The 144,179-nt window shown below is 38.4% G+C and overlaps 4 protein-coding genes across 5 annotated transcripts; 1 reads left to right on the top strand and 3 right to left on the bottom strand.

The window, feature by feature from the left end:
* Window positions 1-2,784: 2,784 nt before the first annotated feature.
* LOC132557586 (WD repeat-containing protein 37-like) lies at window positions 2,785-32,665 on the bottom strand. Of its 2 annotated transcripts, none has more exons than XM_060222095.1 (12): window positions 32,597-32,665; window positions 21,321-21,573; window positions 13,983-14,053; window positions 12,487-12,603; window positions 11,712-11,894; window positions 11,098-11,273; window positions 10,359-10,419; window positions 9,506-9,691; window positions 8,572-8,710; window positions 8,262-8,396; window positions 6,276-6,390; window positions 2,785-6,105 (listed from the first exon to the last, which is right to left on the bottom strand). In XM_060222095.1, the coding sequence occupies exons 2-12, from the start codon at window positions 21,461-21,463 to the stop codon at window positions 5,983-5,985; spliced, it is 1,449 nt and encodes a 482-aa protein (XP_060078078.1). In that variant the 5' UTR covers window positions 21,464-21,573; window positions 32,597-32,665; the 3' UTR covers window positions 2,785-5,982. The 2 variants fall into 2 exon arrangements, with proteins under 2 accessions (XP_060078078.1, XP_060078077.1); XM_060222094.1 differs by having other exon boundaries at window positions 11,712-11,897.
* Window positions 32,666-36,467: 3,802 nt separating this feature from the next.
* LOC132557603 (uncharacterized) lies at window positions 36,468-42,550 on the top strand. The gene is made up of 6 exons (XM_060222111.1): window positions 36,468-36,645; window positions 39,161-39,265; window positions 39,820-39,849; window positions 41,247-41,385; window positions 41,565-41,644; window positions 42,310-42,550. Exons 1-6 carry the CDS (start codon window positions 36,468-36,470, stop codon window positions 42,399-42,401), a joined length of 624 nt encoding a protein of 207 aa, XP_060078094.1. The 3' UTR covers window positions 42,402-42,550.
* Window positions 42,551-46,804: 4,254 nt separating this feature from the next.
* Window positions 46,805-88,148, bottom strand: LOC132557604 (mucin-3B-like). Its single transcript, XM_060222113.1, has 19 exons — window positions 80,846-88,148; window positions 80,514-80,603; window positions 71,195-79,444; window positions 63,384-71,093; window positions 61,572-61,670; window positions 60,656-60,771; window positions 58,745-59,041; window positions 57,809-58,013; window positions 56,170-56,406; window positions 52,301-52,501; window positions 51,600-51,860; window positions 51,202-51,400; window positions 50,551-50,720; window positions 50,126-50,290; window positions 49,383-49,511; window positions 48,879-48,923; window positions 47,819-47,906; window positions 47,259-47,453; window positions 46,805-47,036 (listed from the first exon to the last, which is right to left on the bottom strand). The coding sequence occupies exons 1-19, from the start codon at window positions 88,146-88,148 to the stop codon at window positions 46,805-46,807; spliced, it is 25,992 nt and encodes an 8,663-aa protein (XP_060078096.1).
* A 1,774-nt stretch (window positions 88,149-89,922) lies between these two features.
* Window positions 89,923-99,210, bottom strand: LOC132557605 (mucin-19-like). The gene is made up of 4 exons (XM_060222114.1): window positions 99,171-99,210; window positions 97,590-97,820; window positions 90,173-96,073; window positions 89,923-90,062 (listed from the first exon to the last, which is right to left on the bottom strand). Exons 1-4 carry the CDS (start codon window positions 99,208-99,210, stop codon window positions 89,923-89,925), a joined length of 6,312 nt encoding a protein of 2,103 aa, XP_060078097.1.
* Between the last annotated feature and the right edge of the window lie 44,969 nt (window positions 99,211-144,179).

Below are 144,179 nucleotides of genomic sequence, written 5' to 3' on the forward strand. Positions count from 1 at the left end.
CTTATATTCTGTAACACGATAATCACTATGTCAAGTTGTTCACATTTTGAGCTATTTTTTTTATTGTTATGAGCCTCGTAGTAGGCATTGATCATAGTATCTGTTGTGTTAAGTTGTTGTCATTATTTATCCATTGAATGACTTTTAGGCATAGAAGAAAATCCTGATTTTACAGAAGGTGGTTCTGAATGGCCTGTTTTATCAAATTTAGAAATAAAATTTTTCTCTTCTCAAATAATGAAATGTGGTTAACAAATGGTTTCGCTTTTTAATCGTCTTTAAAATGAGCTCAACAAATACAATAGTTATTTTACTTCTCAGCACAAAGTTAAATATTAAATGAAAATTTTACAATTTTGAATGTTTTCAAATTTACAAATCATTCCCATTTATTTTATTTTCAATAATTATTATCATTTTGATCATCAAAGGAAATCTTGTCATTAATTTGCATGGAGTGCACTAATTCATTAGAAGAAAGATGTTTTCATAGTTCAGCCTCAGTATTTAAATGTCAGCAAGGTGTTTTATGCAAGTCATTGAAATCTCAGCATTTGAAATTTTTCATAACTTTTCATGCCAACAAGTCACCACGTCGGGATTCTGGGATTGTTTTGTGTCTATACCCAGAAATGTGGGGAGGTCGCATAACAGTATTGTACAGCACACATCAGTATCTTCACCCTACGCAGCCACAACACATTCATTTTTGTTACGATCTCGCAAATAAAATGGCTGAAAAGCTTCTTTTTTGTTGTTTTTTTCCTGTTTGTTTGTCTTAATAACTAAAAGGCAGAAAGTTGGTGATTGCTTGTTTAAATTTACCTACAGTAATGGTGTACAGTGATATTTCACGCGAAATCTTTATATCACAAACAATAGGCTTGTAAGTCTAGGTTAATGTAGTGCCTACTCTTAATGTTTAAGGATATCTTTCTCAAAAAACACAGGCCTTATTCTCACATTGTTTCCTTTAAAATTGGCTTTATACCGTAAACATTAACCAAACTTTAGTATATACTTTCATATTTGGTTTGTCAAAGTGGCAGGCATATGATATTGCAACATCAGGATGAATTCCCTTGGAAAAACCGTCCAATTGATATGTATTCTACTTATAACTTAAAACTGTCTTGACTATCCCAACAGAATGTCCCAGAGAAAGGTAGTAACTAGGATGAAAAATATTCACAAAGGAGCAATAAGAATGCTATATTCATTATCTAAATCACTTAGGACAGGCCATCATAGAGAGATGAGAAGATCTTAGGGGGTACACACAGAGGTCAAAGCATTGAATCTTGAGTGAAGGTTAGAGAAATTTGTCTGATCTGGGCTTAATAACAAAGTGGAACCCCCCCCCCCAAAAAAAAAATGACTGATGGTAAATTATTTCTGGCTGGCAGCCATCTTGAATATCCAATGAAAATCAAAATGTGGTACACACATCTTGGTCCATTACTGAATTTGTCCATTAAGGTTTCCATGAGAAGTTCTTCAGAAACAGTAGTGACATGAAATTATTTACAATAATGACAGACTGTAAACAAAAACTGATCTTGAAAGCCCATTATCCGACAATGGTGGGTTAGTGCCATTTCAGTCCCCCTCTGACACACTACCTCACCAAGGTGAAACCATACCCAAAGTATGATGTTCCACTGACTAGAAGTGGAGGGCCCAACAAATTTTTCTGTTATGTAGGTCAGGGAACACAATGTAAATGTGACCTATTTTTGATACATGACACTGCCTCACTAGGCTGAACCTGTATCTCAAGTGTAAAGCTCCCATGATCAGAAGTGTAGGAGATAGGGCCCAAACAAATTTTTCTGTTATGTAGGTCAGGGAACAAAATGTAAATGCTGTTCAGTGACCTATTTTTGATACATGACACACTGCCTAACTAGGCTGAACCTGTATCTACAGTGAGAATCTCCCATGATAAAATGTGTAGGAGATAGGGCCCAAACAAACTTTTCTGTTATGTAGGTCAGGGAACAAAATGTAAATGCAGTTCAGTGACCTATTTTTGATACATGACACACTGCCTAACTAGGCTGAACCTGTATCTACAGTGAGAATCTCCCATGATAAAATGTGTAGGAGATAGGGCCCAAACAAACTTTTCTGTTATGTAGGTCAGGGAACAAAATGTAAATGCAGTTCAGTGACCTATTTTTGATACATGACACACTGCCTAACTAGGCTGAAGCTGTATCTACAGTGAGAATCTCCCATGATAAGATGTGTAGGAGATAGGGCCCAAACAAATGTAGGCCAGAGTGACGTACTTTTGATACCAAAGTCTCACCTAGGTGAAGTTATATCTCAAGTTTTAGATGTAGTTATGTAGAATAACGGGCCGGGACAAGACGCCAAAAGGACAGATGGACAAACACAACACAAAACTATAGTCCTCTTCAGTCCCTGACAGGGGACTAATAAGGGCTTTTTACTGACTTCTCGCTAGCCTCAGTTTTCTCACTATTTATACAAACAGTACAGGGTCCAGATAGCTTAGACAGTAAGGTACTTAAGATTCAGGTGAAGGTAAGTGGTTTGTAGTGTGATCCCTAGCTGAGGCAGGTTTGTGTTTCTATGGAAGCAGAGATCACAGATCATCCTGTGCTGTTGAGTTTAATTCCTTGAGCAAGACACTCTACTCAATACTCTGGATAACCTGTGCCCGGCCTCCCATATGTTGTTCAGTGAGTTAGCCACCAGTTACTACAAAAATACCCTGGCTGTTCATGGGGTGATAAATACAACAAACAAATAAAATGCAGTGTATATGATATTTACTTCTGAAACACCAACACCATCACAAAAATGGCATCACCTGATTTATCAATAATCCTATAGACTTTGGATTACAATGATCAAACAATAATATTGTATTACAGAAATAAGTTCTTACGATAACAGCCATTGGCCAAGTCTGGACATTGTTTCAGATACCTACAATTACAGTACTACACGGGGAGGTTCAAACATCCACACAATCAAAATAGGATTCTATCATTCACTACAAGTGAACAGACCTGTCCCTATTACTATTATTGTAGCTATCCAGCGATAAGCATTTCAACTAGAGGGATGGGCTTATTTCAGGACACTGATATGAACTGACATTTCTACAAAGCCTGTATGGCCACTGTTACGGGCAAGAACTTCAGGCGCTGAAAGCTAGACAAAATACAGGACAAACTTGTCCAGAAGATTATTTCTGTTGAGAACTAAGTAACATATTCCAAATTATTCTGACATTCAAGTTTTTATATCAATCTGGCATTCATTACCTTGAGAATGTTGAGAGAAGACCAGAATAATTCAGACTATAAGTAGCTATCATTGTACCCTTGATTTGTTCCACTCCCTCTCTCACCAGTATTCCTAGCATTACCTGTACATGACATAAAATTCTTTATGTGATTAGCACCATCTACTTTTGACTAGTGAATATTACATCAACATTACACATAGATAACACTGAGAAATACCTATCTTTCAACCCCTTATATCACTAGGAAAATTCTGTCACTCACTGAAACATAGATATCATTGAGCACCTATAGACATCTCTATGGCAACATCTCACAAGTGTATTTGTCACGAAGATCATCTTTAGACAGAAAACATTTCCTTACTCTGATTCATTTTTTGGAACTAGTAGAAATCCCTACGTTTTGTAATCTTGATAAATATTTGTATTGTTTATATATGAAAAAAAACCTACTATTTGCTGGGCAAGGGGTCTCCCTAATATCCAGTATTTGACCATGTCTGGAAAGTCAGTCAAAGCACTGTAAATTGGAAACACCATCATATAACTGTAAGGACTACCAGGGTATAGTAGTATAGTAATATCTCTTTTAGGCCACGTGAAAGACTGAGACGAGTCATCGAACTATTAATGACAAATGAAGGGAGACAACTTGACCCATGATATATTGATATATCGGACACCAAGACTTCCCAAATATTCTCTATCATTTTCCTAACCATGGGTCTGAACTGCAAAAAAAAAAAGATCTGGAATGCTTGGTACCAAATGTGTCAAACATTCAGTGTCCTCCTGATCATTAAAATTTGTCAGTACCGGTAATTATTAAAATTCTGTAGGCAGAGTAGCAGTGATATAATACTTATCTCCCTTGCCCCACCTTTTTTGTACTACATCGACATCACTTACTGAGGTATAAACCCCAATATCACAACAGCATTACAATCATGATCAACAACAATCTATATATCTATAAATAACCTTGTATTTACACTTCCTGTTTACTTGTTTATCATACATCAAGTCTCCTTAATTAATTCTGGAAAACCATAAAGATTTACCTTTTCTATTACAGAAATCTCTGACAATAACTGAGTATATTATAGCTGATAAATAATACTGCAAGTAAGGGATATTCCAAATAAAGGAGAGGGAGAATAATTCTATCAGGTCAATTACAGCATCATTGCTTATGTTTTTATCTCCAGCTTTATAACAGGCCTAAATCATCAACAACTTTTACAGTAAGAGACATTGAGCCTAAAAGCACCAGTAATACCTGTTACAATTTCTTCATCAAATATCACAGCACAACAACAATCATGATCCAATCATTCGTCCTTAATTCACAGACCTTAAACACATTACAATAAACATCTGGATATATGTTTCAATACCTCACATGTACCACAAAATTCATCAACAGAGTTGTCTCTCATGAGACAAACAGACATGAATCTCAATTTTAAAAGTTAGGTATTTTTGATTCAAACTGTCAAAATGCTAACTGATTTGAAATAACTATGTTATGTTAAAAATGTTATTAAACTATATGTATTATAAGTACAGTTTGTAAATGTTGTATTAGTATAGAAATGTCACGTTCTCTCTGGGAAAATTGACTGCCTGTTCCTTGTGTATGTTCCATGGTTTTGGTCTCTCTGGGAGGATTATGTGTCTATCCCTTGTTGTGTATGTTCCATGGTTCTCTCTGAGTTGATTATGTGTCTATTCCTTGTTGTGTATGTTCCATGACTTTGGTCTCTCTGAGTGGATTATGTGTCTATTCCATGTTGTGTATGTTCCATGGTTTTGGTCTCTCTGAGTGGATTATGTGTCTATTCCTTGTTGTGTATGTTCCATGGTTCTCTCTGGGAGGATTATGTGTCTATTCCTTGTTGTGTATGTTCCATGGTTCTCTCTGGGAGGATTATGTGTCTATTCCATGTTGTGTATGTTCCATGACTTTGGTCTCTCTGAGTGGATTATGTGTCTATTCCTTGTTGTGTATGTTCCATGGGTCTCTCTGGGAGGATTACCAGTATGTGTCTATTCCTTGTTGTGTATGTTCCATGGTTTTGGTCTCTCTGGGAGGATTATGTGTCTATTCCTTGTTGTGTATGTTCCATGGTTCTCTCTGAGTGGATTATGTGTCTATTCCTTGTTGTGTATGTTCCATGGTTTTGGTCTCTCTGAGTGGATTATGTGTCTATTCCATGTTGTGTATGTTCCATGGTTTTGGTCTCTCTGAGAGGATTATGTGTCTATCCCTTGTTGTGTATGTTCCATGGTTTTGGTCTCTCTGAGTGGATTGTGTCTATTCCTTGTTGTGTATGTTCCATGGTTTTGGTCTCTCTGGTTGGATTGTGTCTATCCCTTGTTGTGTATGTTCCATGGTTTTGGTCTCTCTGAGTGGATTATGTGTCTATTCCTTGTTGTGTATGTTCCATGGTTTTGGTCTCTCTGAGAGGATTATGTGTCTATCCCTTGTTGTGTATGTTCCATGGTTTTGGTCTCTCTGAGTGGATTATGTCTATTCCATGTTGTGTATGTTCCATTGTTTGGGTCTCTCTGAGAGGATTATGTGTCTATCCCTTGTTGTGTATGTTCCATGGTTTTGGTCTCTCTGAGTGGATTATGTCTATTCCATGTTGTGTATGTTCCATTGTTTGGGTCTCTCTGAGAGGATTATGTGTCTATTCCTTGTTGTGTATGTTGATATTCCAGCCAAACACCTGTCTGTCAAACCCACAGGTGAACAGGTTACAAATTGGATGATCATCAGCCCATGCCACTGCTGTCACCATTTTTGTATGACCCTGAAACATAAAAAAGAACCTCTATACAGCACTTTTCTTTCTTCTTAGTTAACCTTTGAATTTTGCATTTAGTGTCACCATTGTTATATTAAGCCACTCCACAATTCTGAGTCATTAATAAACCAAAAGCTGGTTAATATTTTAACGTTAATGATAAAAGTAACATTTACCTGTCTGTTACTGCGTGGCAATCGTCCTATCCTGTTACCATGGATATCATACAGACGGATGTGTCTGTTGTCATGTGGAATAGCTATCATGTTATGTGTCTGGGATACCGATAATCTGAAAATACAATGAAATTCGCTGGACAAAACTTAAATGTAAAAACATGCTATCATATTTCTCTATAAATGAAACATGATTTTTTTTCTGTGCTCACAAATATAATGTGATATGAGAAATGAGTAAAGGATAGAGCCAACGCCGCTGTTGTATTTAATAGAGGTCTGCAGGTTATTCGCCTCCCGCCTGGATACCCTAGGGTATGCAGGGGATTGATGAGAAGGGGTGAGCTTAAATAGGTAAGAATCAATCCAACAGACTGGAGGCAGGTTCTTCAAAGATTTATTATAGGTAATCAGTCTACCGGTTTCGCCCTTCTAATTGGGCTTCATCAGGACAACATTACCTTGAGAAATATCCCTAAAGTATACTTAGGGCGGGCAAATTTACATTGTTACTTATGACGTGATTAATTACGATCGATAACTCTATAAATTATTATGAACATATAATGTCTGTCAGTATCCTTCACGGTTATATCTGTACAATTATAAACAATAAAGTTAGTATGAGCAATTAACTCAGTTCATTGATTCTCATCTAAGCACAGCGTTGACATGGATTCTGACTGGTACTTCAATTCCCAGTAATTCACGCGCTTCTCATCTTCCACTTCGGATGAATTGGGGGTCGAGGCCGTGCTATCTGAATCGCTTAAAGCCAAGTCCTGCTTCAATAAATCAATGGCTTCCTCCAATACTGGTCTCATCGGGGGGGCCGCTGATGTTGATTTTGGTTGCTGGCCGTATTCTAAATTTAGCGTTCTCCAGTTGTTTTTTGGTGAGTACTTCGAACGGTCTTTTGCTGTCTGGTTTGACCGCTTCCTGTCTAACTTTATCCTCGTAAACCTCAGGTTCGACGCCGTAACCTGGATGGAAATTCTTCATATGTCTCTTGTAATCACCATCTCTGCCAAATGTTTTTTTGCATATTTTACATTTGTACCAGGTTTTGATGGCCACGTGGGCCACATTAACATGTCTTCTTAAATTCCTTATGGAGGCATAAGATTTACCACATAGAATACACGGTATTCTTATGGATCTGGTGGGTTTGGTTTTGGTTACCTGCTTCTGTGGAATTTTTTTGAGGTTCGGCATTATGATATCAAGTTTAGGCCTTCCGGCTGTCGTGTACGTAAGATCCTAATCCAGCTTTCTTCAGTCCGTAGACGGCAGTTGATGTTGTTGACGTCAGTCACTATGCCGGTAACTATAACGTCATCGGCATTGTGACCTGGCGACGTAAAATGCCGCGCTACGGGTTTCTCTTGATTCCCGTGTATAATATCATATAAATGGTTTCGGATCCTGGTATTAATAGTAGTAGAAGTCTGACCTACGTATTGGATCCCACATATCTTACAGGTAATCAAGTATACGGCGTTTACACTTTTGCAAGTTATATGGTTTCTAATCTTGTAACTTTCCCCTGTAGATTTACTGGTAAATACTACGTTCGCTACCATGAATTTACAAATCCTACATTGTTGTCCGCTCCCGTGTTGGACCGTGATATGAGAAAGTTGTTTCTGATTAAACATGACCAAATTTTTGAGATTGAAAGAGTCCAAATTCACCAGGTAGACAAAATTGAGTAAGAGACCTCCAGAAAATTCAATATTATGACAAATACAAGGGACAGTAACTCTTCCAAATATTGTAAATAAAACTACTATTCCTGAAAACAAAACTTCAAGTTTTAGTGATTAAGCTTGCTAACTTTGAAACAGATGGGTTGAAAAATGTGGGAGAAAATCTCAAGACAAACACAAGTTTAAAACTCAACTTTTTATCATTATATATCATTATACCTCCTGTGAGATGTAGATTATGAACTGAAATTACCTGGTTTCTCTTCGTCAAACTTACCTGTTGACTGAAGAGTCAGATCGGATGGCTGAAATTGGGGACCGCATATTTTTTATATCCCAGACCTTGATAGTACGGTCATCACTTCCAGACACAACCTTGTCACTTCCTGCAAACACTGCACTGGTAACTGGTCTACAAACAGATCATACGCAATTAAATATCTTATTTAACTACATTAAAAATTGAAAATTATCCCATTATTTTACCCAATTAAATCCTTTTTTGTATCTTAAAACCAGACAAGACTATCTCAGGACCAGTTCGATTTATAACTCTTTAGAGTTAATGTGACAGCCTTGTGACTTACTGTGTATGCCCTTGGAAAACATTGACCAGCATGTTGGGGTCACGGAAGTCCCACAGCCTAAAGGTTGTGTCTTTAGAGGAAGTGACCACCATCCTCTGTGTAGGGTGAGCCCGTACTTCTGTCAGTTCTTGGTCATGTCCTGTTGACATCACAAAATAATGTATGTCAATAACACAAAGTCACATAAGTATGGGACTAACAGGTTACATGGGATACAACATGACAATCAAGGGTGATAGAGAACAATGTGGTAGAATAAGCTTAGTCGATCATTGTAACAAACACCTCACACAGTTAGATTAGTCGATCATTGTAATAAACACCTCACACAGTTAGATTAGTCGATCATTGTAATAAACACCTCACACAGTTAGATTAGTCGATCATTGTAATAAACACCTCACACAGTTAGCTTAGTCGACCATTGTAATAAACACCTCACACAGTTAGCTTAGTCGATCATTGTAATAAACACCTCACACAGTTAGCTTAGTCGACCATTGTAATAAACACCTCACACAGTTAGCTTAGTCGACCATTGTAATAAACACCTCACACAGTTAGCTTAGTCGACCATTGTAATAAACACCTCACACAGTTGTAATAGTCATGTTTCAAGCAGCCATATTCAGGACAAATGAGTCTAGTGACATAATTATTTAAATGAATGTCTTTTAAAAATTAACCTGTGTGTATGATAACAGATCACAATATTTTTACCCATTAATGACTAAAATGATTTGTTTAGGTAGATAGTTTTACAAAGGAATACTTATCACAGATAACTGCTGAGGATTAATACACGAGAAACTATTGACTTCTGAGTCATTCACACAGCATCATTGATCCTCTGACTTCTAACATAGACTTAATAACACACCAGAAACTATTGACCTTTGAGACAGTCACACAGTATCCTCCGATTTCAATATACCTGTCAGAGTATTAATCTGCTCTCCAGATTCAGCATCATACAAGATAGCCGTCCTATCCCATGATGCTGTGATCACCTGGCCTCCAGCAGCCATCCAATCAGCTGATACGACCACACCGTTGTGCCCTGTCAGTTCCAGGGAGGGAGTTCTGAGTGAGCTCTCCTCGGGTGTAGACTCAAGGAAGTCTGTAAAAGTTGATCAACTGATGATTAGTCAGTATTTCTAACAACACTTGTCTCATATCAGCACTTACTGCCACATAAATATTACACAAAGGCTCTAGAGAGTTGCATGTACCTGATAATAGTATTGTACTACAAATATAAGGCTTGGGCCTTGATAGCAGTAGCAAATATAAATTTCTGTATTACTGCTAGGAAAGCCTATGGGAATAACAGCAAAGTTAGAAACTGATATAAAAATCATTCAGTATTATGTAGATCTCTAGCAAATCTATTAAAAAGTTTCTTCCATTCAGATCTTATCCATCATTAGGCAGTCATGAGACCCAAATGGATACCCTGTCCCCTTCAGAGGATTCTCTATGGCCTAGGGAGGATTTTCTATGGCCTAGGGAGGATTCTCCATGGCACAAGGGAGGCTTTTATATGACCTAGGGAAGATTTTCTATGCCTAAAGAGGATTCTTTATGGCCTAGGGAGGATTTTTTTGTGGTCTAGGGAGGATTCCTTTGGCCTACAGAGGATTCGTTATGGCCTACAGAGGATTTCCTATGGCCTAGGGAGGCTTTTATATAACCTAGGGAGGACTTTCTGTGGCCTAGGGAGGATTCTTAAAGGTCAAGGGAGGATTCCCCATTTAGGCCATGTTTAAATGCCAGATGTTACTTACCATCTACTGAATCTTCCTTTTCTGATCCATCGAGTTCATCTTCACCTGATGAATGGGATCGCTGTAAGATATATCAGCCAGAAATTAGATAATATTTGTGTTTGTTATAACTGCCTTATATATAACTGATGTTGAGGGAACCTAATATTCACCTCTTTTGCAGGAATATGGACACAAGCCCCAAATATTTATCTTTATGGAAGGAATGTTGACTGGAGTCCCAACATTTACCTTTTCAGAAGGAATGTTGACTTTGAGTTCCAATATTTACCTCTACGGAAGGAATGTTGACTTGAGTCCCAATATTTACCTCTACAGAAGGAATGTTGACTAGAGTTCCAATATTTACCTCTACAGAAGGAATGTTGACTTGTGTCCCAATATTTACCTCTACAGAAGGAATGTTGACTTGAGTCCCAATATTTACCTCTACAGAAGGAATGTTGACATTAGTCTTAATATTTACCTCTATAGAGGGGATGTTGACATTAGTCTTAATATTTACCTCTATAGAGGGGATGTTGACTTGAGTCCCAATATTTACCTCTACAGAAGGAATGTTGACATTAGTCTTAATATTTACCTCTATAGAGGGGATGTTGACTTGAGTCCCAATATTTACCTCTACAGAAGGAATGTTGACATTAGTCTTAATATTTACCTCTATAGAGGGGATGTTGACTTGAGTCCCAATATTTACCTCTACAGAAGGAATGTTGACATTAGTCTTAATATTTACCTCTATAGAGGGGATGTTGACGTGAGCTCCCCAGATGTGGGCGGTTTGGTCTCCAGAGGCAGTCAGTACCAGCTCCTGGGCAGGGTGGAATCGGATGGAGTTGACAGAACCCTGATGTCCTTGGTACTGCAGCAGACATGTCCCTGAGTGTATACACCATACACGGGCTGTGTGATCTGTACAGATGAGGACAGACTGTGTAATATACATACTTTGGCTAAGATCCTGTAACATCCTAACCTCGGTTAAAGCCTCCGTTGGGATAACCTTACAGGATCTTAGCCCTTGACTGAGATACCCTGTTCTTGCTCAGTTACAGGTAACTGATTTTATTAATCTAGCAGCAGTTTTCAGCTTTAAGTTCTTCAAGGACAGAACGGTGGTATGGAGCAGATATGCTTTTTCATCATTCAGCTTACAATGATGCTATGTAAAATGCATCATATATCTTGTTTGTTATTGCAGAAAAGATGATGATCATCATAAAAAGATCAGTGGTAAACAACAAAAGCATACATTTAATATTTAAATATACACAGAGAAATACCCAGTTATCTGATGGTACACACCAAGATACTGAGTAATCTGACAATACATCACAGTGTTAAACTTGCCTGCAGAAGCTGTGCCAATAAGCTGTTGATCTGATCGGGCAACAGTGACTTCCCAAACCCCATCTCGATGTCCTCGGTAGTTGCGGGCAACAGCGTAGATAGGGGAAGGATTACGGAAACTTGATACAATCTTGCTAGTTGATACTTTATACGTGGATTTGATTTTCTGAGAGATCTGACTGGCTGCTGAAACATCACCATGTCAACATTCAGTTTAAATACTTTACAGGTGGGGGCTTTATATCGGTTCAAATTTTTGCAGTGTAACAAAAACTTTTTAAAAAATCAGCTATATTTTTTCAGAAAAATCATAAAAGGACTGTGGTTTTCTATATTTCATTTCTGGGGTAATTTATTTATTGCAATTTTATTCAATCTTCAAAAATAGCAATTAATTGTACTCCTTGGAAATGATAGACCTTAAAGATACTGCAAATGATCCTTTCTGTTAAAAATAATTTTCAGTTTTTAATACCAGGCAATCCTCTACTACAAATCACTCTAGAATTGAACTAGTTGTTATTACAACTACTCTGGAAAATGGAATTTTACTTCCATACAACTGTTCAACACAAAAATTTGGCATACCTTTGAATAAACTGATCATAGAATTTGAGTCACTCGAGACTTAATGAATCAATATAGAACAAAACAAATGTGATATTTAGATTTTTTATCACCAAGCCATGATGTTGGTTCTATGACATCTATAGGGTTTATTAACACAGGACCTGTAATTATGTTTCTCTGCCTTCTCACCTGTAAAAATACTTACATCTCTTAGGTTTATTGACCTCAAGGTGGTCAGTGGTGTCCTGGTTTTCTGACGCTGGCTTGTCACCGCCAGAACAGACCTCAAGTCGCTCAGTCAGCCCCTCTACACGGTCCTGCACTGTAACACCCACATTTAAGGTCAAAGTCATGTAACATCATGGCTTCAGATAAATTTCAAGGTCAATATTCTTGGACAAGGTCAGATATAGGATTACAACACAAACATTCAGGATAACTAAATGTAAAGATACAAGATTACTATTCATAGATACAGTGTCTCTACACATAGATACAGGGTCAATACACATAGATACAGTGTCTCTACACATAGATACAGGGTCAATACACATAGATACAGTGTCTCTACACATAGATACAGGGTCAATACACATAGATACAGTGTCTCTACACATAGATACAGGGTCAATACACATAGATACAGTGTCTCTACACATAGATACAGGGTCACTACACATAGATACAGTGTCTCTACACATAGATACAGGGTCAATACACATAGATACAGTGTCTCTACACATAGATACAGGGTCAATACACATAGATACAGTGTCTCTACACATAGATACAGGGTCTCTACACATAGATACAGGGTCACTACACATAGATACAAGGTCACTACACATAGATACAGGGTCACTACACATAGATACAAGGTCACTACACATAGATACAGGGTCTCTACACATAGAAACATGGTTACAACACATAGATACATGGTCACTACACATAGATACAGGGTCTCTACACATAGATACAGTGTTACAACACATAGATACATGGTCACTACACATAGATACATGGTCACTACACATAGATACATGGTCACTACACACAGATACAGGGTTCCAACACATAGATACAGGGTTACTACACATATATACAGGGTCACTACACATAGATACAGGGTCACTACAAATAGATACAGGGTCACTACACATAGATACAAGGTCACTACACATAGATGCAGGGTCTCTACACATAGAAACAGGGTTACAACACATAGATACATGGTCACTACACATAGATACATGGTCACTATACATAGATACAGGGTCTCTACACATAGATACAGTGTTACAACACATAGATACATGGTCACTACACATAGATACATGGTCACTACACATAGATACATGGTCACTACACAAAGATACAGGGTTCCAACACATAGATACAGGGTTGCTACACATATATACAGGGTCACTACACATAGATACGAGGTCACTACACACAGATACAAGGACATCATATTTTGAAGTCTGGAAAAGTCCACAGATAGTTCACATTTATTAAATATTTATTTATCCTATTTCTCACCAAATTCTTCTGGTAATTTAGCTGCCAAAATGCAGTGGTAGTGTTGGTTTGATTAATATCTACATACACCTGAAGACAACGTTGGGAGATATTTCCCACCAGTAAGTTATGATGTATCATAAAGATTAAATACCAGAGGCCAATTCTACTGATACTTACAGGCTAAATTTTCTGCATACAAATTTTCGAACTCTTTTTCAATTTCTCTGAAGAGATCATTCAGTCTTCCCCTGTAAAATACAGATGTTCCATTTTATGAAGAAAACAGTTACAACTGTATAGATGTTTTATTTCACATTTTCATGTTTATCTAGCTCACAAACATACTGGCATATGACATCAGATTTAGATTTATTGTGAAGAGTTTACTTGGTATTTTGCCCTTTCTTTAATGACTGTGACCACAGTGTTACTAACTAGGCAGTATCAATTATGTAGGTACAGGAAGAATTACAGGATTATCCTGCAGTTCTATCTGTAAGCATTCACACTTCATACAGAAGACAAATGCAGGAGGTGAACGCCCTATGCAAGACAACATAAATATATAATACCATCCTGTCTGAGGTGATATTGAACAGGGAAGCAGCTTTCCTGGTAAGGAAGTGGGATGGAATCTTGGTCCCAGCACTAAAAAAAGTATATACTTAGGTATTCTGTTATATACAGCTGAACAGCTTACGTGTAGCTTGGAAACCCAAGCCTACATTTCATTTAGACATTTCTTTTCAAATACATTCCTTTTTTTCAAATGAGACAACGATACCATACATATGTTATATATAGGTCAATAAAAACAAATTCATAGCACACATCCAAATAACTAAGAAAGCAGCTCAGATGTGTCATTGAATTGAAAGTTATCCTATTTCAGAGGCAAGAAGCCAATCATACATGAACACATTGAGACATCAGCTGGTGTAACATTGGACTTTGAGGATAATTCTTTCTTTAAATGGACTAAAAGTGCCTATGCTTGTAGACTGGGGAAATGTTTCTGAATTGATGAAGTTGTGATGGTTACTTCTGTACTAATCCCTTTCCAGCCAAACAAATTCATGCCACTTGCCTGAATGCAAATTTTCATCATAACTTGCTTGCTGATGAAGTCATTCAACTGATGATAGTAATTTCTTTCTAAAAATAGTAATTATGGCCTTTTATCTTTGAGCGAAGGACCATGAAAGTGAACTCATTTCAGGTGTACAGTGTAAATGGCCAACAGTTATAAGGAATACCTACTGCGCAGCTGATGCCAGTGTAAAATCACCATTAAAAATTCACTAACCTGACAACTCTATCATAACTGCCTGGTTACAGCAGTGAAACCAATTCATCTTCTATTTTCATTTGAACCTATCTGTACAGGTTTGTATGCTTGGGAGGTATAACATTCTAGATCTAAGCAATCAATACTTAAGTCACTGTAAATCTCCCTTCGTAGATTAGTGTACAGCAAGTTGTACACAGCCTTATTGTGATAGCTGAACTGAGACACACTGCATAAAAATGCCTACATCACATATCTACAAGACAAAAATTTGTCTTTTAAATTTTCTACACTGTAAAAAATACTGTTAAATTTTTGTGGTTTTACCAAAATTTTAAATTTTAAATTAAAAAAAAGTATTTATTTTCCACAAAATTCATAACCCAGACTGGCAAATTTATTTCCAAATTTCGAAGTACCAATTTTTTAAAACTTTATTTATCCTCAAAAATCATCTAAAAAAGGAAATCCTCAAAAACTTGATCATACATCCTCCCTAAAAACCACAAAGTCTTCAGGTTGTTACTGAGATGTAAACAGCCTTATTACATATCTTAGAGGTCTTCATAAGCTTTAACTTCATTTAACTCAGGTGACAGCAGAATGAACCAAGGTCATTGATTTGAACAAACTCGGTAGTCTTCAATCCAAATAAGTTCAATCAAAATATGATGAATTTGGCTTAAGATTTCTTGATGAGAAGTTGTTTGAAAATTTAATCATATATTCATCAGGCTTTGTGACCTTGAAAGTGGATCACTCATATATTAAAACACACAAGCATCTGAATACAAAATTAGTAAAATATGATTCCTCAAAATGATTCCTCAAGATTGTAGATGTTCCTTTGAACTCTTGGCATGTTTTATGTGAAAAGTAAGTTAAGATAAATTATAAGAATGAACTTGAAACTTCAACTTTAAAAGTGGACAATGGTGATTAACTGGAACATACTGTAAACATCTAAGTTAAAAATCTACTCTTCCAAAAGCATATACATCAAGAATAACTAAAATCGTTTATAAGATATCTGAAGTGTGTGACGTTTAAAGTCCTTTAGATAATTATTTTATAAACATTTCTTTTAGCTGTTCTTTTCGTCATGCTTAAGGCCAAATGTAATTTTTTTTTATTCTTCATCAGAAAAAGTTGTTCATATGTTTAATACATTTAACCTTGATGACCTTAAATGCAGGCTAGCCATTTTTTTTGGACAATCTTCATTACTTTATTCATCAGAGCTACCTTTATTGTAAATTAATGCTATATCTCCAGGTCTAAAACAATATACATATATTGTAAATTGATGCTATATCTCCAGGTCTAAAACAATATACATTTATTGTAAATTGATGCTATATCTCCTGGTCTAAAACAATATACATTTATTGTAAATTGATGCTATATCTCCAGGTCTAAAACAATATACATTCATTGTAAATTGATGCTATATCTCCAGGTCTAAAACAATATACATTTATTGTAAATTGATGCTATATCTCCAGGTCTAAAACAATATACATTTATTGTAAATTGACACTGTATCTCCAGGTCTAAAACAATATACATTTATTGTAAAATTGATGCTATATCTGCAGGTCTAAAACAATATACATTTATTGTAAATTGATGCTATATCTGCAGGTCTAAAACAATATACATTTATTGTAAATTGATGCTATATCTCCAGGTCTAAAACAATATACATTTATTGTAAATTGATGCTATATCTCTAGGTCTAAAACAATATACATTTATTGTAAATTGATGCTATATCTCCAGGTCTAAAACAATCTACATTTATTGTAAATTGATGCTATATCTCCAGGTCTAAAACAATACACATTTATTGTAAATTGATGCTATATCTCCAGGTCTAAAACAATACACATTTATTATATCTCCTGGTCTAAAACAATATACATTTATTGTAAATTGATGCTATATCTCCAGGTCTAAAACAATATACATTTATTGTAAATTGATGCTATATCTCCAGGTCTAAAACAATATACATTTATTGTAAATTGATGCTATATCTCCAGGTCTAAAACAATATACATTTATTGTAAATTGATGCTATATCTCCTGGTCTAAAACAATATACATTTATTGTAAATTGATGCTATATCTCCTGGTCTAAAACAATATACATTTATTGTAAATTGATGCTATATCTCCAGGTCTAAAACAATATACATTTATTGTAAATTGATGCTATATCTCCAGGTCTAAAACAATATACATTTATTGTAAATTGATGCTATATCTCCAGGTCTAAAACAATATACATTTATTGTAAATTGATGCTATATCTCCAGGTCTAAAACAATCTACATTTATTGTAAATTGATGCTATATCTCCAGGTCTAAAACAATATACATTTATTGTAAATTGATGCTATATCTCCAGGTCTAAAACAATATATATTTATTGTAAATTGATGCTATATCTAGGTCTAAAACAATATACATTTATTGTAAATTGATGCTTTATCTCCAGGTCTAAAACAATATACATTTATTGTAAATTGATGCTATATCTCCAGGTCTAAAACAATATACATTTATTGTAAATTGATGCTATATCTCCTGGTCTAAAACAATATACATTTATTGTAAATTGATGCTATATCTCCAGGTCTAAAACAATATACATTTATTGTAAATTGATGCTATATCTCCAGGTCTAAAACAATATACATTTATTGTAAATTGATGCTATATCTCCAGGTCTAAAACAATATACATTTATTGTAAATTGATGCTATACCTCCAGGTCTAAAACAATACACATTTATTGTAAATTGATACTGTATCTCCTGGTCTAAAACAATATACATTTATTGTAAATTGATGCTATATCTCCAGGTCTAAAACAATATACATTTATTGTAAATTGATGCTATATCTCCAGGTCTAAAACAATATACATTTATTGTAAATTGATGCTATATCTCCAGGTCTAAAACAATACACATTTATTGTAAATTGATGCTATATCTACTGGTCTAAAACAATATATATTTATTGTAAATTGATGCTATATCTCCAGGTCTAATAACATTTATATTGACACTGTATCTCCAGGTATAAAACAATATACATTTATTTTAAATTGATGCTATCTCCAGGTCTAAAACAATATACATTTATTGTAAATTGATAGGTCTAAAACAATATACATTTATTGTAAATTGATGCTATATCTCCAGGTCTAAAACAATACACATTTATTGTAAATTGATACTGTATCTCCTGGTCTAAAACAATATACATTTATTGTAAATTGATGCTATATCTCCAGGTCTAAAACAATATACATTTATTGTAAATTGATACTATATCTCCTGGTCTAAAACAATATACATTTATTGTAAATTGATGCTATATCTCCAGGTCTAAAACAATATACATTTATTGTAAATTGATGCTATATCTCCAGGTCTAAAACAATATACATTTATTGTAAATTGATGCTATATCTCCTGGTCTAAAACAATATACATTTATTGTAAATTGATGCTATATCTCCAGGTCTAAAACAATATACATTTATTGTAAATTGATGCTATATCTCCAGGTCTAAAACAATATACATTTATTGTAAATTGATGCTATATCTCCAGGTCTAAAACAATATACATTTATTGTAAATTGATGCTATATCTCCAGGTCTAAAACAATACACATTTATTGTAAATTGATACTGTATCTCCTGGTCTAAAACAATATACATTTATTGTAAATTGATGCTATATCTCCAGGTCTAAAACAATATACATTTATTGTAAATTGATGCTATATCTCCTGGTCTAAAACAATATACATTTATTGTAAATTGATGCTATATCTCCAGGTCTAAAACAATATACATTTATTGTAAATTGATGCTATATCTACTGGTCTAAAACAATATATATTTATTGTAAATTGATGCTATATCTCCAGGTCTAAAACAATATACATTTATTGTACATTGATGCTATATCTCCTGGTCTAAAACAATATACATTTATTGTAAATTGATGCTATATCTCCAGGTCTAAAACAATACACATTTATTGTAAATTGATGCTATATCTACTGGTCTAAAACAATATATATTTATTGTAAATTGATGCTATATCTCCAGGTCTAAAAAAATATACATTTATTGTAAATTGACACTGTATCTCCAGGTCTAAAACAATATACATTTATTGTAAATTGATGCTATCTCCAGGTCTAAAACAATATACATTTATTGTAAATTGATGCTATATCTCCAGGTCTAAAACAATATACATTTATTGTAAATTGATGCTATACCTCCAGGTCTAAAACAATACACATTTATTGTAAATTGATACTGTATCTCCTGGTCTAAAACAATATACATTTATTGTAAATTGATGCTATATCTCCAGGTCTAAAACAATATACATTTATTGTAAATTGATACTGCATCTCCTGGTCTAAAACAATATACATTTATTGTAAATTGATGCTATATCTCCAGGTCTAAAACAATCTACATTTATTGTAAATTGATGCTATATCTCCTGGTCTAAAACAATATACATTTATTGTAAATTGATGCTATATCTCCTGGTCTAAAACAATATACATTTATTGTAAATTGATGCTATATCTCCAGGTCTAAAACAATAAACAATAAGTGTAAAATGATGCAATATCTCCAGGTCTAAAACAATATACATTTATTGTAATTGATGCTATATCTCCAGGTCTAAAACAATATACATTTATTGTAAATTGATGCTATACCTCCAGGTCTAAAACAATACACATTTATTGTAAATTGATACTGTATCTCCTGGTCTAAAACAATATACATTTATTGTAAATTGATGCTATATCTCCAGGTCTAAAACAATATACATTTATTGTACATTGATGCTATATCTCCTGGTCTAAAACAATATACATTTATTGTAAATTGATGCTATATCTCCAGGTCTAAAACAATATACATTTATTGTAAATTGATGCTATATCTACTTGTCTAAAACAATATATATTTATTGTAAATTGATGCTATATCTCCAGGTCTAAAAAAATATACATTTATTGTAAATTGACACTGTATCTCCAGGTCTAAAACAATATACATTTATTGTAAATTGATGCTATATCTCCAGGTCTAAAACAATATACATTTATTGTAAATTGATGCTATACCTCCAGGTCTAAAACAATACACATTATTGTAAATTGATACTGTATCTCCTGGTCTAAAACAATATACATTTATTGTAAATTGATGCTATATCTCCAGGTCTAAAACAATATACATTTATTGTAAATTGATGCTATATCTCCAGGTCTAAAACAATATACATTTATTGTAAATTGATACTGCATCTCCTGGTCTAAAACAATATACATTTATTGTAAATTGATGCTATATCTCCAGGTCTAAAACAATATACATTTATTGTAAATTGATGCTATATCTCCTGGTCTAAAACAATATACATTTATTGTAAATTGATGCTATATCTCCTGGTCTAAAACAATATACATTTATTGTAAATTGATGCTATATCTCCAGGTCTAAAACAATATACATTTATTGTAAATTGATGCTATATCTCCAGGTCTAAAACAATATACATTTATTGTTGATGCTATATCTCCAGGTCTAAAACAATATACATTTATTGTAAATTGATGCTATATCTCCAGGTCTAAAACAATATACATTTATTGTAAATTGACACTGTATCTCCAGGTCTAAAACAATATACATTTATTGTAAATTGATGCTATATCTCCTGGTCTAAAACAATATATATTTATTGTAAATTGATGCTATATCTCCAGGTCTAAAACAATATACATTTATTGTAAATTGACACTGTATCTCCAGGTCTAAAACAATATACATTTATTGTAAATTGATGCTATATCTCCTGGTCTAAAACAATATACATTTATTGTAAATTGATCATTCATCATGATAAAGTTCATTCATCTGAACAAACTTAATACCTGTTTCCACGTAACATGCTACATGCAAACTATTACAATACAAGGTGTCTTCCATATGGTTGTAGAATGATTTTGTAAGTGGGTCAAGGCCATTTCCTTCAATCAGCTTTATATCACTTGAACCCAACATGATGAGACCATTGCAATGACCTTAGCTGTAAGGTAAGCTTTTGTTCAGCCTTTTAACTCTTCACATTTTGTAATACATTATAAGAAATTAGTAAACATACTTGACACCAGGGGGCAGTAGTCCATCAATGTCAGAGTCGTATCTACTCATGATGGCCTGAGAGTTGCCATCCTCCTGTCGTGTTCCAGCTCCCCGTGCACTAGCTTTCACTTTCATTGACTTGCTAACACTGTCAGTCGGCATGCTCAGACTTGATTGGCCGTCTTGAGATGTGATCTCAAGCGTGATTGGCCCACCATCAGCACGTCATCAACACCAGAAGATAGCAGCAAACTCTCACCTTTTGACAGCAACTGTAATTTTCAACAGTTTAAAAATTCATGATCTTTCAGCGACAGGAATATAGTATCAGACCAGCAACGGCTTGGTATAGACAAACTAGAGTGAGATGGGCCTCTAGAGAAAAGCAGGGCAGTTTCAGGGAAACGTCATTATGGTCACAACATCTTCACACACCATCCAACCTATACACATATGATACACTGCCATCTCCTGACAAAAGCATCTCTCTATCATACTACATAGTATAGACAATGTTACTGGGGCTGATCTAAGGCATGTGGCCCCTTGATATACTATTCTAGGGTCCTGGTGTGGTGCTCTTAAATTTGCCCTTGATCACTGCTTTATGGCATGTTATCTTAAGTCCTTACAAATGGCTTCTTATCTTGTCCTAGGGTCTAGTTAATAACTACTCCTTGTCTTATCAAGAATCCTTAGGTGTGACCCCTTATCTAGTTCTGGCTTGTGGTCCCTTACCTAGCTCTAGAGTCCTGGCTTGCAGCCCCTTATCTAGCTCTAGAGTCCAGGCTTGCAGTCCCTTATCTAGCTAAAGAGTCCTAGCTTGCAGTCCCTTATCTAGCTCTAGGGCCCTAGATAGTTTTCCCTTATCTAGCTCTAAGGTCCTGGTATATTTAACTTGTGACCCATGATCTTGTACTAGGGTCCTGTGCGTAACCTTATTTTGAGTTCTTATCCTAAGCTTCTGATATGGGACTCCTTCCTTTACCCTAAAGTCCTATGGTGTGCCACCATCTTCTTCTATGGTGCTGGGTTTGTGACCCATATCTTAAGTTGTCCTAGGGTATTGGCGTATGGCCCCTTATCTAAAGCTAGGTTCATTGCGTTGGCCCTTATTTACCTTTCTAGTTTAAGACTCCTTATGTTAACCTAGGGTACTGGTGTATGGCCTGTACCTTTACCTACTAGAGCCCACATGTGTGACCCCTTTTTATCCCTAGACTAATGGTGTGTGACCCCTTGTCTTGTCCTAGGGTTCTGGTATGTGGTTGGCTTTTGCTTCCCCAAGCCTCCTGCAGTATGACCCTTTTTCTCACCCTAAAATCCTTATGTTTGGACCCATATCTAGCCCTCATGTACTGGTTTGTGGTAAATTATCATGTTGTGATGGTTCTACCAGTGTAAGGCACAACTCCTGGTCCAATACAGAAATGTATATACTTATATAGTGTAACCACAACTTCTACTCCAATACAGAAATGTATATACTTATATAGTGTAAGGCACAACTCCTAGTCCAATACAGAAATGTATATCCTTATATAGTGTAAGGCACAACTCCTAGTCCAATACAGAAATGTATACATCAGCATGGACATCACGATAAAAAATATGGATTGAACCTGAGACCTTTATCTGAGATTGTAAATTCTAATGTTCTGTCAGGTCCAACATTGTTGTTCACAGCATTTACATACATCTGGTCAGTATAACAAGTGATCTGATGTCACTTGGTCAGTAAACCTCTGGTCTGTATAACAAGTGATCTGATGTCACTTGGTCAGTAAACCTCTGGTCAGTATAACAAGTGATCTGATGTCACTTGGTCAGTAAACCTCTGGTCAGTATAACAAGTGATCTGATGTCACTTGGTCAGTAAACCTCTGGTCAGTATAACAAGTGATCTGATGTCACTTGGTCAGTAAACCTCTGGTCAGTATAACAAGTGATCTGATGTCACTTGGTCAGTAAACCTCGGGTCAGTATAACAAGTGATCTGATGTCACTTGGTCAGTAAACCTCTGGTCAGTATAACAAGTGATCTGATGTCACTTGGTCAGTAAACCTCTGGTCAGTATAACAAGTGATCTGATGTCACTTGGTCAGTAAACCTCTGGTCAGTATAACAAGTGATCTGATGTCACTTGGTCAGTAAACCTCTGGTCAGTATAACAAGTGATCTGATGTCACTTGGTCAGTAAACCTCTGGTCAGTATAACAAGTGATCTGATGTCACTTGGTCAGTAAACCTCTGGTCTGTATAACAAGTGATCTGATGTCACTTGGTCAGTAAACCTCTGGTCAGTATAACAAGTGATCTGATGTCACTTGGTCAGTAAACCTCTGGTCAGTATAACAAGTGATCTGATGTCACTTGGTCAGTAAACCTCTGGTCAGTATAACAAGTGATCTGATGTCACTTGGTCAGTAAACCTCTGGTCAGTATAACAAGTGATCTGATGTCACTTGGTAAACCTCTGGTCAGTATAACAAGTGATCTGATGTCACTTGGTCAGTAAACCTCTGGTCAGTATAACAAGTGATCTGATGTCACTTGGTCAGTAAACCTCTGGTCAGTATAACAAGTGATCTGATGTCACTTGGTCAGTAAACCTCTGGTCAGTATAACAAGTGATCTGATGTCACTTGGTCAGTAAACCTCTGGTCAGTATAACAAGTGATCTGATGTCACTTGGTCAGTAAACCTCTGGTCAGTATAACAAGTGATCTGATGTCACTTGGTCAGTAAACCTCTGGTCAGTATAACAAGTGATCTGATGTCACTTGGTCAGTAAACCTCTGGTCAGTATAACAAGTGATCTGATGTCACTTGGTCAGTAAACCTCTGGTCAGTATAACAAGTGATCTGATGTCACTTGGTCAGTAAACCTCTGGTCAGTATAACAAGTGATCTGATGTCACTTGGTCAGTAAACCTCTGGTCAGTATAACAAGTGATCTGATGTCACTTGGTCAGTAAACCTCTGGTCAGTATAACAAGTGATCTGATGTCACTTGGTCAGTAAACCTCTGGTCAGTATAACAAGTGATCTGATGTCACTTGGTCAGTAAACCTCTGGTCAGTATAACAAGTGATCTGATGTCACTTGGTCAGTAAACCTCTGGTCAGTATAACAAGTGATCTGATGTCACTTGGTCAGTAAACCTCTGGTCAGTATAACAAGTGATCTGATGTCACTTGGTCAGTAAACCTCTGGTCAGTATAACAAGTGATCTGATGTCACTTGGTCAGTAAACCTCTGGTCTGTATAACAAGTGATCTGATGTCACTTGGTCAGTAAACCTCTGGTCAGTATAACAAGTGATCTGATGTCACTTGGTCAGTAAACCTCTGGTCAGTATAACAAGTGATCTGATGTCACTTGGTCAGTAAACCTCTGGTCAGTATAACAAGTGATCTGATGTCACTTGGTCAGTAAACCTCTGGTCAGTATAACAAGTGATCTGATGTCACTTGGTCAGTAAACCTCTGGTCAGTATAACAAGTGATCTGATGTCACTTGGTCAGTAAACCTCTGGTCAGTATAACAAGTGATCTGATGTCACTTGGTCAGTAAACCTCTGGTCAGTATAACAAGTGATCTGATGTCACTTGGTCAGTAAACCTCTGGTCAGTATAACAAGTGATCTGATGTCACTTGGTCAGTAAACCTCTGGTCAGTACAGAAAGTGATCTGATGTCACTTGGTCAGTAAACCTCTGGTCAGTATAACAAGTGATCTGATGTCACTTGGTCAGTAAACCTCTGGTCAGTATAACAAGTGATCTGATGTCACTTGGTCAGTAAACCTCTGGTCAGTACAGAAAGTGATCTGATGTCACTTGGTCAGTAAACCTCGGGGTCAGTATAACAAGTGATCTGATGTCACTTGGTCAGTAAACCTCTGGTCAGTATAACAAGTGATCTGATGTTACTTGGTCAGTAAACCTCTGGTCAGTATAACAAGTGATCTGATGTCACTTGGTCAGTAAACCTCGGGTCAGTATAACAAGTGATCTGATGTCACTTGGTCAGTAAACCTCTGGTCAGTACAGAAAGTGATCTGATGTCACTTGGTCAGTAAACCTCGGGTCAGTATAACAAGTGATCTGATGTCACTTGGTCATTTGAATGCCTGTTTTTTGCATAAAAACAATTTTTTATAGTATTGTGAGTTTTTATGATACCTAACTTTAAGAATTCATGATGTGTAATATTGAGAGGGTTTATGACATATACCATTGTGAGAGTTTATGATATATAATATTGTGAGGTTTTGCGATAAATAAAATTGTGAGAATTCATGATGTAAAATATTGTGAGGATTTATGATATACAGTATTGTGATAGGTCATGATGTGTAATATTGGGAGGGTTTATGATGTGTAATATTGGGAGGATTTATGATATACAGTATTGTGATAGGTCATGATGTGTAATATTGGGAGGATTTATGACACATTATATTTTGAGAGACATGTACTGCTTGCAAGAAGTGCATGTCAGTTCACTCATTTTTAGGTTATCTGTGATAGCATCCCTTCTGGCCTCTCTAGCTTCAGTTTATATTGGTATGTATATAAATGTACAAGCTTATTCATTGTTTGTTGAAATACATGCTCATTATAATGAGAGCATTTGTTTACTCAGTGACATTTAAACCAATATTAAGATTCTTGTATCCTTTCAATGGTTTTGTTTAAATTACAAGGTATGTGACACCTTAAGCCCATGATGCTATATTGCTTAAAACTGAACATAGCAGTGAGACAACCTTTTACTTAATTACTGAATATAAAACTGCATGCACATGGTTATTGTTATTGTAGAAACAAGTAGAACATTTAAATTCAAGTGTGTAATGTCCTCAGTTTCCCATGTTCTTTGTTTAATATAAAGTTTATACAGACCTGTACTGAGTTATTGATTTTTATACATTATTGAACACAGTCAGCCAGCACATCTGTATTTATAACCATGTCTTTACTAATTAGTGGAATATGAGAGCCATTTTGAAACCTGAAAATTTAAAGTACAGAATTGGTAGTCTGTATTTAGCTACTTTTCCAATGATTAACGCCTGGACAGAACTAGATCTGTCATCAGGATGGCTGACTACCAGTAGGCCTTTATTTGGTCACCTTGGCAACCAAATGGCAATCTTTTTTTTTCTTGAAAATGACATCATTGTGTTTGTCATCTTCCTTCACCTTTTTATACCATTTTTCAACTTAATAAGATAATAGCTTAATTTCATCCAATCAGAGGTCTCCAGTGTGTTTCCATGGTAAAAGTTTAGGAACATCTAATATGTCAAATCATAGGCTATATAGAGAATACATAGTCAGTGTCTTAAAATATAAGCTGTATTTTTATGAAAGTGAAGAAAGACTAAAGTGGTGAGCCCCTGGTAAGCCACTTTTGTCTTTCCCGAGCAAACAAACTTTGATGATCAAAATTAAAGATGGCCCCCACTGTCAGCCATATTGTTTTTCTGATCAGTCCCAAAATCAAACAGGTACAATAAGAGATCTACAGGAACCTATCTAGGGAATTTGAGAACAATACATTCAGTGCTTCTCAAGAAATAGCCAAAACAAACTTTCATTGTTAAAGTTCAAGATGTCCACCTGTCAGCAATATTTCTTTTTTCAATCCCAAAATCAAAAGGACTGAACAAGGAAACAAGGGAAACCTACTTATGAAATTAGAAAGACACAACCAGTATTTCTCAAGTAATAGCAATGACAAACTTTCATTGTCAAAATCCAAGATGTCCACCTGTGTGCTATTTTGTTATTCTGATCATATCCAAATGGTATGGCCACAACTAGAGACCAAGAAAATCCTCTGCACAGGCAATTTTATAAGGATCTACTCTATACTTCTCAAGAAATAGCGATAACAACATTTCATTGTCAAAGTCCAAGATGACGACCTGTCAGCCATTTTGTTTTTCAGATCATTCAGATCATTCCTAAAATCAAACAAGCACAACTAGGGACCAAAGATAACCTATCTAATGAATATGAGGAAGATCTATCCGGTACTTCTCAATAAATACCCATAACATTCACTGTTACAGGATGGAGGACAGGCCATAGTTGTAGGGTGAATTGATTAGCTCATCATCTGATGATTGTTATTAGAGTTACAGTTTGCAGACTGGTGGACATTCAGTCCCTGTAATCTGCTGTAATGTGCAGTCACATTCTCATTCAATCCAATAATGGCACAATTTCTCATAAAAACATGTACTTGTACTTCTTAAATTATCAGGTTTATGAAAATCATGAAATCTATTTAATAATAGGGCTATTGGCCCTCTCCATCTTGATCTTGAGATTTATTTCAATTAATTGTAATTTTCCTCAGTTGCCTCTATGGTTTTGGTCCTTCAAAACACTGATTAGTCTTTGAAGAAAAAAAGGTGTGAGATGTCGTTTAATCATGTGACTCCACTGTATTGGTGAAAATCACTTATGTGCCTTTTGCAAAATTTTCTTGGTTCAGTATTAGTATATCAAAGGTTGCCAGAGTTACAGTCCTTGATTAAGAAAAACATGCTACAAGAGTTACGGTTCTGGACTTGTATTCTCCAACCTGGTACTTCACACCAAACTGGGACAATATCCTTGTATAGAAGAAGGTTTTTTAAGAACTTACATTTTCCCAATTCCCCATGGGGCCATGACCCACTTTTTATACAAAATTGATTTCCCTTTCACCACACAGCTAAATTTAAGCAAAATCCTATCACTAGTACAGAAGGAGTACAATTTTTCAATCTGCCTTTCGGGCCTTAACAGAGATGCCCCTGGGGTACTGAGACCTAACACTTATACAATCTTTCTTTCTTTCCCTAGGGATGCTTTTGACCAAATTTTGTCAAAAATCATACACAAATAGTAGCAATTTGTATGAAAATGTTGAGGGACAGACAAACAACAGGCCAGGTGAGCTGAAAATCACAATCTCTTCATAACAAGATTGTGTAAAACTTCATTCTGTTCCGGAGGTGAAGTCAGTTGCCATGACATCATGATAGCAAAAGTCACTTAGTGCAACCATGTGGGATAGAGTTATTTCACATGGGATTCATCTATTTGGTTACCTTATTTGAAGACAATCTTTACACTATGTTATTGTCCTGAGGTAAATATGTTGACCTTTTCTTACCGTCTATCAGGTTCACATGGTGTTGGTACAGAAGTGTTACACTTTGAACAAACAATAATTGAATGATAACCTGGTTGACAAGTTGCATGCCTTTTATACTTAGCGAGGCTGAAACTGCAATTACTTAGACATAATGACTGGAAGGTTATAAGTGTCATGTTACTTTGCTCAGTTTATTTTATTTTTCTAAACCCAGAATTGTCAGCTTCAACATCCCACCATTTTTCAGTTTCAATAGCAAAAATGGCTCTTGAAAAGAAATTTAACACATGTTTTTAAGTTGGCAGTCAAGACAGCCATACTGATATCTGATCAACCCAGTTTGAGTTGAATCAAAATTGTGGAACTCCAGATTAAAATGTGAAAAATCTTTTTATAGGGACAGTACACAGTGACAAATGAAATACAGACAATGATTATATAGATCCTCCTGATGTGAAAAATAATGACAAAATGTGGAAAGTCTTAAGGATAGCAACAGGTGCCTGACAAGTTTGAATTTTTTTCATAACAGACGCTGAATGAGGACAGACAATAGACAGAGTAGATCACAGTGATACCTGTTTCTTTGTCTAAGATGACTCAGAAATTTAAGTGGTGTAAATGAATTATCATATCTGTATGATGACACTTTCAGACAGATCTTCAACAACAGGTAAAAATCTACATTGTAGATGTTAGTCTGGGTTCTGAAGATAACTCAGGATTAAAAGATGGGTATTTGAGAGCCTCAGATAAAAATCGTACATAAACACTGTCAGGAACACAGGACTGTTTCACAACAATAATAAACAGTAATTTTAGAAAGTGTTCTTTCTAGTGAGTCCAGAGTTTAAAGAGTCCAGTAACAAAGCAATATAATGGGTTCTCAAAATCTAAGCAAGTCCCAAAGGAAAAGCATGAGTCCAGGACTCCAATATTTTGAGCCCTAAAGATCACTGATATACGTTTTGTACAAAAAATTAATGGTTAGCAAATAATATGCTCTTTCTGAGGCATTGCCTTTTTACATTGCTATTGAATAGGACTCTCAGGACCTTTCTCCAGACAAACAGTCTTATCCAAAGGTCACATGCATTGCACTGGTGACATGCCTTTTTTCAAATTTGGTACTTTTGGAGTTTAGCATCAAACATGTGTTGGGGTTCTTCCCCATTACAGGATTTGTAAAGGATGTATTCATATGTCCAGATCAATTTTAATCAAATTCAAATTTGAGTCGAATTCATGAACAAATAAAGAGAATGAATTTGACAGTTTCACCGAGTCCATCTTTAGAAGAAATTGAAAACTTATATATTTAAACATTAATTGCTTTCAATAGTGTCACTGAATCTCAAACAGAACAAAGAGCATCCACTGAGCTTATTTTAATACAGCACTGTTCTAGATGCCATTGATACCTAGGCTACTGAGGAAGATCATACAACACACTCCATGACAATTTCAAAATGGATGCCACTCACCTAAAGCAAAGAGGGATACTACAGTAGAACTCAGTACAAACACTATACTTTCCTGTCAGAGAATTTTCATGATATCTAATGCATATTGACAAAATCAATTATTACAATTAATTGGTTTTTTTTCTTGAACTTGTCTTGAGACAAATTCAACAAGCCACATCATCACCCCATGATATCTACAAAAGCAAGATTCATTACTTAATGGTAATTTTTTGTAACTTGAACAGTGTGTAAACCATACCTGATCATTTCTATTTGTCATTAACTGCCATTTTGGAACACCATAAATTTACCTGGAACATTTTTTGTCAGTGACTCATATCATAATGCAATGTTTTTTTTCTCTGTTAATGTGCGCTCATCATGAGACTATGTGATACAAATGCTAGACAGACAGTCTTACAAAAGGCTTTGGCTGCAGTTGATGGGTATGATCAATAATGAAGTGTTCCACTTTCAAACAACTATTTATTAACTGAACATAATGAATATATACAGATATAACAATGTAAGATCATAACATTAGTGCCAACTATTGTTAACTAATACTAAGTAGCCCAACTAATAGAGTACAGTATCCCAATATAAACATAGCTAAGCCCTGCCTTTAGTGTTATGTGTAACAGCACTGTGCATCCTAACATTAGTACCAGCAGACTACATGCTCCTTGGTCCCTATAGGTCTACAGCTAACCATTGTATACAGATTTCCTATGGATGTCTAAGCCCTCAGCCTCTGACTATCCCCTGGTAATACACATCTTATGTATGATAACCTTAATATTACATTTATGAGCTGACATAGCCCTAATGGGTATGGTCAGCAACACTTCTACTGCAGTTTTCTCCCCAGGAGAAGCAGATTGACTCAATGATCCTGTCAAGACAATGAAAACCATCTATTTACATTTTTATTCAATGGGTTTTACATCCACTATTACAGCCTTCCAGTAGTGGAGCAAACATTGAATCCTGCTAAAACCTCCTTTAATGAGTGCTACTCTACGATTGGTCAAATAGCAAACAAATTACACCATAAACCAAACTTTGGGTACCCACTTCTGTTTCCTGTCTCATTAGGTACAACAAACTGATAAATGGCCTACACATGTGATACTGCCTTATAAACAAACAGACAGCTATTGGTTAATAGCTGCTAATCAACAGGAAGCATATGCTGAAGAAAAGCTCCACCCTACCAAAAATATATGATAGATATAAAACAACAAGGTCTTGATATATCAGGCACTGGAACACTGGCAAATTTGGTAGAAATGGCTATATAGTCAAAACTAACTATATATACATACATATGGCAAATGTAAACAGAGTCATACCTGGTCATGTTCATGGTGTGCACATTGACAAAAGGGACGAATCTAGCAAGTTGGTAAAACAATTTTTTTATCGTCAGACACCATTTCCGGTGAGTTGGTTAAATTTTATTGTTGCAATTTAACAATGACATGTAACAGGGTCAAAATTATTAAGTTATTATGTTGATTGTCAAATTCTGTTGGATTTAAAATATATTTATTTGTCGTTTAGTACAATATGCTGAATTGGCTGTTTTATGATTACCTGTATAGTATCCATAAAAATGATTTGCCTGTCAGTGTATACCGGGTATAGTGTGAGTACATTTCTTTGTTTGTGCTTTGTACATATTTATGTGTGCTGTATGTAATTTGTGGTGAGCTATGGAATTAATCCTTTTTCTATTTCTATTTGTTTCCCTTGTTTATCTCTTCTGTTTGAATGAGTAATTGTTTGAGTGAAATATTAATAAATTATTTTAAATGTGTAATTGAACAGTATATTGTGATCAGTGTTTCATGTAACATATGTGCTCAGTAATGCTTCTGTGATTATGTTGTATTTGAATATTGTAAGTAAGAATATGTATTGTATTCGTTGTAGCATTGTTATTGTGGTGACAGAATTATGTGGTGTCATCTGTGCTGTCATATGTAACATTAATGCATGATACATGTTGTATGTGAACTTTTATATCTTCAGTGTAATTGTTCTATTTTACCATAATAATTACTATTGTATTTGTAAAGTTAACTGTGTAAAGAAATGCTATTTCACTTATTTGTAAAAGGTGTGATTTGTTGAAATCTGAATTGTCAGTAGATGACATACATGTGTGAGTTTGATTTTGCTTTATCCTATGTTTCAGAATGTCTCACTTTTAATAAAAATAAAACATCAAACCCAGCGGCTTTGTTATGGCCATACCGCTACAGACATTCAAAACAAATCGTGTAATTCTGACTATCAGCGACCAAGAAAAATGAAATCGCAGAGAGATAGTCAGAACCCTCGAACGAGAAAGTCAGAACCCTCGCACGAGATAGTCAGAAACCTCACACAACCCCCGCACGAGATAGTCAGAACCCTCACACAACCCCCGCACGAGATAGTCAGAACCCTCGCACGAGATAGTCAGAACCCTCGGTCGAGATAGTCAGAACCCTCGCACGAGATAGTAAGAACCCTCGTACTAGTAGATACACAGTACCAGCTAGCACATGCCATCATGCACCCGTCTACTCTAATCTGTTATTGCATGTAACGCCGTTGCGCAGTTCCATTTTGCAATTAAATGATACTAGCTTAAGTGAATAATTTCAAATATAGTCACCTTCTTGTGTGTCTCGTCTATATGCCTTGATCAGCTTTATCGGTCTGGCTTCGAAAGTTCCTGTCAAAACAGCAAAAACGGAAGCTATGTATAATTCACACTTCCGGTATAAATAAATTACTATAGTAATAAACGCGGAGGCGGACCGGACTGTCAACTATCTCGTGGCCACTTTTCATCTTACATTGAATCGTCAGAAAAAATAATTGTATCAACAAAATCATAACAGGAGTAACATGAAAAAGAGGATGAGTGTCATTGTCCCCAAAGTGTTAATCAGTAAAAGGGGACAAAATCTTGCAAAAATGAGTTGATCAAGTTGGAACTCAATATAGATTGTATCAGGACGGAGGCGACAAAAACAGTGAAAGGCAGTTATTCAAAACATAATATTTTGCTCGGATTCATAGAATATTTTCAATGTAAAAGTGTGAAATATAAAATGCTAATTTCATTTTTTAATTCACAGCAAAATCGAAACATTGTGATGAAATTTCTAGTAAAAAATAGTCAATAAATGATAAAATATTTGACAGTGACTTAATTCTTTTCCTCGTTAGTTAAAAGATTTATTAAACGTTAGAGTGCTCTGTTCGGCACTAAATTTGATATGGCTTAACATATTATGAACTTCCAATCATTATTACGTAAAGAGTATCAAATCAGGAGTATCCAATCAGAACAGAGCTACCACATTATGAACCTCCAATCAGAATTACTTACCTCAGACACATTAGAGCCAACTGTACCATTGCGAGCTTTTGGTAAACGTCTGTGAGATTCTGTACCTAGGCTCGTAACACTTATCAATGCATATTAATGGTAAGCGTAATCACTATTTTCTGATTATCCGTATATCATGTGTTACATATATAAGTGTCGAGTAGAGAAACTCCACAGACGCACAAACTATACAAAAGTTTAAGCAGAGACGTATATATCACATATATAACGTCTCTGGTTTAAGCTTACATTTGCACTGAGTAGTTTACTAGCCATATATCTCACTTAAACATAATTCAACGTAAAAAACGAGAATATTTTCCTTTAAGGAAGTACAAACACCTTCACGGTTTTGATCCAACATACTTTTATTGAATAAAGGATGGGTCTGTGATCTTTCCCAAACGGCACTCGAGTAACAAAAATACCAGAGAGTAAGAAAGACTTATGAGAAAGTAAACCAAGAATTGAAATGTAAACAGTGGAAATCCGAAAGTGCGAGATGGGTCGGGAAAGGTCCACTCACTCACTTAAAAAAAACAGAAGTCATTGAAATAATTTTTAAAATCCGTACTTACAATTGTGATTTCAAAACTGAAAATGACGGAAACCTCCACATTTCCCCTCCTTATACATTTCTGTATACCATATCTCTATATCTACCCTAACTGTTCTCCCATTTCTTTATAACGTCATCGACATATGATGATACTGCGACATTTCTTTATAACGTCATCGACAGATGAAGATACTACAACATTTCTTTATAACGTCATCGACAGATGATGATACTACGACATTTCTTTATAACGTCATCGACAGATGATGATACTACGACATTTCTTTATAACGTCATCGACAGATGATGATACTGCGACATTTCTTTATAACTTTATCAACAACAGATGATAATACCACAGGTCTCTGGTCAGTTCGTTTAGGTTTGGTCTGGCAGCAAAATTGTGCTAGTAGTATTGCCATGTTTTCATTGCCTACTGGTTGAAAATCAAGGATTCATTAAAGACTAGCCTTGCCAATCTAAAGCAAGATAAAAGAAATCAGGCGTGAGCAGAGTGTGCTGTACGTTAATGTGCAGTGATTCTCTGGATATAATTGCTTTGTGCAGTATTTAAATGGATCTGGTAATTTTTAACTTTAAACTGCAATGGTCGTTTCATTTTAATTGAGTGTTTGCTTTACAAACGCACAATATTACACAATGTGTCAATTATCTCGACATTGTCATCAATCTGTTTCCAGTAGATGAATACGTGTTGCATTATGGGTATTTAATGACGATTTACCTATAATAGAAGCAAGAACAGGCTTATACTTAAAAATGTCTATATTCTTACCTTCAAAAGGCATGTTGAACAAGGCTGCGTTTTGCTTGGTTAATCTACTTTGGTTCTTCTCTTCAAATTCTTTATATCTCTCGCCTGTCTGACACGTTTCTGTTCTTTTTGAACATCTTTTATTGTCAACACCCGTCGGATATTGTCCATTTTATCATCTTTCCAAGTTTCTTCGGCGAATATTGACAGTTCTTGGAAGATGGTGTGATTCACTTTGTGTCCCTGTGGTGATTGGTGCTAAAACAATCGTTAGAATCTAACAGTGTCGTTTCGATGTTCTCCCGAACTCATTTCAGTGGCAGCCTTAGTGTTCCGTTGACGTTGAATATCCTGAAGGAATCAGCCAATGACTCCTTGTCGGACATGTTTCTTCAAGATCATTCTTCTTATGTATGAATGTCTGGATTCTGTCCCAATTTGGGACCCTATTGGGACCAGGCCGGCGGGGTCAAATAGCGAAAATAGAGCAATTTCTTTAAAATCTTCATTATATTAGAACTGAAGACATTCTTGGTTAAGAGAACTTAGTTATTTACAAACAGCTGTATCTAGTCCCCTTTTGGAGGAATGTCAAGCTTATTACGGGGAAATAAGTACAAGTGTTATAGACACATTACCCTCAGTTAAAATAAATCAATCTAAGCAAATTAAGCCAGTTGAGCGATACAGGCCCTATGAGCCGCTTGTTTGTTATGACTCAGTGCTACATTATCCACTGGAAGTTAACAAAATCACCCAAAATTCGAATCCACGCTTAGCTTTTCATAAAAAATAGAGAACAGATATGGTGGTCGTGTGTTGTTTTTCAATTTAACACAAAGGAAATGATTTTCAGATCTAATGATACATTTCTTTAATACATATTGATATATAGTTGAATCAGTTATTATGACAAATGAAACGTTGACCCTATGATTTCGCCTTAACTCTGAAACCTTTATCATAAAACAATATCTAAATGGCAAATATATAGGATGGAGCATCAACACCAGGGATTCCAAAACTTTTATTCGTTGACGTGTTTCGGCTAGTTACAGAAGCCCTGGTGTTTAATGCTCCTTCTAGGATGTAAATCATTTCACACTTTATCCCATTTATAGTTTCAAACTGTCCTTTTCCAGGAAAATGAATCAATGATATTGTCAAATCAACAATATTCCTGGCGCTAGACTAAAATAGCTCATAGGGTTTGACCAGACACAAGTTCAAAAAGTCAATGTCTTTATCAGATAACACAATGAATGTATGTACACATACAAAAGTACACTGAAACTTGAATCAAATTATATATCAAATAGCGAAAAATGAATGGAACAGTTTCATACAGCTGTTTCTTCCTTATAGGACTTAGCAGGGTTCTGAGGACCTGAAGTACGGAAATCCATGACGAATACCATTACGGTATAAATCAATCGTTAAAATATAGAATAAATAGCTTTTGTACAATCATTGCTAGGAGTGTGCTACGGTGGGAGTTAACGACTTCACGATATTGATGACGTCACTTATGCACAATACTGTAACACTCTCCTTGTTTTAGACAGTAACAGTGTATATTCCCGAACCTTTGTGAGATCTTGTTAAGTGGAAATTGACTTTATTCAGACATGCATTCATAATGTAATTTTGTTTTGCTAAGATCACTCCTTCTAATCTGTCCTTGAAACCAGGTGTCATTTCACACGCGCAATGGTCATGTGATTATCTGATAAGGAAGGAATTGTTTTTAAGCAGGAGAAGCCTTGAAATTTCAGTCGAGTTCTTCTTTTCGGGAACCAAGTCATTAAGAGAAAATGTTTAAGTTTTTAGTATGTTTTTCTTTGTCCGTGGTAGTGAGTGAGGCAATTCAGTGCCTGCCAAATGTTTGTGACTCGGTAAGATGTGCAGCAGTTACCGAAGCCAACTGTGGCGGGAACATCGTACAAAACGGAGGATTCTGTGGCTGTTGTGATTCGTGTGAAGAACTTCTAAGTAAGTAAAAATGACATATATGTGAATTATCTTTGGAAACATATTATTAAAGACAACTGGCCCCAGTTGCTTAAAAGTTGATAAATAATTAAGTTGTTGTCGGTGGAAAAACATTGAAGGCAAAAACTAATACTTGAAATATATCAGTCTGACACGTCTCAACATGTATCAGGTTGTTAAATCATAAAGAATGTGCCCTCTCGATGATATTTATGATCCTTAGAACCTTAAATGGTAACTGTGGGTACGTCCTCGATATTCAATGGGTTACGATCACTACATCCTCGATACTCAATGGGTTATGATCACTACTTCCTCGATACTCCAAGGGTTACACTCACTACATACTCGATACTCCAGGGGTTACAATCACTACATCCTCGGTACTCAATGGGTTATGATCACTACATCCTCGATACTACAGGGGTTACACTCACTACATACTCGATACTCAAGGGGTTACAATCACTACACACTCGATACTCCAGGGGTTACACTCACTACATACTCGATACTCAATGGGTTACAATCACTACATCCTCGATACTCTAGAGGTTACGATCACTTTCACTCCCCGCACTCCTGGAACATTTCACTGCGATATTGAAGTGTCCATGCGCGACACCTTGTGGACAAGAAGAAAAGACTAGTTTGATCCTTTGATGAACATCAATTGGATCTCGAAATCGCATAACGGTATATTGCAATGACTTTGAAGTTGGATGTCGCTTCTTTGTAATCTTCAAAAATAGCATATCAACCTGTGATTGGTCATTCTTTTTGTTCTAGAACCAATCAAATTACTTCACTTGTACCTTCAATTTTGCCATGACATGTTCCACGGATGCAGAGAGTGAAAGTTATCTAACCCCTGGAGTGTCGAGGATGATGGATACGGTTTCCATTTTAAAATTTATTTCACCATTTAAGAGATTTGAAATTAAATGTCATAGAACTCTCGATAGTCTAATTTTCATGAAGAAAATAGCTTTCAGCTGAAGACAGTCATCATACAATTCTATGATTGAAAGACTTAACTGATAAATAGGTTTATTCGTCTCACACTTGATTTTGTCCATATATACATCAATTTGTGTTCCAGGTTTGATAAAAGTGCAGATTTGCTAAGACGGTCTATATTACCGTTTTATTGAAATGTGCGTGAAAGTATATTAGGTTGTTTGGGGAGATTTCAGAACAGCAGCAGCGCTAAAATTCAATCTTGTTTTGTCATTTTTTAGCAGGGAAGCGGTATTACGATTGTCCACGTTATCACTTACGAACACAAACATGTTCAAATTGCGAGACACTCACATGCCAACAGGAGTATTTTGCTTACTAAGTAGAGGGCCGTATTTTAGCATTCACTGTCTGTGAGATTGGGCTGTTGGGATTGACCTGGTAACATATCCGAATGATCGAGATTTCGTATCTGTTAACAGTGTGTCATCGTTGTGTTTTGACATCGATGTTGACCACACCTTCTCTGGAGAATTCGATATGAAGAAACCGTGACACATTCTGAATTTTATACTTTTGCTACATGCAGAAAGCTTTAATTACAGACCGGAAGTTAGATTGAATCGCCTTTTATATATCAATCGCTTATATCATAATAAGATGGTAATAATTTTATTCCTCTGGCAAGTAAACTTATAGAAACAAAGGTTGTTGTCAACATGTAGGACGCACATGCACAATTCTAGTCCGTCGGCGGCTGGCGATCTTACATGATCATTAAATTGTCCATAGATAAGGAGGAAAAAGTTCACAACCAGAAGGATATCCACAGGAGCGGTTTGGAGTGCGATAAGGTTTTTTTAAATGTTGACAGCTTTGGAATTTATTTTCGGCCGACTAATAAATGTCATATATCATCTCTGCGCACTTCGAGAAGTCTCAATCCTATTATCTATGTTTCATGAATATTTGTAACCATTAAGAAATTCCCTAATTAACACTTTTCTTCTGGAAAGCGTTCAAGAAGTCGAGGAGAATGTCCTTCACTGAGAAGTTTTAGTAGTTCGGGAACGTCCACGAACGTCTTACCGTGTGGTAAGATTTTTTTTGTTTTTTTTTTTTTTTTTGTTTTTTTTTTTTTTTTTTTTTTTTTTTTTTTTTTTTTTTTTTTTTTTTTTTTTTTTTTTTTTTTTTTTTTTTTTTTTTTTTTTTCTTTTTTTTTTTTTTTTTTTTTTTTTTTTTTTTTTTTTTTTTTTTTTTTTTTTTTTTTTTTTTTTTTTTTTTTTTGGGGGGGGGGGTGTTGAGGGGGTGATGGGTTTCAGCAGACCCTGTCCATAATACACGTGGATTGCGAGCGGGCGAGCGGGTTATTTTTCTTCTACAATTCTTTGTAGTGTAACGTGTAAAGTAAACTTAAATTTAAACTTTCAGACGATTTCCTGACTTTTGCGGTAATATCTTACATTGACACAAAGGGCTCCCGCCCAGCTTGTATATCTATCACACACATAATTGTTATTTAAAATAAGCACAAATATATTGAATCTGTTTCCAGTCGAGGGTGCGTACTGTGGCGCCGGGTTCCTGCTGGGCGTTCCCAGTCCATCCAAGTGTGGCCAGGGCCTTCACTGCGACAGCCGTACCATGCGTTGTACTTCCGGTCAGTTATTTACAAATGTTCGCTCAAACACTTAGGTAGCCATTATTTATAGATAAACATATACACTTATGACTTATGAAAGATGGACTCTCTGGGAAACGTTATGCATTCGGGTTTTTGTCTGATATAATTTCATTTTTGTAAGCCTACGATAAGAATTAAGGGACATCTTACTAACCCCTTATATTTTTATATAATTTTTTCTACATTGCCGTTTTACGACTTCAGTAGTTTAAATTTTAACAATTGCCGTAAAACATCTATGTTTGTTTTAAGTGATTTACATGGCTATAACTAGAAAAAACTGAATAGGGAGCGCAGGATAAACTGAATTTGTTGAAGCAGGATAAAGATAAATTGTGCTGATGTGAACAGGTGAATCATTAATGTAGACCATGTCCTCCAATTCTTCTCAAACTCAAACAGTGGTAATGACTCCCACCCTTATTGTGGGTTACTGTTTGTTTAACCAATAGTCGGGCTCCTACCATTATTTCAAATAATGTAATACACTACATGTTTGCTAATTATATCTATGTTGTATTTTACTTCAGATGCCCATGTTGCGACAGCTCGGGAGACTCGTAAGTCTGTGTTCATTATATACTCCTACAATTAGCTACTAATGCGACAAACGTGGGAGCAGTAAGATGGTGGCGTTCTCACCCTCACAAGTAATATGTTCTACTAGTAGTCACAGTACGTGCATAGGGTCATAGTACATCTAAATCGTATACACAAATCTATGAAAGAGGACTAAAGGAATATTTTTAAAGTATAAAAACACGTATTTAGTTTTGCTTCCTCTGACATTTCAATAAACAACAAGAAAATACCAACATCCCTAACTCAGTGTCAATAAAGTTAGGGCAAAATACGAACAAAAGAATGATTAACACGGAAACTCGTGAAAGATTACGAGGAGAATAAGACCAGATGTTGCGAAATAGTAAGCGTTTCCGCATCAACGACGACACCCACCTTGGTCAATCAAAGTAAGTAATGTCATGTTCCCAGATGAGAACAATGTATACAACACCAGAACAGCCAGGCAAACAAACAAGCATCAAATACGTCCAGCGTCATATTACACAAAGGAAAAGTATGATTATCACTGACGACTATAACACTTTCCCAATATTTTCATCAACCTGGATCTTTTGGCACGCTGTGTTACAAGTTTGTCTGTCAGTTGACGACTTCTTGCTTAAAATCGTGTTAATTGGAACAGGTACTTGAATATTGAATCAACTGCGACACGTAAACACCATAGGTAGGGAAGCATGAGAGTTGCTATCAAGGGATGGAAATTTTGTAATGGGGAAATCATCACGCTTAACATAGAGCTTGGTGGACAGTTGTCCGTGATGGTTTGGTTTTAGTAAAAGTTCGAGACAAGTGGCTGTTTAAAAAAAGTAATTTGTGTCTTTCATTTCCAGTTCTGTTGTGTATATAAGATGGACGCAGTAAATGTCTTATTATTTAAACACAAGACGTCATCAAAATATCTGAAAGTGAAATCAAACAACTTTGCCAGGTCTATGTGACCAGTTTTGATACGCTATTCGATAAACCTCCTCCTATGAAAACAAAAACAAGTCAGCCAACAGAGGGACACAATTAGCTCCCATAGATATGCTAGTAGTCTACTGGAAGATCTAACCACCAAACTCGACGAAAATATTGTCAACCACAAACTCGATCATTTTATGATTTCAGCCTCCATATATTTCTTTTTGATTTGGGCGTATTTTCCAAGAAATGCTTTTCACAACCATATATCTATACCGCCGTTAGCATTTCTTGGAAAATGAAGCTCTCGTAACAAGAGAACGAAGGTGGTCCTTCAGTTTAGAATGGGGTATGGTGGTGTACAGGGTGGAAAACTCAAATGGAAGAATGTTCATTTTGTTACCTTGAAAAAAAAGACGTGAAATTGACTTATTTTTAATTAATGTACCGACTTGCCATTTTGCCACAGAAACAGGTCCGTGTGCTACCGCTCACCAACATTATCTAACCAACCAGCAGAGCAATGGTGGATTTGGACTCCTCGGCGCTGTAGAGCCTCTTTGCGACGAGAATGGTTTTTATCAGCCGAAACAGTGTGAGGGATCCGTGTAAGTCATTAATGGGATTCTTGTTGATTCTTATTGGTTTTAAATCACTTTGTAGGGGCGTTATTTTACACGATAATATAATTAGATAAATGAATGTCTTTCTTGAGATACATGAATGTATTGTCACTGCGACAGGAAACAGGCAGGGCTATATACTCTTGTTTAAAATTCCTCCATAGGTGTACATGTGTGTCAAAGACTGGCGAAAACATCCTCAACTACCGTGATGATGTGTGGCGTGCTGGCGACATGAACTGCCGTAAGTAATTTTAAATAAGTTTTGATTCTGACTTTAAGGATGAACAAAACCCGAGGAAAATGTTTAAGTTAAAAGTTTGCTTTTAGCCACAAATCACATCGCATACGAGGGATCAATGTTTCATTTCCAATTTATAAACATGCGAAATGCCACAAAGTATATTATATCAGTGTTCTAAAAGTACATCGGTAAACCTATTTTTAGGTCATTTGACCCAAAAGATGACCTACAGTCGTCATGTATCGTTCGTCGTTGTGTGCCGTCCGCCATGCGTAAACTGCGATCAATGGGATGGATATAGTCCTTACCATTATGTTATCTAGCTTGTCGGTCCGAAATCGAGTATGGCCAGTGCAATTGAACTGAAAATTTGAAGGGAAGTTAGAGAATTAGAGTCCACAAAGTGTTATCTTGTGCAATCAAGGTTTCCTTTAACAATATATATTTTCTTCTTAAGTCCCAATACTGGGATTTAGCTGAAACTTGCATCAACTAATTCTGAGATAGTCCTGACCATATGTTGTCCTTTCTTATCTGTCCGAAATCCAATATGGCCGAAAAAAACACACTTGTGTTCCACTTGTGCCCATGAGCTGAATTTTGTGGGAATGATGAACATTTTTTTTATATATATTTGATATCTAATTATCGAACTTTGCCTACAGAATGTGCACGTGACCAGAAAGAGTACATGGACACAGGTCTGATTGGTCGCTTTTTCTACTGCACACCCAACGGTAACTACCAGAAACATTAGTGTCTTGGATCTGTCTGCCACTGTTTAGACGAGCACGGACAGATGGTAGGCACCAAGACCGTCAGTATTGGTAACCTGAACGAACTGTCGTGCTGATTACCACGGAGTCTGACTATGGAATGAAAGAAGTAATCATATAAGTAATGGAAATAAACTGGTAACATCTAAGATTTTGTTGTGTACTTCATTTCATAGGCTACATCGTCTTACGAGATATATTCGCACTGTTGCTCATTACATAGTTTATCACTGCTCCTCGTTGGGCTCATTAACACCGATACGGCTGACTGATCACACTCAGTCATTCGGACCGAAGCCAGGGAATTTCTACCTGAGACAAGGTGACGCCTCAATGTTCCACACAAAAATTAACATTTTTGGTAGAATTTAGAAGTAGTGGACACAAAACGCAGTATCCAACTCAACATTGTTAGAATCATCCGTATTTAATTAATTAAGATAAAGAAGAGAAAAAATCAGGGCCGAACAACACATTTGACTCATCCGATGTCTTCAGTTTAAGCCTGTTCGACACAAGCAAGTTTTACTGTATACAGAAGATAAAATAGCGTTGTCGCAATATGAAAATATACTTTATTTATCGATATGTTACAGCTTTATAGTAATTTAGAAATGTTAGATATCTTATTCAGGGTAACATTGCAGACTAAGCAAAGGAGCTAATTAACATATCACATTTACAGATTGGCATCTTTTGTATTATTCTGCAGTTCACACTTTCTACTAAACAATTCCCCTGTAAAACTTTGTTAGATATTACACACACATTAAGTTCCGACAGGTAGATAGCATACCTGTCTCGTCGGTATGCAAGACAATATTGCAAATGTATATGTACCGAAGCAAGACATGTTTTACGGCCCCACACATTTACAACAAAAGATTGGTTCAAATATCTGTATAAAATATTTCATCATATCTGTACTATTTCATTACGTTACAATGTTAATGAGCAAAAATTGGTCATATATTGTTTTTCAATAACATGTTCTTTGATTGACGTTTTAAACAGAAAAATGCCTAAAAGCTTAGTGTAACTACATATACAGTAATTGGTTTAACTTTTGATAATTCTAATTACCAAGGTAACAAAATTTCTATAAAATTATTAATAATAATAAATGTTATTTTGTTACCTGTCTTACAGACCTATGTAGAATGAAAACAAATAATAAGCAAAGTTGTGCAAATCATTGTACAATATATAACATACAGTATAACAAAGTTCGAGAATATGTCTATAACAAAGATGATTAAAATGAATACATGATTTAATTTAACCAGCTATGTGGTAACAAAAATACAAGCGATGTATGATTCTATTGTAAATAATGATTTTTAAAAAGGACTCAATTATCGCTATTTTTCCAACAATTAAAATTATTTGGCACAATTAATGCATATTCATACCACTATTTTGTATGTGGTATGTTATTTATTATAAAATCTACAGCTTTTTATCTCTCTATATATATTATATTATTTACAAAACATATTAGATATTATAAACATATATGTATTGATATAAACACAGGTTTTACTTCATAATTATCAACGATATGTAAAGAACAAAAATTAATTTTATTCTCCTATCTATCTCTGAAAGCACTAGGCATACCACTATGGAATATTCCTGTATGGTATTGATAGACGGGACAAGGATAAGAATGAATAATGGGAAGTATTACTATTTCTCAACGTGCATGATAACGAAAATGAAAAGTATTCATATACTGTTAAGGTTATTCTATTCGATGGTTCAAATTTTCAAAGTTTACCAAAGCTTTTGTCAGAAGTCATGAAAGGTTACTTTATGTCATCTATCAGAAACTATACAAAAGACACCCAAGGGAATAGTACCTTTCAATTCAAATTTCCACTTAGATACAGCAGACTTCGATACTAAATTCAGCTGAATGTATGTTTTCAATGTGGTTTATTTCATCTTCGTTTATGCTAGAAAATAGAACCCCACGAATATTACAACCTACACAGTATCATAATATTATGTCCTCACATAAGCACTTTTGTAAATCATTCCATCAGGTAATTGTCAGAGGAATTTCATAACTGGCACTTCAGCGATGATGACAAACTGGTTTTCATGACTATTCAAACGTATAATTGCAGCATATGTCTTTGCTGATCAATTCAGTTTAGATATTCTCACGCGTAATTCTATCGATTATCTTCAGATATTTCCAGAAATGTCACAGTATTCTCCGTAAATAGATTCGTGTGGTTTATTATTGGCAGGTATTTACGGTTTTATCTTCAAAGATTTCCAGGCATTTCATTGAGATCACTGAGACTTCCAGGAATATCTTATCACCAGAGACTTCCAGGAACATCTTATCTCTAGAGACTTCCAGGAAAATCTTATCTCTAGAGACTTCCAGGAAAATCTTATCACCAAAGACTTCTGGGAATATCTTATCACGAAGGATTTCCGGGAATATCTTATTACCAGCAACTTCCGGGAAAATCTTATCATCCAAGACATCTAGGAATATCTTCCTAGACTTCCGGAGATATCTTATCTCCCTAGACTTCCGGAGATATCCGCGGATCCATGAGTCCATTGATCATGTTGATCACTTCTGTTCATACGTCTCAGTAGCTGTCATCGAGCTGGAATTCAAATAATGGATGTCATTACCATTGAAAGCTATGTTATTACAATCAAAGAAATTATTTACTCTTTTTATCTAATAACTTATACGTTCGCCTTCAGTGGTTCACTTTGTCAAATTTAATGAACATGAGCACGATATTTCCTACCGCCCTCTCTAATCCATCCAATTTTAGATTACTTCCTTACACACACATCACTTTTACTTACACGTGGGTAAATTCTTTACTTACACGTGGGTAACTTCTTTACTTACACGTGGGTAAATTCTTTACTTACACGTGGGTAACTTCTTTACTTACACGTGGGTAAATTTTTTACTTACATGTGGGTAAATTCTTTTCTTACATGTGGGTAAATTCTTTACTTACATGTGGGTAAATTCTTTCCGTTTTGTAGATCGGTCTCCCAATGTTGAACTGAAATACATCAATTGACGCTAGTTGAAAAAATGGGAACCATTACAAAATTTCCTCCTGAAGAGGCTATTATCTATATCCATGATCAGACACACAAGCGACAATGTAATGGATGAAGACACAGCTTGTGTCCAAATTAATTACGTTTGAAAAAAATGACTTGAATATTTTAATGTACATAGAGAGGCATATCTACAAACCAGTGCTTAATCTTTATTTAGTTTCCAGAAGAATATCGTACACAATCTTATTGTACGTCCACAAACGGATTCGCTTAGCAATATAAACAAACCAACAAAAATACCCTTCACAATTTCCCTTGAGGGCTAAAATCTCTGTAAAAAATCAGTAAAACTAAAGTATGAATGACACTGAAGTTAAACCGACAACAGTTGTGATCACTGAGAAAACAAAATGCTTATAGGGAGGACGATAAATACATACATGCTCGATGTGTCGGAATTCAGGTAAAAAATCAACAAAATCGATATCAGCTTGGATAGCTAAACTAAACATGTAGAGATGATTTTCGTGTTTGTACCCACCTCCTCTTCCTGTAGTAATATATTGTTACACCATTCAGGAGTTGTATCTAAACCTGAAAATGTACATCGTTTATAATAATCAGCATATTATTCAGGTGGTGCTTACTCAACTTTACTATTTTAAAAACTGTGTATACTATTTAAAACAATTAAATTATATTATGATTTATTCATTAATGTACTATCAAACTTCAATTTTCAAAGGAAGAAAAAAACCCTCGCTTATGGAGTGTTCGAAGACATGAACAAATTTGTGTTGTTGAGTAGTAGTATTCGTCAAGAATCACAGATTAAAAAAAAATCACTCATCGATAAAACGAAATTCCTTTTTTATAAATTTCAAACAAAACAAACTATGTTGTTATTATTGTTAGTAAATTCATAAAAGCTGAGTACATTTTTTATTACTATCATTTTGCGTTTGTTAATCACACGACCACATACAGTTAATCCCACGACCAGAGAACATTAACAACAACACAAGACATTGGCTCACGGACATTCCCATTAGTCTACCCTGATCTTATAGTAAACAAACACATACCATATCTCCCATTGTTATATACACGCATGCTGTCTTGATACTAATTCTAATAAAAAAAGTCAGGCAAACGAGTATTTAACAAGACACTTAGATTTGTTACTGTAAAACACACTCACCTGTCGGTATACAAATAACTCTAGATAAATAAAGAAACAGCATTAAGTAACGCCGACAGTCCTGTCCGAGGTCACTTTCACCCATACCTATCCTTACGTTGTAATGTTTTGAATCAATTTATAGCTTTAACCATCTTGAAAATGCTTACTTTGATCGTCGAAAGAATTTGCTGGTGCACTTGAGTTCGTCTCGTTGTCATAAGGGTAAGTGATAGGGAATTGTAGAGGAGGCTCCCTTTGAACCGTTGGTGCCGTGTCGTTCCATGTACTAGGAGAGCCGTAAAATTGGCGCCAATTGTTGTTAAACCGAGGTAGGAATATTGAGGAAGGCACTGCGTAAGATCCTCGAATTCCGTAACTGAAAAAAGATTTCCACAAGATGTAATTAATAATGTAATGGTTTATTTCATATATTGTTTGCTGGCTTCTGTCTGTGTTTCGCGACCTTGTAATCGATACAATGTCATTTTGCTAGTATTGAAATGCTTTCTGACATAAATTAGGGATACCAATCGTCAGGAAATTTACCGATCACGAAATAGGAGTTTTCGAGCCTGTTGACCTTCAGATAATGACTTACCTATCCTGATCTGATTCTTCATCTAGACTTCTTTTCTTGCGCCTGCGTACCACTGTCAATATGCAGCAAAATGTAGCAACCGCGATTGCCACGGCTGCAGCAGTTGGAAGGAGAATCTCCACGACCCAGTCACCATCTTGGGCTCTCGGTACTGTGGAAAACTCGCACAGGTCACCGTGATAACCGGGACTACACCTATTGAAGACAATTTCATATCAAGTATATTTGCTTATTCATCAAAGGGACGTAATCTGCATGCCATGCTTTAATTCATGGCACAGTTCAGATTGTAAACTAGTACCTGAAGTTGTTCTAAAATGATCTGATTAAAATTATAAATTTGATTTAATTATGGAGTTAGTGTCTTCAAAGGTGTCATTCACTTATGTGTCTATTATACAAACCATATCAACTTTCTATGTCCTTATTTTTCTTAGTGATGTATTGTTATCATTTACTGTAAGCCTTATATTCGCTCCTTGTACTATTGCTTAGCTAAGTGATCATTTCACAACACACAACACTCAACAAATAAGCAAATATATGTAAATGTAACTTACACACAAATGGAATCGTTAGTGTTCTGGAGCTCACAGGTTCCATTGTTCTGACACTTGTGCGTTTCATTGTAATATCCACACACATCCACTGAAACGAGATGAAAATGTTGAATGGAGTAAGCTTTTCTACATGTGAAGAAGGAAACAAGAACATGTCAACATAATCATAATCCTCCAAACTCAAATTCAATAAAACCAGGCCAAAATATGAACTAAAGTAAGATTTAAATGGAAACTAATGAAAAAAAGCAATGGGAGTAAGACCAGTTGTTTCGGGAGAGTAAGCGTTTTCTGCTAAATCTTCAACATCCACTATGTAAATTTTGGTAAATCCAGTAAGTAATGTCACGTTCTCATATGACAACAATGTATACAACAAGGCAATTAAAAGGCAAACTAACGAGCATCAAACACGTCCGCCTTCACACAAAGAAATACTATGTTTCTCAATGACGACCATAACACTTCCCAAAATCTTGATGATGGGAACAGGCCTTTGGATATTTAATCAACTGTTACTTATGTATATTTTGTCGTATCAGTATACAACTGTAATTCTATGGTCATTTTATGATTAGTTTGTATCTTAACAAAGAATTCCTCGTGTCTTTTGAGCTACATTCCACGCAAATTCACTGAGGACCTATAGTTATGATGTTGGGCTGACTTAGATCGAGTAAAAAGGCGTAAATATCATTCCCAACAGTATATTGATGCGCCACATGTATGGATTCATACACTTTCTGGTTATGTCGCTTTTATTTTCTACACCGTTGTATTTTACCAGTGTTGCCGAGATTAGCTTATTAAGACTGAATTTTTCTGAACATCTGGTGACCTGTTGATGGTATTGAAGTATTATTGCATGTCATTACTACACCGAGATTTACTTAGTCTCGTTATATTCCGTTACATAATACCGACAATATTGAGCTGTTGAAAAGAAGATACTTCCAATGCCGATGTTCTATAGCAGGCAAGTGATATTCTGTTCAAAGAGTTCAGGTATGATTTGAAGTATATTTGATGATGATAAACAACAGAGGTTGTCGAACCTTACCTGGTGCGCGTGCGGTGGTGAATTCTGGGGCGGTTGTTTCTGGAACTGAAAATAGATATAGTTTTGCTTATCATTGTTATTGAAAAGAAATCGTACGATAATGCAACGATATACACTGCTGGTGAACTTAAGTCCACAGGGTTTCACGACATCTACATGCCGTTAATTCGTCTGAAAAGTGGCAGAGATCAAGATATGACATTGTTTTGGAATCCTCTCAAATGTAAAATTTTGGGGTTAGTACACCCTCGATTGGGTTTTCGTCGACCATTTTTACCAATTGCAGGTTTCTTTGGTCTCCTCCAAGTATTTAACAGTTAAGATCCTCAAAATCGCTAAAAGGACGAAACAGCTGCATGATGCAGTTTAATTCGTCATCTAGCTATACTCTATCTAACTCTAGATTTGTTTAGAATATTGCTATTCACTTGTATGTCTTATGTACAATCTTTCAGAATACTATAACTGATATTCAAAGACATACAAGTATACGGGTATGCTTACTTGAAATACACATGGATCCGTTCCAGAATGTCGAACGTTCACAGCGGCATGTGTAGTTACCATTAGTATTCAAACAGGTACCCGGTTGATTGTCGCAGAGGGTCGAGTTTTCTTGGCATTCGTCTATCTCTGAAATGTAACACGAATATACTGCAATGCGTCAAAGATCTGTACAAATCAATGTGACACCAAGACACTGGAATGTGATATCGGGACATTGATATGTGACACTGAGACACTGGAATATGACACCGGTAAACAGAAATGTGATTCCAGGACACTAAAATGTGGCACTGGTAAACAGAAATGTGATATCGGAACATTGAAATATGACACCGGTAAACAGAAATGTGACACTGAGACACTGGAATGTGATATCGCGACATTGAAATGTGATTCCAGGACACTAAAATGTGACACTGGTAAACAGAAATGTGATTCCAGGACACTAAAATGTGACACTGGTAAACAGAAATGTGACATAGAAACACTGAAATGTGATATCAGGAAATTAAAATTTGTGACATTAAACAAAATATGAAACACTGAAATGTGGTACTCGACACTGAAATGAGACCACGGTAAACAGAAATCGGATACAAGCAAAATAACACAGCAGTCAATATGTATATAATAAATAATCTTACTTTTTTTCGAATAAAGACTATAACCCGAGACTCCTACGGTACCTATAGCGTATGTAACTTCTGTGTTAATTCTCCTGATATGCTAGTCATACATACCGAAACAATCGGACCCTATCTTCCTGTAACCAGAGGGACACACGCTGCACCTGTAAGGATTCTTCTGTTTGAGCTGCTCTGCTGGAGTTAAGTCGGTGCAGTTCGAACCCCAGCTGACACATGGAGCTCCAAGGCAGCCATCGAAATCAAGCTCACAGTGGGATCCTGATAAAACAGACGTCTTTGTTTGATGGAAAAGACTGTATATATTCAAACAAAGTATTTTCGTCACATGAAAAAAAATCTTATTCTGAATCTTTAAAACACGGACAACATTTGATGAGAACGAGTCTTAGCTAGGAGCACATCAGAACTTAGCTACGTGGTTTGCTGGATTGATTCGTTAATCAAAGAGATACACGTTATCATAAACAGTGATGTTTGAAACTACGGTTGTGAATACGATTTGAATTCTAGAAACTGACCTGTCCACCCAATCTGACAGTCACATGAAGCCAGCCGAAAGTGATCTGTGGGTTGTTTGAGGGTGAGAAGTCTATCAAATCTACAAACACCGTGTCCACTACAGTCGCACAGATTGACTTCATACTGTAGAGTTTCCGACACTAGTCCCTGTCCAGCTTCTCCAGTGAAACTAGAACAATATTTCAACAAATGATAAATAACTTTGATATCATAAAATATATTAACCAGTCATGTTGGCATTTTCTTTAATGACATTTCATTGCAAATACAGATGACTGTTTCGCAATGCGTTTGTTATCTATTTATGTTGTGTTTCTTTGTAAAGTGAGTCTTGTTTCGATATTACGGAGACCGTATTTACAGTGAAGATGACTTGTTGCTGTGGTTACATTTGCTATGTTGGTGACGATGTGTTGATTGATATGGTGGAATGGCGAGTTATGTCAATGATGCTGATGGTTTGTTGATAAAGTCCCCTTCTTCCCATCAATATAACAACATGTGTTTGTATATTAATGAAAAATTAGCGTTTGTCTTTCCAAAAGAATACCAAACCCAAAAGTACAGCGTATTATCTTTACACAAACAACAAAATTATTTAAGCCAAAGACCGAAAAGTCCTAAAGAAAAGGATTATTGTTTAGACTGACCTGAGTTGTACTTCCTCTAGGGAGACAGGAGTCCATTTAAATACTACATCGGTGCCGTTGTCTAGGCAGGTGGCGTTGAAGTCGCTGTTACATTTTACAGTCACGCCTGGCGCATGCGTTAAGTACAGCGACATTTCTTTACCAACAGTCACGTTCACGATCCGACTTCCACTTGCCTCAAGTGGAGGAATTCGAGTTTCTGAGATTAAAAATAATATCAAACCTATCATTTACAATCATAAACATGTGACTAGATTTTTTAAAATTAGTTTTCACCATTATTCTTTCACTGTCGTTTTCAATATGAAATTATAGATCCAACTAAATAATGACTGTCTTAAAATTTTATATATGTCTGATGAAATCAAAAGGGTGATATAAAAAAAAATGTGTCTTACGCAATATTTGCTTTTGGTTCAAGATGGCGCCTGCTGCCATCAAGGTTTGATTTGCAGCCGTTCTATCCTTGAGAGCAAGTCTGGTGTACAGACAGGCTTTAGACACCACTGTATTGGCCAGTGCACAAGCAATGTAATCGGTGGAGTTCATGTCCTGATAAACGCCAGGGTACTTTTCGTCCAGGAAAAAAGGAGCGACATCAGTTGCGTTTACTGACCAGTTTTGAGACAAAGAAGAGTTGTTATCAGGCGAAACTTCCCCTATATTGAGAGAACAAAATATCGTCAACATCTCAGTACGAGTGACATGGCTCTGAATATTCTAGTTCAGAAGTAGGGAACTTTATACATAGAAAAAAAAGAAAAATAATTTTTACTAATTCAACATAGCAAACAATGGAAAAGGGATATTTCTAATATATATATATATATATAGCTATTCAAATTTTGTCTCTGTTTATTCAGATTTCTTTTCCTCGTCCAGCAATGAGATTAAGGAATATATTTTTCAACCCCAGATGATAAGATTTTTTTATACTTTGCAGTTAAGTTCAGAAGAGCACACTGATCATACAAATAAATCTTGTTTATGTCTTTAATAGATAATTATACATATGCATAGTGTTGTGTGATTACATCTTCCTCCAAAAATAGTTTTACGACAATACTGATACCGAATCTATTGTTTAACAAGAACTTACAACTCATCATCTGTGTGTAGATTTCCCTGTCGGTAGAATTAAACGGAAGTGGCTTGTTCGTTTTACCGCGCATGCTTAGGTCATCGGATATGTTGGTGTTGGCTGTTCCAAGTAATCCTTTAGTGTTCTTAACAATCCCGGGAGGAGTGACAACAACCGTTGAAATGGACCCTCCCGTTTCACAGAATGTTGTCGAAAAATCTTTTGAAATATAAAATTACAGTTTTATTTTATATCATTGACAATAGCCATGTTTCTCTTAAAATAGACTTCATGTTTTCAACCGGATACATAATATTGATATTTTGGACGCCACCCACCTGGTGATTCCACAAGAACGACACAGTTATCCGCGTTCTTGTAGACGGTCAGATTTTGATACGTCTTACGAAATTTGGGATCTCGGTTAAAACTGTTCGTCAGTGATTCTCCAGCCACAGTAAGATTAATACCTGGAAAAGCAATGATTTATTAATACTCGTGAGAGAGAGTGATGTGCGCACTTAAACTCAAACTGAAATAAAGCTGAGGGAGTATAAGGAAGTTGTTTATGTTGACACCTGGATATTTACCTGTCCATTTGTTGTTTGTGTTGTTACGGGTATATCAATTTTTGATGTTAACAGGTATGATATTTACCTGTCCATTTGTTATTTGTGTTGTTACGTGTATATCAATTTGTGATGTTAACAGGTATGATATTTACCTGTCCCTTTGATGTTTGTGTTGTTACGGGTATATCAATTTGTGATGTTAACAGGTATAATATTTACCTGTCCATTTGTTGTTGGTGTTGTTACGTGTATATCAATTTGTGATGTTAACAGGTATGATATTTACCTGTCCCTTTGATGTTTGTGTTGTTACGGGTATATCAATTTGTGATGTTAACAGGTATAATATTTACCTGTCCATTTGTTGTTGGTGTTGTTACGTGTATATCAATTTGTGATGTTAACAGGTATGATATTTACCTGTCCCTTTGATGTTTGTGTTGTTACGTGTATATCAATTTGTGATGTTAACAGGTATAATATTTACCTGTCCATTTGTTGTTGGTGTTGTTACGTGTATATCAAGTTGTGATGTTAACAGGTATGATATTTACCAGTCCATTTGTTGTTGGTGTTGTTACGTGTAAATCAATTTGTGATGTTAACAGGTATGATATTTACCAGTCCATTTGATGTTTGTGTTGTTACGGGTATATCAATTTGTGATGTTAACAGGTATGATATTTACCTGTCCATTTGATGTTTGTGTTGTTACGGGTATATCAATTTGTGATGTTAACAGGTATGATATTTACCTGTCCTTTTGTTGTTGGTGTTGTTACGGGTATATCAATTTGTGATGTTAACAGGTATGATATTTACCTGTCCATTTGTTGTTGGTGTTGTTACGGGTATATCAATTTGTGATGTTAACAGGTATGATATTTACCTGTCCATTTGTTGTTGGTGTTGTTACGTGTAGATCAATTTGTGATGTTAACAGGTATGATATTTACCTGTCCATTTGATGTTTGTGTTGTTACGGGTATATCAATTTGTGATGTTAACAGGTATGATATTTACCTGTCCATTTGATGTTTGTGTTGTTACGGGTATATCAATTTGTGATGTTAACAGGTATGATATTTACCTGTCCTTTTGTTGTTGGTGTTGTTACGGGTATATCAATTTGTGATGTTAACAGGTATGATATTTACCTGTCCATTTGTTGTTGGTGTTGTTACGTGTATATCAATTTGTGATGTTAACAGGTATGATATTTACCTGTCCTTTTGTTGTTGGTGTTGTTACGGGTATATCAATTTGTGATGTTAACAGGTATGATATTTACCTGTCCATTTGTTGTTGGTGTTGTTACGTGTATATCAATTTGTGATGTTAACAGGTATGATATTTACCTGTCCATTTGTTGTTTGTGTTGTTACGGGTATATCAATTTGTGATGTTAACAGGTATGATATTTACCTGTCCATTTGTTGTTGGTGTTGTTACGTGTATATCAATTTGTGATGTTAACAGGTATGATATTTACCTGTCCATTTGTTGTTGGTGTTGTTACGTGTATATCAAGTTGTGATGTTAACAGGTATGATATTTACCCGTCCATATGTTGTTGGTGTTGTTACGGGTATATCAATTTGTGATGTTAACAGGTATGATATTTACCTGTCCATTTGATGTTTGTGTTGTTACGTGTATATCAATTTGTGATGTTAACAGGTATGATATTTACCTGTCCATTTGTTGTTTATGATGTTAAAGATGTTATTCGCCTGTCAGTTTGTTTGTGGTTTGTGATGTTGACGAGTATGCTATTCACCTGTCTGTTTGTTTGTGGTTTGTGATGTTGACGAGTATGTTATTCACCTGTCTGTTTGTTTGTGGTTTGTGATGTTGACGAGTATGTTATTCACCTGTCTGTTTGTTTGTGGTTTGTGATGTTGACGAGTATGTTATTCACCTGTCTGTTTGTGGTTTGTGATGTTGACGAGTATGTTATTCACCTGTCTGTTTGTTTGTGGTTTGTGATGTTGACGAGTATGTTATTCACCTGTCTGTTTGTTTGTGGTTTGTGATGTTGACGAGTATGTTATTCACCTGTCTGTTTGTTTGTGGTTTGTGATGTTGACGAGTAAGTTATTCACCTGTCAGTTTGTTTGTGGTTTGTGATGTTGACGAGTATGTTATTCACCTGTCTGTTTGTTTGTGGTTTGTGATGTTGACGAGTATGTTATTCACCTGTCAGTTTGTTTGTGGTTTGTGATGTTGACGAGTATGTTATTTACCTGTCAGTTTGTTTGTGGTTTGTGATGTTGACGAGTATGTTATTCGCCTGTCTGTTTGTTTGTGGTTTGTGATGTTGACGAGTATGTTATTCGCCTGTCAGTTTGTTTGTGGTTTGTGATGTTGACGAGTATGTTATTCGCCTGTCTGTTTGTTTGTGGTTTGTGATGTTGACGAGTATGTTATTCGCCTGTCTGTTTGTTTGTGGTTTGTGATGTTGACGAGTATGTTATTCACCTGTCTGTTTGTGGTTTGTGATGTTGACGAGTATGCTATTCACCTGTCTGTTTGTTTGTGGTTTGTGATGTTTACGAGAATAAAAGTTACCTGTCTGTTTGTTTGTGGTTTGTGATGTTGACGAGTATGCTATTCACCTGTCTGTTTGTTTGTGGTTTGTGATGTTTACGAGAATGAAAGTTACCTGTCTGTTTGTTTGTGGTTTGTGATGTTGACGAGTATGTTATTCGCCTGTCTGTTTGTTTGTGGTTTGTGATGTTGACGAGTATGTTATTCGCCTGTCTGTTTGTTTGTGGTTTGTGATGTTGACGAGTATGCTATTCACCTGTCAGTTTGTTTGTGGTTTGTGATGTTGACGAGTATGTTATTCACCTGTCTGTTTGTTTGTGGTTTGTGATGTTGACGAGTATGTTATTCGCCTGTCTGTTTGTTTGTGGTTTGTGATGTTGACGAGTATGTTATTCACCTGTCTGTTTGTTTGTGGTTTGTGATGTTGACGAGTATGTTATTCACCTGTCAGTTTGTTTGTGGTTTGTGATGTTGACGAGTATGCTATTCACCTGTCTGTTTGTTTGTGGTTTGTGATGTTGACGAGTATGTTATTCACCTGTCTGTTTGTTTGTGGTTTGTGATGTTGACGAGTATGTTATTCACCTGTCTGTTTGTTTGTGGTTTGTGATGTTGACGAGTATGTTATTCACCTGTCAGTTTGTTTGTGGTTTGTGATGTTGACGAGTATGCTATTCACCTGTCAATTTGTGGTTTGTGATGTTGACGAGTATGTTATTCACCTGTCAATTTGTGGTTTGTGATGTTTACGAGAATGAAAGTTACCTGTCCGTTTGTCGTCCTGTGACACAGTTACGTTGGCGGCACCAACGAAACTGAAAGATGTGAAAACTGTCAGGTTGTTGTTGGGCTGCGTTGGATCTCCCTTTGTCCAAATGGGCTCCATTTGGCCCTGTAGAACTGATCCAGTGTCTGTTTGTGCCATCAAGTATTCTCCATTTCCACTAAACGTGTATTCTAATCCATCAAACGTTTGTATATTGGGGGATCCGAAGGCTACAGCTGTAACATAAACTTCAATGTTATACCGACTGTTAAACAGCTGGTCAAATCGACCAAGCTATATATACATCCTACTATTAATAAAGTGCAGTTCTCAACATAAGGAAAAATTATGTAAAATCACTCATTTATCTATCTATTCACTAATTTCATTGCAAAGCTTACCAATCACAGGCGGTTGATAGTTTGAACACGAGGGAACGACACGCCGGGAGTAATACTCTTGACACGTCCTATCATCCGTACAGCATGCATCACGTGCATCTATATCACGTGACTGATGTAGGGCGGGAAATCTCTGTTGGTGGAACCTGTAGAAGACACTCGGACCGCGTGTTCCTCTCAGTAACGAGCCTCTGACAGGGGTGTCGGTGGGATTGTAGCAGCAGTGCTGAGCAAGATAAACAGTAGGGAATGAGATTTGTACACATACATATTTGTATATCAACACAGCTTACGTCATTAGAGAAGATACGGTGAAGGTATGTTTTTGATACCTTGGAGCAAACAGGATGTTTTTAATGTTTTTTAATTCTAAGATATACGTACATGTATACATTTTTCATCCGCGAACATGACGAAAAAGGGAAAATCACTATTGCTATAGTATCCTTATATACATCTTCATGAGTTTTACCACAAAATCTGATTTATGTTGAGGAAGGTTAACATAACGACAAACTAATGAATAAGAGATGTAGCACCTTACTCGAGTCTGGGGATGACTTCTACCTTGTAAATCGTCTCTCTTGTTTTGTTGTTAATTCCAGCTCTAATTAATTTGTATGAATATTATATATATATACCCTGTTCGTTAAGATTATCCACATATTAAATATACATGTGATTGACTTGTAATATTAAAAAACAATGATTTACCAGTCCGTGTCCATTTTTTGTTGGTGTTATGAGGTCAGCACAGAACGTCTCATTATCAAAATAAAACTTTGGGTCTGCAAATATCTGAGAGGTCGAACATGGACATGCCGGAAAAGGACCAGTCAGGCTATCACGTGATTCCTGAACCAACCAATCACGACAGGTGGCAGTGGCGTGACTCACAGTGGATTCATTATATAGACTGAACAGCCATTTACCAATTCGTCCTGAAACAAAACTATACGTTATGATCTAATCACTCTGCATAACTAGGGTACTTTTTTTGGACGGCAACAGCTACCGGAACCACAAACATATCTATTTGTACCAGAAAGGTATTGTCACATCAAATTCAAAACTTTCATTGTTAATCCTAGAAATGATATTATCTTAATAATGATATCAGAAGCCATGCAACTACCTGTGCATTGGGAATTGCCAATTGTGGCGTGTGTTGTATTTACATGATTACTTTTCAATGAAAATGTGAGTAAGCCATGTCTAAGAAATTCAGGTATTTTACCTATGTTTCCTAGAGCATTGGACACGTCCACGGCGTTCGGTGTCCCGGTTCCACTGAAGAACGTGTTGTACCCGTCCGAGCCGAAATCGAGGCCTATAACAGGTGATCTGGCCAGACTGTAAGGTAGGGGATTGTTCTTGTCGTATTCGAATGCGACTTGGGTCCGATCTCCATCAGAGAACAGGACTAATCGGAAAGTTGTATTCTGGAATATACAACATCCTCAATTACTGCGCAGGATGTTATACTCTTACACTCTACCTCGTCCAGCTAAATAAGCGATATGGTTCTCAAATGTTTTACAAGTTTTTACAAGACATCACATCTACAGTGTGAAATACATCATGTAACTGATTTAATTGGCAAAACACTTCTCTTGATTTTTCTGCACAATCATCCTTATAGTCTGTACACATTTGTGATTTTAACGGCGATAAGATAATACAAATTTCTACCTAAATATGAACCATCATTGTTTTATTCTCTTTGTTTTTCAGTGTGTTATGATAATAAAAACATTTGTTGTACATGTACATGAAAATATATTATCAGCAATTAAGTTCAGTTGACGGTATCCATTCTACTAGTTCACACGTATAAAATATGATTTTATAAATCAGTCGATATATGAAATAAGGTACAAAACTGTCTTGTAATTTCGTTTATGACCGAAAAATAAAGCTTTACAGGCAAATAACCTATTCTGTGTTAATATTTACATGTTGTCTTATGCCTATGAAGTGTTTTAGAAACTAAAAATAGACAAGTCATTATCGACAATGTAATCTGTCAAATGAACGGCCATTTTCAGTGTGAGCCGTCACTGTGCCTACTACGGTATGACATTTTTAAAATCGTACTTGTACTTTAGCACTGTCGTTCAAATATAAATATCGGCAATATAGATAACATAACATCGCTTTTCTCAATACTCACTTCTTTCCCGTGGTAAATTTCCACTGGATGCGGAGACACTCGTTCCCAGTGTACATCCATCACCCATGTTGGGTTGAAGTCAGGTTCCAAGAAGGGGCGCCATTCCCGTGTGATGTTCGTGTTGTTGTTGGCGTTCATATATACGGTAGCGAACACGGAAGAATCTGTTGTGTTCCTAATGTCCAAGTCAGTCCAGAATGGTGCCAATGTAACTGTGTCGTTATTTCCAAGTGGCAGGGGACGGGGATTGTATCCTATCGTGTTGTTACCAAGGGAAACAAGTCCGTTGACGCTAACCTGTGAGTATAAATCTTTTGATATAAAAGTCCCCCAAAAATTGCATACGGATGTCTATCTCTATTAATCTCAACACTCTCGTCAACAGCAATTCAACTTAAGGCTGGTATACCCATATTCAGTGCAACATAATTTTATAATGTCATTCCAAGCTCCACCATTTTAAAACAGTTCATTTATTTTCCTTATATAACAGTCCGAGCATTAAGCGTAATTTATATCTTCAGTGTTTCGGTTTTTTCTCAGAAACGTAACAGTAGAGAAAGAATATAGTGACATACTTCGTATCCATATTATGACATTTCGGTGTGATAGTACTATATAATTTTCATTCTTCTGAGTACGGTTCGACGCAAACACTGTCCCCTGTGAAGTCAATTTATCGATAAGTCTTTTATACGATTCATGCGCTTAACATTTCAACTCTCCAGAGGCATAAATATCTCCAATTTTACAAAACCAATAACCTAGTGCTTCATCAAATTCAAGCCCATTCCTTGGAATTTAAGATCAGCCTTAAAAAGACGGTATATATTCCAGTGTTGAATGTCATGTTATTGTAGACTGCCATGAAGATATACCAGCAGGTACAAAGATAATCTCTACAATATGGAATGATGCAAACAGACGTTTTATCATCAATTATACTTATAACTGTTTGTATAGGTACAGGTACAAGTCTACTAACATGGATCTGTTTGTACAGGTACAAGTCTACTTACATGGATCTGTTTGTACAGGTACAAGTCAACTTAGATGGATCTGTTTGTACAGGTACAAGTCTACTAACATGGATCTGTTTGTACAGGTACAAGTCTACTAACATGGATCTGTTTGTACAGGTACAAGTCTCCTTACATGGATCTGTTTGTACAGGTACAGGTACAAGTCTACTTACATGGATCTGTTTGTACACTTACAAGTCTACTTAAATGGATCTGTTTAAACAGGTACAAGTCTACTTACATGGATCTGTTTGTACAGGTACAAGTCTACTTACATGGATCTGTTTGTACAGGTACAGGTACAAGTCTACTTACATGGATCTGTTTGTACACTTACAATTCTACTTACATGGGTCTGTTTGTACAGGTACAGGTACAAGTCTACTTACATGGATCTGTTTGTACAGGTACAGGTACAAGTCTACTTACATGGATCTGTTTAAACAGGTACAAGTCTACTTACATGGATCTGTTTGTACAGGTACAAGTCTACTTACATGGATCTGTTTAAACAGGTACAAGTCTACTTACATGGATCTGTTTGTACAGGTACAGGTACAAGTCTACTTACATGGATCTGTTTGTACACTTACAAGTCTACTTACATGGGTCTGTTTGTACAGGTACAGGTACAAGTCTACTTACATGGGTCTGTTTGTACAGGTACAAGTCTACTTACATGGATCTGTTTGTACACTTACAAGTCTACTTACATGGGTCTGTTTGTACAGGTACAAGTGTACTTACATGGATCTGTTTGTACACTTACAAGTCTACTTACATGGGTCTGTTTGTACAGGTACAAGTCTACTTAAATGGATCTGTTTGTACAGATTCAGGTACAAATCTACTTACATGGATCTGTTTGTACAGGTACAAGTCTACTTACATGGATCTGTTTGTACTTGTTCCCGTACACTGGGATGTTTACGCTGACTGGGATTTCCACAGACGTGCCATCATCTGTTTTATTCAGTACTATGGTAAATACATCGGTCGATAGCACTGCAAACACAAGTCGCACTAATTAGAAGTTTTCCTCGTGAAAGATTTCCACGAAAAGTACGATGGCCCGCAAGAGCCTGACAAAATGTTATGAAATTTTCACATCATCATGTATCATGCTACAATTTTGTATGGCACAAAAAAGATGTAAAAATTCACATTTTTGTGCATCATTGTTGGTACAAAATGTTTCAAAAGCATGAAAAAAAAATCATCTCGTTTCTTTTGTATGTTTCTGTACCAGAATAATGGTCGAAAACAACCATGGTACTGAAACATGTGAAACGAACAGAATGAAAGGTTACCAAGTATGACCAATTACACACTGATAAGGCTGTGATTACACCTAGAGACATTTTTATCGTATTGAATATCTGGTAATTTGATTATCAAACTACAGTTAATTTTTTTTCCAAGCATTACTTTCAAAACAAAACAAAAGGGGAAAAAACGCAAAAGGGAAGATGTTCTAATATAGGATTATATGACGTTGTATTTCTGATCCGTTCAGGTTGGAATAGCGAAGGATTCGTTGACCGTAATGATGGATTATGGATGATGAACTGACCTCGAAAACAAGATAGCTTGAAACACAATTGCATTTACGAATGAATTTTCTTGTCAAACGAGGCTGATGACACCGCTTACAAAATTTCAATTGCCACTAAATGTTTAGATCGCATAACATTTATATTTTTACGATGCTACACAAGACTTTTTCTTTGTAAAAGTTATTTTTGAATAATCACAATCCCTAAAGTATTATGTTAATTTTCAGCAAGTGGTTAACGACAACGTACCGGAAGTTGGAGTTGGAATATCTGATGTCACGTCTGTTGTAACGCTAGATGACGTTACGGAAGAACTTGAAGCACTGCTATCTGTAGAGTCTGTTTTTGCTAGACACAAAAAGAAAGAAAAACACCATGTAAGATTCTAGAAAACGTGCTTTTTTTTTTTACATATTCCTAAAGAAGATTATATATCCGTCATTTCATCTCGGATATTACCACATAGACTATACATAACGATAAATGGATTGCCCATAGAATTAAACATTGGCCCATGGCAATCGTTCATCTTTTAAATTGTAAGAGGAGATTTCATAACTCCCATCAATTAATCGATTTCTTAAATCCAACGTATGCATCGATTTGTATATGGACAGCTATTTAAATTTGTTCGGGAATATAAAAAGAAAAGAAATAAAAAATAAACAACCAAACAAACAAAAAAAAGAGAAGATAATTGGAAAATGATTTTACATGCGTCTCTCATGTATAGGTATTACTGACAGTAAGAGGGCGTTACTTTTAACGAGGAAATTATAAACATCAAAGCAGTACATCGCGTTAGATCCAATATTGTGCAAAGCGGGTTATACTTGCTGTGTCGTTATACACCAATGTGCAAGATAATACATTGTTAAGCTGTATACACTGTTATCACACCATACATTGTTAAGCTGTATACAAAACGTACATTGTTGTCATACTATACACTGTTTATCCATATAAATTGCTGTAACCTGAAACATTGTTTAGCGCTATACATTGTTGTAACAACATACATTGTTTACACTGTTAATCATTACTATTGTTACGTCATATATCGTAATACATACCCTGTTGTTACGTCATTAGTTATGGTGACGCTATGCAATATCCTCATGGTATACAGTATTTTGATTTCGTACAATGTTAGATTTGCATCATATTTCCCTTAATTAAGCTTACCAGACAAATTATGATTTAGCTACACCGAACAACATGTGTACGTAATAAAATAAATTTAAACTATTATTTACATGCGTAGACATTAAAAAATATTTGGTGAATGCCCCGTCTGTATTTCAGTAATGTTGTTTCTCTTCAGTCCTATGTATTTAAGAATTAAGAGATCTAAGCTGTAAATGTTTATATATATCTTGGAACTTCTGTACTAATTAAAACGTTTTAGACTATCTACACAGGATCACTGGAAAAATCCCCATTCATAAAGGAAAGTTCCAAATTTCCTTTGGTTTTGACTGGTACGGCAAATTTAATAAAGTCTTAATTTAAAACTTAGTGACAACTACTGGCTTCAAACTAAGTGCAAAACTTGCAGTTTTCTGTTGATTTCACTACCACAAAACTACTCTACTACATATACATGATGAAATATGTATTAACACTGGCTTAAAACAGTGCAAAGCCTTTCTCATACACTGCGTGTACTTTTAAATCTGGACGACAACACATACATCTGTCTGAAAATGATACATCTGATCAACATCTATGTTGTCGAACCTTGTAATGTAATTTTAAAATTGATGATGTTTCATCAGATTTGTACAGATATTTTACTTGCTTTAGGTGGATGTGTATGACGGTGAATACGTGTATCACTTAGACTGCAGTTATTAGACAATTCATCTCAGAACTCAAATGTTTTTCACAAGTTCGATAAACATGTATTACATCTCACAACTGCGTGGATAGATGTAAACAAAACGCAACAAAGTGAGACCTAATCCTGAAAAAAACATACCATCGGCATATCTATCAAAAGCAACTCTACTATTTCAAATTCAAGCAAGCGACATATGGCTACTTAAATACCGATCGTACCATAACTTGTGTGATGAACTCTTGAGGTTGTGGACGGAGGACTGAACAATGTATCAGTGCTTGTTTCAACTGTCGTCTCCTCCGCTGTCGATGGATTGATGCTTGTTGACTCACTTGTTGGCTTCGTTTCTACAGTTGTGATTCCACCTGTACTGCTTGGAACAGAAGAACTTTCGCTAGTAGTAGAAGTGATTCCACTAGATGTTGTGTGCACTGTGCTTTCCTTTGTACTCATACCGGTATGTGATGTTGAAGTTGGAGATGAACTAGTAGCATTTATGCCACTCATAGTGTTAACTGCAGGAATGGAAGCAGTTGTTACACCAGGACTGATAGAGTGTATTGTAGACGCTGCTTCAGTTGTGCTAGAGCCGACATTACTTCCAGACGTAACAGAACTCCCCGAAGATGAACCGACAAGGGAACTTGTCGTAGTTGAAAAGGAATTATCCGTTAATGGAATTGTGCTCGACTTTGATGAAGGACTGGTGGGAGGTACAGAACTGCCAGTGGTAGAACTTGTTCCAGGTGTTCCTTTGGAAGAAAATGTCTTCTCAGTTGTAGGTGAAGAACTGCTAATAGGACTTTTTGTTTCAGAAGTTGATAATGATTCGTCTGTACTTGTTGAAGGGCCTGTTGGTGCGGCAGTTAAAGTCGATGATTCAGTTCCCGTAACTGGTGTGTTTGATGTTACGTGTTCAGTTGTCCTGCTTGTTTCCGTTGTAACGGGTGTGCCCTTGCTAACTGTTGTACTTGAAGCTTCATCTGTTGACCCGGTGATAGGCAAAGTCGACAAAGTAGCTGTGGACGATTCACTTGTAGTATTGGAAGATAGCGTGGTAGGTGTCATTGACGGCGATACGGATGTTTCTTCTGTAAACACTGTTGATTCGGTACTGGGAACTGAGTCAGTGCTTGTTTCAACTGTTGTCTCCTCCGCTGTCGATGGATTGATGCTTGTTGACTCACTTGTTGGCTTCGTTTCTACAGTTGTGATTCCACCTGTACTGCTTGGAACAGAAGAACTTTCGCTAGTAGTAGAAGTGATTCCACTAGATGTTGTGTGCACTGTGCTTTCCTTTGTACTCATACCGGTATGTGATGTTGAAGTTGGAGATGAACTAGTAGCATTTATGCCACTCATAGTGTTAACTGCAGGAATGGAAGCAGTTGTTACACCAGGACTGATAGAGTGTATTGTAGACGCTGCTTCAGTTGTGCTAGAGCCGACATTACTTCCAGACGTAACAGAACTCCCCGAAGATGAACCGACAAGGGAACTTGTCGTAGTTGAAAAGGAATTATCCGTTAATGGAATTGTGCTCGACTTTGATGAAGGACTGGTGGGAGGTACAGAACTGCCAGTGGTAGAACTTGTTCCAGGTGTTCCTTTGGAAGAAAATGTCTTCTCAGTTGTAGGTGAATAACTGCTAATAGGACTTTTTGTTTCAGAAGTTGATAATGATTCGTCTGTACTTGTTGAAGGGCCTGTTGGTGCGGCAGTTAAAGTCGATGATTCAGTTCCCGTAACTGGTGTGTTTGATGTTACGTGTTCAGTTGTCCTGCTTGTTTCCGTTGTAACGGGTGTGCCCTTGCTAACTGTTGTACTTGAAGCTTCATCTGTTGACCCGGTGATAGGCAAAGTCGACAAAGTAGCTGTGGACGATTCACTTGTAGTATTGGAAGATAGCGTGGTAGGTGTCATTGACGGCGATACGGATGTTTCCTCTGTAAACACTGTTGATTCGGTACTGGGAACTGAGTCAGTGCTTGTTTCAACTGTTGTCTCCTCCGCTGTCGATGGATTGATGCTTGTTGACTCACTTGTTGGCTTCGTTTCTACAGTTGTGATTCCACCTGTACTGCTTGGAACAGAAGAACTTTCGCTAGTAGTAGAAGTGATTCCACTAGATGTTGTGTGCACTGTGCTTTCCTTTGTACTCATACCGGTATGTGATGTTGAAGTTGGAGATGAACTAGTAGCATTTATGCCACTCATAGTGTTAACTGCAGGAATGGAAGCAGTTGTTACACCAGGACTGATAGAGTGTATTGTAGACGCTGCTTCAGTTGTGCTAGAGCCGACATTACTTCCAGACGTAACAGAACTCCCCGAAGATGAACCGACAAGGGAACTTGTCGTAGTTGAAAAGGAATTATCCGTTAATGGAATTGTGCTCGACTTTGATGAAGGACTGGTGGGAGGTACAGAACTGCCAGTGGTAGAACTTGTTCCAGGTGTTCCTTTGGAAGAAAATGTCTTCTCAGTTGTAGGTGAAGAACTGCTAATAGGACTTTTTGTTTCAGAAGTTGATAATGATTCGTCTGTACTTGTTGAAGGGCCTGTTGGTGCGGCAGTTAAAGTCGATGATTCAGTTCCCGTAACTGGTGTGTTTGATGTTACGTGTTCAGTTGTCCTGCTTGTTTCCGTTGTAACGGGTGTGCCCTTGCTAACTGTTGTACTTGAAGCTTCATCTGTTGACCCGGTGATAGGCAAAGTCGACAAAGTAGCTGTGGACGATTCACTTGTAGTATTGGAAGATAGCGTGGTAGGTGTCATTGACGGCGATACGGATGTTTCTTCTGTAAACACTGTTGATTCGGTACTGGGAACTGAGTCAGTGCTTGTTTCAACTGTTGTCTCCTCCGCTGTCGATGGATTGATGCTTGTTGACTCACTTGTTGGCTTCGTTTCTACAGTTGTGATTCCACCTGTACTGCTTGGAACAGAAGAACTTTCGCTAGTAGTAGAAGTGATTCCACTAGATGTTGTGTGCACTGTGCTTTCCTTTGTACTCATACCGGTATGTGATGTTGAAGTTGGAGATGAACTAGTAGCATTTATGCCACTCATAGTGTTAACTGCAGGAATGGAAGCAGTTGTTACACCAGGACTGATAGAGTGTATTGTAGACGCTGCTTCAGTTGTGCTAGAGCCGACATTACTTCCAGACGTAACAGAACTCCCCGAAGATGAACCGACAAGGGAACTTGTCGTAGTTGAAAAGGAATTATCCGTTAATGGAATTGTGCTCGACTTTGATGAAGGACTGGTGGGAGGTACAGAACTGCCAGTGGTAGAACTTGTTCCAGGTGTTCCTTTGGAAGAAAATGTCTTCTCAGTTGTAGGTGAAGAACTGCTAATAGGACTTTTTGTTTCAGAAGTTGATAATGATTCGTCTGTACTTGTTGAAGGGCCTGTTGGTGCGGCAGTTAAAGTCGATGATTCAGTTCCCGTAACTGGTGTGTTTGATGTTACGTGTTCAGTTGTCCTGCTTGTTTCCGTTGTAACGGGTGTGCCCTTGCTAACTGTTGTACTTGAAGCTTCATCTGTTGACCCGGTGATAGGCAAAGTCGACAAAGTAGCTGTGGACGATTCACTTGTAGTATTGGAAGATAGCGTGGTAGGTGTCATTGACGGCGATACGGATGTTTCTTCTGTAAACACTGTTGATTCGGTACTGGGAACTGAGTCAGTGCTTGTTTCAACTGTTGTCTCCTCCGCTGTCGATGGATTGATGCTTGTTGACTCACTTGTTGGCTTCGTTTCTACAGTTGTGATTCCACCTGTACTGCTTGGAACAGAAGAACTTTCGCTAGTAGTAGAAGTGATTCCACTAGATGTTGTGTGCACTGTGCTTTCCTTTGTACTCATACCGGTATGTGATGTTGAAGTTGGAGATGAACTAGTAGCATTTATGCCACTCATAGTGTTAACTGCAGGAATGGAAGCAGTTGTTACACCAGGACTGATAGAGTGTATTGTAGACGCTGCTTCAGTTGTGCTAGAGCCGACATTACTTCCAGACGTAACAGAACTCCCCGAAGATGAACCGACAAGGGAACTTGTCGTAGTTGAAAAGGAATTATCCGTTAATGGAATTGTGCTCGACTTTGATGAAGGACTGGTGGGAGGTACAGAACTGCCAGTGGTAGAACTTGTTCCAGGTGTTCCTTTGGAAGAAAATGTCTTCTCAGTTGTAGGTGAAGAACTGCTAATAGGACTTTTTGTTTCAGAAGTTGATAATGATTCGTCTGTACTTGTTGAAGGGCCTGTTGGTGCGGCAGTTAAAGTCGATGATTCAGTTCCCGTAACTGGTGTGTTTGATGTTACGTGTTCAGTTGTCCTGCTTGTTTCCGTTGTAACGGGTGTGCCCTTGCTAACTGTTGTACTTGAAGCTTCATCTGTTGACCCGGTGATAGGCAAAGTCGACAAAGTAGCTGTGGACGATTCACTTGTAGTATTGGAAGATAGCGTGGTAGGTGTCATTGACGGCGATACGGATGTTTCTTCTGTAAACACTGTTGATTCGGTACTGGGAACTGAGTCAGTGCTTGTTTCAACTGTTGTCTCCTCCGCTGTCGATGGATTGATGCTTGTTGACTCACTTGTTGGCTTCGTTTCTACAGTTGTGATTCCACCTGTACTGCTTGGAACAGAAGAACTTTCGCTAGTAGTAGAAGTGATTCCACTAGATGTTGTGTGCACTGTGCTTTCCTTTGTACTCATACCGGTATGTGATGTTGAAGTTGGAGATGAACTAGTAGCATTTATGCCACTCATAGTGTTAACTGCAGGAATGGAAGCAGTTGTTACACCAGGACTGATAGAGTGTATTGTAGACGCTGCTTCAGTTGTGCTAGAGCCGACATTACTTCCAGACGTAACAGAACTCCCCGAAGATGAACCGACAAGGGAACTTGTCGTAGTTGAAAAGGAATTATCCGTTAATGGAATTGTGCTCGACTTTGATGAAGGACTGGTGGGAGGTACAGAACTGCCAGTGGTAGAACTTGTTCCAGGTGTTCCTTTGGAAGAAAATGTCTTCTCAGTTGTAGGTGAAGAACTGCTAATAGGACTTTTTGTTTCAGAAGTTGATAATGATTCGTCTGTACTTGTTGAAGGGCCTGTTGGTGCGGCAGTTAAAGTCGATGATTCAGTTCCCGTAACTGGTGTGTTTGATGTTACGTGTTCAGTTGTCCTGCTTGTTTCCGTTGTAACGGGTGTGCCCTTGCTAACTGTTGTACTTGAAGCTTCATCTGTTGACCCGGTGATAGGCAAAGTCGACAAAGTAGCTGTGGACGATTCACTTGTAGTATTGGAAGATAGCGTGGTAGGTGTCATTGACGGCGATACGGATGTTTCTTCTGTAAACACTGTTGATTCGGTACTGGGAACTGAGTCAGTGCTTGTTTCAACTGTTGTCTCCTCCGCTGTCGATGGATTGATGCTTGTTGACTCACTTGTTGGCTTCGTTTCTACAGTTGTGATTCCACCTGTACTGCTTGGAACAGAAGAACTTTCGCTAGTAGTAGAAGTGATTCCACTAGATGTTGTGTGCACTGTGCTTTCCTTTGTACTCATACCGGTATGTGATGTTGAAGTTGGAGATGAACTAGTAGCATTTATGCCACTCATAGTGTTAACTGCAGGAATGGAAGCAGTTGTTACACCAGGACTGATAGAGTGTATTGTAGACGCTGCTTCAGTTGTGCTAGAGCCGACATTACTTCCAGACGTAACAGAACTCCCCGAAGATGAACCGACAAGGGAACTTGTCGTAGTTGAAAAGGAATTATCCGTTAATGGAATTGTGCTCGACTTTGATGAAGGACTGGTGGGAGGTACAGAACTGCCAGTGGTAGAACTTGTTCCAGGTGTTCCTTTGGAAGAAAATGTCTTCTCAGTTGTAGGTGAAGAACTGCTAATAGGACTTTTTGTTTCAGAAGTTGATAATGATTCGTCTGTACTTGTTGAAGGGCCTGTTGGTGCGGCAGTTAAAGTCGATGATTCAGTTCCCGTAACTGGTGTGTTTGATGTTACGTGTTCAGTTGTCCTGCTTGTTTCCGTTGTAACGGGTGTGCCCTTGCTAACTGTTGTACTTGAAGCTTCATCTGTTGACCCGGTGATAGGCAAAGTCGACAAAGTAGCTGTGGACGATTCACTTGTAGTATTGGAAGATAGCGTGGTAGGTGTCATTGACGGCGATACGGATGTTTCTTCTGTAAACACTGTTGATTCGGTACTGGGAACTGAGTCAGTGCTTGTTTCAACTGTTGTCTCCTCCGCTGTCGATGGATTGATGCTTGTTGACTCACTTGTTGGCTTCGTTTCTACAGTTGTGATTCCACCTGTACTGCTTGGAACAGAAGAACTTTCGCTAGTAGTAGAAGTGATTCCACTAGATGTTGTGTGCACTGTGCTTTCCTTTGTACTCATACCGGTATGTGATGTTGAAGTTGGAGATGAACTAGTAGCATTTATGCCACTCATAGTGTTAACTGCAGGAATGGAAGCAGTTGTTACACCAGGACTGATAGAGTGTATTGTAGACGCTGCTTCAGTTGTGCTAGAGCCGACATTACTTCCAGACGTAACAGAACTCCCCGAAGATGAACCGACAAGGGAACTTGTCGTAGTTGAAAAGGAATTATCCGTTAATGGAATTGTGCTCGACTTTGATGAAGGACTGGTGGGAGGTACAGAACTGCCAGTGGTAGAACTTGTTCCAGGTGTTCCTTTGGAAGAAAATGTCTTCTCAGTTGTAGGTGAAGAACTGCTAATAGGACTTTTTGTTTCAGAAGTTGATAATGATTCGTCTGTACTTGTTGAAGGGCCTGTTGGTGCGGCAGTTAAAGTCGATGATTCAGTTCCCGTAACTGGTGTGTTTGATGTTACGTGTTCAGTTGTCCTGCTTGTTTCCGTTGTAACGGGTGTGCCCTTGCTAACTGTTGTACTTGAAGCTTCATCTGTTGACCCGGTGATAGGCAAAGTCGACAAAGTAGCTGTGGACGATTCACTTGTAGTATTGGAAGATAGCGTGGTAGGTGTCATTGACGGCGATACGGATGTTTCTTCTGTAAACACTGTTGATTCGGTACTGGGAACTGAGTCAGTGCTTGTTTCAACTGTTGTCTCCTCCGCTGTCGATGGATTGATGCTTGTTGACTCACTTGTTGGCTTCGTTTCTACAGTTGTGATTCCACCTGTACTGCTTGGAACAGAAGAACTTTCGCTAGTAGTAGAAGTGATTCCACTAGATGTTGTGTGCACTGTGCTTTCCTTTGTACTCATACCGGTATGTGATGTTGAAGTTGGAGATGAACTAGTAGCATTTATGCCACTCATAGTGTTAACTGCAGGAATGGAAGCAGTTGTTACACCAGGACTGATAGAGTGTATTGTAGACGCTGCTTCAGTTGTGCTAGAGCCGACATTACTTCCAGACGTAACAGAACTCCCCGAAGATGAACCGACAAGGGAACTTGTCGTAGTTGAAAAGGAATTATCCGTTAATGGAATTGTGCTCGACTTTGATGAAGGACTGGTGGGAGGTACAGAACTGCCAGTGGTAGAACTTGTTCCAGGTGTTCCTTTGGAAGAAAATGTCTTCTCAGTTGTAGGTGAAGAACTGCTAATAGGACTTTTTGTTTCAGAAGTTGATAATGATTCGTCTGTACTTGTTGAAGGGCCTGTTGGTGCGGCAGTTAAAGTCGATGATTCAGTTCCCGTAACTGGTGTGTTTGATGTTACGTGTTCAGTTGTCCTGCTTGTTTCCGTTGTAACGGGTGTGCCCTTGCTAACTGTTGTACTTGAAGCTTCATCTGTTGACCCGGTGATAGGCAAAGTCGACAAAGTAGCTGTGGACGATTCACTTGTAGTATTGGAAGATAGCGTGGTAGGTGTCATTGACGGCGATACGGATGTTTCTTCTCTGTAAACACTGTTGATTCGGTACTGGGAACTGAGTCAGTGCTTGTTTCAACTGTTGTCTCCTCCGCTGTCGATGGATTGATGCTTGTTGACTCACTTGTTGGCTTCGTTTCTACAGTTGTGATTCCACCTGTACTGCTTGGAACAGAAGAACTTTCGCTAGTAGTAGAAGTGATTCCACTAGATGTTGTGTGCACTGTGCTTTCCTTTGTACTCATACCGGTATGTGATGTTGAAGTTGGAGATGAACTAGTAGCATTTATGCCACTCATAGTGTTAACTGCAGGAATGGAAGCAGTTGTTACACCAGGACTGATAGAGTGTATTGTAGACGCTGCTTCAGTTGTGCTAGAGCCGACATTACTTCCAGACGTAACAGAACTCCCCGAAGATGAACCGACAAGGGAACTTGTCGTAGTTGAAAAGGAATTATCCGTTAATGGAATTGTGCTCGACTTTGATGAAGGACTGGTGGGAGGTACAGAACTGCCAGTGGTAGAACTTGTTCCAGGTGTTCCTTTGGAAGAAAATGTCTTCTCAGTTGTAGGTGAAGAACTGCTAATAGGACTTTTTGTTTCAGAAGTTGATAATGATTCGTCTGTACTTGTTGAAGGGCCTGTTGGTGCGGCAGTTAAAGTCGATGATTCAGTTCCCGTAACTGGTGTGTTTGATGTTACGTGTTCAGTTGTCCTGCTTGTTTCCGTTGTAACGGGTGTGCCCTTGCTAACTGTTGTACTTGAAGCTTCATCTGTTGACCCGGTGATAGGCAAAGTCGACAAAGTAGCTGTGGACGATTCACTTGTAGTATTGGAAGATAGCGTGGTAGGTGTCATTGACGGCGATACGGATGTTTCTTCTGTAAACACTGTTGATTCGGTACTGGGAACTGAGTCAGTGCTTGTTTCAACTGTTGTCTCCTCCGCTGTCGATGGATTGATGCTTGTTGACTCACTTGTTGGCTTCGTTTCTACAGTTGTGATTCCACCTGTACTGCTTGGAACAGAAGAACTTTCGCTAGTAGTAGAAGTGATTCCACTAGATGTTGTGTGCACTGTGCTTTCCTTTGTACTCATACCGGTATGTGATGTTGAAGTTGGAGATGAACTAGTAGCATTTATGCCACTCATAGTGTTAACTGCAGGAATGGAAGCAGTTGTTACACCAGGACTGATAGAGTGTATTGTAGACGCTGCTTCAGTTGTGCTAGAGCCGACATTACTTCCAGACGTAACAGAACTCCCCGAAGATGAACCGACAAGGGAACTTGTCGTAGTTGAAAAGGAATTATCCGTTAATGGAATTGTGCTCGACTTTGATGAAGGACTGGTGGGAGGTACAGAACTGCCAGTGGTAGAACTTGTTCCAGGTGTTCCTTTGGAAGAAAATGTCTTCTCAGTTGTAGGTGAAGAACTGCTAATAGGACTTTTTGTTTCAGAAGTTGATAATGATTCGTCTGTACTTGTTGAAGGGCCTGTTGGTGCGGCAGTTAAAGTCGATGATTCAGTTCCCGTAACTGGTGTGTTTGATGTTACGTGTTCAGTTGTCCTGCTTGTTTCCGTTGTAACGGGTGTGCCCTTGCTAACTGTTGTACTTGAAGCTTCATCTGTTGACCCGGTGATAGGCAAAGTCGACAAAGTAGCTGTGGACGATTCACTTGTAGTATTGGAAGATAGCGTGGTAGGTGTCATTGACGGCGATACGGATGTTTCTTCTGTAAACACTGTTGATTCGGTACTGGGAACTGAGTCAGTGCTTGTTTCAACTGTTGTCTCCTCCGCTGTCGATGGATTGATGCTTGTTGACTCACTTGTTGGCTTCGTTTCTACAGTTGTGATTCCACCTGTACTGCTTGGAACAGAAGAACTTTCGCTAGTAGTAGAAGTGATTCCACTAGATGTTGTGTGCACTGTGCTTTCCTTTGTACTCATACCGGTATGTGATGTTGAAGTTGGAGATGAACTAGTAGCATTTATGCCACTCATAGTGTTAACTGCAGGAATGGAAGCAGTTGTTACACCAGGACTGATAGAGTGTATTGTAGACGCTGCTTCAGTTGTGCTAGAGCCGACATTACTTCCAGACGTAACAGAACTCCCCGAAGATGAACCGACAAGGGAACTTGTCGTAGTTGAAAAGGAATTATCCGTTAATGGAATTGTGCTCGACTTTGATGAAGGACTGGTGGGAGGTACAGAACTGCCAGTGGTAGAACTTGTTCCAGGTGTTCCTTTGGAAGAAAATGTCTTCTCAGTTGTAGGTGAAGAACTGCTAATAGGACTTTTTGTTTCAGAAGTTGATAATGATTCGTCTGTACTTGTTGAAGGGCCTGTTGGTGCGGCAGTTAAAGTCGATGATTCAGTTCCCGTAACTGGTGTGTTTGATGTTACGTGTTCAGTTGTCCTGCTTGTTTCCGTTGTAACGGGTGTGCCCTTGCTAACTGTTGTACTTGAAGCTTCATCTGTTGACCCGGTGATAGGCAAAGTCGACAAAGTAGCTGTGGACGATTCACTTGTAGTATTGGAAGATAGCGTGGTAGGTGTCATTGACGGCGATACGGATGTTTCTTCTGTAAACACTGTTGATTCGGTACTGGGAACTGAGTCAGTGCTTGTTTCAACTGTTGTCTCCTCCGCTGTCGATGGATTGATGCTTGTTGACTCACTTGTTGGCTTCGTTTCTACAGTTGTGATTCCACCTGTACTGCTTGGAACAGAAGAACTTTCGCTAGTAGTAGAAGTGATTCCACTAGATGTTGTGTGCACTGTGCTTTCCTTTGTACTCATACCGGTATGTGATGTTGAAGTTGGAGATGAACTAGTAGCATTTATGCCACTCATAGTGTTAACTGCAGGAATGGAAGCAGTTGTTACACCAGGACTGATAGAGTGTATTGTAGACGCTGCTTCAGTTGTGCTAGAGCCGACATTACTTCCAGACGTAACAGAACTCCCCGAAGATGAACCGACAAGGGAACTTGTCGTAGTTGAAAAGGAATTATCCGTTAATGGAATTGTGCTCGACTTTGATGAAGGACTGGTGGGAGGTACAGAACTGCCAGTGGTAGAACTTGTTCCAGGTGTTCCTTTGGAAGAAAATGTCTTCTCAGTTGTAGGTGAAGAACTGCTAATAGGACTTTTTGTTTCAGAAGTTGATAATGATTCGTCTGTACTTGTTGAAGGGCCTGTTGGTGCGGCAGTTAAAGTCGATGATTCAGTTCCCGTAACTGGTGTGTTTGATGTTACGTGTTCAGTTGTCCTGCTTGTTTCCGTTGTAACGGGTGTGCCCTTGCTAACTGTTGTACTTGAAGCTTCATCTGTTGACCCGGTGATAGGCAAAGTCGACAAAGTAGCTGTGGACGATTCACTTGTAGTATTGGAAGATAGCGTGGTAGGTGTCATTGACGGCGATACGGATGTTTCTTCTGTAAACACTGTTGATTCGGTACTGGGAACTGAGTCAGTGCTTGTTTCAACTGTTGTCTCCTCCGCTGTCGATGGATTGATGCTTGTTGACTCACTTGTTGGCTTCGTTTCTACAGTTGTGATTCCACCTGTACTGCTTGGAACAGAAGAACTTTCGCTAGTAGTAGAAGTGATTCCACTAGATGTTGTGTGCACTGTGCTTTCCTTTGTACTCATACCGGTATGTGATGTTGAAGTTGGAGATGAACTAGTAGCATTTATGCCACTCATAGTGTTAACTGCAGGAATGGAAGCAGTTGTTACACCAGGACTGATAGAGTGTATTGTAGACGCTGCTTCAGTTGTGCTAGAGCCGACATTACTTCCAGACGTAACAGAACTCCCCGAAGATGAACCGACAAGGGAACTTGTCGTAGTTGAAAAGGAATTATCCGTTAATGGAATTGTGCTCGACTTTGATGAAGGACTGGTGGGAGGTACAGAACTGCCAGTGGTAGAACTTGTTCCAGGTGTTCCTTTGGAAGAAAATGTCTTCTCAGTTGTAGGTGAAGAACTGCTAATAGGACTTTTTGTTTCAGAAGTTGATAATGATTCGTCTGTACTTGTTGAAGGGCCTGTTGGTGCGGCAGTTAAAGTCGATGATTCAGTTCCCGTAACTGGTGTGTTTGATGTTACGTGTTCAGTTGTCCTGCTTGTTTCCGTTGTAACGGGTGTGCCCTTGCTAACTGTTGTACTTGAAGCTTCATCTGTTGACCCGGTGATAGGCAAAGTCGACAAAGTAGCTGTGGACGATTCACTTGTAGTATTGGAAGATAGCGTGGTAGGTGTCATTGACGGCGATACGGATGTTTCTTCTGTAAACACTGTTGATTCGGTACTGGGAACTGAGTCAGTGCTTGTTTCAACTGTTGTCTCCTCCGCTGTCGATGGATTGATGCTTGTTGACTCACTTGTTGGCTTCGTTTCTACAGTTGTGATTCCACCTGTACTGCTTGGAACAGAAGAACTTTCGCTAGTAGTAGAAGTGATTCCACTAGATGTTGTGTGCACTGTGCTTTCCTTTGTACTCATACCGGTATGTGATGTTGAAGTTGGAGATGAACTAGTAGCATTTATGCCACTCATAGTGTTAACTGCAGGAATGGAAGCAGTTGTTACACCAGGACTGATAGAGTGTATTGTAGACGCTGCTTCAGTTGTGCTAGAGCCGACATTACTTCCAGACGTAACAGAACTCCCCGAAGATGAACCGACAAGGGAACTTGTCGTAGTTGAAAAGGAATTATCCGTTAATGGAATTGTGCTCGACTTTGATGAAGGACTGGTGGGAGGTACAGAACTGCCAGTGGTAGAACTTGTTCCAGGTGTTCCTTTGGAAGAAAATGTCTTCTCAGTTGTAGGTGAAGAACTGCTAATAGGACTTTTTGTTTCAGAAGTTGATAATGATTCGTCTGTACTTGTTGAAGGGCCTGTTGGTGCGGCAGTTAAAGTCGATGATTCAGTTCCCGTAACTGGTGTGTTTGATGTTACGTGTTCAGTTGTCCTGCTTGTTTCCGTTGTAACGGGTGTGCCCTTGCTAACTGTTGTACTTGAAGCTTCATCTGTTGACCCGGTGATAGGCAAAGTCGACAAAGTAGCTGTGGACGATTCACTTGTAGTATTGGAAGATAGCGTGGTAGGTGTCATTGACGGCGATACGGATGTTTCTTCTGTAAACACTGTTGATTCGGTACTGGGAACTGAGTCAGTGCTTGTTTCAACTGTTGTCTCCTCCGCTGTCGATGGATTGATGCTTGTTGACTCACTTGTTGGCTTCGTTTCTACAGTTGTGATTCCACCTGTACTGCTTGGAACAGAAGAACTTTCGCTAGTAGTAGAAGTGATTCCACTAGATGTTGTGTGCACTGTGCTTTCCTTTGTACTCATACCGGTATGTGATGTTGAAGTTGGAGATGAACTAGTAGCATTTATGCCACTCATAGTGTTAACTGCAGGAATGGAAGCAGTTGTTACACCAGGACTGATAGAGTGTATTGTAGACGCTGCTTCAGTTGTGCTAGAGCCGACATTACTTCCAGACGTAACAGAACTCCCCGAAGATGAACCGACAAGGGAACTTGTCGTAGTTGAAAAGGAATTATCCGTTAATGGAATTGTGCTCGACTTTGATGAAGGACTGGTGGGAGGTACAGAACTGCCAGTGGTAGAACTTGTTCCAGGTGTTCCTTTGGAAGAAAATGTCTTCTCAGTTGTAGGTGAAGAACTGCTAATAGGACTTTTTGTTTCAGAAGTTGATAATGATTCGTCTGTACTTGTTGAAGGGCCTGTTGGTGCGGCAGTTAAAGTCGATGATTCAGTTCCCGTAACTGGTGTGTTTGATGTTACGTGTTCAGTTGTCCTGCTTGTTTCCGTTGTAACGGGTGTGCCCTTGCTAACTGTTGTACTTGAAGCTTCATCTGTTGACCCGGTGATAGGCAAAGTCGACAAAGTAGCTGTGGACGATTCACTTGTAGTATTGGAAGATAGCGTGGTAGGTGTCATTGACGGCGATACGGATGTTTCTTCTGTAAACACTGTTGATTCGGTACTGGGAACTGAGTCAGTGCTTGTTTCAACTGTTGTCTCCTCCGCTGTCGATGGATTGATGCTTGTTGACTCACTTGTTGGCTTCGTTTCTACAGTTGTGATTCCACCTGTACTGCTTGGAACAGAAGAACTTTCGCTAGTAGTAGAAGTGATTCCACTAGATGTTGTGTGCACTGTGCTTTCCTTTGTACTCATACCGGTATGTGATGTTGAAGTTGGAGATGAACTAGTAGCATTTATGCCACTCATAGTGTTAACTGCAGGAATGGAAGCAGTTGTTACACCAGGACTGATAGAGTGTATTGTAGACGCTGCTTCAGTTGTGCTAGAGCCGACATTACTTCCAGACGTAACAGAACTCCCCGAAGATGAACCGACAAGGGAACTTGTCGTAGTTGAAAAGGAATTATCCGTTAATGGAATTGTGCTCGACTTTGATGAAGGACTGGTGGGAGGTACAGAACTGCCAGTGGTAGAACTTGTTCCAGGTGTTCCTTTGGAAGAAAATGTCTTCTCAGTTGTAGGTGAAGAACTGCTAATAGGACTTTTTGTTTCAGAAGTTGATAATGATTCGTCTGTACTTGTTGAAGGGCCTGTTGGTGCGGCAGTTAAAGTCGATGATTCAGTTCCCGTAACTGGTGTGTTTGATGTTACGTGTTCAGTTGTCCTGCTTGTTTCCGTTGTAACGGGTGTGCCCTTGCTAACTGTTGTACTTGAAGCTTCATCTGTTGACCCGGTGATAGGCAAAGTCGACAAAGTAGCTGTGGACGATTCACTTGTAGTATTGGAAGATAGCGTGGTAGGTGTCATTGACGGCGATACGGATGTTTCTTCTGTAAACACTGTTGATTCGGTACTGGGAACTGAGTCAGTGCTTGTTTCAACTGTTGTCTCCTCCGCTGTCGATGGATTGATGCTTGTTGACTCACTTGTTGGCTTCGTTTCTACAGTTGTGATTCCACCTGTACTGCTTGGAACAGAAGAACTTTCGCTAGTAGTAGAAGTGATTCCACTAGATGTTGTGTGCACTGTGCTTTCCTTTGTACTCATACCGGTATGTGATGTTGAAGTTGGAGATGAACTAGTAGCATTTATGCCACTCATAGTGTTAACTGCAGGAATGGAAGCAGTTGTTACACCAGGACTGATAGAGTGTATTGTAGACGCTGCTTCAGTTGTGCTAGAGCCGACATTACTTCCAGACGTAACAGAACTCCCCGAAGATGAACCGACAAGGGAACTTGTCGTAGTTGAAAAGGAATTATCCGTTAATGGAATTGTGCTCGACTTTGATGAAGGACTGGTGGGAGGTACAGAACTGCCAGTGGTAGAACTTGTTCCAGGTGTTCCTTTGGAAGAAAATGTCTTCTCAGTTGTAGGTGAAGAACTGCTAATAGGACTTTTTGTTTCAGAAGTTGAGAATGATTCGTCTGTACTTGTTGAAGGGCCTGTTGGTGCGGCAGCTAAAGTCGATGATTCAGTTCCCGTAACTGGTGTGTTTGATGTTACGTGTTCAGTTGTCCTGCTTGTTTCCGTTGTAACGGGTGTGCCCTTGCTAACTGTTGTACTTGAAGCTTCATCTGTTGACCCGGTGATAGGCAAAGTCGACAAAGTAGCTGTGGACGATTCACTTGTAGTATTGGAAGATAGCGTGGTAGGTGTCATTGACGGCGATACGGATGTTTCCTCTGTAAACACTGTTGATTCGGTACTGGGAACTGAGTCAGTGCTTGTTTCAACTGTTGTCTCCTCCGCTGTCGATGGATTGATGCTTGTTGACTCACTTGTTGGCTTCGTTTCTACAGTTGTGATTCCACCTGTACTGCTTGGAACAGAAGAACTTTCGCTAGTAGTAGAAGTGATTCCACTAGATGTTGTGTGCACTGTGCTTTCCTTTGTACTCATACCGGTATGTGATGTTGAAGTTGGAGATGAACTAGTAGCATTTATGCCACTCATAGTGTTAACTGCAGGAATGGAAGCAGTTGTTACACCAGGACTGATAGAGTGTATTGTAGACGCTGCTTCAGTTGTGCTAGAGCCGACATTACTTCCAGACGTAACAGAACTCCCCGAAGATGAACCGACAAGGGAACTTGTCGTAGTTGAAAAGGAATTATCCGTTAATGGAATTGTGCTCGACTTTGATGAAGGACTGGTGGGAGGTACAGAACTGCCAGTGGTAGAACTTGTTCCAGGTGTTCCTTTGGAAGAAAATGTCTTCTCAGTTGTAGGTGAAGAACTGCTAATAGGACTTTTTGTTTCAGAAGTTGATAATGATTCGTCTGTACTTGTTGAAGGGCCTGTTGGTGCGGCAGTTAAAGTCGATGATTCAGTTGCTGTAACAGCAATCGACATAATAGATGTTGTTGTTGTATTGGCGATTCTCGATGATGTAGGTGTTTCTATATGACACGGAATGTAAAAATGTTCTTTAAAAACTTACCCTAGAATAGACTGAAAGATAAACTCGTAAGAAAGATGTGTTATATTCCAACAAATAATATTTTGGAAAATTAGCAAATTGTCTTTTCGTTCGCTGAATCTTGGTTCATTATAGAGATATAAGGGTATCATGTTCCTAAATATTTTCAATAACTAATGCGTTTTGTATACTCGACACTGTATCATTTTAACCTATTTTCCATGAAACCGATGTACTCCTTTATCATATGTAAATCCTTACAAACTATGGAACAGTACAAATCAGCTTCACAAGACTTCTTTACGAAGTGATTACATAGCGAAATGCTATGATTGAGTGAAGTCGGTAGAGGCAGGGACATTGCTATGATAATGCATGGGCATTCTCAACGTCATGTAGCCCAGGAATATGGTGTACATCAGACAACAACTTATAACAGTTTTTCTTGTGAAATATAGAGAAATATCGCATTGTTATTTGTCACTAGTGCAAATTTACGCAAATGAAAAGATAAAATCAATAAATCATTAATGCCCGGTACAAAAAAAACACAAAACAAGATATCTGAAGGGGTTGTTTACTTGGGACACGACTTTCAATTCCATCTCAAACGTTCATCTCCACGAAAGTCATCAAACCATACAGAAAACAAATCCAATCCCGAACGACTTGAATATGGAAATTATACATTAGACCTTTCAAGAGGATTTGTGTCATCAAATGAGAACACAGTATATTGACGCCATATTTTCAGTTTCAGGTTAAAGTTTCTTTGAAGGTTTACAGCAAATTTTGTCCATTTGTGAGATGAATTTGTCAATGAATCAATGAATTAAATAATTGATTCACTTATTTATTTATATAAAGGCTATTATATTTGATTAGCCGCAATTGGGAATTGAATCCATATTTGCTTCTAAGGAAGGAATCACAAATGTTCTACCTTCTTAATTCGGTGTTGTCCAGTAATTCAATAATCTTACCCGAGTATGAAGTAGTCCTTTCGTTTGCTGTATTTGTGGTCTCGAGTGTTACAGCAACAATCTTGGGTGGGGAAGCTGAAGTTGTTTGATCTGAAAAGTACAATTTACGAGCTATTAATCAAATTACGCAAGAGAACGTTAATTCCCGCCCTATGAATGGCCATCTCCGCAAATCCAACGTTTATTTTAAAATATTAAATAATAAAAATATATAATAAGTTACAAATAATAACCATCCAACATCATTAAAATTGAGAATTATCTGATTAAAAAATTCAAATACGAAAATAATCAATCCAAAACAAGTAAAAGATCCCGTCAATAATCATTACCTATTCCAAACACTGAGGTTGATCCAACAGTGCCATTGACACCAGAGAAAATTTCCGTCGACAGTATTGAACCCGAACTACTGGTAGAGCTTCCGGTTGTTGTTGATGCTGACGATGTGTGTGGACTTGTTGAACCTGTAGACGTTTCAGTAGAAAACGTTGAAGAATGGCTTGCTTTAGCGGTTGACTGTGAACTAACAGGTACACTTGTACTGCTAGTTACACCTGACATTGTTGTACTACCACTCACTGTACTTGTAGAAGATTGGCTTGTTGACTGTGTGGTTGGCGAAGACGACAGCGTTGATGATGATGTTTCACTCGCTGTATTCGATGAGGTCGTGATCGGTGTCATCGATGATGATAGTGATGTTTTCCCTGTTACGATTGTGCTCGATGCGGAAGTGGAAATCGTGTCAGTACTGGAACCAACTGTACTCTTGATAGTCGTTGGAGATTCGCTTGTAGACTCACTTGTCGACTGCATTGCAGAAGTTGTGCCTTCAACTGTGCTACTGTGAACAGAAGAACGCTCCGTCGATGGTAGTGAACTTCCACTAGAAGATATTGTCGTCGTGCTTGATTTTGTACTTGTATCGGTTTGTGATGTAGACGACGGAATGGAAGAGGTAGAAACGCCACCAACCATTGTATTCACTACTGGAGTTGAAGAAGACGTTACTACTGGACTTGAAGACTGTGATGTTGAAGGTCCTACACTGGTGGTAGAAGTAGCATTATTCCCAGTCGTACTAGAGGTCGCAGTGGTTGAACCGCCGAGGGAAGTTGTCGACGTAGATGATGTACCCGCCGCCGGAAGCGTGCTTGACGAGGTCGAAATACCTGTTGGAGAGGTGGAACTTCCGGTGACAGTGATTGATTGCGATGTCGTCGCAGTTGACCCTGTTGTCACTGTTGTCGGGGAAGGACCACTGGTAGAGCTTCCGATTGTTGTTGATGCTGACGATGTGTGTGGACTTGTTGAACCTGTAGACGTTTCAGTAGAAAACGTTGAAGAATGGCTTGCTTTAGCGGTTGACTGTGAACTTACAGGTACACTTGTACTGCTAGTTACACCTGGCATTGTTGTACTACCACTCACTGTACTTGTAGAAGATTGGCTTGTTGACTGTGTGGTTGGCGAAGACGACAGCGTTGATGATGATGTTTCACTCGCTGTATTCGATGAGGTCGTGATCGGTGTCATCGATGATGATGGTGACGTTTCCCCTGTTACGCTTGTGCTCGATGCGGAAGTGGAAATCGTGTCAGTACTGGAACCAACTGTACTCTTGATAGTCGTTGGAGATTCGCTTGTAGACTCACTTGTCGACTGCATTGCAGAAGTTGTGCCTTCAACTGTGCTACTGTGAACAGAAGAACGCTCCGTCGACGGTAGTGAACTTCCACTAGAAGATATTGTCGTCGTGCTTGATTTTGTACTTGTATCGGTTTGTGATGTAGACGACGGAATGGAAGAGGTAGAAACGCCACCAACCATTGTATTCACTACTGGAGTTGAAGAAGACGTTACTACTGGACTTGAAGACTGTGATGTTGAAGGTCCTACACTGGTGGTAGCAGTAGCATTATTCCCAGTCGTACTAGAGGTCGCAGTGGTTGAACCGCCGAGGGAAGTTGTCGACGTAGATGATGTACCCGCCGCCGGAAGCGTGCTTGACGAGGTCGAAATACCGGTTGGAGAGGTGGAACTTCCGGTGACAGTGGTTGATTGCGATGTCGTCGCAGTTGACCCTGTTGTCACTGTTGTCGGGGAAGGACCACTGGTAGAGCTTCCGATTGTTGTTGATGCTGACGATGTGTGTGGACTTGTTGAACCTGTAGACGTTTCAGTAGAAAACGTTGATGAATGGCTTGCTTTAGCGGTTGATTGTGAACTTACAGGTACACTTGTAGTGCTAGTTACACCTGGCATTGTTGTACTACCACTCACTGTACTTGTAGAAGATTGGCTTGTTGACTGTGTGGTTGGCGAAGACGACAGCGTTGATGATGATGTTTCACTCGCTGTATTCGATGAGGTCGTGATCGGTGTCATCGATGATGATGGTGACGTTTCCCCTGTTACGCTTGTGCTCGATGCGGAAGTGGAAATCGTGTCAGTACTGGAACCAACTGTACTCTTGATAGTCGTTGGAGATTCGCTTGTAGACTCACTTGTCGACTGCATTGCAGAAGTTGTGCCTTCAACTGTGCTACTGTGAACAGAAGAACGCTCCGTCGACGGTAGTGAACTTCCACTAGAAGATATTGTCGTCGTGCTTGATTTTGTACTTGTATCGGTTTGTGATGTAGACGACGGAATGGAAGAGGTAGAAACGCCACCAACCATTGTATTCACTACTGGAGTTGAAGAAGACGTTACTACTGGACTTGAAGACTGTGATGTTGAAGGTCCTACACTGGTGGTAGCAGTAGCATTATTCCCAGTCGTACTAGAGGTCGCAGTGGTTGAACCGCCGAGGGAAGTTGTCGACGTAGATGATGTACCCGCCGCCGGAAGCGTGCTTGACGAGGTCGAAATACCGGTTGGAGAGGTGGAACTTCCGGTGACAGTGGTTGATTGCGATGTCGTCGCAGTTGACCCTGTTGTCACTGTTGTCGGGGAAGGACCACTGGTAGAGCTTCCGATTGTTGTTGATGCTGACGATGTGTGTGGACTTGTTGAACCTGTAGACGTTTCAGTAGAAAACGTTGATGAATGGCTTGCTTTAGCGGTTGATTGTGAACTTACAGGTACACTTGTAGTGCTAGTTACACCTGGCATTGTTGTACTACCACTCACTGTACTTGTAGAAGATTGGCTTGTTGACTGTGTGGTTGGCGAAGACGACAGCGTTGATGATGATGTTTCACTCGCTGTATTCGATGAGGTCGTGATCGGTGTCATCGATGATGATGGTGACGTTTCCCCTGTTACGCTTGTGCTCGATGCGGAAGTGGAAATCGTGTCAGTACTGGAACCAACTGTACTCTTGATAGTCGTTGGAGATTCGCTTGTAGACTCACTTGTCGACTGCATTGCAGAAGTTGTGCCTTCAACTGTGCTACTGTGAACAGAAGAACGCTCCGTCGACGGTAGTGAACTTCCACTAGAAGATATTGTCGTCGTGCTTGATTTTGTACTTGTATCGGTTTGTGATGTAGACGACGGAATGGAAGAGGTAGAAACGCCACCAACCATTGTATTCACTACTGGAGTTGAAGAAGACGTTACTACTGGACTTGAAGACTGTGATGTTGAAGGTCCTACACTGGTGGTAGCAGTAGCATTATTCCCAGTCGTACTAGAGGTCGCAGTGGTTGAACCGCCGAGGGAAGTTGTCGACGTAGATGATGTACCCGCCGCCGGAAGCGTGCTTGACGAGGTCGAAATACCGGTTGGAGAGGTGGAACTTCCGGTGACAGTGGTTGATTGCGATGTCGTCGCAGTTGACCCTGTTGTCACTGTTGTCGGGGAAGGACCACTGGTAGAGCTTCCGATTGTTGTTGATGCTGACGATGTGTGTGGACTTGTTGAACCTGTAGACGTTTCAGTAGAAAACGTTGATGAATGGCTTGCTTTAGCGGTTGATTGTGAACTTACAGGTACACTTGTAGTGCTAGTTACACCTGGCATTGTTGTACTACCACTCACTGTACTTGTAGAAGATTGGCTTGTTGACTGTGTGGTTGGCGAAGACGACAGCGTTGATGATGATGTTTCACTCGCTGTATTCGATGAGGTCGTGATCGGTGTCATCGATGATGATGGTGACGTTTCCCCTGTTACGCTTGTGCTCGATGCGGAAGTGGAAATCGTGTCAGTACTGGAACCAACTGTACTCTTGATAGTCGTTGGAGATTCGCTTGTAGACTCACTTGTCGACTGCATTGCAGAAGTTGTGCCTTCAACTGTGCTACTGTGAACAGAAGAACGCTCCGTCGACGGTAGTGAACTTCCACTAGAAGATATTGTCGTCGTGCTTGATTTTGTACTTGTATCGGTTTGTGATGTAGACGACGGAATGGAAGAGGTAGAAACGCCACCAACCATTGTATTCACTACTGGAGTTGAAGAAGACGTTACTACTGGACTTGAAGACTGTGATGTTGAAGGTCCTACACTGGTGGTAGCAGTAGCATTATTCCCAGTCGTACTAGAGGTCGCAGTGGTTGAACCGCCGAGGGAAGTTGTCGACGTAGATGATGTACCCGCCGCCGGAAGCGTGCTTGACGAGGTCGAAATACCGGTTGGAGAGGTGGAACTTCCGGTGACAGTGGTTGATTGCGATGTCGTCGCAGTTGACCCTGTTGTCACTGTTGTCGGGGAAGGACCACTGGTAGAGCTTCCGATTGTTGTTGATGCTGACGATGTGTGTGGACTTGTTGAACCTGTAGACGTTTCAGTAGAAAACGTTGATGAATGGCTTGCTTTAGCGGTTGATTGTGAACTTACAGGTACACTTGTAGTGCTAGTTACACCTGGCATTGTTGTACTACCACTCACTGTACTTGTAGAAGATTGGCTTGTTGACTGTGTGGTTGGCGAAGACGACAGCGTTGATGATGATGTTTCACTCGCTGTATTCGATGAGGTCGTGATCGGTGTCATCGATGATGATGGTGACGTTTCCCCTGTTACGCTTGTGCTCGATGCGGAAGTGGAAATCGTGTCAGTACTGGAACCAACTGTACTCTTGATAGTCGTTGGAGATTCGCTTGTAGACTCACTTGTCGACTGCATTGCAGAAGTTGTGCCTTCAACTGTGCTACTGTGAACAGAAGAACGCTCCGTCGACGGTAGTGAACTTCCACTAGAAGATATTGTCGTCGTGCTTGATTTTGTACTTGTATCGGTTTGTGATGTAGACGACGGAATGGAAGAGGTAGAAACGCCACCAACCATTGTATTCACTACTGGAGTTGAAGAAGACGTTACTACTGGACTTGAAGACTGTGATGTTGAAGGTCCTACACTGGTGGTAGCAGTAGCATTATTCCCAGTCGTACTAGAGGTCGCAGTGGTTGAACCGCCGAGGGAAGTTGTCGACGTAGATGATGTACCCGCCGCCGGAAGCGTGCTTGACGAGGTCGAAATACCGGTTGGAGAGGTGGAACTTCCGGTGACAGTGGTTGATTGCGATGTCGTCGCAGTTGACCCTGTTGTCACTGTTGTCGGGGAAGGACCACTGGTAGAGCTTCCGATTGTTGTTGATGCTGACGATGTGTGTGGACTTGTTGAACCTGTAGACGTTTCAGTAGAAAACGTTGATGAATGGCTTGCTTTAGCGGTTGATTGTGAACTTACAGGTACACTTGTAGTGCTAGTTACACCTGGCATTGTTGTACTACCACTCACTGTACTTGTAGAAGATTGGCTTGTTGACTGTGTGGTTGGCGAAGACGACAGCGTTGATGATGATGTTTCACTCGCTGTATTCGATGAGGTCGTGATCGGTGTCATCGATGATGATGGTGACGTTTCCCCTGTTACGCTTGTGCTCGATGCGGAAGTGGAAATCGTGTCAGTACTGGAACCAACTGTACTCTTGATAGTCGTTGGAGATTCGCTTGTAGACTCACTTGTCGACTGCATTGCAGAAGTTGTGCCTTCAACTGTGCTACTGTGAACAGAAGAACGCTCCGTCGACGGTAGTGAACTTCCACTAGAAGATATTGTCGTCGTGCTTGATTTTGTACTTGTATCGGTTTGTGATGTAGACGACGGAATGGAAGAGGTAGAAACGCCACCAACCATTGTATTCACTACTGGAGTTGAAGAAGACGTTACTACTGGACTTGAAGACTGTGATGTTGAAGGTCCTACACTGGTGGTAGCAGTAGCATTATTCCCAGTCGTACTAGAGGTCGCAGTGGTTGAACCGCCGAGGGAAGTTGTCGACGTAGATGATGTACCCGCCGCCGGAAGCGTGCTTGACGAGGTCGAAATACCGGTTGGAGAGGTGGAACTTCCGGTGACAGTGGTTGATTGCGATGTCGTCGCAGTTGACCCTGTTGTCACTGTTGTCGGGGAAGGACCACTGGTAGAGCTTCCGATTGTTGTTGATGCTGACGATGTGTGTGGACTTGTTGAACCTGTAGACGTTTCAGTAGAAAACGTTGATGAATGGCTTGCTTTAGCGGTTGATTGTGAACTTACAGGTACACTTGTAGTGCTAGTTACACCTGGCATTGTTGTACTACCACTCACTGTACTTGTAGAAGATTGGCTTGTTGACTGTGTGGTTGGCGAAGACGACAGCGTTGATGATGATGTTTCACTCGCTGTATTCGATGAGGTCGTGATCGGTGTCATCGATGATGATGGTGACGTTTCCCCTGTTACGCTTGTGCTCGATGCGGAAGTGGAAATCGTGTCAGTACTGGAACCAACTGTACTCTTGATAGTCGTTGGAGATTCGCTTGTAGACTCACTTGTCGACTGCATTGCAGAAGTTGTGCCTTCAACTGTGCTACTGTGAACAGAAGAACGCTCCGTCGACGGTAGTGAACTTCCACTAGAAGATATTGTCGTCGTGCTTGATTTTGTACTTGTATCGGTTTGTGATGTAGACGACGGAATGGAAGAGGTAGAAACGCCACCAACCATTGTATTCACTACTGGAGTTGAAGAAGACGTTACTACTGGACTTGAAGACTGTGATGTTGAAGGTCCTACACTGGTGGTAGCAGTAGCATTATTCCCAGTCGTACTAGAGGTCGCAGTGGTTGAACCGCCGAGGGAAGTTGTCGACGTAGATGATGTACCCGCCGCCGGAAGCGTGCTTGACGAGGTCGAAATACCGGTTGGAGAGGTGGAACTTCCGGTGACAGTGGTTGATTGCGATGTCGTCGCAGTTGACCCTGTTGTCACTGTTGTCGGGGAAGGACCACTGGTAGAGCTTCCGATTGTTGTTGATGCTGACGATGTGTGTGGACTTGTTGAACCTGTAGACGTTTCAGTAGAAAACGTTGATGAATGGCTTGCTTTAGCGGTTGATTGTGAACTTACAGGTACACTTGTAGTGCTAGTTACACCTGGCATTGTTGTACTACCACTCACTGTACTTGTAGAAGATTGGCTTGTTGACTGTGTGGTTGGCGAAGACGACAGCGTTGATGATGATGTTTCACTCGCTGTATTCGATGAGGTCGTGATCGGTGTCATCGATGATGATGGTGACGTTTCCCCTGTTACGCTTGTGCTCGATGCGGAAGTGGAAATCGTGTCAGTACTGGAACCAACTGTACTCTTGATAGTCGTTGGAGATTCGCTTGTAGACTCACTTGTCGACTGCATTGCAGAAGTTGTGCCTTCAACTGTGCTACTGTGAACAGAAGAACGCTCCGTCGACGGTAGTGAACTTCCACTAGAAGATATTGTCGTCGTGCTTGATTTTGTACTTGTATCGGTTTGTGATGTAGACGACGGAATGGAAGAGGTAGAAACGCCACCAACCATTGTATTCACTACTGGAGTTGAAGAAGACGTTACTACTGGACTTGAAGACTGTGATGTTGAAGGTCCTACACTGGTGGTAGCAGTAGCATTATTCCCAGTCGTACTAGAGGTCGCAGTGGTTGAACCGCCGAGGGAAGTTGTCGACGTAGATGATGTACCCGCCGCCGGAAGCGTGCTTGACGAGGTCGAAATACCGGTTGGAGAGGTGGAACTTCCGGTGACAGTGGTTGATTGCGATGTCGTCGCAGTTGACCCTGTTGTCACTGTTGTCGGGGAAGGACCACTGGTAGAGCTTCCGATTGTTGTTGATGCTGACGATGTGTGTGGACTTGTTGAACCTGTAGACGTTTCAGTAGAAAACGTTGATGAATGGCTTGCTTTAGCGGTTGATTGTGAACTTACAGGTACACTTGTAGTGCTAGTTACACCTGGCATTGTTGTACTACCACTCACTGTACTTGTAGAAGATTGGCTTGTTGACTGTGTGGTTGGCGAAGACGACAGCGTTGATGATGATGTTTCACTCGCTGTATTCGATGAGGTCGTGATCGGTGTCATCGATGATGATGGTGACGTTTCCCCTGTTACGCTTGTGCTCGATGCGGAAGTGGAAATCGTGTCAGTACTGGAACCAACTGTACTCTTGATAGTCGTTGGAGATTCGCTTGTAGACTCACTTGTCGACTGCATTGCAGAAGTTGTGCCTTCAACTGTGCTACTGTGAACAGAAGAACGCTCCGTCGACGGTAGTGAACTTCCACTAGAAGATATTGTCGTCGTGCTTGATTTTGTACTTGTATCGGTTTGTGATGTAGACGACGGAATGGAAGAGGTAGAAACGCCACCAACCATTGTATTCACTACTGGAGTTGAAGAAGACGTTACTACTGGACTTGAAGACTGTGATGTTGAAGGTCCTACACTGGTGGTAGCAGTAGCATTATTCCCAGTCGTACTAGAGGTCGCAGTGGTTGAACCGCCGAGGGAAGTTGTCGACGTAGATGATGTACCCGCCGCCGGAAGCGTGCTTGACGAGGTCGAAATACCGGTTGGAGAGGTGGAACTTCCGGTGACAGTGGTTGATTGCGATGTCGTCGCAGTTGACCCTGTTGTCACTGTTGTCGGGGAAGGACCACTGGTAGAGCTTCCGATTGTTGTTGATGCTGACGATGTGTGTGGACTTGTTGAACCTGTAGACGTTTCAGTAGAAAACGTTGATGAATGGCTTGCTTTAGCGGTTGATTGTGAACTTACAGGTACACTTGTAGTGCTAGTTACACCTGGCATTGTTGTACTACCACTCACTGTACTTGTAGAAGATTGGCTTGTTGACTGTGTGGTTGGCGAAGACGACAGCGTTGATGATGATGTTTCACTCGCTGTATTCGATGAGGTCGTGATCGGTGTCATCGATGATGATGGTGACGTTTCCCCTGTTACGCTTGTGCTCGATGCGGAAGTGGAAATCGTGTCAGTACTGGAACCAACTGTACTCTTGATAGTCGTTGGAGATTCGCTTGTAGACTCACTTGTCGACTGCATTGCAGAAGTTGTGCCTTCAACTGTGCTACTGTGAACAGAAGAACGCTCCGTCGACGGTAGTGAACTTCCACTAGAAGATATTGTCGTCGTGCTTGATTTTGTACTTGTATCGGTTTGTGATGTAGACGACGGAATGGAAGAGGTAGAAACGCCACCAACCATTGTATTCACTACTGGAGTTGAAGAAGACGTTACTACTGGACTTGAAGACTGTGATGTTGAAGGTCCTACACTGGTGGTAGCAGTAGCATTATTCCCAGTCGTACTAGAGGTCGCAGTGGTTGAACCGCCGAGGGAAGTTGTCGACGTAGATGATGTACCCGCCGCCGGAAGCGTGCTTGACGAGGTCGAAATACCGGTTGGAGAGGTGGAACTTCCGGTGACAGTGGTTGATTGCGATGTCGTCGCAGTTGACCCTGTTGTCACTGTTGTCGGGGAAGGACCACTGGTAGAGCTTCCGATTGTTGTTGATGCTGACGATGTGTGTGGACTTGTTGAACCTGTAGACGTTTCAGTAGAAAACGTTGATGAATGGCTTGCTTTAGCGGTTGATTGTGAACTTACAGGTACACTTGTAGTGCTAGTTACACCTGGCATTGTTGTACTACCACTCACTGTACTTGTAGAAGATTGGCTTGTTGACTGTGTGGTTGGCGAAGACGACAGCGTTGATGATGATGTTTCACTCGCTGTATTCGATGAGGTCGTGATCGGTGTCATCGATGATGATGGTGACGTTTCCCCTGTTACGCTTGTGCTCGATGCGGAAGTGGAAATCGTGTCAGTACTGGAACCAACTGTACTCTTGATAGTCGTTGGAGATTCGCTTGTAGACTCACTTGTCGACTGCATTGCAGAAGTTGTGCCTTCAACTGTGCTACTGTGAACAGAAGAACGCTCCGTCGATGGTAGTGAACTTCCACTAGAAGATATTGTCGTCGTGCTTGATTTTGTACTTGTATCGGTTTGTGATGTAGACGACGGAATGGAAGAGGTAGAAACGCCACCAACCATTGTATTCACTACTGGAGTTGAAGAAGACGTTACTACTGGACTTGAAGACTGTGATGTTGAAGGTCCTACACTGGTGGTAGCAGTAGCATTATTCCCAGTCGTACTAGAGGTCGCAGTGGTTGAACCGCCGAGGGAAGTTGTCGACGTAGATGATGTACCCGCCGCCGGAAGCGTGCTTGACGAGGTCGAAATACCGGTTGGAGAGGTGGAACTTCCGGTGACAGTGGTTGATTGCGATGTCGTCGCAGTTGACCCTGTTGTCACTGTTGTCGGGGAAGGACCACTGGTAGAGCTTCCGATTGTTGTTGATGCTGACGATGTGTGTGGACTTGTTGAACCTGTAGACGTTTCAGTAGAAAACGTTGATGAATGGCTTGCTTTAGCGGTTGACTGTGAACTTAAAGGTACACTTGTACTGCTAGTTACACCTGGCATTGTTGTACTACCACTCACTGTACTTGTAGAAGATTGGCTTGTTGACTGTGTGGTTGGCGAAGACGACAGCGTTGATGATGATGTTTCACTCGCTGTATTCGATGAGGTCGTGATCGGTGTCATCGATGATGATGGTGACGTTTCCCCTGTTACGCTTGTGCTCGATGCGGAAGTGGAAATCGTGTCAGTACTGGAACCAACTGTACTCTTGATAGTCGTTGGAGATTCGCTTGTAGACTCACTTGTCGACTGCATTGCAGAAGTTGTGCCTTCAACTGTGCTACTGTGAACAGAAGAACGCTCCGTCGACGGTAGTGAACTTCCACTAGAAGATATTGTCGTCGTGCTTGATTTTGTACTTGTATCGGTTTGTGATGTAGACGACGGAATGGAAGAGGTAGAAACGCCACCAACCATTGTATTCACTACTGGAGTTGAAGAAGACGTTACTACTGGACTTGAAGACTGTGATGTTGAAGGTCCTACACTGGTGGTAGCAGTAGCATTATTCCCAGTCGTACTAGAGGTCGCAGTGGTTGAACCGCCGAGGGAAGTTGTCGACGTAGATGATGTACCCGCCGCCGGAAGCGTGCTTGACGAGGTCGAAATACCGGTTGGAGAGGTGGAACTTCCGGTGACAGTGGTTGATTGCGATGTCGTCGCAGTTGACCCTGTTGTCACTGTTGTCGGGGAAGGACCACTGGTAGAGCTTCCGATTGTTGTTGATGCTGACGATGTGTGTGGACTTGTTGAACCTGTAGACGTTTCAGTAGAAAACGTTGAAGAATGGCTTGCTTTAGCGGTTGACTGTGAACTTACAGGTACACTTGTACTGCTAGTTACACCTGACATTGTTGTACTACCACTCACTGTACTTGTAGAAGATTGGCTTGTTGACTGTGTGGTTGGCGAAGACGACAGCGTTGATGATGATGTTTCACTCGCTGTATTCGATGAGGTCGTGATCGGTGTCATCGATGATGATGGTGACGTTTCCCCTGTTACGCTTGTGCTCGATGCGGAAGTGGAAATCGTGTCAGTACTGGAACCAACTGTACTCTTGATAGTCGTTGGAGATTCGCTTGTAGACTCACTTGTCGACTGCATTGCAGAAGTTGTGCCTTCAACTGTGCTACTGTGAACAGAAGAACGCTCCGTCGATGGTAGTGAACTTCCACTAGAAGATATTGTCGTCGTGCTTGATTTTGTACTTGTATCGGTTTGTGATGTAGACGACGGAATGGAAGAGGTAGAAACGCCACCAACCATTGTATTCACTACTGGAGTTGAAGAAGACGTTACTACTGGACTTGAAGACTGTGATGTTGAAGGTCCTACACTGGTGGTAGAAGTAGCATTATTCCCAGTCGTACTAGAGGTCGCTGTTGTTGAACCGCCGAGGGAAATTGTTGACATAGATGATGTACCCGCCGCCGGAAGCGTGCTTGACGAGGTCGAAATACCGGTTGGAGAGGTGGAACTTCCGGTGACAGTGGTTGATTGCGATGTCGTCGCAGTTGACCCTGTTGTCACTGTTGTCGGGGAAGGACCACTGGTAGAGCTTCCGATTGTTGTTGATGCTGACGATGTGTGTGGACTTGTTGAACCTGTAGACGTTTCAGTAGAAAACGTTGAAGAATGGCTTGCTTTAGCGGTTGACTGTGAACTTACAGGTACACTTGTACTGCTAGTTACACCTGACATTGTTGTACTACCACTCACTGTACTTGTAGAAGATTGGCTTGTTGACTGTGTGGTTGGGGAAGACGACAGCGTTGATGATGATGTTTCACTCGCTGTATTCGATGAGGTCGTGATCGGTGTCATCGATGATGATGGTGACGTTTTTCCTGTTACGCTTGTGCTCGATGCGGAAGTGGAAATCGTGTCAGTACTGGAACCAACTGTACTCTTGATAGTCGTTGGAGATTCGCTTGTAGACTCACTTGTCGACTGCATTGCAGAAGTTGTGCCTTCAACTGTGCTACTGTGAACAGAAGAACGCTCCGTCGATGGTAGTGAACTTCCACTAGAAGATATTGTCGTCGTGCTTGATTTTGTACTTGTATCGGTTTGTGATGTAGACGACGGAATGGAAGAGGTAGAAACGCCACCAACCATTGTATTCACTACTGGAGTTGAAGAAGACGTTACTACTGGACTTGAAGACTGTGATGTTGAAGGTCCTACACTGGTGGTAGAAGTAGCATTATTCCCAGTCGTACTAGAGGTCGCTGTTGTTGAACCGCCGAGGGAGGTTGTTGACATAGATGATGTACCCGCCGCCGGAAGCGTGCTTGACGAGGTCGAAATACCGGTTGGAGAGGTGGAACTTCCGGTGACAGTGGTTGATTGCGATGTCGTCGCAGTTGACCCTGTTGTCACTGTTGTCGGGGAAGGACCACTGGTAGAGCTTCCGATTGTTGTTGATGCTGACGATGTGTGTGGACTTGTTGAACCTGTAGACGTTTCAGTAGAAAACGTTGAAGAATGGCTTGCTTTAGCGGTTGACTGTGAACTTACAGGTACACTTGTACTGCTAGTTACACCTGACATTGTTGTACTACCACTCACTGTACTTGTAGAAGATTGGCTTGTTGACTGTGTGGTTGGAGAAGACGACAGCGTTGATGATGATGTTTCACTCGCTGTATTCGATGAGGTCGTGATCGGTGTCATCGATGATGATGGTGACGTTTTCCCTGTTACGCTTGTGCTCGATGCGGAAGTGGAAATCGTGTCAGTACTGGAACCAACTGTACTCTTGATAGTCGTTGGAGATTCGCTTGTAGACTCACTTGTCGACTGCATTGCAGAAGTTGTGCCTTCAACTGTGCTACTGTGAACAGAAGAACGCTCCGTCGATGGTAGTGAACTTCCACTAGAAGATATTGTCGTCGTGCTTGATTTTGTACTTGTATCGGTTTGTGATGTAGACGACGGAATGGAAGAGGTAGAAACGCCACCAACCATTGTATTCACTACTGGAGTTGAAGAAGACGTTACTACTGGACTTGAAGACTGTGATGTTGAAGGTCCTACACTGGTGGTAGAAGTAGCATTATTCCCAGTCGTACTAGAGGTCGCTGTTGTTGAACCGCCGAGGGAAATTGTTGACATAGATGATGTACCCGCCGCCGGAAGCGTGCTTGACGAGGTCGAAATACCGGTTGGAGAGGTGGAACTTCCGGTGACAGTGGTTGATTGCGATGTCGTCGCAGTTGACCCTGTTGTCACTGTTGTCGGGGAAGGACCACTGGTAGAGCTTCCGATTGTTGTTGATGCTGACGATGTGTGTGGACTTGTTGAACCTGTAGACGTTTCAGTAGAAAACGTTGAAGAATGGCTTGCTTTAGCGGTTGACTGTGAACTTACAGGTACACTTGTACTGCTAGTTACACCTGGCATTGTTGTACTACCACTCACTGTACTTGTAGAAGATTGGCTTGTTGACTGTGTGGTTGACGAAGACGACAGCGTTGATGATGATGTTTCACTCGCTGTATTCGATGAGGTCGTGATCGGTGTCATCGATGATGATGGTGACGTTTTCCCTGTTACGCTTGTGCTCGATGCGGAAGTGGAAATCGTGTCAGTACTGGAACCAACTGTACTCTTGATAGTCGTTGGAGATTCGCTTGTAGACTCACTTGTCGACTGCATTGCAGAAGTTGTGCCTTCAACTGTGCTACTGTGAACAGAAGAACGCTCCGTCGATGGTAGTGAACTTCCACTAGAAGATATTGTCGTCGTGCTTGATTTTGTACTTGTATCGGTTTGTGATGTAGACGACGGAATGGAAGAGGTAGAAACGCCACCAACCATTGTATTCACTACTGGAGTTGAAGAAGACGTTACTACTGGACTTGAAGACTGTGATGTTGAAGGTCCTACACTGGTGGTAGCAGTAGCATTATTCCCAGTCGTACTAGAGGTCGCAGTGGTTGAACCGCCGAGGGAAGTTGTCGACGTAGATGATGTACCCGCCGCCGGAAGCGTGCTTGACGAGGTCGAAATACCGGTTGGAGAGGTGGAACTTCCGGTGACAGTGGTTGATTGCGATGTCGTCGCAGTTGATCCTGTTGTCACTGTTGTCGGGGAAGGACCACTGGTAGAGCTTCCGATTGTTGTTGATGCTGACGATGTGTGTGGACTTGTTGAACCTGTAGACGTTTCAGTAGAAAACGTTGAAGAATGGCTTGCTTTAGCGGTTGACTGTGAACTTACAGGTACACTTGTACTGGTAGTTACAGCTGATATTGTTGTGCTACCACCCACTGTAGAAAAAGTTGAAGAATTTGTTGCTCTAGATGTGAATTGTGAACCTGCAGGTACACTTGTAATTGAAGTTGATGAAGATAGTGTAATGTTTGATTGAGGTAAATCACTTGTAGATATCGTAGTTGTTTGTTTTGTTGACATCTGAGAGGTTACTGAATCAGTTGTTATACTTCCTGGCTGAGAAAACCTAGTGATATTTGCATTGTTACTCGAAGTGGTTGTTGAGTTCACTACTGTCTGCGAAGTATCAATCGCGGAACCTATTGTTGAATGTAGAGTACTATTTTCGGATTTCTCAGATGTAACAATCTGACTCGGTGAATATGTAGTGTCCGCATTAGCCTGGGTAACTTGGGAGGGTGTTTCCGCTGGATTTATTGATGTAGAATGATCTGGTGGTGTAGTTGCTAAGTTAGTAGTAGGCACAAGTGGGTCGGAAGACGAAGATGAGCTGCCCAGAGGAGGTGGCGATGAAGACGTTGGTGGAAAATCTTTAAAAGAGATATTAGCGTACATTATTGAAATATCGAAGTTTTTTTGTAAAAGATATATGTATGCGCTTAAAAATGCTTTGCCCTGGTAAAACTATTCTTTTATTACTTTTATACAGTCAAATCATATATGTTTCCTCAATATTATTAACAACATTGTAAATAATATTACAGACCTATACAAAATTGAAGTTTATACTAAACGCTAATTTTGAAATACTACATGTAAGAAGATTTTAATTCTACAAGTTCTGTACGAATAAGAAATGATGTGGAAATCTAATAAAAGAAATCGTTTCCGGAAATACCCATACATGAAATGTGTGTATTAGGACATCTATATATAACTCGTCATTTAGATAAATTAATGAAAAACAATGTTCTTTATTTCTCCATAACCAAAGCAAATAAACTGGAACATGGATGTTCCACTGGTGGTTATAATTTAATTATAATTCTGACGTCTCTAAGACGTTCTGATTAAGTTCATGGATATCTATTCTGACGTCACTAACACGTCTAGATAAGACATGTGTTTATTATTCTGACGTCACTAACACGTCTCGATGAAACACCTGTTAATTATTCTGAAGTCACTAAAACGTTCTGATTCAGTTCATGGATATCTATTCTGACGTCACTAACACGTCTAGATGAGACATGTATTTATTATTCTGACGTCACTAACACGTCTCGATGAAACACGTGTTTATCATTCTGACGTCATTAACACGTCTCGATGAAACACGTGTTAATTATTCTGACGTCACTAAGACGTTCTAATTCAGTTCATGGATATCTATTCTGACGTCACTAACACGTATAGATGAGACACCTGTTTATCATTCTGACGTCACTAACACGCCAGTTCATGGATATCTATTCTGACGTCACTAACACGTCTAGATGAGACACCTGTTTATCATTCTGACGTCACTAATACGTCTCGATGAAACACGTGTTTATTATTCTGACATCACTAACACGTCCGATGAAACACGTGTTAATTATTCTGACGTCACTAAGACGTTCTAATTCAGTTCATGGATATCTATTCTGACGTCAATAACACTTTCTGACTTATTTCTGACATATTTTGATTACATGTTACTGATATGCTTACACTAACGTCACTAAATTATGTCTAATATTAAATTAATTTCCTGCTCTGACTACAAGAAATGTTTTTTTAAATCAGGATGATTTAAGTCCTACTTTAGCCAGAGAGATGAAGATACAAGAAATGGTTTTACAGAATTTCTATATAAGACTTCTTTCTTTTAAAAAAAATAATAATAAAATCATCGGAAGGAAATCGAAATGTTTATACGAGTTATGTCCCTTGGTACATCTTTTCCATATGAAAAATCAACCCACGCCAAAGCGCCTTTTAAAACTGGTCAACACTACGGGCATCCCGATCGACGACATGAAGGGGATGTAGGTGTCGCCCGTCGGTCGGTGAGGCAACGCCTTGCAATAGGAAGAGTCACGTAACCAACCAATCACTACTTACTTGCCAACGTTGAGGTAGTCGAGTTAGAAGATGGCGTTGATGATGATGACGATGTTGATGAAGATGATGAAGATGGTGACGTGTTTAGAATACTTCTTGCGTTGGTGGAGGTCTGTCCTGTGGAGGCGCTGGTTTTCGTCGTCCCACTACTAGGATAGGAAGTGGTATCATTGTGTGGATTGGCGAAAGACGTACCGGAAGTGGTAGAACAATGTATTAAATTCCCATTATCTGATGAAAGAGAAACAGGCAGTGCATAGTAATGTGTATTTCTAATTGACACATAAGAATATATTTAAAAGTGTCTTAAGCTATCAGTCGTGCATAAATTGTATCGTGGAAAGCTTAACCGAAAATCGACGAAACAATGCTTAATAGGGAAAAAATAAACAAGATTTTCACAGAGACCCTCGTCCTCAATACTCCAGGTGTAACGCCCACTACATCCTCAATACTCCAGGGGTAACGCCCACTACATCCTCAATACTCCAGGGGTAACGCCCACTACATCCACAATACTCCAGGGGTAACACCCACTACATCCTCAATACTCCAGGTGTAACGCCCACTACATCCTCAATACTCAAGGGGTTACGATCACTACATCCTCAATACTCCAGGGGTAACACCCACTACATCCTAAATACTCCAGGGATAACGCCCACTACATCCTCAATACTCCAGGTGTAACGCCCACTACATCCTCAATACTCCAGGGGTTACAATCACTACATCCTAGATACTCCAGGTGTAACGCCCACTTCATCCTCAATACCCCAGGGGTTACGATCGCTACATCCTAGATACTCCAGGGGTAACGCCCATTGTATCCTCGATACTCCAGGGGTAACACCCACTACATCCTCAATAATCCAGGTGTAACGCCCACTACATCCTCAATACCCCTGGGGTTACGATCACTACATCCTAGATACTCCAGGGGTAACGCCCACTGTATCCTCAATAATCCAGGGGTAACACCCACTACATCCTCAATACTCCAGGGTTAACGCCCACTTCATTCTCAATCCTCCAGGTGTAACGCCCACTACATCCTCAACACTCCCCCTGGAGTATCGAGGATGTAGTGGTCGTAACCCCTGGAGTATCGAGGATGTAGTGGTCGTAACCCCTGGAGTATCGAGGATGTAGTGGTCGTAACCCCTGTAGTATCGAGGATGTAGTGATCGTAACCCTGGAGTATCGAGGATGTAGTGATCGTAACCCCTGTAGTATCGAGGATGTAGTGATCGTAACCCCTGGAGTTTCGAGGATGTAGTGATCGTAACCCCTGGAGTATCGAGGATGTAGTGATCGTAACCCCTGGAGTATCGAGGATGTAGTGATCGTTACGCCAGCAGTATCGAGGATGTAGTTATCGTAACCCCTGGAGTATCGAGGATGGGAGACCCCTATAAAAGTACAACGATAATCGGACATGGTGTTTCGAAAGGTTAAGCGTTTTAAAACATCTGTTTAAACGATATTCCCAAGCAAGATGTAGACAAAGATACACCTGCCCTTGATATTGTCCAACATTTAAACAGGCAATATATACAGCATACTTTGGTTTGGACTTACACGTGACAACAAGCAGAGCAATCAGCAGGTATCCTGCCATTCCATGTCGGTCTAATGTGTGTAGGACATCCTTTATCATCACACTCTACCCTTTCCTCTGGTGGATCTGAAGCATAGTTAAAAGATAATGAAATACTCTTGTAGTATCATAATCCTGACATATAGTTGATTAAAACACCGAAAACGGTTCACATGAATACTGGTAAAATATATAACTCATGAAAACAGAAAACACTGTCAGGAAAACTCCGACGCAACGTTACAGTATGGAATTGGAACTAGATCTAGATAGAAACGATTACCTAAACACAGACACACGTGTGACTAGTGTTGATGGATAAAGGTAAGCCATATATTAACGTATATCTTTTAATCGAAGTTTTAGAAACTCCTATAGTAGTTTTCCCAGGCATTTTACGTTAAAATTATGAACAAACCATTACTGAAAATACATATGAACATTTGAAAAGCATTTCTGTATTAACTGAGAATTTCTGAATATTTCAAAGGGACGAAATAACCCCAAAGACATCCGTTTGCATTTGAATTCAGTTTGATAAACTTGAAGAACTGTCATATTTTTTTTCAAATATTTTTCCAAAAAAGAAAAAGAAACTTTTGTTTTTGTTTCCGTATTTTAAAAACCGTGTCATTTTTTATTGACTATAGAAGTAAGTAACATCCGTCTTACGTGTACGGTAACTGCATGTATGATAACAAAAATCCTGCGTCATGTTTGCGTAATTCGTGACATTATTTGTTCTATAAATAACATTTGAATACTACTTACACCTCAGAATGATGGTCACAAAAGTAGACCATGAAACAGCCACGTGTTATATTATTTTTTCGTTAAAACACGCTTCTTTGCAATAGAAATAAAACAAAATGGTTAAGCCCCAGTTATATTCATCAATACCCCAAACTTCATCTACAATAATATGTAGATAATTACAATTTGATCACAAATATACAGCTGTATTTTGTCGTCAAAGTGTGGGTAAATTCTTTAGTGCATAAAAATTGATATCAAATACTAAACAATCAAACAAGAACAGGATAAAAAAACAAAACAGAAAAAAGAAACTAAATGCAGAAAAACAAAAGATAAAAATGAACAAAATCACTTGTTTAAAGTACGGCATTTCACGGGTTTCATTTTTGAAAAAAAGTGTACCATGTTGGAAAAACTCGTTTACGTTCTGAAGGTGAGTTGTTTGAGTGCATGTATAAGAACTTTCACCGATATACTATAATTCTGTTTTTGTGTGTATCACAATTATAGTGTCTTATACAGGTAAATATAAGCAAGTGTGATGACAACTTCTATTGGACTGAATGTAAGGACTTTATCGTGTCATAAGATATTTCATGTTTCAGTTCCGTCAACTGCGTTGCCATGTCCAGGATGTAGTTACGGTATGTGCCATAAAACAATGATTGCTTTTCAAAAGAACAAGTTTATCTTTAATATTGAAATTTAGATTTCAGTTTCTTTATTCCTGGGATAAACCGTGAAAGTTGTTATCAATATGCGAACACAACAGGGAAATGAAATTAACCAGGGGACAAACTTCTATCCAGGACTATTCCTTAATTAGGGTCACTTGTTTCCGATGTAATCATTACCATACTTGTACATCGATTGTTTTAAAACAATTATTAAATATTTAAACTAATTCTTATACCAATGGTTTCGTTTTATTTGATCGTACTTCCATCATTTATTTGTTTTGTCTCTTTGATCTCAGAAAACGGTCTCTGACGATACAAAGCTGTTATAGATATTCTCGTTATTTTTATCATAATTGTTTATGTTTATCTTATGTTTAATTAGTCGGCACAATAGGTTTCATTTTCTCACACTCATAGATGTCACATTTGACATGTGGAATTTCTGTTAGTCCGAACACAAAAAGCAATCCGGAAATATCGTCTACCAACGTTACCCGGAATTACTGTTTACCAACGCTACCCGTAATTACTGTTTACCAACGCTACCCGTAATTACTGTTTACCAACGCTACCCGGAATTACTGTTTACCAACGTTACCCTTAATTAGTGTTTACCAACACTACCCGTAATTACTGTTTACAAACGCTACCCGCAATTACTGTTTACAAACGCTACCCGGAATTATTGTTTACCAACGCTACCCGTAATTACTGTTTACCAACGCTACCCACAATAACTGTTTACAAACGCTACCCGGAATTATTGTTTACAAACGCTACCCGCAATTATTGTTTACAAACGCTACCCGCAATTACTGTTTACAAACGCTACCCGGAATTACTGTTAACCAACGCTACCCGCAATTACTGTTTACAAACGCTACCCGCAATTACTATTTACCAACGCTACCCGCAATTACTGTTTACAAACGCTACCCGCAATTACTGTTTACAAACGCTACCCGCAATTACTGTTTACAAACGCTACCCGCAATTACTGTTTACCAACGCCACCCGGAAATATTGTTTACAAACGCTACCCGGAATTACTGTTTACCGAGGAAGAGTTATATTTAAGTATCGATTGAGAATGCCAGGTTGCGACTCCCCTGACCATTCTATCAGAGCATTATCATTAAAGTTGGATTCGATCGCGCTCGCTGAGTTCAATAATTCTGAATATAAAAAAATATCAATGTTTGGTTTTATTATAAAAAATATATAATGGATGCGCGTGTTAGATACGCCGTGACAGTTTTATATATTTTAAGATACAATATTAATGAGGATGTGTTATTGATGCTGCTGTGTAGTTGATTAAGTCGCCTAGTAGCGAGACTATCGAGGGCTGACTATATCAGATATAATTGTGAACGTGGTATTAACCTGGAAAATATCTACGTACGTGTATGAAGTTTTTGTTTTTGGTCAATGCGTTATTAAAGGTCACAGATCGTGATATTTAGCTGGAAATATCCTTGGAAGAAGAATGACAAAATGTGCGAACATATATGACCTTGACTTATTTTCAAGGTCACAGGATCAAATTTGTTAAAACTTTCAACTGACTTCTGATTATTCGAAGGGCTAAATGCTATGTTATTTGACTGGTGGGGTTGTAGAATGAAGCTCACATATTACTGTTTTGTAATAAGCTTTGAACATCAGGTGAGCGATGCAGGCCCATTGGGACTCCTGTTTTTCAATTTGATTAATTTCATTTAAAGTAAGTAGGAACAAATACAAGACTTTGCTCTTGATTTGTCTTTGGGGTTTGACTCTCGAAGATGAACTGATGATGATGATGATGATGATGATGATGATGATGATGATGATGATGATGATGATGATGATGATGATGATGATTACTCTGAAATGCCATTTGTATCTCACAGTAATATAACACCATATTGATCATTCTAACCAAAGAACTCACTGGTCCTAATTTCTCATTCAAACACGAGGCATGAAGTGCCACTTTATTGACTTTGGCACTTCGGGACAGAACCGATATCATTCCTTTCTTTAAAAGACGCTCAATATTGAGGATAAAAATAAGGTAATGCCGACAGTGACCTTAGGAAGGAAGGGTCTTTTAGAAAAAAGACAGAGATCTGTAAGTCTGCAGAAGACTCTTAAGCTGGAACACCAAAAGTAAAATTGATTAAAATATTATTAACACATTATTTTTTGTAATTAACAGCTTAGTAATCGTTAGTTATATGTTTTAATAGGAGTCCTACTTGCTTGCCTAAACTTAGTTTTCAATATTAACCTTGTTATGGGTTGTTTTATACTAAAGTCCAAACGTTGTAAAAATATGGATATATCGGGCACTGTCAAGTCCACAATCAAGATTTTTTTTAAAGTAAAAAGGTACGGTAAATGATTTATATAATATTGAATTTTATTAACTATATACATACGAAAATGATTTTATTGTAGCCTTGGTCACTCATAAATCAACTTCATTTTTGGATTAAGAAGTTTGTAACCCATGTGAATAAAGCCTTTTTACATAAATAATTTCCCTATTGACTGATGAAAATTGAAGCTAATCTGCAGCCATTTATGTATAACGGGGCTGTCAGCAAGGAGACTATTTATCGCTATATCCATACCTACTTTCTTTTGAATTCGAAGATATAAGACTGATATCATGAAATGCCCAAACTTTGTTGAATGCACTTTTTACATGCTGAATTCGCAGGGAAATCACTATGAAATATTTGTTATAAATTAAACGATTTATGCTCAGTATGTATTACTTTACAAAAACGTAGATAATTGTGGTAAATTATTGGTAAAGTGAAAGAGAAAGACAATCTGGATCCATCATTCTTTTTTAATAAACATTAATTATTTAAAATAATTATATTGAAGTTGTAACATTATTTAAGGAGTTCACTTCAATGTCAAGATAAAGATTTCAAGTGTTTGATAGATGGTGTACTTTTATTAAGTCGTCAATTACACAACTTCATAAAAACCCGAAGATGTACGGCGGAAGTAATAAAAACTCACTTTGCTACCAGCGATAATTAGCAATTAGCAACAATTAATTTTATAATTGGATACATGTGCGCATTTTTTAAAATAATGTGATAGATTCCTTCAATGTAATTGATTTAATGAGAAATGTTTCAATTCAAACTTATCATTTGATGCAATGACTTGCATATTTAAAAAGTAAGGATGGGCTTTTCATAAATAATTATGGCTAATTTCAGTGTGTATTAATATTCTGATTATGTATGATATGCTTATAGATAGATCATATGAAAATGGAATACATGTGGAATATATAAATTATATTTTGAAATAGACTAAAATTTCTAAATGTTAAGGCTGTATCACCATATAAAAGCTATATAAACTTGTGATAAAAAAAGACTTGGCGAAGTGTTCGAGTTATGGCGCTCTAAATGTTTAATATCTACCGTGGGAATGTGATAAAGTTCTTTATATAATTCTTGCTTTTCAAGCTGGACTTGATCAGACTGTGTAATTTATTTTTAAATAAGGCGTCAGAAAACTAACAAGTGTCTGTAAATAAACAATGTAGTTTATGAACCCAAAGACGTTACCTGCTTTCGGGCTGAAATCAGCAGGTTGAAACAAAAACAAAACAAAAAACAACAAAGTATAACCAAACAAGCCCGGGTATTGATACTATATTTCAATATAAATATTGATTGTTGAATGTTATCTGTCCCTTTAATAACTTGGCAGTAAATTAACATGAGTAAACGATATAAGTTTTGGTATGAATGTGTATTCACCTACACGTATATACAATTTTTCTTTCTTGGTTTTTCTTCATTTTTAATCCAAACTATTTTTCCTTTATGCGCTATCGGAAATTCTCCTATCTCTCTATTTTAATTAAAATCAACTTATCTCTACATTTTAACTGGAGTGTTTTTTTTTTAATTTTCTAATCAATTTGCTTACATATCGACGTGGTGTTTATATTAACAAAGTAAACCTGTAATGGTGAGTCATGGTATAAATAGAAATGGTTTGTATAAACCATTACTCATCTGAACCAGACACGGTTTGGTTAAAGCTCCATTGATGACTGCATAACATTCTGCTTAGTGTACATCATGAGACGGAGTGTAGCTTTATACACTCAGACACAAATAGGTAACTATGAAAAAGGACGTAACGACCGAAAATATTTCAGTTACAACACAATGAGAAAATTTTAATTTAAACTCAAATATAAAATTTATACGCATTCTCTCTTTAAAAAAAATACAGCGAGAAAGATCAAAATTATTCTAAAAGAGTAAACGCCCTCTGTTTCAGTAACGACCCCCACCATCAACGGCCTGATAAACAACTACGGAGCCACCAGACATGTCAAATAGCATTGAATACGTTCCATTACATAGCACACAAGGAAACTTCCACATCGTCTTCATCACCTCTCGGAACACTGTCAGTTTATCTGTCGAATGTCTTTCATGGATATCATTATATCGGAAACATGTCTGGGAATATCAAACCCACTGTGACATATAAACACTATAGGTTGGGGAAGCAGGGCAGCTACTATCTAAAATGACAAGTTTTCAACAGGAAAATAGGTTTTAATACACGTAAACTCTCATTACCATTCTCCTTCAGTTTGGAAGAAGGTATGACAGTGTAGGGAGTGAAAACAGATGTCCTAACAGAAGAAATGTTTCCTTTAAGCGATATACAATGGTTTATCATCTTAAATTTTAACAATCTGTTACCTGTTTTAATACCTGTTACTGAGTATGCTGTGTAATGGGTGAGAACCTCTAGGGTGAACAGTTCAGGCCTCAAAGATTACAAAGAAACAGTGTTACTATTCGGACCTCTCATTGATACATACCAGTGTTAATTTATCCAGTACACAAATGGTTAGATATGTATCGGAGCTTACGTTTTATATGACAATATGTGAACGATTTTTATTTTTACATTTTTGCGCGCCAAACGATCGCTTAAATGAAAACGAAATTGTGACGACACGCAATAAGCTATATTACACGTGTACACTGTAAAACTATAAGGTATTTTATTAAAGCAGTCATTGGATAAGGAAAGTTTGCGAGACAAGGAACATGTTTCAATACCCTACGATATATATAGTTTAGGGAGAAATGGACCATATAACAGTCTTTGTGATAAACATACTTTAGGGACAAGGAACATGTGTCAGACTCAAATGTTGGATATGTGTGTGTGTGTGTGTGTGTGTGTGTGTGTGTGTGTGTGTGTGTTAAAATAATCATTCTGCACTCCTCTGTAATGCACATACATTAGGGAGGTAATTATGTTTCATTCTTTTCTAATATATATTCTTTTCTGACGTAATGATAAATTACAGCTCCATGTGTTGAATATATTTTTGTAAGAATCCAATCACATAACATTCTTCTGTGATATAGGTTAGGGGGAAATATTCATTTTGTAGTCCACTGATATAGTTTAGGGAGACAAGTATCATGCCACAGTCCTCTGATATAGTTTAGGGAGACAAGTATCATGTCACAGTCCTCTGTGATATAGTTTAGGCAGACAAGTATCATGTCACAGTCCTCTGTGATATAGTTTAGGGAGACAAGTATCATGCCACAGTCCTCTGATATAGTTTAGGGAGACAAGTATCATGTCACAGTCCTCTGTGATATAGTTTAGGGAGACGAGTATCATGTCACAGTCCTCTGTGATATAGTTTAGGGAGACAAGTATCATGTCACAGTCCTCTGTGATATAGTTTAGGGAGACGAGTATCATGTCACAGTCCTCTGTGATATAGTTTAGGCAGACAAGTATCATGTCAAAGTCCTCTGTGATATAGTTTAGGCAGACAAGTATCATGTCACAGTCCTCTGTGATATAGTTTAGGGAGACAGGTATCATGCCACAGTCCTCTGTGATATAGTTTAGGGAGACAAGTATCATGTCACAGTCCTCTGTGATATAGTTTAGGTAGACAAGTATCATGTCACAGTCCTCTGTGATATAGTTTAGGGAGACAAGTATCATGTCACAGTCCTCTGTGATATAGTTTAGGGAGACAAGTATCATGTCACAGTCCTCTGTGATATAGTTTAGGGAGACAAGTATCATGCCACAGTCCTCTGTGATATAGTTTAGGGAGACAAGTATCATGCCACAGTCCTCTGTGATATAGTTTAGGGAGACAAGTATCATGTCACAGTCCTCTGTGATATAGTTTAGGTAGACAAGTATCATGTCACAGTCCTCTGTGATATAGTTTAGGGAGACAAGTATCATGTCACAGTCCTCTGTGATATAGTTTAGGGAGACAAGTATCATGTCACAGTCCTCTGTGATATAGTTTAGGGAGACAAGTATCATGCCACAGTCCTCTGTGATATAGTTTAGGGAGACAAGTATCATGTCACAGTCCTCTGTGATATAGTTTAGGTAGACAAGTATCATGTCACAGTCCTCTGTGATATAGTTTAGGGAGACAAGTATCATGTCACAGTCCTCTGTGATATAGTTTAGGGAGACAAGTATCATGTCACAGTCCTCTGTGATATAGTTTAGGGAGACAAGTATCATGCCACAGTCCTCTGTGATATAGTTTAGGGAGACAAGTATCATGTCACAGTCCTCTGATATAGTTTAGGGAGACAAGTATCATGCCACAGTCCTCTGTGATATAGTTTAGGGAGACAAGTATCATGTCACAGTCCTCTGTGATATATTTTAGGGAGACAGGTATCATGTCACAGTCCTCTGTGATATAGTTTAGGGAGACAGGTATCATGCCACAGTCCTCTGTGATATAGTTTAGGGAGACAAGTATCATGTCACAGTCCTCTGTGATATATTTTAGGGAGACAGGTATCATGTCACAGTCCTCTGTGATATAGTTTAGGGAGACAGGTATCATGCCACAGTCCTCTGTGATATAGTTTAGGGAGACAAGTATCATGTCACAGTCCTCTGTGATATAGTTTAGGGAGACAAGTATCATGCCACAGTCCTCTGATACAGTTTAGGAAGACAAGTATCGTACCACAGTCCTCTGTGATATAGTTTAGGAAGACAAGTATCATGTCACAGTCCTCTGATATAGTTTAGGGGAAAATATTCATTTTGGCGCAGTCATGGACTGCCCATTGTCTCCGATTGTGGCTAATTTATTGAAGGAGGACTTGGAGAAAGAGGCTATTGCAACGGCCACGTAGAATTCTAGCCCAGTGTGTGGTAGCGGTAAGTTGATAATATATTGAAAATAGTTTTTAAAAAACGAGAGGGTGGAGAAATCACAGAAATATTTGACTGGGCAAATCAATACCGTAGATACCACCAACGCTACGCCATTCCTTGATATCCTCCTAGTTGAGAAAGACGATGGTACTATCACAGTATAGGTTTACATCAACAGAGGCGCACACAGACCAATAACTCAACATACTATCACACCACCCCTTACACCAGAAGTTGGGCGTTGTACGAACCTTGATCAACAGATGCGAATCGATTGTCATAGAAGAACAAGACAAGAACCAAGGACAATATCACATCCGTAGCGCCATGACCACACGTGGAATTCCCTGATTCGCCAATTCAGAAAGTTAATAACGAATTTGATAAAAGCAAAAAGAGACGAAACACCAAGGAAAGGAACAAAGCGAAAGGAAAAGTAGTCATTCCTTACTTCAAAGGCATGTCAGAAATTATTCCGAGGAGTTAAAGTGGTCATGTCATTGCAACAGCCATGAAACCTCAAAATACACTCATAAATATCCTAGTCCGTTATAAGGATACAAAAATCCAAAGAGAATGCATATACAAGATACAAGAAGTGCGACGGATCGTATATCTGAGAAACAGGTAGGAGATTCGGGGTCCGAGTTAATGGAGATCAGAAAGTCGCGTAATCCCAAGAATGCAAAAAATTCGCCTGATCAAAGCGAAAACAGTCTCAAGCCTAGATCAATAAATCGGCACTAACAGGTCATTCCACACAACAAAAACATCGACAGGGAAAATAACCTTATCAGGCAGATGTGATTCAGGGAGGCAAGAACTCTCTCACTCTACTCATTACCACACTTTACTGAGGGGGATCTTGAAGGAAAGCACATCTGTCATTAGCAGAGAGTATCCAATCAGAAGTGACCTAGAAAGTAGAAGTACATTCTACATTCAAACAAGGACAAAACCTATGGGAAGGCCAACTGGGACTTCGGAAACCTTTAATACTTTTCACACTGTGTTTGAAATAAAGATATAATTGTAGAAACTATATCTAGTACATACCTAAAAACACATTGATATTCCCAGGTGTCTAGGACGTATAACACACCATACACTGCTCTAAGATTATTAGCCATATCATGATTCTAAACTAAATATTTCATTTATTTTCCTATTTTGATTTCTGTTTTAGATCCGCTGTATACAATCTGATATAGAGAATTTTTTACAATATTATGAGTTCCCTACACGACATCTAACTCTATCTCAGGTATTACAGTTAATTCCTTCCTTCTACCTGCCATTAATAATCCCTTGATTACATTACTCGCATTGCGCAGGTAAACATCTCAAAAAGACACCAAAATAGGACGAAGTTATAGTTTAAGCTGAGGGATATCAGCACCACAATTGCCTTATCAATAGAATGTCAGACACAGGTGACTGTCACATAGTCCTTTCCACCATCGTATTACATAGGGACCGAAAGCCAGCGTATGATAATTCCTTGTGTTACACATCAAAGTTGATGATCACATTATCTTGCTTTGTATTTCAGTAAAGTTTCACAGAAAGACAGTATAATGATGTGAAAACCACCTTTAGATTAGATATTATAGAATATCCAGGTACGATGTTACAACCCCCTTTAGTAGAGATATCACATCCTCAACCAAGGAGAAATTATGTATATATTTTATGTGGTGTCAATATTCTCTGTAAGTTTTTATATATAGCAGTGCCATGTGATATATGTTTTTAGTGGGGCAACAAGGATATAATTTAGGGAGACACAGTTCATGTTATTGTGTCCTGTGATAGGTTTACTTCAGGCAGAGAGGGATCAGGTTTGTAACCCCTGTGATAAATACAGTTTAGGGAGACAGGGATTATGTTACTGTGATAGGTTTACTTCAGGCAGAGAGGGATCAGGTTTGTAACCCCTGTGATAGATACAGTTTAGGGAGACACGGATCATGTTACTGTGTGTCATGTGATAGGTTTACTTCAGGCAGAGAGGGATCAGGTTTGTAACCCCTGTAATAGATAGTTTAGGGAGACACGGGTTATGTCACTGTGTCCTGTGATAGGTTTACTTCAGGCAGAGAGGGATCGGGTTTGTAACCCCTGTGATAGATACAGTTTAGGGAGACACGGATCATGTTACTGTGTGTCATGTGATAGGTTTACTTCAGGCAGAGAGGGATCAGGTTTGTAACCCCTGTAATAGATAGTTTAGGGAGACACGGGTTATGTCACTGTGTCCTGTGATAGGTTTACTCCAGGCAGAGAGGGATCAGGTTTGTAACCCCTGTGATAGATACAGTTTAGGGAGACACGGATCATGTTACTGTGTGTCATGTGATAGGTTTACTTCAGGCAGAGAGGGATCAGTTTTGTACTCCTGTAATAGCTAGTTTAGGTAGACAGGGATTATATTACTGTGATAGGTTTACTCCAGGCAGAGAGGGATCAGTTTTGTACTCCTGTAATAGCTAGTTTAGGTAGACAGGGATTATATTACTGTGATAGGTTTACTCCAGGCAGAGAGGGATCAGTTTTGTACTCCTGTAATAGCTAGTTTAGGTAGACAGGGATTATATTACTGTGATAGGTTTACTCCAGGCAGAGAGGGATTCAGGTTTGTAACCCCTGTGATAGATACAGTTTAGGGAGACACGGGTTATGTCACTGTGTGTCCTGTGATAGGTTTACTCCAGGCAGAGAGGGATCAGGTTTGTAACCCCTGTGATAGATACAGAGACACGGATCTGCCCTACGACTTTATAATTTCATGATGACGAGACCGCATGGTGAAATATCTTATAGACCAGGTCTTATTAACCTCCAAACTGTGAAAATTTAATCCTGCATCTCATGTTCTACATTTTTTCTTGTGTACTTCTAAAAACTTTCAAAATAGCTTTTCACGAAGCACGGGTTCTGTATGGCTGATAAGCTAATCAAATTCCTTATGACACAAAACAAAACGGATTGGGTGTGGACCGTATTGAATTTTGATTAAATGCGGTGACCGGAAGTAAGGAGGGGTTTATTATTCATTAGCTGTGTGAACTGTCTGTGATCGGGGTTGTAAAATGAAAGTCAGTGTAATAAAGCTACTGTATAAACCACAGTAAAGGACTGAGTGATTTAGACAACAATACAGTCTTGTATCCATCGTCATTCAATAGAAATAGAGGTTTCTACAGCTTACCTGTCATTTACATACAAACAACTGTCGTACATATAAACACTAGAGGCCAGTCATATAAAGGAAACAGCAAACATTACTGGGCGAAGCATTGTTATTTAAGTCTGTATCCATATCATTGATAAAACATCATCCTCTTTATACTTTTGTAATGGTCCACATACGCTTGTATATCCACGGACGGTACATTCACGTGAATATTAAGTATAAGGTAAGTACTGATATGTCCCGAATAGTGAATTAAACTACGTCATACAGCTATTTCGTCCTTCATGGACACTGACTGATGTTGAGATCAAAAGTGAGAATGGACAGTAGGGAAGCTAGGAAAATCAATATCGATCTACAGATATGTTCAGATGTTGAGAGGAATGTGTACTGATCATTTATTCAATGAATTTGGGGTATTTAATATTACAAGAATGTTAGGCAGCTAAATTCTTCGACGATACTAGGCATAAGTAGGCATTGTAATGTAAAGAATATTACACAGAACATACATTTCGGCCTTAACCTTGTTCGTATAAAAAGAAGAAAAGTAAAATCATATGTAAAAAGAAAAATGTTTACTGAGAGAATTCGTATTCAACAATCTTTGCTGTGACGTCATCACGTGTGTTTTATAGCTGGCTCGTCTAACTGTTCAACCAAGCCTTAGTCTAAACAACTAACTACCATTCTAAATACTATTATATTTGGGCTACAGTCTTATTGTGATACTGTTTACTCAAGAAATGGAATTAATAGTTTGTGGATTTTGAAGAACTCAACAGAACTTTTGACCACTCTTCAACACCCTCTTCTACAAAGCATTTCTTCTATAAGAACATTTGATTTTTCCACTCTATACACCACCATACTCTAGTATAACCTGAAGGAACGCCTTTGTTTCCCTGTTATGAGAACTTGCTTTTCCGAAAAAGGTGAACCGCGGTATAAATATATGGTTGAAGAAGAAATATACTGAGGACGAAATCATAAAAGTGATCGCATTTTTGGCTGACAACATCTTCGTCAAGTTTGGTAGTAAGATCTTCCAACAGACTATTGGCATACATGTGGGAACTAATTGCCCTCCTCTGTTGGCTGACTTGTTTTTCTTTTCATGCGACGCTGAATTTATTGAAGAGCTTTTCAAAACTGGTCACAAAAACCTTCCAAAGTCGTTTACTTTCACCTTCAGATATATGGATGACGTCTTGTCAATAGTAAGAAATTTATTGACAACATCCATCGTATATATCCACCAGAACTGGAAGTCAAAGATACGACAGACTCTTCAACATCAGCTGTTTATCTCGATCTTTTCCTACACAAAAACCAACATGGACAGCTTTCTATCAAGCTGTATGATCAACGTGATGATTTCAGCCTCCCTAATGTGAAATTTCCATTTCTGGATATCCCTCCATATCCAAACTATGATATTTACATGTCATGCTTGATTCGATATTCAAGGACCTGTTCCATTTATCACGATTTTCGTGCAAGAGATCGCCATATTTATCTCATTGAGAAATATTCTGTTTTCTTTGTGTGACATGATGCCGGACATATTTGATGCTTGTTAATTTGCCTATCGGTTACGTTGTTGTATACCTTGTTCTCATTTGAGAACCTGCAATTACTTATTTGGAATGACCAAGGTTTACATGGTGTGTGCCGTCGATGAAGCAGAAGACACTTACTCTTCCGGAACACCTGGTCTTATTCTCCTTGTATTTTTTACCAAAGTGTAACATCATAAAACGTAGTAACACACATAGATAGGATGGTGACTACCTGTCCCATCCGTAGTGTGTTCTCAAATAGAAACCAAATCACGTAACTTTGTTTATGCTTAAAACAGTATCATCATGTTTATTTGTTTCTTACCAATTTCTGATGACAAAAATAGTCCACGTAGATCGATGGATGCCTGTCGCCCATGATGGTATGTCCTGTAATCTAAATTATTAACTAACAGGTGTGTCAAATAATCTAAATCATTAACTTAAAGGTGTGTCCAGTAATTTAAATCACTAACTTACAGGTGTGTCCAGTATTCTTGCTACCTTGTGCTTCTGTGTAAGGCATTGGTCAGACTTACTGATATCAATAACAAATATTAAGAAAATAAAACTAGGTGGCGATGTTTGAACATGAAGTCGATTAATTGTGTCTGACCAAGCCTGAACGTGATAGTCGCCCAGGAACATTTGTATACGTGGTGTTGTAGCTAGTCTAAAGGTGAATGAAATGCCCAGCAAGTCTCTGTCAGTCCAGCCAATATACCTAGATATTACTATCATGATTGTGTACTTTATTTTCACTAACATCATTGTTCACCAGTGATAAACCAGAATCTAATAAGTGTGTGCCAAACTGAAAGGTTCAACGTTGTCTCTCCCTGTGTTCCCGCCAACACTCCTTTGTGTTTTGTATTTATAGTGATAGCATAACATCTGTAGATTTCTAAAAGTCTGAAAACTATTTGACGAATGTCTTGAATTTTCTTCAAAACCTTTCGTAACCTATCACAGACTGACTACACCGTTACTGCTGATCGTTCATGTTCATCGTTCAGTGTGTTTAGTTAGAAAACAAATGGCTGTAAACACAATCAGTCAATATCATCTAGCTTTGGAAAAGGAAGAACTAGATCTGTATTCGATATAAGTAAACAATTACATATATCCAGGATAACGGAGTTCATCTCTGTGTCACATAATTAAAAAACGGATTTCGATGAAACTTACCGTTCTGGATTGTAGTATATCACATACACGTGGTTACACACAAACAGGAAAGCATTTTGGTTGATAATATCTGTGTTAAGTTATATACGCATGAACTTGACGTTAATTTGAAATAATTAAATATTGAAAATTATAAAATGTATCAAATTTTGGAGTAAATGTCCCTTCCACACATTCCTATTTACCAATTTGATTTACCTCAGTCGCCTCCAAGATTTCAACATATCAAGTCCTTAGCATCGCTGATGAGTCTTATAAGGACAGCTGCAGTTCAATTCATTATTTGGCGATGAAGTACCTTATTCTTCATTTATATCGAACATGCTTTGAGAACAAAAGACTACTGGCTTACCCATGTGGAACTAATTGTGACTGTCTTTCAGCTTATTTGATTTGCTTTCCATCTAGCCCGAAGTTATCGAAAAAATCATCAGAACAGGCAAAAGTCCTCCATTTTCACTTTTAGGCGTATTGATGATGTCGTGTCTTCAATTAACAAGAAAAAACTACACCGCAATCATCACAACACCACAATTGAAATCAGTCAAAGACACAACAGATCCTTCTTTCATCAATCGATTACTTCAATCTTAACCAAGCTTTAAGATACGCATTCATAATTCCCTGTTACAAATTATCCATTTCTTGACAGTAATATTCTTCACTTCCTAACGTTAAGCATTTACATGTCAGCTTACTGGGAAATCTGGGAAACAGACATGCTTAGGGAATCTTAATTCAAACACATACAAAGGCGAAAGAAGATCAAAGGAAAGATTTACTCGAAGGTGAAAGTAGTACAAGGGGAGTAAAACCTGGAAGTGTTTCGGAAGGGCAAACGTCTTCTGCTTCATCGACGACAACTGCCATGTACATTTTGGCCAACCTAAGCAATCAATGTCACGTTCCCAAAGGAGAACACAATAACAAATAAAAGAACCATCGGACATGATAACGAGCATCCCAGAAAACCGAATCAAATACGCCATATCAAGATGTGTCGCAGTGATGTTGTTATCCTGTAATGTTAACCTCACAATACAGAACCTGAAATCAACACGTTTATCATATAGCTTGGCGGAAAACTGTTCCCGTTGGTTTCCCAGGTAGGAAAAAAATCGAGGTAAGCGTGTGCGTTGCAGAGTCTGTCGTGTCCTATTCTGGTATGTATATACGATGATCAAAGTGTTGTAAATTACAAAGTAAAAGTAAAGGACTTTACAGGGTGACCTAGTTTGTTAACCTCTTCGATTAACACAGCCCCGTATGAAAACAAAACGAAGTCGGCCATAAGAGGGACCCAGGTTGCTCCAATAGGTATGTCAATCGTCTGTGTGAAGATATTGTCACCAAACTCGTTGTCAACCAGAAACTCGATCATTTTTATGATTTTGTCTTTCGTATATTTTCTCTTTCACAGCCATATATTTTCTTTGAAAACAACGTTCTAATAATAAAGTTTGATGTATTTGATATGACGTAAGGTGTATGCCTGTTGGTTTAATTACCTTGGTTCTCATTATAAGAACGTGGCATTACTTGTTGCTGTATTCTTGTTGTTATTGGTCATATTTTACTTTTAAAGAGTCCATCGTCCCTCGTTTCATGAATTTCACGTTTGATATATCGTGGTTATCATCTATTTTTTATTTCAAGCACAGTTAAGTTTCTACATAGCATTCCACTGGGTATTTGGTGTAGGAAAGAGTCTTTCATTTTCAGTAAAAATATATTTAATTACATAATGTAAATATTGATTTACTAGGATTTTTTCAAATGTAGGCCAAAGATCAAGGTCAAGCTAAAAACCTTTTGTACCACCGGAAAGGTCGTGTAACAATGAACACACGTTTGAAATATGAAAGTCCTACATCTCACGGCGCAATAGATTTGGGCAATGTTAGCGTTAACAACAGACAAACAAACATACAGACAAACAGACAGCATAATAACAATATGCCCCCGATCTGTCGACCCGGGGGCATACAAAACTGTTAGCATGTCTAGTAAACTTATAATTAAGATATTCCTTGAAAAGGTGATATGGCCTATCAGCTCCAAAACGGTAAATTTTCCTCGGAAGAATCTTTTATGAAAGTGAAGAATAATACAATATATCCTAGCAGTATCTGTTTATCAAACATTGAGTTAAGCCCGGTAAATAAATTGCTGTCAATGCCCTCTATGTCACAAGGACTTCGATTGATAAAACCTTACCAAGGAATTCATCCAACGTTCATCCTATATTTTACTATGCATATATATCTACACTGAGCAGCATTCAGATGACAATGATATGACAACGACATTAACATGACATTGATGTGACGGTAATATGACATTGGCATTGATATGAAAACGACATTGATATGACATTGATATTGATATGACATTGATATGACGCAGCTTTGCAGGCAAACAAACACCGTATATGATCGATGATACATAAAATGATGTTTATAGAAAGACGTGTCAAGAGAACGTAAAAATATCCAGTACGACGGGTCATCTAAGACGACTGCTACATAACGATTTGTAGTCATCTTCCGCGACGTGTTTTTGTTTCACAAAGATTTTTTTCATACTTCAACAGGGTGATTTTAATGGATTTCTTGGATGAAGCACATAACAAGTGCCTACCATGAAATTTGAGGGTCAAACAAATGACCAACCATTTACGGGATCATTCGACTTAATGACCTTCATTTAGCTAGGGCAGGACTGTTGAATACCTGTATTTTATTCACAAATTTATATATAAAACTGATGTAAAAATATTTAGAAAACAGAAAAGGAAATGAAAAGTCGAGCCCCATGTATTTATTTTAGTGTGAATAAAACTAGTTATTTATGGTGAATATAAAGTACGACATGATGTGTATCACTGTATGTATTGTAGCAGAGAGCAAAATATCTAAACTCTAATTTCAAATTAAAGTGAAACTGTAAATTTAATAAAGGTATGAATTCATTTTCTTTTCATTAGAATTAAATACAGCCTGAGGACAACTAGATGCTCTCCTAGTCACAATGAAAGTATTGATTGATCGATATCAATTAGTAATCGATCAATTAGTATATCACTGATAACAGATATATTTCTACACTATCTATAGCGGAAGTGAAGCTGGTGTGAGCTGTCGTTACGTGTTATATCATTCAATTCTTACAAAAAGAATAAATCAACTTGTGATACCACACATATAAACATATGTAAATATAATAATATCTTACATAATTGTATATATTAACACATTTTAAGATAATTACTTTCATACGTCGGTGTCTTAAGAGAGCATTTTCTGAATTATTTCTTATTCGAGTTTTTGTTCTGTAATCTGCCTTCAAGTTATAACGAGACATGTGATGTTAGGTTAACACATATCACTGACGAAATGTATTTCAACAATTCCTACTTCATCAAACGATCAAGTTAAAATATAATATGCGACAGAGATCATTTCAACATTCCATACTCCATCAAACAAGTTAAAATATAATATACGACAGAGATCATTTCAACATTCCATACTCCATCAAACAAGTTAAAATATAATATACGACAGAGATCATTTCAACATTCCATACTCCATCAAACAAGTTAAAATATAATATACGACAGAGATCATTTCAACATTCCATACTCCATCAATCAAGTTAAAATATAATATGCGACAGAGATCATTTCAACATTCCATACTCCATCAAACAAGTTAAAATATAATATACGACAGAGATCATTTCAACATTCCATACTCCATCAATCAAGTTAAAATATAATATACGACAGAGATCATTTCAACATTCCATACTCAATCAATCAAGTTAAAATATAATATCGACAGAGATCATTTCAACATTCCATACTCCATCAATCAAGCTAAAATATAATACGACAGAGATCATTTCAACATTCCATACTCCATCAATCAAGTTAAAATATAATATACGACAGAGATCATTTCAACATTCCATACTCAATCAAACAAGTTAAAATATAATATACGACAGAGATCATTTCAACATCCCTTCACGATTTCAACAGTCCGTCGTGACATTCATGGGTTGTATAAATCTGAGTATGTTACGTTTCTATATAGATACAGAGGCGTAGCAATAATGTATGCTTGTATGCTTAAACATACACTCGAATTCCATTGAGATATATTTGCCCTACTTTTTTAACGTTACTGCGCCCCTAGACCCCCTTAACCGGGGCTTCGCCCTTGGATCCTCTCTTGAAAGCATACACTCCTACAAATGTTTTGTTACGCCACTGAGATATGTGTGTATATATATTGATTATGATACTAGACATGATGGGGCAAGTATGTAGTGTCCGCCAGATCACAAAAATTCCACAGATTTTAGTCAATATGTCTTGGCCGGGGTAAGCTGACCGCTACCGATAGTAGTCCCCTGATGCTTAAGGTTATTTATCAAGGTAAACTAAAAGCAAATAATATAGACAGTGATTTTTGATAAATGTTCCACATAATATTATCATCCCTGGTGATGACTATTACAAGCAAAGCCGAGGTCAAATCATATCGCCCTCTAAACTATCCCAGGTAACTGAAATTGCTTGGTACTTCAAGGAAGAGGTGTGTCCTGTTGGGAACAATCGTCCCTCCGCGTTTTCTATCAAAGTTTACACAAGGATATATAGTTTTCTATTAAGAATTGGGTGTGGCGTACTGACCTTAAGCCGTGTTGAACGCGGATCACGGAGAGGGACATTTATTGAATGGAGGTATTGTTGTCCGTGGGCCCTTCATGTACTCCTTTTGTAGGATAATTTATCATAGAATCGACATCACTGAGTTAATTTCAATTGATCTAATAAAAATACGTGAAATGCTGAGAGATAAACTTCATCTTTGTTGGAAGTTTACACCACAAGCAGCTGAGCTTGAAAGCATAACCATGCCAATCATGATGATTCAGTGACGTGGAACGGTCATGGTTCGGTGATATCTCATGACAAGATATACGTATTGTGGTGATTAAGTGGTTGGTCAAAAACTTTGATGTTTGTTGTCTGTAAAATAATTAATATTCTTCCATTGGTTGATCTTGTGTGTGAAGATTAAACATTCGCTTTTATTACTAATTCAGTTAAATTGTTCGGATTTTAGAGTGTCCGACTACTGAAAAATATAAATAACATTCCAAGTGTCCCCAGTGAATCGAAGTTATTTGGATTGAAATAGAAATGGTCCCCGTAAATGGTGAGATGAGGAGCGTCCCTGTATGTAATTAAACCCTTAGGTCACAGTACCAATGATAACGATATCTATCCAGCTTATGTAAATTCAATGTTTTACTACCAGCGATTGATATCGAATTATGAAAATCATATGGTTAGAACAATGAAAATAATTTTATCGAAAAGATGATTCATATAGAGATATCAAGCACTTTGTCAATAAACAAAATAGCAGGAGCTAATCATTTAAACAGGGTTTAACAATACAGGGAAACCTTTCAGGGGCCATATCTAATTAAATACTTGACAAACTCAATATACAAAATCGGCTATAAATATATTTCGCTGTTTTAGCATGAGCATGTTACCTGTTAAACAGTTGAGATAAAGATTCTTAGTAATCATGCAGCTATGGTTAATTATTACATACAATGTAAAATCGTTCTCAAATATCAACAAATTCCGTAAGCAAAATCACGTAAGAAATTTATGTTAGGACGTGAAATGAACAACAGTGTCAAATTTTAATATCCCCATGTTGACAAAACTTTCAGATATTTTCCAACAAATATTTTTCGTAATGTCGATGATGCATTGTGCAATTCCAAAATTGTAGAAAATAAATAACTGATTGAACAAATTAGCAAATAGTTGAAAAATAGGCCACGTTGACCCAGTTTTTTAACCGCCGGATTATGTCAATGATATACCATACTTTGTACTTAAGAACACATAAGAACAATACCATAATCATGATGGGTTTTAATCGGAAATATTTTTGCATAGAAATATTTTTGACGAGTCCTAGAAGGACCAAACAGCGGAATGTAGAGTTTGGTTCATTATTTCGCTCTGTTGTATCTTATTCTAAAATTGTATTAAAGTTGCTATTCACATGTTTTAACCATTCAAAGAGTCAATATGATATAAATATCGGATCGTGTAGAAAAATACTTCATAAATCTGAACCAGTACTTCGGGTAGGTATATCGAGAAACTGAATCAGTAACACTAGGATATATATATATATCAAACATTTGTATAATCTAATCATTCTCGATTTACATCCCCTCTCAGCACATTTTGAATTTGTATGACATCTCGTTTGTAGACATTTGATTTGTTCCCAGCTTCAAACCTTGGCGAATCACAAGACTGATAATACGTCGTTTGAATGTGCATATCACATGACATATAAGATTTTTAAAGGGCCAGTTAGAAAAAAGGCATAGAGAAAGTTTGCCTAATTAATCTTATTACATATGCATATGTTGGAGCTAAGGATAAAACAAACAAAGTTTGGACATATCAAGTATATAAACAAAGCCATTTGATTTTGTAATCATAGTCCTAGATTTCCAATATCTAACGACATCAGTTATGAACACATACAGGTTTACCACTTGATATGATAATTTATGATATACAGACCTCCTCCTCTTTAAACACAAGTGACAGACGGAAATACGTTTATCTATAAACAGTTTGACTTAGATAATGTAAGGTTTCTACTCGATTTATTTGGGCGAGTCCAAACTTATAATACAGGGTCGTTAGAGAGGCTGGAAAGCTTACAGACAAAACAATTGTCATTATAGGTAAATCATTGGGGTGTCGACTCTAGTGACATGTCGTGCAAAAAAATTCACTATCTGCATACTAAGACGACGACCGACGGTTACACCCCTCATAATTCACCAACATGCTTCAGAAAAAATAATGTGTGGGAACTAATTATGGACAAAATAATGTTTGCTGACACTTAAATTTAGTTGACAGACGAGAAACACGATATTTCCCGATAAAGACAATAGTTTTAGCATTGATATGTATTCAGGTAAGCACAGTGCGTGACTATCACTTTTCTTACTCACCAATCTTTGCAGAACTAAGGCCAACAAATACAGTGAAGACTTACAGAGTTATCATCGTGCTTGTAGAAAGTGTAGACTTCAGGGTGTCTCGTTGTCTGTTCTATTAGACTTACTCTGTAATAATTGATGATAACTGTATCTATTAAACGTTAATATTTCCATGTTGTTTTACCAACTGTAGATTTGTTGTGACAAATCATTCTTGCAAGCCGTTAATTTTCGTTTTTCAAAGAAAAGAGTGCAGTGAACAAAGCGGATCAAATTTCACGTATTGTATTTTTCTTCTTTAAAAGTTCAAATACAAAAGTCAATATTTTTCACTCAGAAAGACTTTTTAATTTGAACCGACGAATATGTTTTACACATAATCTATGAAATGATTTTTTCACTTGTGTTTCCCATATCATCCAATGGATGCTAATGACTGACAGTTCACTATTCCGTGAGTGGTCGAAAGTGTAAAAGGCAACTGTCAATTTGTCACGACGCATTTCATCCCAGTAACACTCTTATACAGCAGACAGTGTGAGGGACGTTTCATTCATTCCGCTTCTTTCATCTATTATCTGAATAATTTATGGTCGTCTAGATTTCGTCATCTGCATTCTTTGTTTGATAAAAGAAACAGACGTTTTCTAAAGCTCGCTAAATACATTTTAGAATGGTTATTTAAATTTTCTTTATATATACATGTATATGTCAAGATGGTGGCCCTGATATTGATGGCACAAGATGGCGGCAGCTCGAGTGGATAAACTCCAAGGACCCTGCTTTTTATTTACATGTCTTGTGTGCATCATATGGGATTTCACTGCTTACTTCTAGGTTCTGTCCATGCCATTTATGGGTGGTACGAATTCACTATGGAATTAAATACGGAAGCTGTTGCATGAGCACAACTACCTGTGATCTCTTGCATAAGCATAAAAGGAACCAAATATCACTAGAAATGTCAAACCCTGTCAAATGTTTACGATGAGCTAAAGCAGAATCACTCGATTTCAAAGAATCAAGTATGACCTGACTTTATGACATGACTTGGGGGAAGGGCATCGGAATTGCAGCATCGCCTCTGTTAGTAACTTTGGATCTAGTATCCCAATTTTTTTCGTTATGCCGAGTCATCTGCTCTTCTTAGCAGGTATCGCTTGTTACGTCATTAGATTGCGTAAGAAAATCACGCCGTTTTCTCGCAATTTCCGGTACCCTTACAAACGACGCAACAATCAATACAGGTTGATCACAAAAAAGAGTAGATAACTCTGCAGTACGATAAGACGACATTAATATGATTTTTTTTTTAGTTTAATAACTGTCAGGTCAAAAAATAAAGATTTAACAGATTTAACGACCTATGTGGAGCCACCAGCAGGATCAGGTTTAGATATCTTACAATGGACGTTCTGATATCGGCGTTTATGCTCCACCTTGTCACTATCTAATTAAGTCCCATCTACCGTTCGACCATATTTCTGATTGATGTTTTAAACATTTGGGCGTGTTCGCTTCGCCGACAATTCTATCTGTTCATGTAAACAAGCAAATCAATAGAATGATTTTTACCAATGTCGCTAACCTAGGCGATAATTTTAAGTTCGAACGCACCATTAAAAGCCATAGCGCCTTGATATGCTATTCGTTGAGCTTGTGTACTTTGAGCTTCCGTGAGAGATTAAATGCTATACATGATTCAGTGATGTAGACTAAATGGAACATGCATTTATTTCTTATCTTGTGATGTATAGAACATTTGATATTAAACGATAATCTTATTCATATAAATAAGGTGAACACTGACAGCGTAAAAGCGTTATGATTGTTTTCCCATTCTTTTGATTATAAGACGTAGGTATAATGTAAGATTTCTTGTTGACTGAAGTAGATACCCGACAACAGCGAACAGTGACATAAAATGGTCCCTTGTGGAACAGCAACAACTTTGTCTGTATTACGTCAGAGTATTGCAGTAATGTTGTTGATCCAAAGTTTCCCGATTGGAATTACCTGTCGCAATTGTACCTGAGTTTGAAATATATATTTAGGGCTTTTCACCAACTGGTGAAAAGACCTGTTGTTTTTGTTGTGTTTCTTATTCTTATTATTCTTCTTCCAATATTGTGGGTTCGTAATCTTTTAAATTGTAAAAGCTAAAGATACGTATATGAAGTTGTCGATGCCGATTTTTTAAGTAGGTCAAAAATCCAATATGGCCGCCATGACGTCATAAGTTAAAAACTAAAAAACGGCAATATCTCGAAAACCATTGATTGTACAAAGTTTGTGCAATAATATTATTTGTAGTGAATTTCCATATCTAACTTTTTCCATGCCATATTAATACAAAATGTGTCAAATAAAAAAGCTCGCTGTGGGGTAAAGTTTTCAAAATTTAACAATTTTTTTCTTTTTTTTTCAATTTTGAACTTTCTTGAAATTTTCTTCTTCAATTTGATGCAGAACATCCTTCTGATGAATTTAGTGTTTTGTTTTTCGGTGAGTCTGTCCGATATCCAAGATTGTCGCCAAAGAAGTGAAAAGCCAGCAAAATTGTTAGCAACAATTTCTAGTCATATATATCATTGTCCCAGGATTACGTAACACTGTGATCGATTGGACTAGAAATCGATCACAATTAATCAATGACTTTATTTCTCGACAAGGGCGTCGACAATTTTGCATATTACATCGTAATATGGACATGATTTATAGTAAATTTATTTAACATCAATCGATAGTGCTTCCTCGGGCTGCAATGTTCTGATTAAAAATGGGTGGAGTGTAATAACACCATCATAAATGCAGTCTGTTATACAGTGTAATAACACCATCATATACTCAGTCTGTTATACAGTGTAATAACACCATCATATACCAATGCTGTTATATAGTGTAATAACACCGTCATATACTCAGTCTGTTATACAGTGTAATAACACCATCATACACCCAGTCGGTTATACAGTGTAATAACACCATCATATAGCCATGCTGTTATACAGTGTAATAACACCGTCATATACTCAGTCTGTTATACAGTGTAATAACACCATCATATACCCATGCTGTTATACAGTGTAATAACACCATCATACACCCAGTCGGTTATACAGTGTAATAACACCATCATATACCCAGTCTGTTATACAGTGTAATAACACCATCATACACCCAGTCGGTTATACAGTGTAATAACACCATCATACACCCAGTCGGTTATACAGTGTAATAACACCATCATACACCCAGTCTGTTATACAGTGTAATAACACCATCATATACTCAGTCTGTTATACAGTGTAATAACACCATCATATACTCAGTCTGTTATACAGTGTAATAACACCATCTTATACCCAGGCTGTTATACAGTGTAATAACACCATCATATACTCAGTCTGTTATACAGTGTAATAACACCATCATATACCAATGCTGTTATATAGTGTAATAACACCATCATATACTCAGTCTGTTATACAGTGTAATAACACCATCATATACCCAGTCTGTTATATAGTGTAATAACACCGTCATATACCCAGTCTGTTACACAGAGTAATAATAACACCATCATATACACATGCTGTTATACAGTGTAATAACACGGTCATATACTCAGTCTGTTATACAGTGTAATAACACCATCATATACTCAGTCTGTTATACAGTGTAATAACATCATCATATACTCAGTCTGTTATACAGTGTAATAACACCATCATATACTCAGTCTGTTATACAGTGTAATAACACCATCATATACCAATGCTGTTATACAGTGTAATAACACCATCATATACCCATGCTGTTATACAGTGTAATAACACGGTCATATACTCAGTCTGTTATACAGTGTAATAACACCATCATATACTCAGTCTGTTATACAGTGTAATAACACCATCATATACTCAGTCTGTTATACAGTGTAATAACACCATCATACACCCAGTCTGTTATACAGTGTAATAACACCATCATATACCCAGTCTGTTATACAGTGTAATAACACCATCATATAGCCATGCTGTTATACAGTGTAATAACACCATCATATACCCAGTCTGTTATACAGTGTAATAACACCATCATATACTCAGTCTGTTATACAGTGTAATAACACCATCATATACCAATGCTGTTATATAGTGTAATAACACCGTCATATACTCAGCTGTTATACAGTGTAATACCATATATACTGTTATACAGTGTAATAACACCATCATATACTCATGTTATACAGTGTAATAACACCATCATATCATGCTGTTATATAGTGTAATAACACCATCATATACCCAGTCTGTTATACAGTGTAATAACACCATCATATACCAGTCTGTTATACAGTGTAATAACACCATCATATACTCAGTCTGTTATACAGTGTAATAACACCATCATATACCCAGTCTGTTATACAGTGTAATAACACCATCATATACTCAGTCTGTTATACAGTGTAATAACACCATCATATACTCATCTGTTATACAGTGTAATAACACCATCATATACAGTCTGTTATACAGTGTAATAACACCATCATATACCCAGTCTGTTATACAGTGTAATAACACCATCATATACCCAGTCTGTTATACAGTGTAATAACACCATCATATACTCAGTCTGTTATACAGTGTAATAACACCATCATATACCCAGTCTGTTATACAGTGTTATAACCATCATAACAGTGTAATAACTGTTCATATAGCCATGCTGTTATACAGTGTAATAACACCGTCATATACTCAGTACAGTGTAATAACACCATCATATACCAATGCTGTTATATAGTGTAATAACACCGTCATATACCCAGTCTGTTATACAGTGTAATAACACCATCATATACTCAGTCTGTTATACAGTGTAATAACACCATCATATACCCAGTCTGTTATACAGTGTAATAACACCATCATATACTCAGTCTGTTATATAGTGTAATAACACCATCATATACTTAGTCTGTTATACATTGTAATAACACCATCATATACTCAGTCTGTTATATAGTGTAATAACACCATCATATACTTAGTCTGTTATACAGTGTAATAACACCATCATACAGTGTAATAACACCATCATATACCCGGTAATAACACCATCATATCTGTTATATAGTGTAATAACACCATCATATACTCAGTCTGTTATACAGTGTAATAACACTATCATATACCCATGCTTACTTATGGTTAGGACGGCACTTAACCCGGTATTTGGATGGCACTTATTTATAGATAGGACGGCACTTAACCCAGTATCTGGATGGCACTTATTTATAGATAGGACGGCACTTAACCCAGTATCTGGATGGCATTTATTTATAGATATGACGGCACTTAACCCAGTATCTGGATGGCATTTATTTATAGATAGGACGACACTTAACCCGGTATCTGGACGGCACTTAACCCGGTATCTGGATGGCACTTATTTATAGATGGGACGGCACTTAACCCGGTATCTGGATGGCACTTATTTATAGATAGGACGGCACTTAACCCGGTATCTGGATGGCACTTATTTATAGATAGGACGGCACTTAACCCGGTATCTGGATGGCACTTATTTATAGATAGGACGGCACTTAACCCGGTATCTGGATGGCACTTATTTATAGATAGGACGGCACTTAACCCGGTATCTGGATGGCACTTATTTATAGATAGGACGACACTTAACCCGGTATCTGGATGGCATTTATTTATAGATAGGACGACACTTAACCCGGTATCTGGATGGCATTTATTTATAGATAGGACGACACTTAACCCGGTGTCTGGATGGCACTTATTTATAGATAGGACGACACTTAACCCGGTATGGCACTGGATGGCATTTATTTATAGATAGGACGGACTTAACTTAACGACCTTAACCCGGTATCTGGATGGCATTTATATAGCAGGACAGTCTATTTATACAGTGTACACTTAACCCGGTATCTGGATGGCATTTATTTATAGATAGGACGACACTTAACCCGGTATCTGGATGGCACTTATTTATACTTAACCCAGTATCATATACTTATTTATAGATAGGACGACACTTAACCCGGTATCTGGATGGCATTTATTTATAGATAGGACGACACTTAACCCGTACATATTTATAGATAGGACACCACTTAACCCGGTGGTATGGCACTCAACCCGGTATCTGGAGGGTACTTATTTATAGATAGGACGGCACTTAACCCAGTATCTGGATGGCATTTATATTAGGACGACATAACCCGGTAGATAGGACGGCACTTAACCCAGTATCTGGCATTTATTTATAGATAGGCATTGGATGGCATTTATAGATAAGACGGCACTTAACCCAGTATCTGGATGGCATTTATTTATAGATAGGACGGCACTTAACCCAGTATCTGGATGGCATTTATTTATAGATAGGACGACACTTAACCCGGTATCTGGATGGCACTTATTTATAGATAGGACGACACTTAACCCGGTATCTGGATGGCACTTATTTATAGATAGGACGGCATTTAACCCGGTATCTGGATGGCACTTATTTATAGATAGGACGGCACTTAACCCAGTATCTGGATGGCATTTATTTATAGATAGGACGACACTTAACCCGGTATCTGGATGGCATTTATTTATAGATAGGACGACACTTAACCCGGTATCTGGATGGCATTTATTTATAGATAGGACGACACTTAACCCGGTATCTGGATGGCACTTATTTATAGATAGGACGGCACTTAACCCAGTATCTGGATGGCACTTATTTATAGATAGGACGACACTTAACCCGGTATCTGGATGGCATTTATTTATAGATAGGACGACACTTAACCCGGTATCTGGAGGGTACTTATTTATAGATAGGACGACACTTAACCCGGTATCTGGAGGGTACTTATTTATAGATAGGACGGCACTTAACCCGGTATCTGGAGGGTACTTATTTATAGATAGGACGACACTTAACCCGGTATCTGGAGGGTACTTATTTATAGATAGGACGGCACTTAACCCAGTATCTGGATGGCATTTATTTATAGATAGGACGACACTTAACCCGGTATCTGGATGGCACTTATTTATAGATAGGACGGCACTTAACCCAGTATCTGGATGGCATTTATTTATAGATAGGACGGCACTTAACCCAGTATCTGGATGGCATTTATTTATAGATAGGACGGCACTTAACCCAGTATCTGGATGGCATTTATTTATAGATAGGACGGCACTTAACCCAGTATCTGGATGGCATTTATTTATAGATAGGACGACACTTAACCCGGTATCTGGATGGCACTTATTTATAGATAGGACGACACTTAACCCGGTATCTGGATGGCACTTATTTATAGATAGGACGGCATTTAACCCGGTATCTGGATGGCACTTATTTATAGATAGGACGGCACTTAACCCAGTATCTGGATGGCATTTATTTATAGATAGGACGACACTTAACCCGGTATCTGGATGGGATTTATTTATAGATAGGACGACACTTAACCCGGTATCTGGATGGTACTTTAGATTTAACTGAGGATTGGACATAATCGAGTGTCAGGACGAAGCTCGTCTTTCTTTAAAACAGGACTTGTCCCTAGCATCAGGGTGGACTTTTCTTCAGGACCGGCCTTAACATCACGCCAGCGATGGTCTGCTCTTGATTATCTCTGACAAACATGTACTTTTATGTGCAAAATACTACAAATATGTGCAGTTGTTATTGAATTAAAGCCTGACAACCTTATGAATATTCATGACGCGACACTGTCATACCTGATTAGTTATTCTTTACTATGACACACCCTTATTGACAACCACACAGTGTTTTAATTAGACATGAGGAACATCGCTACTCAAGGCCAACTCCAACACAGACACAAGTCAAGTGAACTATTGCTACCCACACAACTCCTACATGTCAGCAATAACATCATTATGTAAACAGAAACTCACTATCCTTACCATACAGTTTGGTGATGTCGTTATGGGTGTCGTATTGTCCGCTCTGAAGTCTGTAGATATTATGTGAATCTGGGGGTGTTGATTCTTTAAAAGGACTTTCAACGAAAAAGAAAATTTAAGAATACAAACATAGCAATCAGAATTAATACAGATGTCCATCATCATTTACCGCAGAGCTGAAGATATCCTCATTACCATCTGATTTTAATTGACGAGACTGAGCGGTATAGCCTATACAATTACGATGGCAATATTAGTAAATGTCCACATATAATGTATCTGAATTTTTACATTGCATATTTGAATGGAAAACTAGTGTTCCTGCGTGTTCAGTGAATAACATTCCTTTCTCAGTTTGAGTTTTATTAGGTCGACGAAGCGTGGCGGGGAAAGACGGGATCATTGCATGCACTGTATACATGGTGCGGTAGTTAAATACGATGTTAAATCTATTCGATTGACCAAAGACATGTTAAATGAAATAAAATTATCGCATTCATTGTTGGTTAGAAAGTAAATAGATCTAACGTTTACTAAGTGTGCACCAGTTGTCGATGGGCCTCTGTCGGGAAGAATGAAAACAGTGCTGTTGATTAATTCAGGAATATAATGTCAGCTTTTGACGTTCATGAACTTATGGAGTTCATGGAATTCGTATATTAGATATGTTTCTTCATAAAACAGACATATACATCACAATGGTATTACTATTGGCGCCATATCGTCCGTCCTCTAAGTCTGTATAGGCCGGGGCCGTTATAGCTTAGTAGAATCGTAACCTCACGTGAAGATCCGAGAGATGTGATAGGACACTTTCCTAGGTACTCCTGGCAGTCTGTGTAGTCTTGGATGTTCATAGGCAAGACACTTAACTATAATCGCTTTGGGTGCCGTGCGGCGGATCTCTCGTATAGTGTTCAGTGAGATATCCATCAGCTACTAAAACGAAACCCCGACTGGGCGATAAATCCTAAAAAGGTTAATGTTAATCCTGCTTCTGAAGGTACCAGTACGTTATCCTCGCCTGTTTCCTGACATCGTTTTAGATGCTCCGAAAACGGAGCATGTCCCGCAACTTTCCTTTTAGTACACCATCGTATTAAATTATTTAAAACTTTGGATTCATGAAATTCCCGTTCGGCCATTGATCGCATGGAATTTAAATCTGGATGATAGTATAAACAATCAATAATAAATAGTGTACAACAGATATATCATTTCTTTGATTTTGCGTTCATTATCGCCTATCTTTGCACGCTAGGTGATTCTAGTTGGATTCCGAAACAGATATGTATGAAGCATTATATCCCCAAATCTTCGCATGCACGGGTAAAATAAACGCCCCCGCCCCCTTTTTTGTTTGTTTGTTGTTAAACCCTATATTCGAACGAATCAAATCGCCATCAACACGTGATAAGTACCATATAACATTATTAACATCGTTATGCGACGGTAAGTATCACTAACTCGTACACCAAGCCACAGAAGACCCCCTGTCTTGTTTAATGAATCAATATAAACAGAGTTACTACTTCTTTAATCAGTCATCACTGCCGCATGAATTCCATTCGTATGACCGTCGTCGTCGTCGTCGTCGTCGTAGTTGCTGTTGTCGTTGTTGTTGTTATTTTGTTGTTGTTGTTGTTGTTGTTGTTGTTGTTGTTCTTCTTCTTCTTCTTCTTCTTCTTCTTCTTCTTCTTCTTCGTCTTCTTCTTCTTCTTCTTCTTCTTCTTCTTCTTCTTCTTCTTCTTCTTCTTCTTCTTCTTCTTCTTCTTCTTCTTCTTCTTCTTCTTCTTCTTCGTCTTCTTCTTCTAGTTACATCTGTATTTATCCTGACAATATCAGTTCGAAATCAAACTAGATAAGCATGAAATTGATTTGTTCTCTGTTGAGTGTATAACGTAGTTCAGGATAAAACCCGATAGATATTTTGTTAGAAGTAATAAGACTTCACCGCCGTACAAACAGACAAGTAATTAACGCTATTGTAAACGTCTAGAATGGTTAGACCAGTGCACGTGCGTATAATTGTTCAAAGGTACATGTACACAAGTATGTCTGTTTAACATAGTACCACTATATCTCTGTTTAACATAGGTACCACTATATCTCTGTTTAACAAAGGTACCACTATATTTCTGTTTAACATAGGTACCACTATATCTCTGTTTAACAAAGGTACCACTATCTCTCTGGTTAACATAGGTACCACTTTCCTCTGTTTAACATAGGTACCACTATATCTCTGTTTAACATAGGTATCACTATCTCATTGTTTAGTATAGGTACCACTATATCTCTGTTTAACACAGGTACAACTATATTTCTGTTTAACACAGGTACCACTATATCTCTGTTGAACACGGAAAGGTACCACTATCTCATTGTTTAACATAGGTACCACTATATCTCTGTTTAACAAAGGTACCACTATATTTCTGTTTAACACAGGTACCACTATATCTCTGTTTAACACAGGTACCACTATATTTCTGTTTAACACAGGTACCACTATATCTCTGTTTAACACAGGTACCACTATATTTCTGTTTAACACAGGTACCACTATATCTCTGTTTAACACGGAAAGGTACCACTACCTCGTTGTTTAACACAGGTACCACTATATCTCTGTTTAACACAGGTACCACTATATCTCTGTTTAACAAAGGTACCACTATATTTATGTTTAACACAGGTACCACTATATCTTTGTTTAATACAGGTACCACTATATTTCTGTTTAACACAGGTACCACTATATCTCTGTTTAACACAGGTACCACTATATTTCTGTTTAACACAGGTACCACTATATCTCTGTTTAACACGGAAAGGTACCACTATCTCGTTGTTTAACACAGGTACCACTATATCTCTGTTTAACACAGGTACCACTATATTTCTGTTTAGCACATGTACCACTATATCTCTGTTTAACACGGAAAGGTACCACTATCTCGTTGTTTAACACAGGTACCACTATATCTCTGTTTAACACGGAAAGGTACTAGTATCTCATTGTTTAACATAGGTACCACTATATCTCTGTTTAACACAGGTACCACTATATCTCTGTTTAACACAGGTACCACTATATCCCTGTTTAACACAGGTACCACGATATCTCTGTTTAACAAATGTACCACTATCTCTCTGTTTAACATGGAAAGGTACCACCATTTCTCTGCTTAACATGTCAAGGCCCCTGTGGTAGAGTTAAACGATATCTCGGCTTTCTCTATTAAAGTAAAACTTTATCTCGGGTAACTTTGGTCAAGTTCTACCATATCTGGACTTGCTGATAAAGTAAAACTATATCTTGGTTTTCTGTAGTAACATATAACGATATTTGGACAGTTTCCGGTAAATACCTTTATATCTCGAATTAACATGGTAAAGTACCACTATACATTGACTTTCTGTAGCAACATATTTAACATGGTAAAGTACCACTATACATTGACTTTCTGTAGCAACATATTTAACATGGTAAAGTACCACTATACATTGACTTTCTGTAGCAACATATAACGATATTTGGACAGTTTCCGGTAAATACCTTTATATCTCGACTAATCGTGGTAAAGTACCACTACATGTATATCTTAACTTTCTCTACTCTAGACTTTCATATCGTCTTTTAAAACTAGAAACAATGTTACTCCCCATTCTATCAGAATATCACTGCTTTAATCTCGACTTGTTCTTGTAAATTACTGACAACTCTGCGTTTAACATACTTTTAAAACTATCAATTGATATTGATAAACTTTGTTCTCTTGGTAGGATTATCGATCCAAGAACAGCCGGTGTCATTTTGAGGTGGGGTCCCCTTGCAGAAGTAGTTTTTACCTCACTGAACAACATACGAAAGGCCCATCGCATGGCATCCAATACCGTTTGGGCAAAGACTGTCTGGCTTCATAAAAAAAACAACTGCCCCGAGTAACACTTTTACTTGAAATAAATATGTCCGGTTCACTCCTGTCAAATATCTGTCTGACTCAGATTTCATTTGACTTAGAAGAGGAACTGGACAGACAATTTTACAAACAGGATCTGGCGTGTCCGCGTTTATTTATTTTCCAATGATTTTTATTTCATAAACCGAATTTCAGTTTCTTCGATGTGACACAGCAAAGATGCTTTCTGTTGGTTCAATAGCGTAACGTCCCGTAGTAACACCGACAGGTGTGGTAGTCTACAGGTGCTAATTAATTAGTCACAGTTCACGGCACACCGTTCCGCCGACAAGCCAGCATTAACTCTCTGATTATATACCGAACTCTTATACCATAGGAATATGACACCTACATTTACGTACCACATTCATTAAATGACGGTTTGATTTAACGTCATTGTTTGACATTTACAGGCATCACAACAATTTTAATTACTTACTTTTAACGTTAATGGTATTGATTTAAACATAAAAGCTAAATATAGACACTTGTTGAAACACGAAATTGAGTATCACTACCACGTGGTGTAGAATTTACTTTTTTCATACCAGATGAAATTGAAAGAAATAAAATCAAATAATTCATAATTATACTTACCGAAAAAAAAGGAAAATAAAGAATATTCTTCGAAATGTCACAGCTGTATCACGCCGACTTAGTCAAAGGCACAAACACTTGTATTAATCCAAGGTAACCACTTCTCGGGTTCGAAACACGAAAAAAAAAAAAGAAAGAAAAAAATAGCTGTGGATCAGCGTTTATATGTGAGAGAAGTAAAATCCCAGAATTATTAACGCTGTATCAGTTGGTGATAAATTTCTCACATTTAACACCTGTAGAAATAGATTTTCCTATGCTCGGGCAGAGGGATGTCTACCTGTCTAGGCTGCTGCTACACAACTACCTGTGTAGGACATTCAGGTGAAAATGGTAAGTCAGTTCGCTCTACCTTCAGGGGTGTGTCATGCACATGTCGCGAGCATATCACTATTCAGATCCACATAGGTAAAACAGTTATCATGATTATGTGATGAATCAAAACCTTAAATATTGTTTCATCTAATTATATATTTTTTATTTGTGGGCGTTTCGAATTGAATTAAACATGATAAAACAAGGTATGGTGTGTATCTATGAAAAGTGAGTCCCGTGTTATTAAGTCTGTGACTGATAAGGTTCTTTCTACGCGAACACAGTAATCTGTTCACACCTATGTTCTGATGATAATTCCTAAAGCCAGTCGAATATTAAGGGTGTCAGACCCTCCCCGTAACAGAGGTATACCCAATGGTATCTTATTGATTAAATACGCCACTGTTTGACCATGGCGAAATGCATTATCATACCACAGACCGTATATTTAGGTTACGATACGACCAAGCGGTCACTTGTGATAGATACGTCTCTGTGATAATTAAGAAAAATAATGAACAAGGGGGAAAATCATGACTTTTTTACCCCTTTCCTTATGAAATTAAAGTATGGGGAAAATGACCTGTTTCAAAACCAAAATATCATATTCAAACCGAATGAACGCCAAAATAGCCATCAAACTCGATAAACCCCAGACATAATGCATCCGAGAAACATCGGAATTTATTTTCATATCTAGATTCGAATATTGAAATATTAACGCGATGTTTATTCGTTGAACATTACAGAAAGACTGAACATTACCTAATGAAAAAGCAGGATCCTACAGTTATCGCGTCCGTCTGTGACTTACCAGTGAAAACTAGAAGGCGAGGCGGGTAAATCAAATTAGGTTGAAATAAATGCTACTACAAAGACGAGAAATATACCAACCCTTTATTCCATCAATTCCGCGAAAACAAAACCCAGTAGGCACACAAAGGAGCTCATACCCCTTTGACACGATAGAAAGTACCAGATCCACAATTCAACTCTAAAACTTTATAATTCTATCCTCCAGAGCAGGTTTTTTTCTTAGAAAAGAACAGAAAAATTCCTTGTGTTTTATATCGAGTTTGGAAATGTACCGAATCTTAAAGTCGACGTTTTAGGAACGAGTTACATTTGTCAAAAGATCTTCCAAAATCCAGATTCAGTTGATTCTTGTGAAGTTTAAGTATCAAATATAAACGAAACTGGTCCTTAAATTTGTATTGTAGTTCGCTTCTGAAGAAAAACAACAGTATCAGTGAATCTGATGAATATTTCCCAAAAACGACTGTAATGACACAAAATTTAAACAAAAGGCAATGATTTTGTTATCAAGGGGTTGCAGACTAATGTATACAGTAAGTTTTATTACCCTAGTTTTAAAGTAAGCTATGCTATGCTCATTACACAAAAATTTAACAAAGGGCAATAACTCTGTAATTGAGTGGTCGAGGGCCCTTAATTTGGTACTCAGTACATTGTCTTAGTATGATCAATGTATGCACTCAGTTTCATGATCCTTGCTTCACTAGGGCAAAGTGATACTACGGACACGGTATTTTAAACAAAGGACAATAACTCTTTAATTGAGGAGTCAAGAACCCTGAAAATGGTACATTGCTTGTTGTCCTTACATAATCAATATGCCCACCAAGTTTCGTTGTCCTACTTTGAATGCAAGTAATTCAAACTTGTGCCCCGGGCACGAAATTCGAACAAATGTCAGTAACTATAATGAAAAGGGGTTGTTGACCCTAAATTTGGTATAATGTATACACCAAGTTTCATGATCCTTGCTTAAGCGTGGGCAAAGGTATGCTCTGGACACGAAAGTACGGACAGAAAAGGCGGCAACTATATACTACCCTGAAAATTGTCTGGAGCAACAGACGAATGCTTGTAAGTGCTATTTCGATATTTCGCAGTGAAATTATAATTCCCAAATAACCTCAAGTATCAAGTACTTGCTATATACAGTTTTCGTTAACTCGGTACATATTACTTACGTATGTCGAACAGTATAGTTCGAAACAAATCTATTATGCATCAAAATTACAAACATGAGCGACGATGAAATTATCTACCAGTACAAAAGTCCTATCTCACATCGTCTTCATTAGCACGGAGGAAGATAAGGGTAATTAAGTGTTTAACGTCGCTCATAAATCAGCTGAAATAGTGTGATAGGTGAGAAAAACCAGGAGTATGGTCCATCTCAGATAAACGAGGCTGAACTGCTGACTTACGTCACACCTATTTCTTCAACAAAACTTCGCTATAGTAACACTCTCTATGAACTACAGAATACGATAAATTCATAATTTACAGTTACCTCCTGTAGACTGTGGTGTTGATACAATGTAACCTCGTTATACTGACACCTTCTGTAGACTGATGCTAGTACAATATAACTTCGCTACACTGACACCTTCCGTAGACTGTGATGCTAGTACAATTGAAGCTCGCTACACTGACACCTACTGTAGACTGTGATGCTAGTACAATTGAAGCTCGCTATAATGACATCTTATGTAGACTGTGGTGTAAGTACGATATAATTTAGTTATACCGACACTTTCTGTAGACTGTGGTGTAAGTACGACATAAATGAGTTATGCTTACATTTCTGTAGACGGGTGTTTATACAAACCTCGCTATTATGGCACCTTCTGTAGACCGTGGTGCCAGTACAATATAACTTCGCTATACTGACACCTTCTGTAGACTGTGGTGCCAGTACAATATAACTTCGCTATACTGACACCTTCTGTAGACTGTGGTGCCAGTACAATATAACCTCTCTATACTGACACCTTCTGTAGACTGTGGTGCCAGTACAATATAACTTCGCTATACTGACACCTTCTGTAGACTGTCGTGGTGGTGGTACAATATAACCTCGCTATACTGACACCTTCTGTTGACTGTGATGCTAGAACAATATAACCTCTCTGTACTGACACCATCTGTAGACTGTGGTGTAAGTACGACATAAATGAGTTATGCTTACATTTCTGTAGGCGTGTGTTTATACAAACCTCGCTATTATGGCACCTTCTGTACAACGAAGTTAGTACAATACAGCTTTACTGTTACACTAAAGTGATGTAAAGTATAAAGTATGATATACAATGACCTCGATATTGTGACACACCATATCAAGTATAAAACACAATAACCTAGTTATACTGACAAACTGTGAAGTGGTGCTGTTACAATATAACATAGTTAAGTATCCATAAAGTCTTGCTATAAAGGACGGGACGCCTTACGATGTTTATCTGTACTGACAGTGTAGAGAGAAATGTCAGAACCACGGGAAAGTGCTGGAAAAGTGACTTTGGTTTTCTGTTTTTCGTATCAATTATTGCATGTTTTAGGGTGATGCTGCGATTACCTGTACACGTGAAGATGACATTGATGATATGCAAGATCGGTGTTTATTCTATGTCAAGGTTTTGTTGCTTTAAAGGCGATATTGATGACACGTGGGTGATAATGGTGACACGTGATGGTGATAATGATGACACGTGATGGTAATATTGATGACAGATGACGGCGATATTGATGACACGTGATGATGATAATGATGACACTTGGGGTGATATTGGTGACACGTTTGGTAGATAATGATGACACGTAAAGGTGAAATTGATGACACGTGAGGGTGATAATTATGACACGTGAGGGTAGTATTGATGACACGTGAGGGTGATATTGATGACACGTAAGGGTGATAATGATGATACTTGGGGTGATATTGGTGACACGTGAGGGTGATAATGATGACATATGAGGGTGATATTACTGACACGTGGCGTTATATTGATGAAATGTGGGGTGATATTGATGACACATGATGGTGATATTGATGACACATGGTGGTGATATTGATGACAGGTGAGGGTGATATTGATGACACATGATATTGATGACACATGGTGGTGATATTGATGACAGGTGAGGGTGATATTGATGACATATGATGGTGATATTGATGACACATGATGGTGATATTGATGACACATGGTGGTGATATTGATGACACATGGTGGTGATAATGATGACACGTGAGGGTGATATTGATGACACGTGAGGGTGATATTGATGATACGTGAGGGTGATATTGATGACAAGTGAGGGTGATAATGATGACAAGTGATGGTGATATTGATGACATATGATGGTGATATTGATGACACATGGTGGTGATATTGATGACACGTGAGGGTGATATTGATGACACATGAGGGTGATATTGATGACACGTGAGGGTGATATTGATGACACATGGTGGTGATATTGATGACACATGGTGGTGATAATGATGACACGTGAGGGTGATATTGATGACACATGATGGTGATATTGATGACACGTGAGGGTGATATTGATGCCACATGAGGGTGATAATGATGACACGTGATAGAGTGATATTGATGATATATGAAGGCCGAACGTATTAGATACTTAAGAAATATTAAGATAGTGATGACAACTTAAACTGATGTTGATGGAATATGAGCACTCGCTAATTTGTGAATGGAGGTGTACAGTTCATTAATACTAAAACCACTGACGGTCATCCGTCATCGTGTAGGGATAAGAAAGTGACAGTTTGAGCAGCTAAGTACGATATACACACACAATGCACTATGACTAGACAGACATAACAATACGCAGGTTATGATGAAAGTGAACAGTATGGTATTAAATCAAGTGTAAAGGATATATCACTCATCTAAGCCAGACAAGATTTCCTTATTGTAACAACAAAGACAGTCATCATTCCCGACCTTTCTATAGAGGTTCGCTTACTATAAATTGTATTGTTGGAACCTATGACCTTTATAGACAGGTATTTGTTATATACAGATGACTCTTAAAGGCAGGTATTTCTGATGTACAATTTGCTTTTACAGGTATAAGTTATAAATTATTTAAATACAGGTGTAAGTTATAAACTGGTTATAGACAGGTATAAGTTATAAACTGGTTATAGACAGGTATAAGTTATAAACTGGTTATAGACAGGTATAAGTTATAAACTGTTTATAAACTGTATAGACAGGTATAAGTTATAAACTGGTTATAAGTTATAAACTGTATAAGTTAGACAGGTATAAGTTATAAACTGGTTATAGACAGGTATAAGTTATAAACTGGTTATAGACAGGTATAAGTTATAAACTGGTTATAGACAGGTATAAGTTATAAACTGGTTATAGACAGGTATAAGTTATAAACTGGTTATAGACAGGTATAAGTTATAAACTGGTTATAGACAGGTATAAGCTATAAACTGGTGGTCCTTATAGATAGATATATTTTACACTGTTGGTCTATAGACATGTTTGAGTGTACCTGTAGCAGGTGTACAGTAGAAAAACGACTGTTACGTAATAATTGACGGGTCGATATCCTCGTCGGCACCTAATTAACCTCTGTTTACAATGCATCTCCATCTCAACGTAGTGATTGTCTCGTTATATCCACATGTCCATGTTTCCCTGGCATCTATCTCCAAACAGAAAACAATATTGATCATTATGTTTGTGTTTTGTTGTCGTCATCCTGTTTGGTTTAATGTTGTTTTTATTGTTGATATATCATCCTCAGTGAATTCGCTCCTACATTATTGAATACAGAACCGTACAAAGTAATAGACCCAAGTATAGGTAGTTATTTATTTAGGTCACGATATTACGTCTTCTCTTCCACCATTTCAGCATTTCAGCTGACGGCAAACAGCGAGGAGATACAGACGAATGAGTTAAGCATAAAGTGACAGAATGATAACAATGGCATTGGCTGTTATGGTGTTCCCGTGACATAAGGGAGATATGATAGAGATGGTGTGGGCTGTTCTGGTGTTACTATGACATAAGGGAGATATGATAGAGATGATGTAGGCTGTTCTGGTGTTGCTATGACATAAGGGAGATATGATAGAGATGATGTAGGCTGTTCTGGTGTTCCCATGACATAAGGGAGATATGATAGAGATGATGTAGGCTGTTCTGGTGTTCCCATGACATAAGGGAGATATGATAGAGATGATGTAGGCTGTTCTGGTGTTGCTATGACATAAGGGAGATATGATAGAGATGATGTAGGCTGTTCTGGTGTTCCCATGACATAAAGGAGATATGATAGAGATGATGTAGGCTGTTCTGGTGTTCCCATGACATAAAGGAGATATGATAGAGATGGTATCGGCTGTTCTGGTGTTGCTATGACATAAGGGAGATATGCTAGAGATGGTGTCGACTGTTCTGGTGTTGCTATGACATAAGGGAGATATGCTACAGATGGTGACTACTGTTCTGATGTTGCTATGACATAAGGGAGATATGCTAGAGATGGTGTCGGCTGTTCTGGTGTTCCCATGACATAAGGGAGATATGCTAGAGATGGTGACTACTGTTCTGATGTTGCTATGACATAAGGGAGATATGATAGAGATGGTGTCTACTGTTCTGGTGTTCCCATGACATAAGGGAGATATGCTAGAGATGGTGACTACTGTTCTGGTGTTGCTATGACATAAGGGAGATATGCTAGAGATGGTGTCTACTGTTCTGATGTTGCTATGACATAAAGGAGATATGATAGAGATGGTGTCGACTGTTCTGGTGTTGCTATGACATAAGGGAGATATGACAGAGATGATGTCGACTGTTCTGGTGTTGCTATGACATAAGGGAGATATGATAGAGATGGTGTCTACTGTTCTGATGTTGCTATGACATAAGGGAGATATGACAGAGATGGTGTGGGCTGTTCTGGTGTTGCTATGACATAAGGGAGATATGATAGAGATGGTGTGGGTTGTTCTGGTGTTGCTATGACATAAGGGAGATATGATAGAGATGGTGTGGGCTGTTCTGGTGTTGCTATGACATAAGGGAGATATGATAGAGATGATGTCGACTGTTCTGGTGTTGCTATGACATAAGGGAGATATGATAGAGATGATGTCGACTGTTCTGGTGTTACTATGACATAAGAGAGATATGATAGAGATGGTGTGGGCTGTTCTGGTGTTTCCATGACATAAGGGAGATATGATAGAGATGATGTAGGCTGTTCTGGTGTTCCCATGACATAAGGGAGATATGATAGAGATGATGTCGGCTGTTATGGTGTTGCTATGACATAAGGGAGTTATGATAGAGATGGTGTGGGCTGTTCTGGTGTTCCCATGACATAAGGGAGATATGATAGAGATGGTGACTACTGTTCTGATGTTGCTATGACATAAGGGAGATATGATAGAGATGGTGTCTACTGTTCTGGTGTTCCCATGACATAAGGGAGATATGCTAGAGATGGTGTCTACTGTTCTGGTGTTCTCATGACATAAGGGAGATATGCTAGAGATGGTGACTACTGTTCTGGTGTTGCTATGACATAAGGGAGATATGCTAGAGATGGTGTCTACTGTTCTGATGTTGCTATGACATAAGGGAGATATGCTAGAGATGGTGTCTAGTGTTCTGATGTTGCTATGACATAAGGGAGATATGCTAGAGATGGTGTCTACTGTTCTGATGTTGCTATGACATAAGGGAGATATGATAGAGATGGTGTCTACTGTTCTGGTGTTGCTATGACATAAGGGAGATATGATAGAGATGATGTAGGCTGTTCTGATGTTGCTATGGCATAAGGGAGATATGCTAGAGATGGTGTCGACTGTTCTGGTGTTACTATGACATAAGGGAGATATGACAGAGATAGTGTGGGTTGTTCTGGTGTTGCTATGACATAAGGGAGATATGATAGAGATGGTGACTACTGTTCTGGTGTTCCCATGACATAAGGGAGATATGACAGAGATGGTGTGGGCTGTTCTGGTGTTGCTATGACATAAGGGAGTTATGATAGAGATGGTGTGGGCTGTTCTGGTGTTGCTATGACATAAGGGAGATATGCTAGAGATGGTGTGGGCTGTTCTGGTGTTGCTATGATATAAGGGAGATATGCTAGAGATGGTGTGGGCTGTTCTGGTGTTGCTATGATATAAGGGAGATATGATAGAGATGGTGTCTACTGTTCTGATGTTGCTATGACATAAGGGAGATATGCTAGAGATGGTGTCTACTGTTCTGGTGTTCCCATGACATAAGGGAGATATGCTAGAGATGGTGTCTACTGTTCTGGTGTTGCTATGACATAAGGGAGATATGATAGAGATGGTGTGGGCTGTTCTGGTGTTGCTATGACATAAGGGAGATATGATAGAGATGGTGTCGGCTGTTCTGGTGTTGCTATGACATAAGGGAGATATGACAGAGATGGTGTGGGCTGTTCTGGTGTTGCTATGACATAAGGGAGATATGATAGAGATGGTGTCTACTGTTCTGATGTTGCTATGACATAAGGGAGATATGATAGAGATGGTGTCTACTGTTCTGGTGTTCCCATGACATAAGGGAGATATGCTAGAGATGGTGTCTACTGTTCTGGTGCTCTCATGACATAAGGGAGATATGCTAGAGATGGTGACTACTGTTCTGGTGTTGCTATGACATAAGGGAGATATGCTAGAGATGGTGTCTACTGTTCTGATGTTGCTATGACATAAGGGAGATATGCTAGAGATGGTGTCTAGTGTTCTGATGTTGCTATGACATAAGGGAGATATGCTAGAGATGGTGTCTACTGTTCTGATGTTGCTATGACATAAGGGATATATGATAGAGATGGTGTCTACTGTTCTGGTGTTGCTATGACATAAGGGAGATATGATAGAGATGATGTAGGCTGTTCTGATGTTGCTATGGCATAAGGGAGATATGCTAGAGATGGTGTCTACTGTTCTGATGTTGCTATGACATAAGGGAGATATGCTAGAGATGGTGTCTAGTGTTCTGATGTTGCTATGACATAAGGGAGATATGCTAGAGATGGTGTCTACTGTTCTGATGTTGCTATGACATAAGGGAGATATGATAGAGATGGTGTCTACTGTTCTGGTGTTGCTATGACATAAGGGAGATATGATAGAGATGATGTAGGCTGTTCTGATGTTTCTATGGCATAAGGGAGATATGCTAGAGATGGTGTCGACTGTTCTGGTGTTACTATGACATAAGGGAGATATGACAGAGATAGTGTGGGTTGTTCTGGTGTTGCTATGACATAAGGGAGATATGATAGAGATGGTGACTACTGTTCTGGTGTTCCCATGACATAAGGGAGATATGACAGAGATGGTGTGGGCTGTTCTGGTGTTGCTATGACATAAGGGAGTTATGATAGAGATGGTGTGGGCTGTTCTGGTGTTGCTATGACATAAGGGAGATATGCTAGAGATGGTGTGGGCTGTTCTGGTGTTGCTATGATATAAGGGAGATATGCTAGAGATGGTGTGGGCTGTTCTGGTGTTGCTATGATATAAGGGAGATATGATAGAGATGGTGTCTACTGTTCTGATGTTGCTATGACATAAGGGAGATATGCTAGAGATGGTGTCTACTGTTCTGGTGTTCCCATGACATAAGGGAGATATGCTAGAGATGGTGTCTACTGTTCTGGTGTTGCTATGACATAAGGGAGATATGATAGAGATGGTGTGGGCTGTTCTGGTGTTGCTATGACATAAGGGAGATATGATAGAGATGGTATCGGCTGTTCTGGTGTTCCCATGACATAAGGGAGATATGACAGAGATGGTGTGGGCTGTTCTGGTGTTGCTATGACATAAGGGAGATATGATAGAGATGGTGTCTACTGTTCTGATGTTGCTATGACATAAGGGAGATATGCTAGAGATGGTGTCTACTGTTCTGATGTTGCTATGACATAAGGAAGATATGCTAGAGATGGTGTCTACTGTTCTGGTGTTCCCATGACATAAGGGAGATATGCTAGAGATGGTGTCTACTGTTCTGATGTTGCTATGACATAAGGGAGATATGATAGAGATGATGTAGGCTGTTATGGTGTTGCTATGACATAAGGGAGATATGATAGATTTCTATGCAATTTAATACCTTTGTGTTACAACATATGAAATAAAACTATGTGAACACAAAATGGTAAAAAGTTAGTCAATACTGTCCAATATCAGTGAAAACGTTTTAATATGACACCAGAATTCTGCGGAGATATTTAGGGAGACATATTTGGACTGTTATATTGATAGTTTACTGAACTAAGTACAAGGAAGTTTGACATATCATCATATGTAATTGTTGTGCCGTTGTCCTTTAGATAGGATTTTGTCATTGAGCGTTGACACTTTGTAATCTGGTCATAGTTCTGAACTAGATATACTAAAGCACTATGCGGTGAATTCTAAAAGTATTGAATGCAGGTAAACAAGGATGTTTCCAAGTACCCGTGAATAACTTATTTTATCAAAGGCACAATCGTTACTTTTATTATCAAGTGTGACCGCTAGTCTACTACGCAGAACCGTCAACAGACGCATAAAACAC

The sequence above is a fragment of the Ylistrum balloti genome, unplaced genomic scaffold, assembly GCF_031769215.1.
Source record: "Ylistrum balloti isolate Yb309-2 unplaced genomic scaffold, AGI_CSIRO_Ybal_v1 Utg370700, whole genome shotgun sequence".
NCBI lineage: Eukaryota > Metazoa > Mollusca > Bivalvia > Pectinida > Pectinidae > Ylistrum > Ylistrum balloti.

What these genes read in the sequence shown, in the direction of transcription:
- LOC132557604 (XM_060222113.1), bottom strand. Translation starts at nt 88,148, where the DNA reads ATGCAGTCGACAAGTGAGTCTACAAGCGAATCTCCAACGACTATCAAG. An exon ending in GATAGGGTCCGATTGTTTCG is followed by an intron (nt 49,512 to 50,125) that starts GTATGTATGACT and finishes GTTACATTTCAG; the next exon opens with AGATAGACGAATGCCAAGAA. An exon ending in ACTAACGATTCCATTTGTGT is followed by an intron (nt 47,454 to 47,818) that starts GTAAGTTACATT and finishes TGTCTTCAATAG; the next exon opens with GTGTAGTCCCGGTTATCACG.
- LOC132557586 (XM_060222094.1), bottom strand. Translation starts at nt 21,463, where the DNA reads ATGCCGACTGACAGTGTTAGCAAGTCAATGAAAGTGAAAGCTAGTGCA. An exon ending in GGTCAATAAACCTAAGAGAT is followed by an intron (nt 11,898 to 12,486) that starts GTAAGTATTTTT and finishes GTGATGTTTCAG; the next exon opens with CAGCCAGTCAGATCTCTCAG. An exon ending in TGCCACGCAGTAACAGACAG is followed by an intron (nt 6,106 to 6,275) that starts GTAAATGTTACT and finishes TTTATGTTTCAG; the next exon opens with GGTCATACAAAAATGGTGAC.
- LOC132557605 (XM_060222114.1), bottom strand. Translation starts at nt 99,210, where the DNA reads ATGGCAGGATACCTGCTGATTGCTCTGCTTGTTGTCACGT. An exon ending in TGCTCTGCTTGTTGTCACGT is followed by an intron (nt 97,821 to 99,170) that starts GTAAGTCCAAAC and finishes CTCTTTCATCAG; the next exon opens with ATAATGGGAATTTAATACAT. An exon ending in AAGCACGCTTCCGGCGGCGG is followed by an intron (nt 90,063 to 90,172) that starts GTACATCATCTA and finishes TCAACATCACAG; the next exon opens with TCTTCAAGTCCAGTAGTAAC.
- LOC132557603 (XM_060222111.1), top strand. Translation starts at nt 36,468, where the DNA reads ATGTTTAAGTTTTTAGTATGTTTTTCTTTGTCCGTGGTAGTGAGTGAG. An exon ending in TGCGACAGCTCGGGAGACTC is followed by an intron (nt 39,850 to 41,246) that starts GTAAGTCTGTGT and finishes ATTTTGCCACAG; the next exon opens with AAACAGGTCCGTGTGCTACC. An exon ending in AAACAGTGTGAGGGATCCGT is followed by an intron (nt 41,386 to 41,564) that starts GTAAGTCATTAA and finishes ATTCCTCCATAG; the next exon opens with GTGTACATGTGTGTCAAAGA.